Source organism: Macrobrachium nipponense, chromosome 8, assembly GCF_015104395.2.
Source record: "Macrobrachium nipponense isolate FS-2020 chromosome 8, ASM1510439v2, whole genome shotgun sequence".
Taxonomy (NCBI): Eukaryota; Metazoa; Arthropoda; class Malacostraca; order Decapoda; family Palaemonidae; genus Macrobrachium; species Macrobrachium nipponense.
In genome coordinates, this window is record NC_087203.1 from 817191 (window position 1) to 961369 (window position 144179).

Sequence of the window (144179 nt, forward strand, 5' to 3'; positions counted from 1 at the left end):
GCACCGCAGGATCAATGGTCAGACCTCTGGACCAAGTACTAAGAGAGAGGCAAGCGTGTCTCTTCGTACCAGCAAGCAAGAACAAGTTCCTATTTGCAAGAGGCAACATAAAGTTATGGTTGTCTCTTGTTGGCATCCACTTCCCCCCCCCCTTGTAGGAGGAAGTGGTGGATATTCGCTCCCATCCCTAGTGAAAGGGATAGGATGGGGCTCTGTCGAGTAGCTCACCTGCATCTCGTCCTTATCCAGCAAGGTGATGACCGTATCCCTCTACCCACAGATAGAGGGGGAGAAAAAGATAGGAAGAGAAGCCAGTCACTCTCTCATTCACTTATCTATTCTTACAGTCACACCAAGACTCGATGCTGTTCAGCCTGCTAGGGTCTGGGTTAGCTACACAACGTGTTGAGCAGCCACCACGGGTCCCAAGGAAACGATCCAAGGACCTGTGGGCAATATCCAAAAGGTAGAAGGAAGGATGCCAGTGGTCTGGTTGTACCAGACCCCTGCCTTCAGTACCTGCGCCACAGAGAAGTTCTTGCGGAACTCGAGGGAGTGTACTTCTTCTAGGCCATCTTGGTGCTGACGAAGAGGCTTCAACACTCAGCCTGGGATGTCGAGTTTCTTCAGAAAGCGCTGTCGCGCTTTCACAGGACAAAGCAGCATCTCCTTCGCATCAAAGGCGGTGAAGTCCATTAGGGAGGGGATTGTGAAGGACTCTAACCGATCGTCAGGGACCGAAGGGTTCTGAGTCTTCGTTACGAAATCGAGCATCACGGATCCCCATCCCCTGGATGCTTGACTTCGCAGGAAAAGTCATGCAATTACCTCAGAGGAAAAGAAGGGAATGGTCACATGACCTATCCCTCTTCTCGACTTCGGAGATGTCCTGTACCCATACTGGTCTATCCATCTGCAGCGAAGTGTCTCGCATTCTCCTATCCCCATGCAGTGAAGTTCTTCTTCTCGGTAGTGGATAGGACACCGACACTCAATGGTGGGTGTCGATGGTATGAGTACTGGGACAAGCTGTTAGGACGAAGAAAAGACTGTTATGGAACAACCGAACTAAGTCCACAGCGAAGTTCGTAACTGACTTGGGCGCTCTGACAGCTGCCGACTGACTGCGTTCGGTAGGAGGCAAGTTGTCCAAGCACCCGAGCAAGTCACGTGACCTTCGCCTTAAAAGGGTTATGCCAAGAGACTAAACAAATTAATTTGTTCGTCACCGATGCCAGACGGCGAGGTGATGATTCTCTTAAGGCATGTGCCCAACAGGCAAAAGTCAATTGCCTTCTAGAGACCGAGGTCCCTGATGGCAAGATATCTCATAGTATAGTTGACTCTCAGCTAAGGAGAAACAACACTATGTGTCGTTGAAGACGAAGGTGTACAGAAAATGCAACCTACGTCTTCACAGCTGAATCGAGAGAAGGATTCTCAAGATTCTGAACCTGTGCTACAAAGACTGAGAACGCTTACCGCTATTTCATTGCTGTCCAGTGAGGATCATAGTTGCAATGAAAGCGGAGCGCTTTTCAGTAATGAAGACACAGGGAATTACTGCCTGAAGAACTGCTTCTCATGGGCTGAACATTTGGAAGTAGAGCTGTCAGGTCGGAGAGTAGGCGATGTCTTCTGACACATCTGTTAATTCGGGGTGAACAATGAACAATTGCACACCTATGAATACGAGATATTTTGAAGACAAACTCAGATGTCTGCAAAAATCATTCGCATTACCGTGCGGTAAACAGAAAGATGAAAGAGTCCAAGAGATATCTCTGTTGAAAATTCTCGCAATGTCGAAGGCGATGAAATCGAGCGTCACAGCAGTAGATGGTCCTTCATTATTGCGAGAATCCCCATTAATCAGAGACCTAAGTCCATGATTGTTGGGCAGAGATACGGTTCGGTAGTCAATCAAACCAGGGGAGAGAGAGACGTAACCGACCGTGCATCTCGGAGACCCAGCTGATACTGAGCTGCTATCAGCAGTTCATACGCAGTAGCTCTCGGGTGACTCGTCATCCTGAGTTGCCAGGTAATCCCTTCCACAAAGGGATGCGTTCGGCTAGAACCATCGAGCATAAAGAATACGCTCGAGCAATTATATTTAAACGAAACGGATTTCGGTAAATACAAAAGCTGATTTGGTGTTGTTTGTGACAATACCAAGTATCTAAAATCGAAACTGATAACTGCTGGGAGGTGCAGGCAACCCCGAGTTGCAGTCCAATTAAGATACAATTCGTCTCGGTCACAAACCGTAGAGTTAATTACGGTATGCGCCTACCCCCCCGAACAATTCAACTGTTAATAGAATCATGTCGCGAGGGTAATATACGTAGTATATTTGTAGGTTCTGTACAACGACCTCCATCCTAAATTCTTTTCCCCTCGAGGAATGAGAATAAGGATTGGAGATCGACCGCCTTCGTTCTCTAGTCAAGAGAGTGAAGGAAAAGTCTTTCCCAAAGGAAAGCTTCAATGGTGAACAGAATACCGAAGACGATAGTTCAAGCCAAACTGGATGTTCCCGTCCGTTCTTCTCTATTCCAGGTTAGTCGCCTACTGTGAGATACTCTTCTTTCAGCAGCAGTCTTCTTCCAAATGCTAGAATTTACATGAATTCGAGCATAGGCGAGGTTCCCGATTATCGTGTAACAATTATCGGGGATTCTCGTCTCGCTCACTTTGGACCTTGGTCTCGCCTAAGTGTTTGGAGGATCATTAAGAACTAAAAAAACTCGGAAACACTCTGAGTGCGCTAGAAATTCAGTTTAGAATTTTCTAAGCACTCCCTTGCGAAACCCCCCCACTGAATTACGGTTCAAACGATATCAGCTGGTGGTCCTCTCGATTCCCGTAGAAATCGAGAAAGGGGCAGGATCCCTCCTCAACGACCGGGGCTTACGTCAGGTAGGACCCGAAGGTCCCCCTGGTAGCGCAGTCCCTAACGTGGGATCCTACAGAGAAATCTCTGTAGGATCCCTCCCCTTTCCCTAGTAGCCGTAAGGAGAGAGGGATGGGGGAGGAATTGGATACTCGCTCGCCTTCCCAGCGGAACTAGCAGTTGGAGAAGAAAAGGAGTAGCCATCGCCGTAAGGCAATGGCCTCTCAGAGCCTGGGAAAACGTATCGTCAGGAGAAAACGTTTTCCCAAGGAGGGTTACGAACTCATACTGTAGGTAAGGGTCTGCCGCCACTGTGAACGTCGTCTGGGTGGGGCTGATCGACACCTGACAGGAGAGAGCCGATACCGTCCTCCGGACTCATTCCAGTCCTCGTCGAGGTCGAAACCTCTCAGGAGGACCGAAGGGGTATTCAAATACGGTGTCCGAAGACACGTAGAAACGCCTCTGTCGCAGTAGAGGAGGTGGAAGTAGCTTGTTCGACCGGCCAGAACTGAGAGAGCCTTCTTGTCCGGAGACGAGAGACTACCTGGTTCAACACAGTCGGCAAGCTCCGATCGCGGCAGACCCACCGTCGGTTTAGGTTCCCTCTAGGGCCCCAAAACGACTCGAGCCGAGACGTGGCTCTGCTGGTGGGAGCGGCGATCCTTCCCCGAGGTCGTTGTGCTGACGAATCAGCGCCATAACCTCGGCAAAGTTCCTCTGGATCTCGGAAGTCACAGCATCTTGCAGAGTAGGACCGTTAAGCCCTTCGAACAAGAGCATATTCCGAGAACCTCCCCCTTAAGGAGGGGGAACAGCGACAGCCCTCTCGGTCTCCTCCTGCCACTTGCGCGTACGTCCTGGTCGGTCCGAAGATCGTGCCTGGTACATACGGCGTGACAGGATCATGCGGGGCGCGCCCCTCACGATCACTGCGCTGTGCCTCGCTCTTCCCAGTGTAAACCGAGGAAGTTGAAGGCACGGGAGAGGAAGACCTGACGCTCCCTTGCTCGCTGGCTGAACCAGCGGGCTTGGAGGGCCTGCAGGGCGATCGCCAACCCGTGGTGGGGTCGAGCTGCAGGCCTATCGAGTCGTTTCCCTGGTGACGAACGGCTGGACCGAGAACAGAGACCACAAACCGATCTCGTTTGTCAGGGAAACTGTTGCTGTTGACGTACCCGCACGTTCCCTGTGGGAGCGACGGTCGGGCTACCTGCAAAGACCACTTTCACGGTGAGACCGGTGCCAGTCCTCACGGCGCGTCACACCGACGATCGGGAGGACCTCTTCCCAGCCTCGGCACGTGGCCGGTCAGAGACCGTCACGTTAGCCCGGGTAGCCAGCTGATCGCCGTGAGAGCGAGAGCTGGCCTGGTGGGAGGCGCCTGAGCAGCTCTCACCAGCCTTCCGCTCCGTGCCGTGAACCTGGCGCCAAGCGAGCTCTGGCGCCTGATTCTTGGCTGCACGGTCACTGGTAGGTGACGGTACACTCGGTATCTCTCGCGGACGAGAGGCCGAGACGGAACCTGGTGTAGTGGCAGCCCCCACCCCTGACACCAGGCGAGGAAGTACCGGTGTTAGCCGGTACCCCTCTGGTCCCCGTAGTCTTCTTCCTTGCGGAAAGAAGAGGACGGGCCCCGTTCCCGAAGGAGCAGGAGGACCAGCGGAAGGAACCCCCTCCCGTCCCCACCGAGGTGAGACGGGTCCCGAAAGCTCCGAGGGGAGACTTCTTAAGAGGGAGGAGGCAACCTTCTTCGCTTCCTCGGCTGTGAAGTTTTTAGAAGTCGAAGGGAAGAGGCGGCATCCGACGACGATGAGAAGATGAAAGACGACGACGACGACACCTTCCTCCTCTTCATCGTCAGCTTCCTCAGGACAGACGTAAGATCTGCCATCCAGGGCGGAGCCGGGGCTGCTGTAGCCGAAGAAACAGGGCCCGGACGCACCTGTACAGACAGACCAAAGTCTGGGGCAGTACCACACGAACAGGGACACGTCAGCAGTCTGGGCATCTCAGGAACAGCAGGCACAGCCAGCACAGCATCGGCAGGGACAGCCAGCGCAGCAACGGCAGGGACAGCTAGCACAGCAACTGAAGGGACAGTCAGCACAGAATCGGCAGGTACAGCAGGCAGCACCGGTAACACAGGAGGTGGAGCAGCAGCCAGCAACATCCTGGTACCGGCGGCAGGTCCAGGGGCGAGCTCTAGGGCAGTGGGAGTGTGGTCGCAGCAGCGCGGCAACCACGAGCGGAGGCGGCACGCCCCCCTCTCGGTACAGCGAACGGCCCTTCACAGCGGCTGTAGGCAAGACTGTTACCACGTGAGGCGAGTACACCAGGTGAGGAGGGACGGCGTCACCTGTATTGAAATCGTTGTCATGGTCACCGCTCCATGGGTGACCACAGCAGGCCCAGACATAGAACAGCAGCCCCTGGACACTAGGCACGCCCTGCAGATCGACGGACGCCCATACCTCACCAAGGTCCACCCTCGTGGCAGTAGCACCTGCGGAAATACAGTAGTAGAGATTAGTGGGGGGGGAAGTCCCCTCGCGCGGGGGGGGCGAGCCCCACACCGAACGAGCGGAAGACCCCGAATACAATTGTACATCGGGGCACCGAGCGCCCTCCCCCGTGCTCGACGGCTCGGGCGAGGAGAAGGACCCAGATAACCTCCCCCCCTGAAGGGGAAGGGCCATCTGTGGGAGCTGAACAATACTAAAGAGCCCGAGAGCAATCGTGCCCTCGGCACCGAATGCAAGGGCAAAAGGATCAATTCCCTGACTGAGCGGAATCTTGAACCAAAATAAATATTGATGCAATCAAATAATAAAAGGAATAAAATGAAAAAGAATCTTGCATTACAATTTCACTTTCACAATGAATAAGGGCTCGGATCGAGCGCATTTGCGCCCTCAGTACCGAGCGCAAGGGGAAAAGGATCCATTCCCGATTATGAACGGAAACCTTGATCCATGATGAATTGATGCAATCAAAATATATATGAAAATGAAAAAGAATACGTACTGCACTTGCGATTTCACTTCATACAAAATAAAAGGGGGAAGGATCAATTCCCGGGTAAGAGCGGAAACATTGATCCAAGTAAATAATGCAATCCCAATAAAATATGAAAATGAAAAACAAAAAAAAGAATACTGCACTTGCAATTTCACTTACATTCAAATAAAAAGGGGAAAGGATCAATTTCCGTGTAAGAGGCGGAACTGATCCAAAAAGGGATTTTGACGTAAGGAAAAATCTATTTCTGGGCTCAGCTCGTGTCGCTGCGCGAAATATCCTTTAATCTATTATTTCTAGGGTAAATGTACTAACACATACCAGAGAATAAATAAATAAAGAAAAAGGTCAGTACAACTGACTCGCTCACCCTCCAAGAGGGTGTCGGTATGAACACTATATTGGCGAGTGAGACCACTACCACGAGCCGATTGCCAATAGAAATCTCCCACTACAAAATCCCCACAAGAGGAGAGCCGACCCACAGAGTGGGCAGCAACTACTACTACTCCATCCCATGCTGCCGACTGCTGCGCCTCTGGTGGCCATCCTTTTCAGTTAGCGCACACGGTATACACGTGCCCTTTTTTACTCTGTGTTATTTGTGCCCTTAACTTTGGATTTATTTATCATGGAGCGTGCAGCCATCGCAGCAGCTAAGTTAAGTACTCAGTGTTTATTGCTATTTGGTTTTTCCGGCCCTGAGCCCGTATTTGCCGTTTTTTAGGTATAAATACGAACTCTAGGTCGGAAGCATGGCAGCATGGCTCTGCCTCGTGGCGGGTTCGTTCTTGGTCTCCCATACCCAGAACATTCCCTTACTTTAGTACGCTCTATTTTAATCATCCGATTTGTTTTAGGGTACAGTCTACACGGTTTTTGTCATGCATGCATGTCTTTTACCTTATGTAGGCTCCTTCTATCCAGACCCTAGCCACGGCTCTTAGTATCGGCCCCGGCTAGCTTTGAGTGGTAGACTTTCCTTCGGGTTAGTCGTACACTCCTGGATTTTTTCTCCTACTATTGTGTTTTCTTTCTTTCATGATTTATTCATTTTATATTATATTATGTTTAGGTTAGTGTAGGCGTCTGGCTTCACTTAGCCTAGGTTTTGGCCCATAGGGCCCATATGCTACCGCTCTTCAGTTCGGTTGCTTCCCGATAGCATCTCTCTGATCAGCCGGTTGTGTTTTCTAGGCCTTATTGTTTCATTGTTTTGTAGTTACCGCCCCGTGGTCACTACGTGATCACGGAGCAGCCAGACGCCTGTCCAGTCATCTTCCCCCCTCCCGCTCTTCCATAGAGTCGGGGGGTGGGTTGGTCTACCCATGCTCGCTCCGCACCCGAGCCTGCCTCCCTCTCCCCCCAGGCGGAGGGAGTAGAGGGACGGGACAGACCCAGACTGGACTCGACCTCTCCAGCTTCTCGGTCCGGCCGGATGGTAAGGGTGGGGGACTGGCCTTCCCCCTCCGTCGCTACTCCGTCGCTCCGTTGCTAGCGCGAGTCTGTATGTCCTCTCGCCCTTTCCCACCTTACTGGGGCTCCTTTGCTACCGGAGCCCCGGCATCCAGCGGAAAGGTGCTACTCCACCCAGCAGGGTGGACCGGGACATACAGTTGGTCTCTTCTAACCACTCCGTCTCACTGAGTCATGACACCCTCCGCCACGCACTGGACTTAGTCCGGTACGTTCGATTTTATAGGTTTAAGAATCTGTTATGTTAAACTAGTAAGTTTATCTTAAGCTACCTTAAACCATCCCCCTCCCTTATCTGCCTCACCGGATCTCTCCGGGGTTATAGCCTATTCAGGCGTTAAGGAGGGGTTATGCCAAATTTTTCCGAGCTCCGGCATGCACGGAGTTCTTCTGTCCTTTAGCCTGTAAGTGATAGCCTTTAAGATACTCATGTGTCTTTTCACTTACAGACCACCAACTGTGAGCATCCGGGATGCGCCGCCACGCTTCAAGACCCATGTGGACATGAAGTTTGCCGGTCCCATGCTCCATGCGCGACTCCGCACGGGGACATCCAGGTCTGGTATCACGAGACATGCACCATCTGTTATGATCTGGTGAGCCAGCTTTTAGACGTAAGTATTCCAACTCCGTTAGCCAGTCCCCATTTTGTTATAGTTCTTAAGTTTTCTAAATTCAATCTTTCAAACTTAAGATAAAAATTCAAGGGGTTTTGCATCCCCTATAATTTTAAGTTAAGCTTTTAATATAGTTTTAAGTTTAATCTTAAAATCTAATCAATACCCTCTCTTCCAGGCTCCGGCTGTGAGGGATACCGCACTGGCAACCCTGCGGGCCTGGGTCGGCGGTTTTGGGAAGAACGCCGCCAAGGGTATGCCCTACATTCTTGAGAAGAAGTTGGCGGTACTGATCTTCCCCGGAGGCAAGTCAACAGGCTACGTCGACCCAGCAGAAGCGGCCCCGACTATCGCTTTCATTCAGCAACAACTTGCTGCCTCGTTGACGGATCAAGGCCAGGACATCTCCTCGGAAGTCGCGACATTGGATATTAATATTGAACCTATGGTAGGTGTAGACGACCTGTTGGTCGAGGTAGGTACGTTGGACGCCCAAGGGATGCCCTTGGGTGCCACTGGATCTTCTACCCCTGCAACCTCTCCATCCTTCCAAGGCTTTACAGGTACAGAATTATATACTTCTCCTGACGCTTCCGTTAGACCCAAGGTCAAAGGTCAAGCAGTAAAAACCTTGACTAAGACGTCGTCGTCGTCTAAAAAGACGGCGTCGGCGTCATCTTCTTCTCGTAAGTCTCCGGCTAGAAATCCCGGAGCAGAGAGGTCTAAAGCTTCTGGGTCCGGCTCTAAATCCTCTAGGAGTAGATCCTCCAGGGAGAGATCACACACTCCAGCGGAGTCAACAGTTCCACTACCTTTGGTTCCGGTTCAGAGCCACCCTTCCACCTCCGCAGCAGCTCCGGCTTTGGATTCCAACGCTGGTCTGTTGCAACAAGTGGGCGATCTGGTTGGTTCTCTGAAAACCAGTATGGAACAAATGATCTCCCGGTTGTCTGATAGGATCAACTCTCAGGACAACATTATAGCCGGACTGAGCCAAGCTCCACTAGCTTCTCCCCCACCTTTCAGCACAGGGGGTGCCCAATACAAGTTACCCCCGTATGACTCTCTACCTCCGTTCTCTATGAACAAATCCTTGGAGAAGTAGAGTCATACGCCCCTTCCAAGACGGGCTTATCTCTATCCCGGAATGTGGAACTCGGAGGATTGAAGACTTCGAGTTCTACCCGGAAGACCTTCAGCCTCCGTTCATCGGCTACGCCAGGCTCACCGCCTCGGCCATGACTCGAGACTATAAGGTACCGAAAAGAGGCAGTCCTCTATTCCACGAGGACCAGCCAGGCTCAGAGAGAATGGCTCAGGTGCCTAGAGGACATGGATTGTTCCAACACAAAGATTCAACCATTTAAGAGTCCTTTTACGATCTTTACAATGGAAGAGAGTACCCCGCTCCCTTTCTTGACAAAGATCGCTACAACCACCATTCCAGCAGCCCAGAAGGGGGATTCGATGCCTCAGCTGAAAGAAGCGGACCCTACGTCTCCTTTACTTCCCTCAGCCGGTGAGTTGTGGGAAGATTTGCCCAACACTTTTTCGGCGGGCAAACTCAAACCAGACTGTGCTATGGAGCAGTTTGGTGAGAAGCTACCTAGGCTTCCAGATAGCCTTATTCAGGCAGAATTTGATGCCAAATCGAGGTTAGCCAGGTCTATTAATACCATGGCCATGACCGCGGTGGCTACCATTTCCTATGGTTCTGAGCCACTCTTTAAGCTTCTCACCAAGTCTCTGACTCAAACGGTGCAGTCCTGATATGTTTGAGTTCGCCACGGCTAGGACGAAAACTGTAGAAAACATGTCCTCCAAGAAGCAACGATTCGGCATGAACCGAATAAGTTGCTTACATCGAGCATCTGGGGAGCAGACCTCTTCCCAGAGGCGATGGTGAAGGAGGTCCAGGCAGAGGCTACGAGATTAAACCAAAGCCTTAAAGATCGTTGGGGTCTTACGGCTAAGAGACGCCAAGATCAAGTGGTAAGGGGTAAGGCTCAAAGGAAACCCAGACGTTTCCAGCCTTACCAGAAGAAACAGCCACGCTTTACTCAGCAGGTTCCAGCTGTCCCGTTGGTGCAAGCAGCCCAACCTTCTACCTCCAAGGCTCAGTCGCAGCCAATCTATGTTATTCCCCCCAGCCTCAACCCTCCACCATCTTAGCTCTCTCTCCAGCCTACAATCAAGTCTTCGAGGGTCAGGCTTCCCATGCATTGATACAATCAAATAATAAATATATGAAAATGAAAAAGAATACTGTACTTGCCATTCCACTTCCATACAGAATAAGTTTTCGTGCCGAGCGCATTCGCTCGGCAACGAGCACACAGGTCAAAAAAATATAAATGAAAAGGGTACTTACTTACAATTTTCATTTACACATTTCCAACAAAAATATACGGCTCGGAGCGAGCGCTCTCCCGCCCTCGGCACCGAGCATACACAATACGAGGATCATTTCTGGGAAATCATGAATTCCCGCACTTACGCCCTTCAGTCCCGGCACTCGGGTAATCGGAGGGCATGGTGAAACCAAGATCCTTTAATTCACAATTGAATTCAATGGAAATAAAGATGAAATTATTGTACTTACAATTCAGTTTCACTAGATAAATAGAAAAAGAAAAACACAACCATGCGAAAGCAACGACGATGAAGCGGGCAGAGAGCGATGATACACACGTCTACACGCCAGCAGGCCGAAAGCAAAAGTGATTCTTCACCTCCCAGTTGCACGGCGCGCGCACTGTCGGACAAGCAGTTAACTACCGAACCCCTTGTTCGAAAGCTTACGACCTATCCAGCTGCCGCTAGTAACCTTCCTATTGTAAAAGGACCGAAAGGTTTGTATATCGTGTCGGAACAAATTTAGATTTATGGTGAATTTAAAAAAAAAAATTTCTTTCCCTCAGTGCACCAATTCGCGGCCGCAAATCTCTGAAATGCGTACGTCGCCTTCTCCTAATATTTGCTCCTTTTCATATTAGGCGTTTTATAGAGTTTCATATATGAAAATGTGCGCAAATTCATGAAGAATACAAAAAAAAATATTTGAAGGTTGTAGCTTTTCCCATTTTTGCAATATTTGCATATAAAAAAAATATATATAAAAATTTCGACATTCGGTCAACTTCAACTCGTCCGAAATGGTCGAAAACTGCAATTCTAAGCTAAAACTCTTACAGTATCGTAATATACAATTATTTATATTCATTTTGAAACAAATTGGAAGTCTCTAGGAGAATATTTAGATATATGGTAAATTTTTGAAAAAAAAGTTTTTTACGTCCGCGCGTTACGAATTCATGCATCATTTTGTGATAATATTTTTTCTGTGTTGCTTTGATCATTTTACAATGTGTTATATATCAAAATGATCGCAATTTAGTGTACAATACAACGATAAAAAAGTAACTCGTTAGCTTTAACCGTTTTTCACACAGCTCGATTTGAATACAATTATGTATGAATTTTTTTTTGTCGCTACCATATATCGCATTATTTATATATGATAATTATATTATTTTTCATTTCTGATGGTTGCATACTAAACTTCAGGCAATGACAAAAAAAGGAGCCAAAAATGAACTCTTAATCTTGAAAACTAAGTGCGCTGTGATTTTTTGAAAAAAGTATTTTTTCTGCTTCCGCACTCACTCCAAACCCGCCTCGGCATACGGGAGACGTTTTGGTTTTTAGGGCTTCGGCGTAAGAGGGTTAAATGGCTATAAAATGTAAAATTTTCTTAAAAAAGATAAATTTTTCCAATACAAACCCATTACTTTTACGTACAGGCTATCCGGTTTTATGCCGCTTGTCTAGCAACACTGTTAACTGGATTTTCGGTGCCGATCTCTAGTTAGCAGCGCCAATATCTGGTTAGCAGCACACCAATCTCTCGTTAACAGCAGCACCAATCTTTGGTTAACCCAATCTTTGGTTAACGGCACTGATATTCGGTTAGCGACGCCATTAAGCAGGTTTTTAGTGCTGTTATTGCCGATTTTCGGTAAGCAGCGATTTTCGATTAACAGCATCGGCCCAGAACGGAACCCAACCCCCACCCCCGCCCCGCTGTAAACCAAGGGATGTCTGTAATCTTTCAAAAGTCAGCATAAAATTTCCAGACACAGTACTTAAAAAGTGTTATGTCTGCAAGCCTGTGAACATTAATTTACAAGAATTTTAGCCAGCCTTGCTAATGGGACAGCAGAATCATAAGCAAGAATGGAGGAAGGCAAAGGGAGTGTAAGGTCACCAGAGTGATAGCCTAAGTAAGAAATAATTAGTTTATTTTCATTTAAGAATAAATTTAACAACACAAGGAAAAAGGCATCACTCAATTAATTAGAATAAATGCCCTGAGGGAAATACTCTGAAAAGGGAGAATCTGTCCCCAGATAAGTCACTCAAGAATGAAGGGCAACGGACTTTGTTGGTGTTGAATTCAGTGAACATCAACTCCTGAAAGACAGAGAGATGTCTGATGAATATAAATTTACCTCAATTACCTATCGTATAACCACAGATAAAGAGCAAGACTCGAGGAGGCAATTAATTTACTTCTATTACTGCCAAGAAAACTCTTGAAAAAGATTTTACATTGCACTTGTAGTTTAGCAAGGGAAGGAATAATGAAAGTGAAAAACAGGTAGAAAGAAAAGATAAAGACTAAGGGCAGATTCCTAATGCAATTTGTTTCTGCCCTGGTAAAAGCATGAGTGGTCTCTTCTCCTTGATGAGCCATCACACATGAGAGGGAGGTCAGCCCTAGAGATGCTCTGTTAAGGAGACTTGGGAAGGTCGTCTTGCTTGGTCCATCTCTCTCTTGCTACAGACTTGCTTTGGTCAGTCATCAAATCTCCCTCTACAAACGGATACCCTTCGGTGATTTTTCTTCCTTGAACGATTCTGGAACACAAAGGAAATCCGCAAGAAAGAATAGCGGAACAGCCCAGGTGATTTCGTCTGGATTTGGTAGAAATTGGTTGGCAATTAGGTGATAAACTATGAAAGAGTGATGGTTCCTCTAGTGCTGCAGCTGTAAGAACACAATAGTTATTACTGTTTTTCAAAGTTAACTGAGATTTATGCCCACCAAATTCAAAAGTTACACTTAGATGCTGTCTCTGGAAATCTAGCCCAAGAATTATGTCTGCACACAGGTCCCTCAATACACCAAGATGTGTATCAGGATAAGATTGATTGTTGAGTCCCAGCATGAGGTTGGCCACAACATATACAGGAGAACTAGTATTTAAAGATTTCTGAGCCATACTAATTCCCTTACTACTTGAATCTATTAGGGCACTCAACTTCTTGCCTTTAACTGTTACTACAGTAGCAGCTTGTGAAAGTTCATGAGGAACATTTGTCACTGTAGTCATAATATGAGAACTATACACTGTTGCTACGGACGCTTTCGTCAATTTAGACTGGCAAAATCAAGCAAAATGTCCCTTCCTAGAACATTTATGACAGGTAGCGTCACGTGCTGGGCATGTACTTCTAGCATGATATGGTCCTCCGCAAAAGTAGCATTTCTTTCGTACATTGTAGGTGGCAGCAACTGCTGACTTTTCAGAAGCACCAGGTGAGCTGTGCATGGCATCCTCTTCCGAAGACTTGAGGTTTACCACTGCAGTTTAGTGAAGAACTTGTGATGTCGGTGGATTCTGAGGGGTAACGGTAACTGCAGTGTGTGCAGTCAGAGAAGAATAGGCTTCAGCATTCCTTTGTGCAAGGTCCAAGGAATAAGGGGAAGACGATGGGCTTGGACTTTGAGCCCTCCAAACTACCACCTCACTCCTCAAATTTGTTTATTTATTACTTTTAAGAATGTTTCAGCTTCTTATCAGGCATAAGATCTGATACTCATGACAACAAAAATAAAGAAATAAAAAAGATAAACCCTTTTGAAAGTTGGTGCATATATTCCGGGTTTTACGCGTCCACTCTCTAGAGGCAAACTGAATCACTTTTAGAGCAATCTGAATGAACACCAGTGATCAGAGGGGTTAAAAAGAGGGAAGTTATTGTAACATACTACTAATTATTATTATAAAGTTAAGATTTACCAGCACAATGAGTCTAACTAGACTCTTACAGTGCTGGCCCAAAGACATTAGGTAGGAAATTATTAAAAAAATACGCACATAAAATGCATGTCTACAAAGTGGAATGGAATGGAATGGAATAGTAGTTAATGAATTACAATAAATTAATGATAAATGAGGATGATTGTTAAGTGATAGATAAGGTTGGAATAAAAAATATGAATTGAACTTATAAAAGACTGAAATAGATAAAAATTACAAAAGTCATCTATTTTAGTAGGGTATAAATATGTTAAATCTTATTAATAAAAATGATATTGTTATGATACAATAAAGTTTCATACATACTTACCTGGCAGATATATACTTAGCTATAGACTCCGTCGTCCCTGACAGAAATTCAAATTTCGCGGCACACGCTACAGGTAGGTAGGTAAGGTGATCTACCGCCCTGCCCTGGGTGGCAGGACTAGGAACCATTCCCGTTTTCTATCAGATTTTCTCTCTTCCACCTGTCTCCTGCGGGGAGGCTGGGTGGGCCATTTATCGTATATATCTGCCAGGTAAGTATGTATGAAACCTTATTGTATCATAACAATATCATTTTCATACATTCAACTTCCCTGACAGATATATACTTAGCTGATTGGCACCCTTTGGTGGAGGGTAAGAGACAGCTAACTACTGAATAGACAGGTAAACAACATACGTTGTAGGTATTTCTGGGCTCAGTTCGTGTCGCCCTGTGAAATAATCCTTAAGTTCATTATTTCTAGGGTAAATAACCTAATAAATACCAGAGAAAAAATAAAATCAAGAAGATGTTAGTATAACTGACTCGCTCACTCTATAAAAGAAGTGTCGGTATGGTAACAGGGGCGAGTGAGACCACTACCACGAACCTTTTGCCATTTAGAACTTCCCACATCAAAATCTCCCACCTGAGAGAGCCGATCCTAAAGGAGGATGCGCCCGCTACTACTACTAATACCCACGCCAAGCGGAGTGCAGCACCTCTAGTGGTCATCCTTTTCTATTAGCTCGTTTCCGACACACGCGTTTTTTCTTCTCTTGTGTTGTGATCGCTATTTTGGATTTATCTCAACATGGAACGCTCTGCTATTGCCGCGGCTAAGTTAAGTATCCGAAAGGTCAAGATTTTGTATTTTTGTCTTCCAGGGACCAGTATTTTCCGTTTTTTAGGTTACATACGGTCACCCGGTTGACTCGTGGCGGCCATGAGCCCGCCTCGTGTTGTTAAGATTTCCCAGTCTTCCATACTGGGACGTCTTTCTTCCTTTCATGGGTTCTTATTACGCGTTTCTCTATTATTTACATCGTATTATAGAATTTAGGAATTCACAGCCCATACCTTTGTCACCCAGTTATCTCTATGGTTTAGGTATTTAGGGCTATAGTGTTTTTTCCCTAGTCCAGCATCCCAGCTTTTGCTCTTCATCGGCTACGGCTGGCTCCGAGTAGTCGACTGTTCTTCGGAACAGTTCGTCTTCTCCTGGACTTCTGTCTCTCTCACTCGTGTGTTCCTTCCCATTCTTTACGATAATGTGTTTATTTTTGCCTATTTTTATCTAGTGTTATTTTATTCAGTTGTTAGGCGCTAGCTTTAGGGCGCCCAGTACCTTGGCTTTATCTTATCCTTCGTGTTCATTCACACTTGGTACAGTTGGGTTCGTGTGGTCACTAGCCTAGTGGTTGTGTTGCTTATCGCCTCTTGGTCCACCCTCGATCACGTGTCCCACTGGGCGCCCTACCCAGCTCCCTTCCCTCCCTTCCGCGTGGTAAGGGGGGGGGTCTGGCTGGGCTCACCAAGGTTGTCATGGCAACCACTTGAGCGCCTCCCTCCCTCTCTCTCTCTCGAGGGGGCTCCTGGGAGGCCCGGCCAGCTGGGAGTCTGGGTGTCCACTTGTCGTCTCGGGAACCGGGGAGCTCCGATGTGTAAGGGGGTTGGGGTTGGCCACCCCTCCCTCCGGCCGCCTCGGCTCTCTCCGGTGTGTCTCGTTCGCTCTCCCTACCCCCCCCCCCCCCCCCCCCTCCCATCTCCATTTCTCCAACAACGGACGGAGCCCCTGCTCACTAGCCGGGGGACCCTTCGGTTGTCGGAATAATAGCTGGCTCCGCCAGCCACCGGGGTAGGAGTCTACTAGTGGTCCCAAAAGCTTGCCTACTACTACCTTCTTTCTGCTACCGGAGGGGAGCTTGCTTCCTTACCCGGGCACCCCTCTAGTAGTCAGAAGGGAGGCATGTCTTACTCCCTATATGAAGTATACATGCTTCTTTTATATTTTGTTGTTATGTTACTTTAACTGCCTCCTCCGTTCTCCGTCGTGGTTTATCTCTATCCTCACTAGGGTTCTCTCACCACTTCTGGTTGCTCCCCTTTTCCGTCCCCGGTGTACACCGGAGACTCCAACCAGATCGCCCTAGCGACCACACATATTACGGTAGAGGGCTAGTTTTGGTATAACTTACATACTCCGGCATGCAACGGAGTTCGTGTTTAGACTGTAAGTGTGTATTCCCAAATACTCATGTATCCTTCCACTTACAAGCTACCAATTGCCAGGAACCGGGCTGCAATGCAGTCCTCCAAGACCCCTGTGGCCACGAGGAGTGCAGGACCCACGCCCCGTGCGCCACTACCCATGGCGAACTGATCGTCTGGCACCACGAGGCATGCACCATATGCTACGACCTCGTGAGTCAGCTGTTGGATGGAGTAAGTAGATATCAAGATAGTTACTCCCCCCATCATATATCTCTAATATATCTTTGTTTTAAGTCTTAGTTATAAGCTATAGCTCCGCCGTTAGGGACTTCATTGGTCCTCTCTTTCAGGCTGCTGCTGTAAAGGAGGTCGCTCTGGCAACCCTGAAGGCTTGGGTGGGTGGCTTCGGCAGGAATGCCGCCAAAGGACAGCCATACATCCTTGACAAGAAGTTGGCTGTCCAGATCTTCCCCGGAGGGAAAGCGACGGGATATGTGGATCCCGCCACAGCAGCTCCAGCCATAGCCTCCATTCAGCGCGAGGTGCAGCAGGCCTTCGTGAACGTGTCAGGCCAGGACATTGTGCCGGACGTCGCCACTTTGGATATTAATATAGAGCCAATGGCAGTAGGTGCTGAAGATTTGTTAGTCGAGGTAGGTACTTCGGGCGCTCAAGGGTTTCCTTTGGGCGCACCTGGATCTTCTTCCCCCTGTTCCTTCCTCTTCTTCTTTCCAAGGCTTCACAGGATCTGAGATCCCTACTCCTTCGCCTGCTGCTTCTGTGCCTCCTAAAGTAAAAGGACACAGAGAGCAGAAGACCCTCCAGAAGACGAGGTCCAAAAAGACGTCGTCTTCCTCCTCACGAAAGTCTTCGGCATCCTACTCTGGAGCAGTGAAGGCTAAGTCTGATTCTTCACATTCGAGAGGGTCGAGAAGCAAAGCTTCTAAGGAGAAGGTCCGCGCTCCGACCGAGCCAGTACCATCTCCTGTTGCTGCCGGAACCACTCCGGTGACCCCTGCCGGGATCGCGGCACCTAGTGCCTTTGACCCCGCTACCTTCTTGGCAGGAGTCCTACAGCAAGTAGGAGAGATGGTTGGATCGCTTGTGACAAGATTTGAGCAAATGTTTGCTCAACTCTCTAGCAGCATCAACCAGTCAGGTCAGTCCATCCAGGACCTCTCCAATCGTGTTCTAGAACACGATAATTGCTTTGCCGGCCTGACCAGGCTCCTCAGGCAAACTTCCCGGTAGGAGGTACTGGTCTGGTCCAGTTACCGCCTCATGATTCTCTTCCGGCTTTCTCTATGAACAATCCTTGGAGGGTAGCAGCTTATGCTCCTTTCAAGGATGGTATGATTTCAATACCGGAGTGTGGAACAAGAAGGATCGAGGACTTTGAGTTCTACCCTCCCGGATTGACTCAGCGTTTCATAGGATATGCCAGGCTAACAGAGACAGCGCTCAATAGGGAGGACAAGATCCCTAGGGAGACGGTCCTGTACACAAGAGACCATGCCCAGAGGGAGTGGGTTCACTGTCTGGAGGATTGGGATTGTTCTAATACCAAACTCCAGGCCTTCAAGAGTCCCTTCACCATTTTTTGCCACGAGGAGAGGCTTCACTCCCCTTTACGACAAAGATGGTGGAGACGACCCTCCATGCTGTTTTGAAGGACGAACCCATTCCACAGCTCAGGGAAGCAGAACCCACTTCTCCTCTCTTCCCTGCGTTCGGAGAACTTTGGGAGAACCTGCCGGCTACTTTTACGGTAGGAAAGCTGAAACCGGACTGTGCCATGGATCAGTTCGGTGAAAAGCTACCTAGACTGCCTGATAGCCTCATTCAGGCAGAATTTGATGCAAGAACTAGGCTAGGGAGATCACTTAACTCCCTAGTCATAACGAAGATGGCTGCCCTCTCGTATGGCACGGAGCCTCTGTTCAAGATCTTGGCTAAGTCCCAACTTCAGTCAGTTCAGGCAGATGCTTACGACTTCTTCATGGCTAGAAGAAACTGCTGTAAGCATGTGTAGCAAGAAGCCACCATTCGCCACGAACCGAATAGGCTTCTTGCTTCCAACATGTGGGGTGCGGACCTGTTCCCAGAGTCTTCTGTGAATGAGGTGCACCACGAAGCTTCAAGGCTTAACCAAAGCCTTAGAGCTAGGTGGGGCATCTCAACCAAGAGGAAGCAGGAGAACCCCCCCTCTTCTGGTAAAAAGCTGAAGAAAACCAAGAGGTTCCAGCCATACCAGAAACACCAGCAGCAGCAGCACTTCGTCCAGGCCGTCCCAGTTACCCAACCGGGTCAGCCTTCGACATCGAAAGCTCAGAACCAGCCTATCCTCTTGCTATCCCCCCAGAACCAACCCTCAACCTCGTACACCGTCTCCCCGGCTTTCAATTCCATGTTCGAAAGTCAGGCTTTCCCTACCTTTAATAGGTTCTCAAGGGGAAGCAGGGCGAGAGGTAACTTTCACCAGCGAGGTTTGGGAAGGGCTACCAGCAGGGGTAAGCACTTTAGAGGAGGACGTGGAGGCCATCCCACGCAGCAACAGTGAGGCTCCCCAGGTAGGAGGGAGGCTGTTCCTCTTCCGTCACAGGTGGGGGTTCAGCAAATGGGCACAGAGCATCGTGTCCAAAGGACTAGGTTGGAGTTGGATCAAAGATCCTCCACCAACCAAATCATTTCTTCAACTGCCGTCAAAGGAATTGACAGATTATGCAGAGGAGCTCCTTCAGAAAGGAGTTGTGGCAAGAGTCAGGCATCTAAAATTTCAAGGGCGCTTGTTCAGCGTGCCAAAGAAAGGCTCTTCAAAAAGAAGAATAATCTTAGACTTGTCCCAGCTAAACTCTTTCATTCGCTGCGACAAGTTCAAAATGCTGACCATCTCGCAGGTACGGACCTTACTTCCCCGTGGGGCCGTCACCACCTCTATCGATCTTACAGACGCATACTATCATATCCCCATCGCGAGGCACTTCCGCCCATACCTAGGTTTCAAACTAGGAGACCAGGCATTCTCTTTCAAAGTGATGCCCTTCGGACTGAATGTAGCCCCCAGGGTATTCACGAAAATAGCGGAAGTAGTAGTTCAACAACTGAGATCACAAGGGATAATGGTAGTAGCGTACCTCGACGATTGGCTGATTTGGGCACCAACCGTCGAGGAATGTTTCAGAGCCACAAAGAAGGTAGTTCAATTTCTGGAACATCTGGGGTTCCAGATAAACAAAACGAAATCCAGATTCACTCTGGAGACTCGTTTCCAGTGGTTAGGCATCCAATGGGATTTATCCTCCCACAATCTGTCAATTCCGGTGGTCAAAAGAAAAGAAATAGCCAAGTCAGTGAGGCAATTCCTCAACAACAAGCAAGCTTCAAGGAGAAACCAGGAAAGAATCCTAGGTTCCCTCCAGTTTGCCTCAGTGACAGACGTCCTTTTGAAGGCAAGACTGAAAGACGTAAATCGAGTTTGGCGCTCGAGAGCAAATGTCAAATCTCGAGACAAGTTGTCAGTGATTCCACAAATCCTTCGCAACCAACTTCGTCCATGGGCGAAGGTAAAGAACCTGTCAAAGTCAGTTCCCCTGCAATATCCTCCTCCGGCGTTAACTATTCACACAGACGCCTCCCTAACCGGTTGGGGAGGATACTCTCAATTCAAGAAAGTTCAGGGGACTTGGTCCACTCAGTTCCGCCAGCTCCACATAAATGTTCTGGAAGCAATGGCAGTATTTCTTACCCTAAAGAAGCTCCTTCCTCCAAAGAAGTCTCATCTAAGGCTAGTTTTGGACAGTGCAGTAGTAGTTCACTGCATCAACAGAGGAGGATCCAAATCCAAACATGTGAACCATGTCATAATAGCCATTCTTTCCCTAGCGAACAGATACAAATGGCATCTATCATCCACCCACTTAGCAGGGGTAAGGAATGTAATAGCGGACGCCTTGTCCCGTTCAGTCCCTCTGGAATCAGAGTGGTCCTTGGACGTCAAGTCGTTCCAGTGGATATGCCGGAGTGTACCAGATCTCCAGGTAGATATCATTGCCTCACAAGCGAACCACAAAGCTCCCTTGCTATGTGGCCCCCAACCTGCACCCTCTAGCCTATGCCACGGACGCCTTGTCAATAGACTGGAATCAGTGGAGAAGGATCTACATCTTTCCTCCAGTGAATCTTCTCTTGAAAGTTCTGAACAAACTCAGGACTTTCAAAGGACAAGTAGCTCTTGTAGCTCCAGATTGGCCAAAGAGCAATTGGTACCCCTTGCTACTGGAATTGGGCCTCCGACCTTGACGGATTCCCAACCCCAAACTATCTCAATCAGTACAAATGAGGACTGTGTTCGCTTCCTCAGGAATTCTCAAGACCCTAACTTTATGGACTTCATGAAGTTTGCGGCTAAAAAAGATGCAGATATTGATCCCCAAAACATCCTCTTCCTAGAATCAGATAAGAGGGAATCAACTCTAAGACAGTATGATTCTGCTGTCAAAAAGTTGGCATCTTTCCTGAAGGAAACAGACACTACAACCATGACAGTTAACTTAGCCATATCATTTTTCAGGTCTTTGTTTGAGAAAGGTCTAGCAGCTAGCACTATTACTACTAATAAATCAGCTTTGAAGAAAATCTTTCAGTTGGGTTTTCAAATAGACTCCCCCTAATTTACAGAATCTTACTTTAGTCTATTCCCCAAAGCCTGTGCTAGACTTAGACCTTCTGAAAGACCTACTTCAGTTTCATGGTTTTTAAATGACGTCCTCAAACTAGCCTCGGACACTGACAACTCGTCTTGCACATTTATAATGCTACTTAGAAAGACGTTATTCTTATTAAGCCTGGCCTCAGGGGCCAGAATTTCAGAACTGTCGGCTCTATCCAGAGATACGGGTCATGTGGAATTTCTCCTTCAGGAGAAGTTTTGCTTTCCCCGGATGCGCAGTTTTTTTAGCTAAAAATGAGGGGGATCCTCTAGCAAGGTGGGCACCTTGGAAAGTCATTCCTCTTCCCCAGGATCCCTTTCTCTGTCCAGTAATGACCTTAAGAGCCTTTCTGTCTCTGACATCCTCTAGATCCTCAGGTCCTCTCTTTATGAGAGAAAGGGGTGGCACCTTATCAGTAAAAGGAATCAGACAGCAGATCCTTTACTTCATTAAACAAGCCAATCCTGAATCATTCCCAAAAGCACATGATACAGGGCAGTAGCTACCTCTATAACTATTTCCAACATATGAATTTTGATGATCTTAAGAAATATACTGGATGGAAATCACCGACAGTCTTCAAGCGTCATTACCTGAAGTCCTTGGAATCTTAAAATTTTCTTTAGGCAGTGTCAGCGGGAAACATAGTTTCCCCTGACTCTGCACAGTAGTTATAGTTGAAGATCCAGGTCTCCTTTCTACCTACCTTGTCTAACATGCCTCACCCTACTGCTATGCTCTACATGGTCCTCTAGCCTTAGCCGCTAGGATGATATTGGTGGAATGTCCCTTATTTTTTCGCTAGGGACATCCACATACTGTACTATTAAATGTGCCTTCAGTGTTTTTCTCCTAATCCCTTCCCGTATTTTTTTCATGCTAGGGTAGAACACAATAACTTTTGTATATTTTGTATATATATTAATCTAGTTCTAGTGAATCTTTTTGAATATTTGTTTTGATACCATTATACTAAGCTATGCTTTGCCCTTTATTATATTAAGCTAGTTGTTTTTAAGTACCTTTATATTATAAAACTTTTTAGTATCATAACTTTTTGATTGACTTCACTTATTATATTTCTAATTTTATTTTATTGTTTCAATTAATAGACCCTCCATTGTCATCTTGTGCTGGGTTTCTTCTGGTTACTTATTTCACAGGGTGCGACACGAACTGAGCCCAGAAAAGGGATTTTGACGAATAGGAAAAAAAAATCTTATTTTCTGGGCGATGGGTTCGGTGTCGCCCATGTTGAAAACCCCACCCCTTTTTTACCCAACCCTGCAAGCCCAAGATGGAACCATCTTTAGAAAAGGATGACCACCAGAGGCGCTGCACTCCGCTTGGCGGGGTGGGATTAAGTAGTAGTAGCGGGCGCATCCTCCCTTTAGGATCCGGCTCTCTCAGGTGGGAGATTTTGATGTGGGAAGGAAGTTCTAAATGGCAAAAGGTTTCGTGGTGGGCTAGTGGTTCTCACTCGGCCCCACTGTTTACCATACCGACACTTCTTTTATAGGATCGTAGAGCGAGTTCAGTTATACTCGACCATCTTCCTTGATTTTATTTTTTGTTCTGTGGTATTTACTTAGGTTTACCCTTAGCCCTAGAAATAATGAACCTTAAGGGATTATTTCACAGGGCGAAACACGAAACCCAGTCGCCCCCCAAAAAAAACAAAAATAGATTTTTGTTTCCTTGTCAAAAATCCACTTTTATAGACCTTGGTTCCTAATGCTGTTTAGAACGGTAGGGTTGTACTTCCCACGACTATTGCATAGGAGTCTGCTTCGTTCTCAAGCGCCTCAGCGAGGATGTGGACCTATGGCTAAGAGTTGCTTGTGGGTGTCTGCCGATGGGGTCTTATCCAACTTAACTCGGCAGAGCCTAACTGCTGGCATTTGTCAATGGGTGCTAAAGTTGTCCACTTATATGAACCAATATTAACCTATGCCTATTAGGGCCATTAATTAAGGAGCACAACACCGATCCCGATCACCTGATCCGCTAACACGAGGTTAAGTTCGTTGCTTAATTTGAAAAGAGTTATCCCCAAACTCCTTTCAAAAACCCCAATAAAAATCACTAAGTTAAACTAAAAATTAACTCACTAGTTAAGGCTCAGTGTCGGCTCCCTATCCCAGCAACGTATCCGCAGACCCGTATAACCAAGAGAGAAGGATCTCTCGTAGGTTAAATTGACATCCTTCGTGTAATGGGAGGTCAACACAGAGTTGCATCTCCCGTAAGTGACAGCTCATATGTCCTTTATGACATATTGTTATGGAACAAAGAAGAATTCATAAAAGCTCGCACTTCATGCGCTTTTAATTCTCAGCTGTTTGAAGGAATCATCAAGTCACTCTTGAAGTGCTTTAGAGATCCCACTTGTTTCAAAAAAGACCAGGGCTTTCCTTGAAATGGATCTCTTCTGGATGAAGCCTGGAGCCTGGCTGGCACTTCGCGGCTGGCAGGCGCCTAGCACCTGGCTGGCGCCTCGCGCCAGGCTGGCGCCTCACGTTTGGCTGGAGCCTCGCGCCTGGCTGGCGCCTCGTACCTGGCTGGCGCCTCGCGCCTGGCTGGCGCCTCGAGCCTGCCTGGTTGGCGCCTCGTGCCTGGAAGGCTCTTCGAGCCTGGCTCCTGGCTGGCTCTTTTTAGCGCCTGGAGCCTGGCTGGCTCCTCCCCACTTGCTGGAGCTTCGAGCTTGGTAGAGTCTCGAGGCTGTCTGGCGATGTCCACATCGGACACTCTTATCTGTCCGATTTGTTCGCCTCTAGCGCATCTGCGCCAGGTTGGAGGCCCGCTCTTTCTCTGCATCAGACAATGACAGTGTTCCTTGGAACTGTCTGCCTCTGGCATTTTTTCGCCTGTTTTGGCATTTAGCGCCTGGTTGGCGCTACATTGTCCGAAAGTCCTGAACAACCACAATAGTTTATCAGGAGACTTGTAGAAGGGTGGAAGAAATTCTTCCACTTTGAGCTTTTGGCCTCTCCGGCAAGGGAGGTGACTGTAGTCAGCTACATCCAGTAGACGATAGGATATCTAACAGTACGAGAGATAAGAGTCTTCCTCCGAGGAGGATCCTTCGTGAGTACTTCCGTTGCTAACGAGATCTCTTCTTACATGTTGATGAGGTTTCTCTTTGCAGAATCTTCCCTATCCTTGCCCGAAGGAAGGGAAGGAGTTTGAAAGTCGAAGGAGACTCCGAGCTGAAATTGGGCGGACCCCTGATTTCTTAGCTCTTTATTGTATCCCTCTGAATACCTTCTGGGAAGCATTTTGAGCCCTCATCGCATCCCAAAGACTCTGTAGGCAAACGTTTAAACCATTTCTTCTTCTGTAGATGAAAACATAAGTACCCTGCCTGGACAACGAAACTTCTATCTGAAAGCGTCGAGTCAGGAATAGAGGGTTTTAGTTCTTTTGCCAGACATACTATGCTGGCAAGAACCCATTGCGAGTCTCCATTGAATCTGATGCGAGATTCCATGTACAAAAAAATTCACTTGCCTTCTTGGTCGTCTAGGACCAAGAGAAACAAAGAATTCCCTCATAAAATTTCTCAAAGAAGTTTGATGAGGAGCAGTTCCATCTTGTCGGAACACGGAATCTGAGGCCCCAAAAAGATCCCATTCGAAGTACATGATATCCTACTCTTGTCGTATTGAGGTATCGTATAAGACCCCGAAGGTCTAAATTCTCTGCTATCTCTAATTCCCCTTGTAGAGACAGAGTATAGCCTTTTACTGCGTTCTTTGATAGCAGATAATATACAAAGGATTCTTCCCTCTGAAAGGGAAGAAAAACCGCTATGTGGTTCACAGAGGTATCGGAAGAGGACAGTTTCCCCCTTCCATCTAGCACGATCTGCAGCAATTCTATGTCTTGACCACGAATCTTGTCTTTTACCTTGAAAAATCCTCTCATTCATGTCTACTTCTGGTCAGTCTGCACGCAGACAGACTCAGAGTGGAGAGGTTGTTCAGGTCCCTTTATAATAGATTCTGATAGAATATCCAGACTCTCTTGGAAAAGCCTTCCGAAACATGCTGTGAGAAGGGCCAATTGAAACAATGAATTTCCTCATAAAATTCCTAAAGAAAGCTTGATGAGGAGGAAGTTCCGTCTTGCCGGAACAACGGAATTTGCGGGCTACGAAAGAATCCAACTCGAAGCACATGATATCCATCGTCTTAGTCTTATTGAATGTACCAATATAAGATCCGAAGATCTTAGTTCTCTGCTATCTCTAAGTCCCTTTGTAGAGACAGAGTATAGCCTGGTACTGTATTCTTTGATAGCAGATATATACAAAGGTGATTCTTCTCTCAGAAAGGGAAGAAAAACCGTTGTGCGGGTCCCAGATCAAACCCCCCCCCCCCACAAGTAAGACAGGGAACGAACTCAGGAAACGAACCGTGAAGTTACCAAGCCTTCTGTACGAGAGGCTACTGAACCTTTCAGTTAAAACCCGCTAAATCTAGAAATTATCAAGTCCAAATAAGTTTGTCTTGGTATCCGGCACCCTTTCGTATGTCTGTTTTTCTAAAGACTCCAGCAAGGTAGTGACCTGTAAAGCTGTTGAGTTCTAGAGGATCTGTCAACTGGAACGTGACCAAAATGCAACTAGATCCTAATTACAGACATCGAATTCGGGTAATGCATTCCTAGAAATGCCAGCAATGACGTAACCTGTGTGGTTGTTGCTCACTAATGAACTGTCACAGGGAGCGTGACCACAATGTGACAGATCATATAGGTGTTGTTTTAGACACTGAATGCTGTATATGCTTCACTAGAGTTGCCAGCAAGGACGTGACCTATGTAGCTGGTGCTCTCTATATCGTTTGTCAACTGGGACGTGACCACAATGTGACAAAACCCTTTTATCCTACTATGAGGGCGAAGCCAAAAGCATTACCATTATTTCCATTTTCTCACTAAGCAATGCTTTCACAAACATAAGAGCATTATATAATATAGTGTTCTGCTGCGTTAGAATCCTTTAATAATGTTACCTTACGGTAAACAGCATTGAAAGGTTGCAATATCTTTCTTATTGAAAGCTTCTTAGCAAAACGCAGACATCTTTATTCATGTTTGCTTATCTATCCCCTAAATCCGAGGCTAAGACCGTGATTATAGGGGAGAGATACGGTTAGTTAGTCCATCCCACAGGAGAGAGAGATGTAACCGACCGCTCATGACCAAGAACTAGATGGTACTGCGTTGGTCTAAGCGATAGCAGTCTCCGTTAGCCGTCTGGCCTTACTCTTCCTGAGTTGCCAGCTACTCCATTCAATGAAGGAATCTTATAAAATTATTATCGAGCTTCAGGAAGTTCTCATTAATGCATATTTAAGCGAAACAAGACTTCGTTAAATCTAGAAGCTGAGTCGGTGTTGTCTTAACAATCCCTTTAAGCGTAGTCCTTCCTAGGAAACTCCTGGAAGGATACGGGTAATTGAGTTGCACACCAAAGAGGTAACTACGGTATGCGCCTATGACTTGACCGTACCGTATTCTCATACAGCAGATTCTCTACTACCTTCTTTCCCTGCCGAGGCAGATAGAGAAAGGAAAATTTTTACTATCTTCGTTCTTTTCATAAATAGAACGAATTAGTATTAGTCGAAGGATATTCCAAGTGAGAAACGAGGATTGCATAGAATCTCTCCAGCTTCCTATTCTCTTGGACATAACACTTAAAGGACGTATTCCAAGCATCTATTAATTGGAAGAGAGACTAATCAATGAGAGCTACTCCGAATATTGTCCACGAGAGCGTATATGCTTACTCGATAAGATGCATTAAGATCTTTGTAAATGATAACTAACCCCTTAAGATACAAAGAGTATATATATATCTCCTTACTGAAGGAAGTTTATCCAGGAACTCTTTAAATCTTCGTGATTTCCTCAGAAATTGCGGAAGAGACAGAATTCCTGTTCATATCTAGGGTTTACGGAAGGAAGATTGATATTTCCTTTCCGCCATCATTTCCGAACGCCGATGAGAATCTTATTAAGAAAAACTCCCAAAGCTCTTGCCTCTTCATAACGAGGGAAGAGCATGAATGAAGGAGAGAGCCCGCATTGAGAGGAACTTCCTATCACAGCAGTCTTCTGAATATTGGATAAGGGCTTCTCTCAGTATCAGATTCCTTCTGACAAAAGCGACGGCCGCCTGTGCGACATCTTGCGCCATTGCCAGGGGAAAGCTGATCAAGATAAAAACTCAAAGAGGAGCCTCGCGACTGACCTCTCTCTCATAAGGCGATTTGGAATATCCTGGCGCCTGGCACTTGGCGCCTGGATAGTTCTGCGCGCCTGGAATGTTCCGCATGCTTGAAAGGCGTCTCGTGCCTGGAACGTACCGCTTGCGTGGAAGGTCCCGTACGCCTTGATAGTTCCGAGCGCCTACTAGACTCCTCCTTTTGGAAGGAGCCTCTTGCCCGGAAACGTTCCATGGAAGGATCCTTCTGTTTGCCACTCTACTATAAGGCTCCTCGCTCTTAGCTGTCTGTTTTCTCTTTGAAGGCGCCTTCCGCCGAGAAAATTTCTAGTTCTCGCTTGGAGGGAGGAACACGGCCCGAGCCCGGCTGCTGGAACGCGGCTCGCGCTCAGTTGCTGGAACGTGGCTCGCGCTTGGCTGTAGGAACACGGCTCGCGCTTGTCTGTTGGAACGCGGCTCGCTGCTGGCTGTTGGAACGTGGCTCGCGCTTGATTGCTGGAACGCGGCTTCCTCGCTGGCTCTTCGCTTGTAGTCCAGTTGGCGCTCAGTGTTCTCTTAGTTTTCAGAGAACGCGCTAGATCGTCCGAACTCCAAACATGTCCATTCTTGGTCTTTTCCGATGTAAGATGAAGAATCGGAAGAAGAGACGCACTTTTTAAGAATGCCTTTCCAATGGCTATCCTTGGCAGTCTGGGACGTTACTACAGATCCTGCCAAGGGGACGCCTGATCGGTGGGGATTCTCCATAACCTCCGTACGGCTTTCGACATTCCTTCTTCTCTGGGCCTGGGAGCTTGAAAGAGGTCTAGACCTGGGAGCGAGACGAGCCGATCAGACGCACCCTCCACTGCAATAGGGAACACTATATAATCACTTCTTACCTTTTAATAGCTCGCATTTTGAGCTACTCCCTTTATCTTCAAATTGCAATATGAATTTGAGTTTCTGGAAGAAAGATGCATTTTTTGTCTCTCGGGTGCCGACTGGACTATTTTATGTCGACATACAAACGTTTTTTTTTTAAATTCGCAGAAAAATACTTTTAGGCTACCAGCCGAAAACTCTTGAATCACGCGCCTTGGGGGATGTGGGAGTTCACGGATCAAGGTGTTGTTTGTACAATCGTACGTAGGCGCGCAAAGTGCGAATTTCTTTCTTGCCGCACTAAAAGTATCTGTGACACATTCTTGAAATTATTTTGTCACTTTGACATAATTTTTTGTACCATTTTTAAAATTAGCCGTACATGAAGTATTATATAAAAATGTGGCGCATTTTTATGTAGAATACAGCAAAAAAAAAATATTCATGATTGTAGCTTTTATCAGTTTTTTGAATATTGTCATATAAATAACGATAATTGCAAAAATTTCAACCTTCGGTCAACTTTGACTCTACCGAAATGGTCAAAAAAACGCAATTGTAAGCTAAAACTCTTATATTAGTAATATTCAATCATTTACCTTAAGTTTGGCAACTAATTGGAAGTCTCCTAGTACAATATTTTTGATTAATGGTGAATTTATGAAAAAACTTTTTCCTTACGTCCGCTGCGGTAACTCTTCTTCCAAAAAAAATCATACATGCGATTGTGGTAATGTTTGCACCATTTTAAAATTAGCCGTTACATAAAGTTTTATTTATGGAAATGTGTGCAATTTCATGCACAATACTACTAAAAACAACCCATGGTTGTAGATTTTATCAATTTTGAAATATTTTCATATAAAAAATGATAAGTGACAAATTTTCAACCTTTGGTGTCAACTTTGACTCTACCGAATGGTCGAAAAATGCAATTGTAAGCTCAAAAACGCTTATATTCTAGTAATATTCAATCATTTAACCTCATTTTGCAACAAATTGAAAGACTCTAGCACAATATTTCGATTTATAGTGAATTTATGAAAAAAATAACATTTTCTTTACGTCAGCGCGGTAACTCTTCCGAAAAAAATCATACGTGCGATTGTGGTAAATGTTTCCACCATTTTAAATTAGCCGTTACATAAAGTTTTTTATATGTTAAAATGTGCACAATTTCATGTAGAATACAACAAAAAATAATTGAAGGTTGTAGCTTTTCTTTTTTTTAAATATTTTCATATAAATCACGATAAATAGAAAAAAAACCATGTTCGGTCAACTTTAACTCGTCAGATATGGTCGAAAACTGCAATTGTAAGCTAATACTCTTAAGTATAGTTATATTATTCATCATTTGTCTTAATTTTGAAAGATATTGGAAGTCTCTAGGACAATATTTAGATTTATGGTGAATTTTTTTTTTGAAAAAAACAATTTGTTTACGTCCGCGCGTTACGAGTTCATGCATTATTTGTGATAATATTTTCTCTGTTTTGTTTTGGTTTTATCGTTTTACAATGTGTTATATACCACAATGATCGCAATTTAGTGTACATTACATACTTGTAACTTGTTACCTTTAAAACCGTTTTGCGCACAGCGCGATTTGAATACAATTATATATGAAATATGATATTGTTATTGTACAATAAAGTTTCATACATACATACCTGGCAGATATATACTTAGCTATAGACTCCGTCGTCCCCGATAGAAATTCGAATTTCGCGGCACACGTACAGGTAGGTAGGTCAGGTGATCTACCGCCCCGCCGCTTGGGTTGCAGGAATAGGAACCATACCTTCTAGAACCAGATTTTCTCTTCCACCTGTCTCCTGAGGGGAGGCTGGGTGGGCCATTCAATCTTATATATCTGCTAGGTAAGTATGTATGAAACTTTATTGTACAATAACAATATCATTTTCATACATTCAACTTCCCTGTCAGATATATACTTAGCTTGATTGGCACCTTTGGCGGAGGGTAAGAGACAGCTAATTACTGATTAGACAGGTAAACAACATACGTTGTAGGTAATAAATAAATAAAACCTTGGTTCCTATGTGTTTAGACGAAGGGTCAACTTCCTAGCTATTGCTAGTAGTCTGCTTCGTCTCAAGAGCCTCAGCAAAGTGACCTATGGCTAAGAGTTCTTGTAGATCTGTCAATGGGGTCTTATCCACTTACTCGACAGAATCTAATGGTCATTTGTCAATGGGTCTTATCCACTTACATGACAATACACCTATGCCTAGGGGCATAATTAAGGAGCACAACAACCGATCCGATCACCTGATCCTAACACGAGGGTTTGTGCTTAGTTTGAAAAGAGCTATCCCCAAACTCCTTTCAAACAAACCAAAGAAAAAAAACACTATGTTAACATAAAAATTAACTCACTTAGTTAAGGATCAGTGTCGGCTCCCTATCCCAGCAATGTATCCGTAGACACGTAAAACCAAGAGAGAAGGATCTCTTGTAGGTCAACTTGACCTCCTTCGTGCAAAGGGAAGTCAACACAGAGTTGCATCTCCCGTAAGTTACAGCTAATATGTCCTTCACGACATATTGTTATGTAATGAACAAGAATTCATAAAAGCTCGCACTTCAAGCGCTTTTAATTCTCAGCTGTTTGAAGGAATCATCAAGTTATTCATGAAGTGCTTTAGCGATCACACTTATTTCAAAGAAGACCAGGGCTTCCTTTGAAATGGATCTTTTCTGGATGAAGCCTAGAGCCTGGCTTGCGCCTGGGTGGCGCCTCGTGCCTGGCTGGCGCCTCGAGCCTGCCTAACACTTGGTTGGCGCCTAACTCCTGGAAGGCGCTTTTCGCCTGACTCATGGCTGGCGCCTCGCGCCTGGAAGTAGCTTCGCGCCTGGTTCCAGACTGGCACTATTTGGCGTCTGGCGCCTGGCTGACTCCTCTCCACTTGCTGGAGCTTCGAGCTTGGTAGAGTCTCGAGGATGTCTGGCGATGCCCTCATCGGACACTCTTATCTGTCCGATTTGTTCGCCTCTAGCACATCTGCGCTAGGTTGGAGGCCCCCCTCTTTCTCTTCATCAGACAATGACAGTGTTCCTTGAAACTGTCTGCCTCTGGCGTTTTTTACGCCTGTTTTGGCATATGGCACCTGGTTGGCGCTACATTGTCCAAAAGTCCTGAACATCCACAATAGTTTATCAGGAGACTGGAGAAGAGTGGAAGAAGTTCTTCCACTTTGAGCTTTGGCCTCTCCAGCAAGGGGAGGTGATTGTAATCAGCTACATCCAGTAGACGATAGGATATCTAACCGTACGAGAGATAAGAGTCTTCCTCCGAGGAGGGTCCTTCTTGAATACTTCCGTGCTCACGAGATCTCTTCTTACATGTTGAAGGGGTGTCTCGTTGCAGAATCTTCCCTATCCTTGCCCGAAGGAAGGGAAGAAGCCTGGAAGTCGAAGGAGACTCCGAGCTGAAATTGGGAGTACTCCTGATTTCTAGCTCTTTATTGTATCCCTCTTAACACCTTCTGGGAAGCATTTCGAGCCGTCATCGCATTCCAAAGACTCTGTAGGCAAACGTTTGAACCATTCTACTGTAGATGAAAACGTAAGTACTCTGCCTGGACAACGAAACCTCTATCTGAAAACACTGAATCTGGAATAGGGGGTTTTAGTTCTTTAGCCAGACATACTTTGCTGGCAAGAACCCATTGCCTAATCTCCATAGAATCTGATGCGAGATTCCAATGCTCAAAAAATTCACTTGTCTTCTTGATCGTTTAGGACCAAGAGAAACAAAGAATTCCCTCATAAAAATTTCTCAAAGAAGTTTGATGAGGAGCAGTTCCATCTTGTCGGAACATAGAATCTGTGGCCACAAAAAGATCCCATTAGAAGTACATGATATCCTACTCTTGTCATATTGAGGTATCGTATAAGATCCCGAAGATCTTAATCCTCTGCTATCTCCAATCCCTTTGATAGCAGATATATACAAAGGTGATTCTTCCCTCTGAAAGGGAAGAAAAAACCGCTATGTGGTTCACAGAGGTATCGGAAGAGGACAGTTTCCTCAATACCTCTAGCCCGATCTGCAGCAATTCTATATCTTGTCCATGACTATTGTCATTCACCTTGAAAAATCCTCTCATTCATGTCCACTTCTGGTCAGTCTGCACGCAGACAGACTCAGAGTGGAGAGGTTGTTAAGGTCCATTTATAATAGATGCTGATAGAATATTCAGACTGTCTTGGAAAAGACTTCCAAAACATGCTGTGAGAAGAACGTGACCTCTGTGAATCCCACCTCTCTAAGGCCAAAATGAGGCATAAAGTATTATCCTCTCTTTCTTTGACGCCCTTTATCTTAAATTCTGTAAAGAATTTATATTTTAGGGGAAAAAAGACTAAAGTTTATTCCCCTTTCTATAAAATAAAGATGGCGTATATTGCTACCTCTCTTGGTTCGAGGAAAAGGAAGCAGTCTACAGGAAGACTGTTCGTCTTCTACCTTGCTAAGAGATCTATGAAGAAGACATTTCGCAGGTTCTCACAACTCTTTGCAATAAATGTTAGACATACTTTCACAGTTATTATCGTCGATCGAGAAGGTTCTCACGGACATGCAAAATCTTGCATCGAACCTCTTAAGGATCGTTACATTCCCCGTCGGTTTTCCAAATAGGTTCTCTTTGTTAACGCGAACAGGAGCGAAAAAAGAGATTCTCGATGCTCTTTGCAATATGAGAGAGTCGTGGAATTGGCCTAAGTGATTAAATGGGTAACGAAATCAGGAACGAATCTAGCCGTTACCGAGCGTGCTGTCTGAGAGGCTACTGGACTCTTAGGTTAATAACTCGCTAAAATGAGAAAATATCTTGGATGGTGCTCTTGGCTCATTGCGCCAGGCTGGCGCTTCTAGCGCTTTGCGCCAGGCTGGCGCTTTCTTCTAATTCTCTTTATGTTATGTGCCAGAACATCTGTGCCTTTATGGTACCCGACATCCTTTCACATGTTAATTCCGTTCTTAGTAGGAAAAAACTCTTATATACGTAGTATAGTCCATTCAGGGAAACCATTTCTGCCACGAAGAGAATGTTTCCCATCCCACTCATCCATTCTCTTGAGCAATATCCGATTCTAAAAAGGTTGTGTGCGTTTCTCGAAAGACTTGACCATACCAGTAGTCTTAAAGTGAATTCTCTACTACATCCATCTTCTCACTAAGCATGTATTCTAAGCCATGCTTCGTAAGCATGAGAGCATTATATAACTATAATGTTCTGCTGCGTTAGAATCCTTTAATAATGTTACCTAAGGTAAACAGCATTGAAAGGTTATAATATCTTTCTTATTGAAAGCTTCTTAGCAAAAGGCAGACAATATTTATGTTAGCTTAATTATCCCTCCATTCGAGACTAGTCCATGATTGTAGGGGGAATATACGGTTAACCATTCGATCCCGTTGGAGAGAGAGATGTAACTGACTGCTCATGACTGAGAACTGGATGGTACTGTATTGGCCTTAGAATGACAGCTTGGCAGTCTCGCTCGCTGCCTGGCTGCATTCATCATGAGTTGCCAGTTACTTCATTCAATGAAGGAATATAATAAAATTATTCTCGAGCCTAAGGAAGCTCTTAATAATGCAAATTTAAGCCAAACAACCTTTGTTAAATACCGAAGCTGAGTAGGTATTGTCGTAACAACCTTTAAGCGAAGTCCTTACCAGGAAAATCCTGTAAGGATATAGATAATTCCGTAGCGAACCACAAAGGCAACTATGGTATGCGTATATGACTTGTCATTCAGTAGTCGTATACAGCAAGTCTTGCTACTACATTCTTTCCTCTCCGATTCAGAGAGAGAATGGAAATCTTGCCCTCTTCGTTCTTTTCGTCAATAAACACGAATTAGTATTAGTCGAAAGAGATCGCAATGAAAACTCTAGGATCGAAGAGAATCCCTCAAATTTTTATTCTCTTGGATATAAGGCCGTATTCTACGCCTCTATTATTTGGAAGAGCCTCTAATCAATGAATGAGAGCTCGTACGAATCTTGTTTAATTTGCAAACGATTGCCACTCTTTCTGAAAATGGTTGGTTGCATTATTTTAGAAGGGGGAAGATTTTAATATCGTCTTATTAGTAATGAACTAATTTTTTCCAATTCCAATCTATCTTCCATTTCCTGTCCATCAAGTTGGGAGAAGAATGAGCAACCGGAGGAGAGCGCCTGCTTTCGTAAGGTGAAGAGCTTTTAGCAGTACCGATTCTAACCTGACAAGGGCTACGGCCGCCTGTGCGACATCTTGAGTCCTCGCCAGGAAAAAAGCCGATCTTGCTCTTGCCTTTACTTGCATTAAGACTATCCTGAGAAGGGTGACGGCCGCCTGTGCGACAACTCCCGTCCTTATCAGAAGAAGGCCTCGAATGTCTTTCACCTTTCGCAGAATCAGGCTCTAACTCCATCTCCGATGAAGATCCTGGTTTATAGTTTCAGGCGCTTTGCGCCTCATCTCGCGCCTCGTTTCAGGCGCTTCAGGCGCTTTGCACCTCATTTCAGGCGCTTAAGGCGCTTTTCGCCTCGTTTCAGGCGCTTCAGGCGCTTTGCGCCTCAGTTCAGGCGCTTTGCGCCTCATTTCAGGCATTTCAGGCGCTTCAGGAGCTTTGTGCCTCGTTTCAGGCGCTTCAGGCTCTTTGCGTCTCGTTTCAGGCGCTTTGTGCCTCATTTCAGCCGCTTCAGGCGCCTCTTTAGAATCCTCTCGCCTTGTCAGCGATTTGCGCCTGGCCGCCTCGTCCGAGCTGTCAAAGACTTCTATCGGATCCTTCTTCAAAACTTCTATTAACGAAGATATCTACTGTTGCCTTTCTCCTAGGATCTCGTAGAGAGTCGTCTTCTTTCTCCGTATCCGATCTAGGGGAAGGAGGATTTAATGAATAAATGTCTTTCTTCTTCTCAGGTGGATAGCCTTCCGGAAAACTTTCCGGGATAGAATCCCAAGCTGGCGATTTCCACGATCTTTTAGGTCTCGACAGCTTGTGAGAACTCCTGACGAAAAAAGTTTTAGGATGACTTTCCAACGGCTATCCTTGGCAGTCTGGGACGCTACTACAGATCCTGCCGAGGGGACGCCCGACCGTTGGGGATTCTCTGAAACCTCCTTAAGGCTTTCAACATTCCTTCTCCTCTGGGCTTGTGAGCTTGGAAGAGGTCTAGGCCTGAGAGCGAGACAGAGCCGATCGGAACGCACCCTCCACTATTTTAGGACGCCTTTCCAATGGCGAACTTGGCAGTCTGGGACGTTCTACAGAGTCTGCCGAGGGGACGCCTGATCGGTGGGGATTCTCTGAAACCTCCGTGCGGCTTTCGACATTCCTTCTCCTCTGGCTTGTGAGTTTGGAAGAGGTCTAGACCTGGGAGCGATACCAGAGCCGATCAGACGCACCCTCCACTTCAATGGGGAACACTATATTCACTTCTTACCTTTTAAGAGCTCGCTTTTGAGCTACATCCATTATCTTCAAATTTGCATATATAAATTTGTAGTTTCTGTGGAGTAAGAAGGTGATGAGGATGCAACAACTACTAGTACTGCTAATACTCTAACTGCTCGTTAGCACAAACGCTACTAAAGCTTATAAAGTAAGCGTATCTAGTTATATGCTTTTCTGACTTCCTAAAGTAGGAAATTAGAGTTTAATATTTCCTCAATAAAGTTGTAACCTTTATTACATGTAATAATGAATAAATATTAATAATTCCCTTTATTGCAAACTATGTGAGTGTCTACCGATAATTTCGGTAGTTTCACTTAGTATTTTCTTCGAAATTTCGAAGCGAAATTCATTAAAAAGTTAATAAAAGCGTATGCCGAACCAAAGACCCAGTACTTCCCTGCAAAAGACAGCCCAGAAGATCGATGGCGATGAAACACGAAAATCAAATCAGGAGGAACCGTAAACGTATGTTTACATTCCAAACGATAGAGAAAATCTGGTTCTAGAAGGTATGGTTCCTATTCCTGCCACCCAGCGGCGGGGCGGTAGATCACCTGACCTACCTACCTATAGCGTGTGCCGTGAAATTCGAATTTCTATCGGGGACGACGGAGTCTATAGCTAAGTATATATCTGACAGGGAAGTTGAATGTATGAAATTTGTTTTTGCGCTATCATATATCGCATTATTTATATATGATAATGATAATTTTTTTCATTTCTGATGGTTGCATACTAAACTTCAGCCAATGACAAAAAAAGGAACCAAAAATGAACTCTTAATCTTGAAAACTTAGCGCGCTGTGATTTTTTTTTTTAAATATTTTTTCCGCTTCCGCGCTCACTCCGAAACACCTCCGGTACACGTGAGACAATTTTTATTTTACCGCTTCGGCGTTTAAGGGTCAATACTCTAACTGCTCGTTAGTACGAGAGCTATTAAAACTTCTAAAGGAAGCGTATCTAGTTATATGCTTTTCTGAATTAAAGAAGGAAGTTAGTTTTATATTTCCTCAATCAAATTCTAACATTTATTACATGTATTAATGAATAAATATTAATATTTCCCTTTCTTGCAAACTATGTGAGTGCCTACCGAAAACTTTGGTAGTTACACGTCATATATTCTTAGAAATTTTCAAAGCCAAATTCATCAAAAAGTTAATACAGGCAGTCCCGGTTACGACGGGGGTTCCGTTCTTGAGACCCGTCGTAAGCCGAAAATCGTCGTAAGCCGGAACGACGCTTGGAAATATGTCTTAAACTAATAAAAAGTTATAAAAACCTTACTTGTAATCCTTTGTTACACTACATGTTGTTTCCTGTGTTTTATGTACAACCTGGAGTTATTTTCATAAAAAGAATGCTGGTTCTTGAAGGTAAAAACATTGTAATCCTCTGGTGACACTACATTCTTGAAATTTTATGTACAACCTGGAGTGATTTTGCCAATCTTGAGGCTACAAGAACAGCTGATTACTATTTACGTATCATATAGACTAATTAAAGTAACGTATCTTTAAATAGGCTTATATATAGTATCAACAAAACATTTCCTGCTATGAGTCAGAGGCCGTTTAATGAAACTAACACTTTTTTCTGTCCTATCTGTTCAGAAAATAAATGTTACGTCATCCCCGAGACGGTGACCATTGTTGCCAGGCGTCTTCTCTCTCTCTCTCTCTCTCTCTCTCTCTCTCTCTCTGATCAAATTAGTACTGGATAATGTCTCTCTTTGGATACTTCGATTTTGCCAAATCTTGAGGGCTACAAGAACAGTTGATTACTATTTACGTATCATATAGACTAATTAAAGTAAACGTATCTTTAAATAGGCTTATATTATTAGTATCAACAAACATTTACTGGCATGAGTCAGAGGCCGTTTAACGAAACGAACACTTCTGTCCTTAACTCTCTCTCTCTCTCTCTCTCTCTCTCTCTCTCTCTCTCTCTCTCTCTCTCTCTCTCTCTCTCTCTCTCTCTCTCGTTGTAATCTAACCAGAAACTTCGTGTTGTTATTATTACTGGAAACAAGCAATGATTTTTTTAATTATTTGTGCTTTTGGACTGTTATATGTAAATAAACTTTGCGCACCGCAAGCTAGTATGTATTCATTCGCGAAAAACTAGTTCCGCATATGAGGCGGTCACTAAAAAACATAGAAAAAACTACGACATAAAAAGTGTCGAAAATCATCATACCTCAAATTTTTGTTGTAATCTAACCAGAAACTTATTTTTTATTTTACTGTGCTAAACTATAAAGGATTTTTATCAATCGTTATGAGTTTTTTAAATAAAAGCGTCGTTAACCTCGGGAGCGTCGGAAGCGTCAGCGTCGTAACCTCGGAACAAGCGTCGTAACCCAGGACGGATTTTTCCATTGAATATTTAAGAAAAAGCGTCGTAACCTCGGAACGCGTAAGCCGGAAACCGTCGTAACCCGGGGACCGCCTGTGTAAAAGGCATATGCCGAACCAAAGACCCAGTACTTCCTGCAAAAGACAGCCCAGAAGATCGATGCGATGAAACATGAAAATTCAATCAAGAAAATCAGGAGGTACCGCAAACGTAGTTTTACCATACGGGCGACAGAGAAAATCTGATAGAAAATGGGAATGGTTCCTAGTCCTGCCACCCAGGGCAGGGCGGTAGATCACCTGACCTACCAATCTGTAGCGTGTGCCGCGAAATTTGAATTTCTGTCGGGGATGAACGGAGTCTATAGCTAAGTATATATCTGTCAGGAAGTTGAATGTATGAAATTAGTCTTTTTTAGAAAATATTAATACACTATACTATAAAAAGGGAGGATTTTTGACGAAGGAAAAATCTATTTCTGGGTGATTGGCTCGTGTCGCCCTATGAAAGGATCCTTAATATCATTCTTTCTAGGTAAAATTAATCTAAAATTACCAGAGAAAAACAAAATTAAGAAAATGTCAGTAAAACTGACTTCGCTCACTCTTAAAAAGAAGTGTCGGTATGGTAATAGGGGCGAGTGGGAACACTACCACGAGACCATTCACCAATTAGAACTTCCAATCAGAATCCCCACAAGAGAGCTGATACCAACGGGCGATGCGGCCGGCCGTTACTACTACTTACTAGAGGACCCGCCTGACGGACACGCAGCGCCCCTAGGGCGGACAATCCTTAATCTAAAAAACATCTTGTCCTGCATGGGGGGGGTAAACAATACAGGGTGGGTTTCATAGGGCGACACGAGCCAATCACCCAGAAATAGATTTTTCCTTCGTCAAAATCCCTTTTCTGGGCTCAGCTCGTGTCGGCCTATGAAAGAGTACCAGAGAAACAGACAAGATGGGAAAAGGACAATGAAAAGCAGTTGTAAAATGAGGGATATAATATAAGTAAATCAATTACAGCATATAAACTAAGTACTTAAGCCCTAACTTATTCTAAATAGTAACATAAAAGAAAGTTAGTAATGTAAAGTACTTAAATTACGTAAACATAGTAAATATAATAATGCAGTGTAATATTACAAAAATCGATTTACTTAGATAAATTATTTACAAAATATACAAACACTTGTGTCCTACCCTAGCATAAAAATAAGGGTAGGTACACTGAAGTACACTATCAGTAAAAGTGTGGATGTCCCTAGCAAAAAAATAAGGGACAATCCACTAGTATGATTTCAGCGGCTAAGGCTAGGATATCCGAGTAGCATGGCGATAGGGTGAGGCATGTTGGATGAGGTAGGTAGAAAGGAGACCTGGATCTGTACTACAACTACTATACAGTATCAGGAGAAACAATGTTTCCCTCTGCTACTGCTGAAAATTTTAAAAGATTCCAAGGACTTTAGATAATGACGTTTAAAGACTGTCGGAGATTTCCATCCAGTATACTTTTTAAGATCCTCAAAATTCATATGTTGAAAGTAATTAATTGAGGTGGCTACTCCCCTGATTGTCATGTGCTTTTGGGATGAATCAGGATTGGCTTGTTTAATGAAGTAAAGGATTTGTTGTCTAATACCTTTTACTGACAAAGTACCAACCTTTTTCTCTCATGAAGAGAGAACCTGAGGATCTTGAGGATGTACGAGATAGAAAGGCTCTTAAAGTTGATACTGGGCAGAGAGAAGGGTCTTGGGGAAGTGGGATGACTTTCCAAGGGGTCCACCTTGCAAGAGGATCCTCATTTTTGGCCAAAAAACTACGATCCGGAGCAAGCAGAACTTCTCCTGAGGGGAGGAATTCCACATGACCCCCGCATATGGATAGCGCCGACAGTTCTGAAATTCTAGCTCCTGAAGCTAGGCTTAATAAGAATAATGTCTTTCTAAGAAGCATTATGAATGTACAAGACGAGTTGTCAGTATCTGAAGCTAGTTTGAGGACATCATTTAAGAACCATGAAACTGCAGTAGGCCTTTGAGAAGGTCTAAGTCTAGCACAGGCTTTAGGAATAGACGTGAAATAAGATTCAGTCAGATCTATCTGAAAACCTAACTGAAAGATCTTCTTCAAAGATCCGATTTAGAGTAGTAATAGTGGCTAGCTGGCTAAACCTTTTTCAAACAAGGATCTGAAAAAGGATATAGCTAGATTAACTGTCATGGTTGTAGTGTTTGATTCTTTCAGGAAGGATGCTAATTTTTTAAACAGCTGAGTCATATTGTCTAATAGTTGACTCTCTCTTATCTGATTCTAGGAAGAGAATATTTTGTGGATCAATATTAGCATCTTTATTAGCCGCAAACTTCATGAAGTCCATAAAGTTAGGGTCTGAAGAATTCCTGAGGAAGCGAACACAGTCCTCATTTGTACTGATTGTGACAGCTTGGGTATTGGGAATCCGTTTGAGGTCGGAGACTCAATTCCAGAAGAAGAGGATACCAGTTGCTCTTGGGCCAGTCCGGTGCAATCAGAGCTACTATTCCCTTGAAGTCCTCAGCTTGCTTAAGACTTTCAAGAGAAGATTCACTGGAGGAAAAACATAAATTTTTCTCACACTGATCCCAATCTAACGACAGGGCGTCCGTGCATAAGCCAGAGGGTCCAGGTTTGGGGGCCACATAGCAAGGGAGCTTGTGGTTCGCTTGTGAGGCGAAGAGATCTACTTGGAGACCTGGGACTCTCCGGCATATCCACTGGAATGACCCGTCGTCTAGGGACCATTCTGATTCCAGAGGAAACTGACCGGGACAAAGCGTTCTGCTATCACATTTCTTACCCCGCCAGGTGAGTGGCGGACAGATGCCATTTGTGTTTGTTTGCTAGGGCAAAGATGGCTATCATGACATGGTTCACATGCTTGGATTTGGACCCTACCCCTGTTGATGCAATGAACTACCACTGCACTGTCCAAAACTAGCCTTAGATGAGACTTTTTCGGGGGAAGCAGTCTCTTCAAGGTAAGAAATACTGCCATTGCTTCCAGAACGTTTATGTGGAGCTGGCGAAATTGAACTGACCAAGTCCCCTGAACCTGTTTGAACTGAGAATATCCCCCCACCCGGACAGGGAGGCATTCCGTGTGAATGGTTAACACTGGAAGGGGATATTGAAAGGGGGTACCGCTTGGCTAAGTTCTTTACTTTTGACCATGGACGGAGTGATGCGAAGGATCTGTGGAATTACTGACAACTTGTCTCGAGATTTGGTGTTTGCTCTCGATCGCCAAACTCGATTTATATCTTTTAGCCTTGCTTTCAGGAGGATATCTGTCACCGAAGCAAACTGAAGGGAGACCCTATGGATTCTTTCCTGTTTTCCCTCCTTCCTTGATGTTTGTTTGCATTTGAGAAATTGCCTGACAGATTTTTGCTATTTCCTTTCGTTTGGCCACTGGAATTGACAGATTGTGGGAAGACAAATCCCATTGGATTCCCAGCCACTGAAAACGAGACTCCGGGGTAAGTCTGGATTTCGTTTTGTTTATCTGGAACCCCAGAGTGTTCCAGAAAGTGAACTACCTTTTTGGTGGCTTTGAGACATTCCTCGACAGTTGGTGCCCAGATCAACCAATCGTCGAGGTATGCTGCTACCATGATTCCCTGAGTTCTCAATTGCTGCACAACCACTTCTGCTATTTTCGTGAATACCCCTGGGGGCTACATTCAGACTGAAGGGCATCACTTTGAATGAGAATGTCTGATTTCCTAGCCTAAATCCTAGGAATGGGCGGAAGTGTCTGGCTATAGGGATATGATAGTATGCGTCTGTAAGATCGATGGAGCATGTGAACGTCGTCCTACGCGGAGTAAGGTCCTTACTTGCGAGAGGGTACGGCACTTGAACTTGTCGCAACGATGAAAAAGTTTAGCTCTGACAAGTCTAAGATTACCTTCTTTTTGTTTGAAGACTTTCTTTGGCACGCTGAATAAGCGACCTTGAAATTTTAGATGCTTGACTCTCGCAATAGCTCCTTTCTGAAGGAGTTCCTCCGCGTAATCTGTCAATTCCTTTGATGGCATTTGGCAGAATGATTTGATTGAGGGGGATCTTTGATCCAACTCCAACCCAATCCTTTGGACACTATGCTCTGTGCCCAATTGCTGAAGACCCCCACCTGTGACGGAAGAGAACAGCCTCCCTCCTACCTGGGGAGCCGGGGCATGTTGGATGCCGGGTTTGACACCACGCCCTCCTTGAACTGCCTGCTCCTTGTCGCCCTTCCTGCGCATGTGGCGAAAGTGCCTCCTCGCCCTACCTCTCGACTTGCTTGCTTCCTTAGGGTAGCGCCCTTCATACGTAGGGTTGAAGGCCTGGCGAGTAGCCTGCGTCGGAGGGTCCCGTAGGTTGTGAGAGGAGATTCAGCAGGTTAAAGGATGGGTGGTTCTGTTTAGAACTAGCAGGTTGTCCCTGTTGGGTAACCGGGACGGCCTGAACAAATTGCTGCTGTTGCTGGTGTTTCTGGTAAGGCTGGAACCTTTTACCAGACTTCTTTGGTTTCTTACCAGCAGTGGGGACGGATTCTTGCTTCCTCTTGATGAAATACCCCACCCTAGCTCTAAGGCTCTGGTTGAGCCTAGCAGCCTCGTGGTGTACTTCATTTACAGCGGACTCTGGGAAGAGATCCGCTCCCCACATGCTAGAAGCCAGGAGTCTATTAGGCTCGTGCCTAATAGGTGCAACTCCTGCAGAACGTGCTTTCGGCAATTCCTCCTAGCTTGGAAGAAGTCAAAAGCATCCGTCTGAAACCGTCTGAAGCTGGGATTTGCCCAGATCTTAAACAGAGGTTCCGTAGCATACGAGAGAGCAGCCATCTCCGTTATGATCAGTGAATTGAGGGACCTGCCAAACCTAGTTCGCGCGTCGAACTCTGCCTGAATCAAAGGAATTCAGGCAGCCTTGGAAGCTTCTCGCCGACAATGGTCCATGGGCGCAGTCCCGGTTTGAGCTTCGCAAGCGTGAACGTGGCTGCAAGTTCTCCCACAATTCTCCAAAAGCTGGGAAGAGCGGAGAAGTAGACTCCGCCTCCCTTAGCTGTGGCATGGGCTCATCCTTGAGGACTGCCTGAAGAGTCCTCTCTACTATTTTTGTAGCGAACGGAAGAGAAGCTCCTCTTTCCGTCGCAAAAAATAGTGAAAGGACTCTTATAGGCCTGGAGTTTGGTGTTTGTGCACTCCCAGTCCTCAAGGCAGTGAACCCATTCCCGCTGGCATGGCTCCCTACTGTAGAGAACATCCTCCCTAGAGATCTTGTCTTCCCTAGTAAGAGCCGCTACGGTCAGCCTAGCATAGCCGATGAAAGGCTGCGTCAAACCCGGAGGATAAAACTCGAAGTCCTCAATCCTTCGAGTCACACTCCGGGATAGAGATCATACCATCCTTAAATGGGAGCGTAGGCGGCTACTCTCCATGGGTTCTCCATCGAGAAAGCTGGCAGAGAGTCGTATGGCGGGAGCTGGAAAATACCAGCACTTGGCACTGGGGAGACTGGAAGGGGGACCTGAGAGAGCCCAGCTACTCGGTCCTCATTCTCTCTAACTCTGTTAGAGAGATCTTGGATGGACTGGCCTGATTGAGACAGAGTGCTCGACAGTTGTGCGAACATCTGCTCAAATTTCGTCCCCAGGGCGGAGACTTGCGAGCCGACCATCTCGCCCACCTGTTGCATCACCACTGCTGAGAAAGCAGTTGGGATCAAAGGTGCTGGGTCCCGCTCCTCCCACCGGCGTTACCGGAGTGGATACGGTGGGGGCCGGAGAAGGCATTGGCTCGGTGGGAGCGCGAGCCTTCTCCTTAGAAGCCTTGCTTCTAGAGCTCTTCGAGTAAGAAGAGCTCGGCTTGGCCTTCACCGCGTCAGCGTAAGAAGTCGAAGACTTCTTAGCCGAAGAAGACGAAGATGACTTCTTAGAAGTCGTCTTAGTTAGGGTCTTCGATTCTCTCTGTCCCTTCACCTTTGGGGGTACAGAGAGAGCGGGAGAGCGGGTAGGGTGATCTCAGATCCCACAAAGCCTTGGAAAGAAGCGCTTGAAGAAGGGACAGGAGAAGATCCAGGAGCGCCCAAGGAAAGACCTTCGGGCGCCCGACACCCCTACCTCAACCAACAAATCCTCTGCCCCTACCGCCATAGGCTCGATGTTGAGGTCCAGGGTAGCGACGTCCGGGACCGACTCCTGTGTGGCTACGACCCCGAAAGATTGCTGCATATCTTGCTGGATGGAGGCTATGAGAGGGGCTGCGGACAAGGGGTCACATACCCAGTTGACTTGCCCGCGGGAAGATCTGGACGGCCAGCTTCTTGTCAAGGATGTAAGGCTGGTCCTTTGGCGGCGTTTCTTCCCCGAAGCCACCCACCCACGCTTTCAGGGTAGCAAGGGCGACCTCCCTCACACCAGTAGCCTGAAAGAAAAGGTGAGATGAGCTTCTAATGGCGGAACAGGGTTAACAAACTTATGTTTCTAAGAGTTGTTAGTAAAATGATAAAAAGCCTATAATCGACTTACCCCCTCCGCCAGCTGACCGACTAGGTCGTAGCAGATGGCGCAGGCTTCCGGGTGCCAGACGATCATATCGTTGAATGGCGTGGCACATGGAGCGTGAGACCTGCACTCATCGTGGCCGCAGGGGTCGTACAACGTCGCGTTGCATCCCAGGACCTGACAGTTTGGTAGCCTGTAAGTGGAAAGACACATGAGTATCAGGAGAACACTTACAGCAACAGTTGCTCCGCTGGTGCCGGAGCGAGAAAGTTAGAAAACCAGAGCCCCGCCATAATACGTATGGTAACAAGGTTGGTTGGTTGTCCTAGGCTATTGCTCCGCTGGCGGCGGAGACAAGAGATAGAATCCAACCAGGTGTGGTGGTAAAAGGAAACCACGACGAATAATGGCGGGGTGGATGGTAAACATATGAATAATAAAATTAAACAAATCATCGTAAAATTAGGGTGGTATATCCTTAAATAACAATAATATCAAACCTTTCTCCACCCGTCTACTAGAAGAGTGCCCGGGTAAGAAGCAAGCTCCCGCTCCTTGGTAGCGGGGGGAGATGTAAGGCTATAGTAGGCAAGCAACCGACCACTAGTAGTGACCACCCCGCCCGCTGGCGGAGCCAGTAATCTATACCAAAGGTGCCCCGGCTGCGACGGAAGGCTCCGTTCGTATAGAAAGGGAAGGTGGCTGAGCAACTGGGGAAGGGGGGGGAGGGTCTCGGCGTAACACGGCGGGAGAGAGAGAGGGGGGGGGGGGGGGGGGTTGGCCTACTCCTCCCCGTCTCAAACAACTACCCGCTCGGAGACTCGGTACCCTATGAGTGGTCGCCCTATACCCCCCGCTGGGAGGAACCCCTGGCCACCTCAGAGAGAGAGGGAGGAAGGCAACTGAGGTTGTCATGACAACCAAGGGGTCCCCCAGCGCCTCCCTATACCTGGTAGGGAGGGAAGGGGAAGGGGAAGGTGCGATGGAACACGTGACCGCAAGTGGCCTAAGCCGCGAGCAACACAACCGTGGGAGGGCCACGTGAACCAGGCTGTACCAATACATGGGACATGCACCTAGGCTGGCCTAACACCCTAATAGAAAAAAATTTACAATCGTAAAGATGGAAAAGACACTTTTTTAGTAGAAGAAAAAGAAGCCCAGGAGGAGGCAAACTGTTCCGAGGAACAGAAGCCTACTCGGAGCCAGCGATAGCCGATGAAGAGCAAGAGCCGGGATGCTGGGCTGGAACAAATAATAGCCCTAAATACCAAACTAAGAGAAATGGTAAAGGGGCTAATCTAGCTAAAACTCGATGTAAAAAACGATGAACGTAATTTAGTAAGCCCATAAGTATAAGAGTCCCAGTATGGAGGACCGGGAATTCTTAACGAGGAGGCAGCATGGCGCCGCCACGAGACAACCGGGAAACCGTATATGACCTATTAGAAGGAAAATACTGGTTCCCGGAAGACAAAAATACAGTAAAACATTACTTATGAGGCACTTAACTTAGCCGTTGCGATGGCAGAGCGTTCCATGATGATGGTGATAAAAATCCACGTAAAAAGCACAAGCACAAAGAGAATGCGTCTGAACGCTGGCGCTAATAATTAAGGATGACCGCTAGGGGCGCTGCTGTCCGTGGCGTCCTCTAGTAGTAGTAGTAGCGGCCGCATCGCCCGTTGGTATCAGCTCTCTCTTGTGGGGATTCTGATTGGAAGTTCTAATTGGTGAATGTCTCGTGGTAGTGTTTCCCACCTCGCCCCTATTACCATACCGACACTTCTTTTTAAGAGTGAGCGAGTCAGTTTTACTGACATTTTCTTAATTTTGTTTTTCTCTGGTAATTTTAGATAATTTACCTAGAAAGAATGATATTAAGGATCCTTTCATAGGCCGACAGAGCTGAGCCCAGAAAAGGGATTTTTACAAAGGAAAAATGACAATTTGTCCAAAATTGCATTTTTCCTAACTATACAAACCTGAGGTCCTTTTACGATTGGAAGGTAACTAGCAGCAGCTGGACGGTCGTAAGCTTCGAACAAGGGAGTTCAGTAGTTAATGCTTGTCCGACAGTGCGTGCGACTGGGAGGTGAAGAATCACTTTTGCTTTAGGCCCAGCCAAAAAACGCAGAGTGAGGGGTGGCATGAGGTGGGACTATGTGTAAAAGGACCTCAGGTTTGTAGTTAGGAAAAATGATATTGTTATGATACAATAAAGTTTTATACATACTTACCTGGCAGATACATACTTAGCTATTGACTCCGTCGCGCCGACAGAATTTCTAATTTCGCGCACACGCTACAGGTAGGTCAGGTGATCCACCGCGCTGCCGCTGGGTGGCAGGAATAGGAACCATTCCCGTTTTCCATCAGATTTTTTCTAATCCATCTGTCTCCTGAGGGGAGGATGGGTGGGCAATTAACCCTCTTACGCCGACTGGACGTATTTTACGTCGACATTTTTTGTCTCCTGTGTGCCGACTGGACGTATTTTACGTCGACTTACAAAAGTTTTTTTTAAAATTCGCGGAAAAATACTTTTAGGCCTACCAGCCTAAAACTTTTGAATCACGCGCCTTGGGGGATGCTGGGAGTTCACGGATCAAGGTGTTGTTTTGTTTACAATCGTTACGCAGGAGGGCGCGCAAGACGCGAATTTCTTTCTTGCCGACACTAAAAGTATCTGTGACACATCTTGGAAATTATTTCGTCACTTTGACATAATTTTTGTACCATTTTAAATTAGCCGTTACATGAAGTATTATATATGAAAATGTGCGCATTTTTATGTAGAATACAACAATAAAATACTCATGATTGTAGCTTTTATCAGTTTTGAGATATTTTCATATAAATAACGATAATTGCAAAAATTTCAACCTTCGGTCAACTTTGACTACCGAAATGGTCGAAAAACGCAATTGTAAGCTAAAACTCTTATATTTTAGTAATATTCAATCATTTACCTTAATTTTGCAACTAATTGGAATCTCTAGCACAATATTTCGATTTATGGTGAATTTATGAAAGAATCCCTTTTTGTCCTTACGTCGGCGCGGTAACTCTTCAGAAAAAAATCATACATGCGATTGTGGTAATGTTTGCACCATTTTAAAATTAGCCGTTATATAAAGTTTCTATATATGGAAAATGAGTGCAATTTCATGCACAATACAACTAAAAACAACCCATGGTTGTAGCTTTTATCAGTTTTGAGATATTTTCATATAAATAACGATAATTGCCAAAATTTTCAACCTTCGGTCAAAATTTGACTCTACCGAAAATGGCTCGAAAAAGCGCAATTGTAAGCTAAAACGCTTATATTCTAGTAATATTTCAAGCATTTACCTTAATTTTGCAACAAAATTTGGAAGGCTCTAGCCACAATATTTCGATTTATGGTGAATTTATGAAAAAAATAACATTTTCTTTAACGTCCGTACCCGCGGTAACTCTTCCGAAAAAATCATACGTGCGATTGTGGGAAAAATGTTTGCACCATTTTAAATTAGCCGTTACATAAGTTTTATATATGAAAATGTGTGCAATTCGTGGAATACAACAAAAAATAATTGAAGGTGTAGCTTTTCTAATTTTTGAAATATTTGCATATAATCACCATAAATAGAAAAAAAAAACAGTTCGGTCAACTTTGACTCTACCGAAATGGTCGAAAAACGCAATTGTAAGCTAAAACTCTTACAGTCTGGTAATATTCAGTCATTTATCTTCATCTTGAAACAAATTTCGAAGTCTCTAGCAAAATATTTAGATTTATGGTAATTTAAAAAAATCTTTCCTCCCTCCGCGCGCGGATTCTCCGCCACAAGTCTCCGAAATGCGTACGTACCATTCTCGAATATTTGCTCCGTTTCATATTAGGCATTTCATAGAGTTTTATATGAAAAATGGAAAATTGTTGACGCCAATTTCTCATGTAGAATAAAACGAAAAATATTTGAAGGTTGTAGCTTTTCTTATTTCCGAAATAATTGCATATAAAAAATATATATAAAAAAAATTCGACATTCTTTCGGTCAACTTTAACTCGTCAGATATGGTCGAAAACTGCAATTGTAAGCTAATACTCTTACAGTATAGTAATATTCAATCATTTGTCTTCATTTTGAAAGAAATTGGAAGTCTCTAGGACAATATTTAGATTTATGGTGAATTTTTAAAAAAAATATTTGTTTACGTCCGCGCGTTACGAATTCATGCATTATTTTGTGATAATATTTTCTCTGTGTTGCTTTTATCGTTTTACAATGTGTTATATACCAAAATGATTGCAATTTAGTGTACATTACAACAAAAAAAAAAAGTAACTTGTTACCTTTAACCGTTTTTCGCGCAGCGCGATTTGAATACAATTATATATGAAATTTCGTTTTTGCGCATCATATATCGCATTATTTATATATGATAATGATAATTTTTTTCATTTCTGATGGTTGCATACTAAACTTCAGCCAATGACAAAAAAAGGAGCCAAAAATGAACTCTTAATCTTGAAAACTAAGCGCGCTGTGATTTTTTGAAAAAAATATTTTTTCCGCTTCCGCGCTCACTCTGAAACACCTCCGGCACACGGGAGACAATTTTTTTTACCGCTTCGGCGTAAGAGGGTTAATTGTATATATCTGCCAGGTTCTGCCAGGTAAGTATGTATAAAACTTTATTGTATCATAACAATATCATTTTTATACATTCAACTTACCTGTCAGATATATACTTAGCTGATTCACACCATTGGAGGAGGGTAAAAGACAGCTAGTAACTGATTTAAACAGAAATCACAACATACGTTGTAGGTAATAAATAAATAAAACCTCCTTGGTTCCCCTACCTGTTTAGACTGAAGACTTCATGGTTAATATTGCCCGCCAGGAAGTTCTGCTTAGTCCTCAAGATCCTCATCTGATAATTGATCTATTGCTGAAGAGTTCGTTGTAGGTCCTGCCAAAGGGGTCTTATCCACTACTTTGCCGATCCTATAAGGGCTATGTCAAAGGGTTTCAATCCACTTATATGACAAGAACCTTTTTTCTAAGGAGCACCATACCGATCCCGATCACCTTAACCTAACACCATGTTATTACTAAGATTGCAAGGAATCATCCCCGAACCCCTTGCAAACGACCAAAAAACTCAATCACAATTACCTTACACATAACATTTTCACGAAATATAAAACAAAATTTAATTTTGTACAACCCCGCTTTTAAGACCTATTCTCAGCCTCTTACTGGCCAAAGTCTTTAGGCAAAGTCTTTAGTACAACTCCGCTTCTAAGGCACATTTCCAGTTCCTTACTGACACGGATAACAGCCGCCTGTGCAACAACAAGCACCCTTACCAGCAGTAAACTAGAAACCTGTCTCACAAAGTGGAGATTTACGTATGATCAAAGACACAGTCTCTAGTATAGCCCATCCTGTAAGATAAACACAGTTCCTTACTTATCCAAGGCAATGGCCGCCTGTGCGACATCCAGCCGTCATGTAAGAAACTTAGAACCTATCTCAAAGGTAAGGTTTTAGCACAACTAATTTTAATATTTAAGCTAAGGATCGGTATGCGTCCCAAGTCCCAGCACTGTATCCGCAGACACAAAAGGACCCAGAGAGAAGCACTTGTCATAGGTAATCCTAGCTTGGAGGAACTGAAGATATAGATTTAGAAGTTTCAAACGATCTTATTAGATCGTGTAAATCTTTATCCTCTGCCAAATTCAAACCTCTATTTCTAAATACCGACGAGAGCATGCTTCGGTATCCTCTTATGGTAGACACAGAAAGATGGGATTCTTCTCTCAGGAATAACAGAAATTCTGCTATATTGGTCACAGAGGTATCGGAGGAGGACAGTTTATTCTTCCTACACCATCTTCTGAACACATCCCACTTCGATTGATAGACGCAAATAGTTGACGATCTTCGGGCTCTAGCAATTGCTTTCGAAGCTTTGCTTGAAAAGCCTCTCGCTCTGACCAATCTTTCGATAGTCGAAAGGCAGTCAGAGCGAGAGCGGGGAGATTTTGATGGTACCTCTCGAAGTGGGGTTGTCTGAGAAGATCTATCCTGTTTGGAAGAGATCTTGGGTAGTCTACTGTCCATTACTGTACCTCTGTGAACCAATCTTGGGATGGCCAAAACGGGGCGATGAGAGTTAGTCTTGTCCCTGTTGATGCTACGAATTTCTTCATCACTACTCCTAGCAACTTGAATGGAGGGAAGGCGTAAGCGTCGAGTCCTGACCACTCCAGTAGCATGGCATCCACCGCTATCGCTCTCGGGTCTTCGACTGAGGAGCAGAAGTTCTCTATCCTTTTTGAAAGGAACGTCGCAAATATGACAATTTGTCGAAAATTGCATTTTTCCTAACTATACAAACCTGAGGTCCTTTAACAATAGGAAGTAGCTAGCGGCAGCTGGAACGGTCGTAAGCTTCGAACAAGGGGAGAATGGTAGTTAACTGCTTGTCCGACAGTCGCGCGGTAAACAAATCACTTTTGCTTTTGGCCCAAGCAAAATACGCAGAGTGAGGGGTAGCATGAGGAGGGACTATATGTAAAGGACCTCAGGTTTGTATAGTTAGGAAAAATGCAATTTTCGACAAATTGTCATTTGTTCCGATACGTAATACAAACCATCGGTCCTTTAACAATAGGAAGACTCACTTCTTGGTGGGAGGAATCTGAGTCTTTTGATGAACAGACTGGTGTTCGTCCATCCCTGGAATGCCTCCCTGGTCGTAAGAACGAGGGAGGGATCCAAGCCTCTGTCCGATTGATCGGGGTGTGCACCGCAGGATCAATGGTCAGACCTCTGGGCCGAGTACTAAGAGAGAGGCAAGAGTATCTCTTCGTACCAGCAAGCAAGAACTTGTTCCTGTTTGCAAGAGGCAACATAAAGTATGGGTTTGTCTCAAGCTGGCATCCACTTCCTCCCCCTTGTTGGAGGAAGTGGTGGATATATGCTCCTATCCCATAGTGAAAGGGATAGGATGGGCTCTGTTGAGTAGCTCACCTGCATCTCGTCCTTATCCAGCAGGGTGACGACCGTGTCCCTCTACCCACAGGTAGAGGGGAAGAAAAAGATGGGAAGAGGAGCCAGTCACACTCTCATTCACTCATCCATTCTTACAGTCACACCAGGACTCGATGCTGTTCAGCCTGCGAGGGTCTGGGTTCGCTACACAACATGTTGAGCAGCCACCGCGGGTCCCAAGGAAAAAGATCCAAGGACCTGTGGGCAATATCCCGAAGGTAGAAGGAGGTGCATGTGGTCTGGTTGGACCAGACCCCTGCCTTCAGTACCTGCGCCATGGAGAAGTTCTTGCGGACAAAGCAGCATCTCCTTCGCATCGAAGGCGGTGAAGTCCATTAGGGAGGGGATTGTGAACGACTCGAACCGATCGTCAGGGACCGAAGGGTTCTGAGTCTTCGCTACAAAGTTCAGTACGAAATTGAGCGTCACGGATCCCCATCCCCTGGATGCTTGACTTCGCAGGAAAAGTCATGCAGTTCCTCAGAGGAAAAGAAGGGAATAGTCACATGACCTATCCCTCTTCTCGACTTCGGTGATGTCCAGTACCCATACTGGTCTGTCCCGTTTGCCACGAAGAGATCTCTCATCCTCCTATCCCCAATGCAGCGAAGTTCTCGGGTTAGTGGATAGGACACCGACACTCCATGGTGGGTGTCAATGGTATGGGTACTGTGACAAGCTATTAAGACGAAGTAATGATTGCTCCGTAACAACCGAACTAAGTCCACAGCTTAGTTCGTAACTGACTCGGGCGCTCTAACAGCTGCCGACTGACTGGTTCGGTATCGGAAGTGAGGCAAGTTGTCCAAGCATCCGAGTAAGTCACGTGACCTTCGCCTTTTAAAGGGTTGTGCCGAGAGACCAAACAAATAATGTACAGGTGGTCCCCGGGTTACGACGGGGGTTCCGTTCTTAAGACGCGTCGTAACCCGAAAATCGTCGTAAGCCGGAACGACGTTCTTGAAAACATGTCCACAGGGAAAATTTCACTACTAATTTGCAATTTTTCTTAGGGCCGTATCTCTAAAATTATCACTAATTTACTTTTTTCATGTGCAACACTGTGTATTCACAAATTACTGTATATTTTCATTATCAAGAGAGAGAGAGAGAGAGAGAGAGAGAGAGAGAGAGAGAGAGAGAGAGAGAGAGAAATAACACCTTAGGTTGCAATAGATTGAAATGAATGTCTGTAGGCAACTTTTTCCCCCTTTCATCCATACATATATTTCTCCAGATAAGAGAGAAAGAGAGGACTGTGCAATTATTTTGTTTGTCTGTCTATCAATTTCTTTTGTTGAGAGCGAGAGAGATAAAAGGGAAGAAATAGAAAACACCAAATGTATGACAAGTATCTTGTGGAGAGAGAGAGAGAGAGATGAGAGAGAGAGAGAGAGAGAGAGAGAGAGCGGAGAAGAGAGAGAGAGAGTTTGAGTTTAAAAGAGAGAAATGGAATGATTATTTGTATTTAAAATACTCAGATATGAATTTTTGTACTTGTATTATTATGGAAAATATTAATGATAAACTTATTACATACACTCCATGAAAATGATCTCATCTCAGTAAGAGAGATAGAGAGAGAGAGAGAGAGAGAGAGAGAGAGAGAGAGAGAGAGAGAGAGAGAGAGAGAGATTACATAAAACCATTAAATTCGTTGACCATTGTATGGCATTGTTAAGCATGAGTGTCACTTGAGTTGAGGTGGGGAAAATAAATTGATACAGAAAAAGACAAAGGGAAGAATTTTCTTTTGAAATTAATTTATCGTATTATTACTATTTCTATTATCATTATTATTATTATTATTTGAAAATATAATAAACACATGCAGCTACCATAAAAATTCTTCTTCATCTCAGTAAGAAAGAGGAATTATCCTTACAAGTGAAATGGAAAAGGTAAATTTCATCTCTTTAAAATACGACCATTATGAATTTTGTAATTAAAGTTTTATTATTATTATTATTATTATTATTAAATTATTAAATAAAAACTGAAATTATCAATAACATTTTACATACTAGTACCATAAAAATTCTTTCATCTCGGTAAAAGAGAGAGGAGAGAGAGAGAGAGTGTTTTGAGGTTTCTCTCCTTTGTTTCTAACACTTCCAGCGAAAGAGAGGGAGGGCGTTACCACTATGATCATTATTATCTTGTAAGTGGCAGAGAGAGAGAGAGAGAGAGAGAGAGAGAGAGAGAAGAGTGAGAGAGTTAACCTTAATTAAAAGTGACATGGATAGATTAGTATGAATTGTATTTCTTTAAAATACTATCACATATGAATTTTGTAATTACAGTTATTATTATTATTATTATTATTTGAAAGTATTAAAAACAAATAGTACAAGTACATAAAAAATCTCGAGTCTCAGTAAATGAGAGAGAGAGAGAGAGAGAGAGAGAGAGAGAGAGAGAGAGAGAGAGAGAGAGAGAGAGAGAGAGAGGGGGGGGGGGGAAATGTCAGGACCACTGATTGCAACACTGCAGCTCTCCCCCAGCTCTTCCCCATTTTGGCTGTCACAGGAACATGATATATATCTGACAGTTTAGTACCTGGAAAGGTTACAGAAAAGACTGGGATTTCCTTCAACAGAGAAGACTGGGATTTCCTTCATTTTTCTTCGATAATTTTTTAAATATAAGCTAAAATCTTACTAATTCACTATGGTATTTTCTTTAATGAATTGATATTATTGCTGTATAAATTAATATTAATATTTGAAAATAGTAAATCATTTATTTATCATACTAAAAAACATACATCTTTGTAGAGAGAGAGAGAGAGAGAGAGAGAGAGAGAGAGAGAGAGAGAGAGAGAGAGAGAGATTAGATTTAGATTATTTTCTTGAAAATTAAGAGATGAGAGAGAGAGAGAGAGAGAGAGAGAGAGAGAGAGAGAGAGAGAGAGAGAGAGAGAAACTGTGCTAAACTATAAAGGATTCTTATCTTATCATAATATGTGTTTTTTAAAAGCGTCGTAAACTCGGAGCGTTAGAAGCGGCAGCGTCGTAACCTCGAACAAGCGTCGTAACCCAGGGCGGATTTTTCAATGAATATTTAAGAAAAAGCGTCGTAACCTCGGAACGTCGTAAGCCGGACCCGTCGTAACCCGGGGACCGCCTGTATTTGTTTGTCACCAATGCCGGACGGCGAGGTGACGATTCTCTTAAGGCATATGCTCAAAAGGCGAAAGTCAATTGCCGTCTAGAGACCTAGGTCCCTGAAGGCAAGACACTCTCATAGTAGTTGAATCTCAGCTAAGGAGAAATAACACTATGTGACATTGAAGACGAAGGAAGGCAATGAATGCAACCTACGTCTTCCAGCTGAATCGAGAGAAGGAATCTCAAGATTCTGAACCTGTAGCTGGCAGGTCTGGGAGTAGGCGATGTCTTTCAATACATCTGCTAATCCGGGGTGAACAATGAACAATTGCACACCTCCGAATACGAGATATTTTGAGGACAAACTCAGATTCCGCAAAAATCATTCGCATTATCGCAGTGCGATGCAGCAAGAGAGTATTACAGAATTCTGTTACCGTGCGGTAAACAGAAAGATGAAAGTCGAAGAGATATCTCTGTTGTAAATTCTCGCAATACTGAAGGCGATGAATTCGAGCGTCACAGCAGTAGATGGTCATTCATGTATGCGAGAATCCCCGTTAATCAGAGACTTAAGTCCGTGATTGTTGGGCAGAGATACGGTTGGTATTCAATCAAAGCAGGGGAAAAAGACATAACCAACCGTGCATCTCGAAGCGGCAGCTGGTACTGAGTTGCCTCAGGCAATTCAATATGCAGTAGCTGTCGCTGACTCGTCATCCGAGTTGCCAAGTAATCCATTCCACGAAGGAATGCGTTCAGCTAGAACCACCGAGCATAAAAGATATGCTCGAGCAATTATATTTAGGCGAAACGAATTTCGGTAAATACAAAAGCTGAAATGGTGTTGTCGTGACAAAACCATAAGTATATAAAATTGAAACTGGAAACTCCTGGGAGGTTGCAGGCAACCCCGAGTTGCAGTTCAATTAGAATATTCTTCGTCTAAGTCGCAATCCGTAGAGTAACTAGGATATGCGCCTACCCCTCGGACAATTCAATTGCTTAGCAGAATCATGTCGCGAGGTTAATATATGTAGTATATTTGTAGGATTCTGAACAACGATCTCCATCCTAAATTCTTTTCCTTCAAGAAACAAAATAAGGATTGGAGATCGACCACCTTTGATCTCTATTAAAGAGAGTGAAGGAGAAGTCTTCCTCGAAGGAAAGCTTCAATGGTGAACAGAATACCGAAGACGATAGTTCAAGCCAAACTGGATGTTCCCGTCCGTTCTTCTCTATTCCAGGTTGGTCGCCTACTGTGAGATACTCTTCTTTCAGCAGCAGTCTTCTTCCCAATGCTAGAAATTCCAGGAATTCGAGCATAGGCGAGGTTCCCGACTATCGTGTAACAATTATCGGGGATTCTCGTCTCGCTCACTTTGGACCATGGTCTCGCCTAAGTGTTTGGAGATCATAAAAAAGCTCGAACACTCTGAATGCGCTAGAAATTCCGTAGAATTCTAAGCACTCTGCGAAACCCCCACCGAATTCGTCAAACGATATCGGATGGTGGTCCTCTCGATTCCCGTAGAAATCGAGGATGGGGCAGGATCCCTCCTCAACGACCGGGGCTTACGTCAGGTAGGACCCGAAGGTCCCCCCGGTAGCACAGTCCCCAACGTGGGATGCTACAGAGAAATCTCTGTAGGATCCCTCCCATTTCCCTCGTAGCTGTAAGGAAAGAGGGAATGGGGGAGGAATTGGATACTCTCTCGCCTTCCCAGTGGAACTAGCAGTTGGAGAAGAGTAGAAACAGCCATCGCCTTGCGGCGATGGCCTCTCAGAGTCTGGGAAAACGTATCGTCAGGAGAAACGTTTTCCCAAGGAGGGTTACGAACACGCCCTGTAGGTAAGGGTCTGCCGCCACTGTGAACGTAGTCTGGGTGGGGCTGATCAACAGCTGACAGGAGAGAGCCGATACCGTCCTCCGACTCATTCCAGTCCTCAACGAGGTCGAAACCTCTCAGGAGGACCGAAGGGGTATTTAAATACGGTGTCCGAAGACACGTAGAAACGCCGCTGTCGCAGTAGAGGAGGTGGAAGTAGCTTGTTCGACCGGCCAGATCTGAGAGAGCCTTCTTATCTGGAGACGAGAGACTCTGGTTCAAGACAGAATCAGCAAGCTCCGATCGCGGCAGACCCACCGTCGGTTTGGGTTCCCTCTCGGCCCCAAAACGACTCGAGCCGAGACGTGGGCTCTGCTGGTGGGAGCGGCGATCCTTCCCCGAGGTCGTTGCGCCTGACGGAAATCCAGCGCCATAACCTCGACAAAGCTTCCTCTGGATCTCGGAAGTCATAGCATCTTGCAGAGTAGGAACGTCAAGCCCCTCGAACAAGAGCATTCCAAAGAACCTACCCCCGGTAAGGAGGAGGAACTGCGATAGACCCCTCTCGGATTCCTCCTGCCACTTGCGCGTACGTCCTGGTCGGTCCGAAGATCGTACCTGGTACTTACGGCGTCGTGACGGGATCGTGCAGGGCATGCCCCTCACGATCACCCCGCTGTGCCTCGCTCTTCCTGGTGCAAACTGAGGAAGTTGCAGGCACGGGAGAGGAAGACATGACGCTCCTCTTTCGCTCGCTGGCAGAACCAGCGGGCTTGGAGGGCTGCAGGCGATCGCCAACTTGCAGGCCTAGTCGAGCCGTTTCCCAGGGAAACGGCTGGACCGAGAACAGCGGCCCTGATCTCGTGTGCAGAGGAGCTGCTGCTGGTCCCCCTATCCGCCCGGTCCCTGTGGGAGCGGCGGTCAGGAGACCTGCAGAGACCACTGTCGCGGTGAGACCGGTGTGTGGCCTCACGGCACGTCATACCGGCTGGTACCAGCCGAGGCTGACACCAACGATCGGGAGGGGGAACCTCTTCCCAGCCTCAGCCCGTGGCTGGTCAGAGACAGTCACGTCTACCAGGTTTTTTTTTTTTTTACCAGCTGTCGCTGCGAAGTCGGCCGCTGGCCTGGCGAGAGTCACATGAGCGGCTCTCACCAGCTTCTGCTCCGTGCCACGGTCCTGGCGCCGAGCGAACTCTGGCGCCAAAATTTGGCTATACGCTCTCCCGCGGGAGATCGTATACTCGGAACTTCTCGCGAACGAGAGACCAAGCTGGAACCTGGCGTAGCGGCAGCGCCGCAAACACCAGGCGAGGAAGTACCGGTGGTAGTCGGTACGCCTCTGGTCCCCGTCTTCTTCTTCCTTGCGGAAGGGGAGACGGACCCTGTTCCCTAAAGAGCAGGACCGGCAGAAGAACCCCCCCGTCCCACGGGAGTGGAACGAGCCCTTAGAAGTTCCCGAAGGAGCCTTCTTAGGGGGGAAACCCGGGTTACCAGCTGGTCGCTGTGAGAGCGGCCGCTGGCCTGGCGAGAGTCACCTGAGCGGCTCTCACCAGCCTTCTGCTCCGTGCCGCGGTCTTGGCGCCGAGCGAACTCTGGCGCCGAAACTTTGGCTGCACGGTCTCCCAAGGGAGAGTGTACTCTCGGGATCTCTCGCGAACGAGAGACCGAGGCCGGAACCTGGCGTAGCGGCATCGCCACTAGCACCAGGCAGGAAGTACCAGTGCTAACCGGTACTCCTCTGGTCCCCGTCTATCTCTTCCTTACGGAAGGGGAGACAGGCCCCGCTCCCGAAGGAGCAGGAGGACCAGCAGAAGGACCCCCCGTCCCACCGGGGTGGGACGGGCCCTTAGAAGTTCCCGAAGGAGAACTTCTTAGGGGGGATGGCAACCTCCTTCTTCTTCGGCTTATGGGCCCTAAAAGTCGAAGGGGAAGAGGCAGCAGCAGACGATGAAGACAAAGATGACACCTTCCTTTTCTTCCTTATTCTTCCTTCCTCGTCAGCCTCACGCAGGACCAGTCGTTCAGGTCCTCCATCCAGGCCAGAGCGGGGTGCTATTGCCGAAGCAACACAGCCTGACTGCACCTGTCCGGAAGGACCTATGACTGGGGAAGACACACGTGGGCAGGACCAGCATGGACAGGCGCAGGAACCAGGAGCGACAGGTACAGCAACCAGCTCAGGAGCGGCAGGAACAGCGGCAGCGGTAGACCCAGAAGGGACAGCCAAGCCAGCAGCGGGAACCACATCAGCGGCAGGTACGGCAGGCCCAGCCATCACCTCGTAGAATCATCGGCAGCCAGCGGGAACCTGGGTACTGGCGGCCGGTCCAGGGGCGAGCTGCTGGAAAACAGTCGGAAAGTCTGGGGCAGGCAACACGAAGAAACACAGGCAGCGGCGGCATACCCCCTCCTCGGTACGGCGGCGACCGGCCCTAGTAGCGGCAGACGGCGTCACCGACACAGCACAGGGAGTGTAGACCAGGCGGGGGGGGGAGCAGCATAAGCGGCCGTGGAGGTAGTAGTGGAGACCGCTCCATGGGTCACCCGCCCCAGACCTCGCTAGACGCTGCAGCAGCCCGTGGATGCTAGGCACGCCCTGCCGCCGCAGTGGTCCATACCTGTCCAAGGTCGGCTGTCACGGATGTAGACCTGCGGTAGCACAGACAGATTAGTAAGAGGGGTTCCCTCACGCACGGGGGGGGAGACATGCCCCACCCCGAACGCAAGGAAGACCCAAATACAAAATACAACGAGGAAGTTGAGCGGGGGGCAGGAAAGAAGACGAAGAATCGAATACCAAGGGAGTCGCGGGAGAGCTTTACCGACGACTTCCTGGCCGTACCTTCGCTTCCCTACCCCCGCACAGCAGTGAAAAGTAATATGAAAATAAAACATGAATACTGCCCTGCGATTCACTCATAGAACTTAAAGGGGGAAGATCAATTCCCGGGTAAGAGCGGAAACTGGATCAAAATAAGAATATGATGCTATCATAAAATATATATGAAAATGAACAGAATACTGCACTTGCGATTTCACTTTTTTTTTTTCCCCCCACAGAAAATAATCGTAAGGATCAATTCCCGGTTAATAGATTGCGAATCCACTTTCATTGCATTTATTCATACAAAATAAGAGGCTCATGCCGAGCGCATTCACGCTCTCGGCAACGAACGCACAGGGCAAAAATATATGGAAAAGAGTACTTACATTTTTTCAATTACACACTTTCACCCAAAATACATGACTCTGCAAGCTTGCAAGCGCGCGCCCCTCGGCACCGAGACATAATTCAAGGGTATCAATTTCATGAAAAGAGCGGAAACCGCCGCATCTACGGCGATAGCTCCATGATGGCTCAATTAAGTAATGAAAATGAAAACAATGTACTTACAGTTTTCATTTTCCTAGTCAAACAAACCATTAGAAAAAAAACACAATATAAACAAAGCATACGACGATGAAGCGGGCAGAGAGCGATGACGAACACGTCCTTCACACCCGCGGCCGAAAGCAAAAGTGATTTGTTTACCTCCCAGTCACGCGGCGCGCGACTGTCGGACAAGCAGTTAACTACCGTTCTCCCTTGTTCGAAGCTTACGACCGTTCCAGTTGCCGCTAGCTACTTCCTATTGTTAAAGGACCGATGGTTTGTATTACGTATCGTAACAAAAATCTATTTGTGGTCTTCCCCACAGGTTCCACAGACTTTGACAAACTAGTTCGTGCAGAGTCCACTCCGTGGGGAGAACTTGGTTTGTCCTGCTGAGCCTGTCCTGCTCTGACATTCTTTTCCCCTTTGACAAATCTGGTTAGGAGGGTAATGTTCCTCTCCTCCGTCCATAACAACAGGTCCCTCGTTATCTCGTAAGGGAAAACCAGTGCGCCCCTCCCCCCTTGTTTTTTTATATAAGCCAACGCCGTGGTGTTGTCCGCGTTGACTTGAATCACTTAGATTTTTCACTTCTGACTCGAAGGATCTCAATGCCAGGAACACTGCATACAGTTCTTTGGCATTTATATGCCAGTCCTTTTGCTCTTTCTCCCATCTGGCCGACACTTCTCTTGCCCCTAGAGTCGCTCCCCATCCCGTCTCTGAAGCGTCTGAGAACAAGATTTGGTTTGGGTTCCGAACCTCTAGAGATACTCCCTCGTTCTTTTTTAGCGGGAACAGCCACCACTTCAGGTGTTTTCTTCGCCTCTATTGTCACCGGAAAACGTGTCCGACAGACGGCCCTTTTTCCAAGTCCATGATTGCTTTTGGAAGAATTGCAGTGGTCCTAGATGAAGTCTTCCTAGGGACACGAATTGTTCTAGGGAAGAAAGAGTCCCTAGAAGACTTAGCCACTCCCTGGCTGAACTCTTCTCTTTCTTTAGAAAGGACGTAACTTTCTGAATCCCTTGAAGAATCCTTTCTTGGGACGAAAAACCCGAAAATCCCGAGAATTCATCTGAATCCCCAAATAGACTAAGTCCTGACTGGGGACCATCTGAGATTTCTCGAGATTCACGAAAAGTCCTAACAATTTTGTCAATTCGAGTGTCTTCCACAGATCCTCCAACGTTGTTCCTGAGATTTTGGCTCTTATCAGCCAATCGTCTAGGTAAACGAGAGACGCTTATACCTTCCAGATGTAGCCATCTGGCTACGTTCCGCATCAGGTACGTAAATACCTGCGGAGCCGTGGAGAGGCCGAAGCACAAGGCCCTGAACTGGTAGACCTTTCCTTGTATCACAAACCTGAGATACTTCTTCGACGATGGGTGAATAGGAACGTGAAAATAGGCATCCTGAAAGTCCAGACGAGACCATCCAGTCTCCCTCTGCAGGGCCGAAAGTACCGAGGCAGAGGTCTCCATCGAGAACTTTTTCTTTTCCACCTAACGGTTCAGGATGCTCACATCCAAGACCGGTCTCCATCCTCTGCATGCCCTTCGGTACTAAGAATAGGCGTTGTGAAAACCCCGGAGAGGAAGGATCCTGAACCTCTTCTATTGCCTCTTTGTCCCTCATCGCTATCACCATCTGAAGAAGTGTCTCTCTCAGAACAGGGTCCTTGTACTTCGCCGACAGTTCCTTTGGAGATTTTGACAAAGGTGGTTTGTCCTGAAAAGGTATAATGTAACCCTTTTCCAAGACTGCTAACGTCCAAGGATTGGCTCCCCTTATTGCCCAGGCTCCTACAAAGTTTAGGAGTCTGGCCCCTACAGATGTTTGGAGGACTTCGCTGCTATTTTGATTTCTTAAAGGCCCGAAAGGAGGACCTTCCTCGCTTCTCTGTTGTCTTCCTTTTAGTTGGAGGTCGAGAGGTGGAACCTCTCCGAAAGGGCACTACCGGAGTATGAGTAGTCTTCTTCGTCACTGGTACTGCTGGTCTTGTTTTCTTGGTGGATTGAACCAAGAGATCTTGTGTTGCCTTTTCAGCAAGTGACTTAGATATATCCTTCACCAAGTGAGAAGGAAAAAGGTGATCCGAGAGAGGAGCATACAAAAGGGCTGACCTCTGTGAAGGAGATACTGCTTTGGTTAGAAACGAACCAAATAATGATCTCTTCTTCACCACTCCCGACCCAAACAGAGATGTCAATTCTCCCGAACCATCTTGAACTGCCTTATCCATGCAGGATAAAATACTATGCAATACTTCAGGTTCCAAAACTTCCGGTTCCTTTGCCTTCTTGGCCAGCACTCCAAGGGACCAATCCAAGAAGTTAAATCTTCTAGTACATGGAAAAGTCCCCTTAAGGTGCTGATCCATTCTGACATACTCCAATGCCCCTTCGCTGAGTTCAAATGCATGTCTCCTTGATGCTTCAACCAAGCTCGAAAAATCCGCTTCTGCGGAAGATGGAAGCATAAGCCCCATAGCTTCCTCCGTCCTATACCATATTCCTCTCCTACCTCCGAGCTTACATGGAGGAGAGCAATAAACTGTCTTCTGAGCTTCCTTCTTCAAGTTCATCCAATTATTTAATGATTGAAGCGCCTTCTTCATTGATATGGCTGGCTTCATTTTTAAAATACGAAGAGGACTTAGGAATCTTCGTACTAGAGAACAGAGATCTAGGAGAGGGAGGAGCTGCAGGGCTTAGAGAGTCTCCAAACTCTTGAAGGAGAAGAGAAGCTAACACTTTATAATTAGACACACCCTCATTGTTCGGGGTTTCTTCCTCCGAAACGTCTTCCAACTCCATCATAGAAGGAGAGCGAGCTCTTTTCTGAGAATCTTTATCCGTAGATCTAGTTTCTTTAGGAGAGATACTTCTAGAAGGAGAGAGACTAACAGTCTAGAAGCTCTCCCTTTCCTTTCCACTAATTTATCTTGAGACATGGAAGTGGAAACTGTAACCTTCAACGTACTAGGTTGCCTTTGTGGAGTTCGATTCTCCTTAATCTGAGTAGGGCTTCTATTTGCAGGAGAGTCCGCTATCAGAAGACATTACTGCCTAAATAAAGATCTTCTGCTACTGCTTGTAACTTCTCGCTTGTCTGGCTCTTCACGGCTGATTTGCGTTTCCTGTTTGGATGGCGCCTCGCGCCTGGTTGGCGCTTCGCGCTTGGTTGTCTCCTCGCGCTTGGTTGTCTCCTCGCGCGCGGCTGGCGCCTCGCGCCTGGCTGGGCCTTCGCACCTGGCTGGCTGGCGCATCGCGTCTGACTAGCGCCTCGCGCCTGGCTGGCGCATCGCGTCTGGCTGGCGCCTGCTCGCGCTCGTCGCTTCCTTTGAGAAACTTCTTCTATCTTCAGGTTGTTCTTTGTAACCAAATTGATCTGAAGAGTAGTCATTATCTGGCTCTTCATGTTCTGATGTTTGATTATTGCGCCTGGCTAGCGCTTCGCGCCTGGCTGGCGCCTCGCGCCTGGCAGGCGCATCGTGCCTGGCTGGCGCTTTCGCTCCTGCTGGCGCTTCGCGCCTGGCTGGCCCCTCGCGCCTGGCTGGCGCCTGGCTGGCGTCGCGCCTGGCTGGCTGGCGCTTCACGCCCCGCCGGGCCCGGCCATAACGCCTTCCTAGCTGGCGCCTCGCGCCCGGAAAGCGCTCCATGAACACGTAATTTCGTGGGTCTGTGAAAGATGGACTCCTCATCCGAAGAAGAAACTTCTTTTCTGGGAGGTTGATAATAAGGAGTTTTAGATTTCTTCACCGGAAGATTAATATCCTTTCTTCTGGGAGGATCTCTGGAAAGAACTCCGACCAGAGAAGCAATGGACTCTTGCATATCCTTCAAAATTTTAGTTGTTTCATCTCTTTGATCAAAATGAGTGGAAGGAGAGCATTCTTTCTCCATTCTCCACGACTTAGTGGGAGAAGGCATAACTTTTGCTTTCTTGATCTCTGTCGGGGAATCTTCCGAAAATCGTTCCGGACTCGAGTTTATCCCAGTTTCTTCCCAGATCCTCTTCAGGGGACGAGAAAGTTCCGCCGATCTCCATCCTCTTTTAGGTGAAGAATTCTCGGACGAAGAAAAACATCACGTAGAACGCTTTTCTAATGCGATCTGGCAGTCTGCGGTGTCACAGATTCTGCCGTTAAGAGACGTCTGACTGGTGGGATTCTCCACAACCTCCGTACGGCTTATGACATTCCTTCTCCTCTGGGGCTTGGGAGCTTGAAAGAGGTCTAGGCCTGGGAGCGTTGTGAAGCAATCAGACACCTCCTCCACTTCACTGGGGACATTCAAATCACTTTCCCACAGCACTAATAATTTTGCTTACCTTCCATGGCAGCCATTTTACGCTCCATTCATAGCGCTGCTTTAAGGTTTGCGATCTCCGAAGCAGATTCGGTAGGATCTGCATTAGGAGAAGGTCCTGAAATATTAGAAGGAGCGTCATCATGTTAGAAGAGGGTACAAAATTACTCACCAAATCACTTGAAGAAAGAGAGCTAGGCTTGGTTTGGAAGAGGACTTCCTTAATTTCCGTTCTTTCTAAAAAACTAACTTCTTTAAATAAGAAGTTAGCGACTTCCACCCTTCAGCACTCAAACTCTCACATTTCACGACAAGTGTTATCGATAGAGCATTCATACTTCCTACATATTCTACAGACAGTATGACGATCAACCGAAGCTTTCGGCATCCTCACCTTGCACCCTGCATTCACACACATTCTCACTACACTTCCAGAATCAGACATCATGATGAAAAATCCAAGACAAAATCCAAATAACGGTCCACAATAGCGTATGCCAATACAACGATCCAAATACGTCACCAAAAGGTCCAAAACAAAGATCAATTGCAATTCAAAAACGAAATCCAGACCGGAGGATACCAACAACGATGTTACCAGTATGGCCGACAGAAAAAATCTGATGGAAAACGGGAATGGTTCCTATTCCTGCCACCCAGCGGCAGCACGGTGGATCACCTGACTACCTGTAGCGTGTGCGCGAAATTCGAAATTCTGTCGGCGCAACGGAGTCAGTAGCTAAGTATATATCTGACAGGTAAGTTGAATGTATAAAAATGCAATTTTGGACAAATTGTCATTTGTTCCGACACGGGATACAAATCTTTCGGTCCTTTTACAATAGGAAGACTCACTTCTTGGTGGAAGGAATCCGAGTCTTTTGTGAACAGACTGGTGTTCGCCCAACCTTGGATTGCCTCCCTGGTCGTAAGAGCAAGGGAGGGATCCTAGCCTCTGTCTGATTGATCAGGGTGTGCACCGCAGGATCAATGGTCAGACCTCTGGACCGAAGTAATAAGAGAGAGGCAAGCGTATCTCTTAAACCTAGCAAGCAAGAACTTGTTCCTGTTTGCAAGAGGCAACATAAAGTTATGGGTTTGTCTCTTGCTGGCTTCCACTTCCCCCCCCTTGTTTGGGGAAGTGGTGGATATTCACTCCTATCCCTAGTGAAAGGGATAGAGGATGGGTCGAGTAGCTTACCTGCATCTCATCCTTCCAGAAGGGTGACGACCGTGTCTCTCTGCCCACAGGTAGAGGGGAGAAAAAGATGGGAAAGAGAAGCCAGTTCACACTCTCAATCACTCATCCATTCTACAGTCACACCAGGAATCGATGCTGTTCAGCCTGCTAGATTCTGGGTTAGCTACAACAACATGTTGAGCCGCCACCACGGGTCCTAAAGGCAACCAGTGTCCCAAGGACCTTTGGTGGACTATATCCTAAAGGTCGAAGGAGGTGTATGTGGTCTGGTTGGACAAACCCCTGCCTTCAGTACCTGCGCCCACGGAGAAGTTCTTGCGGAACGCAGGGAAGAACCAATATCTTTGACTTCGTGGGCTCTCGGACGAAGGGTACGGATGTCGTCGCTACCATCAGCTTCGTACGCCTCCTGATCACCTCACGCAGTCAGAAAGAAAGTGTTCCTGTATACTTCTTTCTTGGTCATCCCGGTGCTAACGAAGAGGTGTCAACACTCAGACCTGAGGTGTCGACTTTTCTTCAGATAGAGCCATCGCGCCCTCACAGGACAAAGCAGCATCTCCTTCGCATCGAAGGCGGTGAAGTCCATTAGGGAGGGGATTGTGAAGGACTCGAACCGATCGGTCAGGGACCACGAAGGGTTCTGTAGTCTTATTCGCTACGAAGTTCAGGTACGAAAATTTAAGCGTCACAGATGCCCATGCCCCTGGATGCTTGACTTCGCAGGAAAAGTCATGCAGTTCCCTCAGATGAAAAAAAGGGAATGGTCGCTATGACCTATCCCTCTTCTCGACTTCGGTGATGTCCAGTACCCATACTGGTCTATCTGTCTGCAGCAAAGTGTCTCGCCATTTCCTATCCCATTGCAGCGAAGTTTCTTCTTCTCGGTAGTGGATAGGACACCGACACTCCATGGTGGGTGTCAATGGTATGGGTACTGGACAAGCTAGAAGGACGAAGTAATGATTGATCTGGACAACCGAACTAAGTCCACAGCGTAGATCGTAACTGACTCGGGCGCTCTGACAGCTGCCGACTGACTGCGTTCGGTAGTGAGGCAAGTTGTCCAAGCATCCGAGCAAGTCACGTGACCTTCGCCTTTAAAGGGTTATGCCGAGAGACCATACAAATCGTCTATTTGTTTGCCACCATACCGACGGCTAGGTGATGATTCTCTTAAGGCATGTGCCCAACAGGCGAAAGTCAATTGCCTTCTAGGGACCAAGGTCCCTGATGGCAAGACACCTCTCACAGTAGTTGAATCTCAGCTAGGGTAGAAACAACACTATGTGTCGTTGAAGACGAAGGTGGAGGGTTAGTGCAACCTACGTCTTCACAGCCGAATCGAGAGAAGGATCTATAGATTCTGAACCTGTGCTTACCAAGGACTGAAAACGCTAAACCGCTATTTTATTGCTGTCCGGTGAGGAGTCGTAGTTGCAATGAAGTGGGGCATTTTTCAGTAAAGAAAACACAGGGAGTACTGCCTGAAGAACTGCTTCTCATGGGCTGATCATTTGGAAGTAGAGCTGGCAGGTCGGGGAGCAGGCGATGTCTTCCGTATACATCTGTTAATTCGGGGTGAACAATGAAACAATTGCACACCTACGAATACGAGATATTATGAAGACAAACTCAGATGTCTGAGAAATCATTCCGCATTATCACAATGCGATGCAGCGGGAGACAAGTACAGACTTCTGTTACCGTGCGGTAAACAGAAAGATGAAAGAGTCCAAGAGATATCTCTGTTGAAAATCCTCACAATGTCCAAGGCGATGCAGTAGATGGTCATTCATGTATGCGAGAATCCCGTTAATCAGAGACCTAAGTCTGGTGGTTGTTGGGCAGAGATACGGTTCGGTAGTCAATCATTGTAGGGGAGAGAGACATAAACCAACCGTTCATCTCGAGAGCCAGCTGGTACTGGGCTGCCATCGGCAGTCTAATACACATGTTAGCTCTAGCTTACTCGTCATCCTGAGTTGCCAGGTAAATCCATTCCACGAAGGAATGGATTACCTGGCACCGAAACGGATTTCGGTTACATTTTCGTAAATAAAACAAAAGCTGAGGTGGTGTTGTCGTGACAATACCATAAGTATCTTAAAATCGAAACTGGTAACTCCTGGGATGGTTGAAGGCAGTCCCGAGTTGCAGTTCAATTAGGATACTAGTCGTCTCGGTCACAATCCGTATAAGTTAACTATGGTATGTGCCTACCCCCCGGGACAATTCAACTGCTTAAACCCCTCTTACGCCAGAGCGGTAAATAAAAAAATGACCCCCTTATGCCGGAGGGGTCTGGGAGTGAGCGCGGAAGCGGAACAAAATATTTTTCTCAAAAAATCACAGCGCGCTTAGTTTTCAAGATTAAGAGTTCATTTTTGGCTCCTTTTTTTTGTCATTGCTTGAAGTTTAGTATGCAACCATCAGAAATGAAAAAATTATCATTATCATATATAAATAATCGATATATGATACGCAAAAACGAAATTTTCATATATAATTGTATTCAAATCGCGCTGTGCGCAAACGGTTAAAGGTAACAAGTTACTTTTTTTTTCGTTGTAATGTACACTAAATTGCAATCATTTTTGGTATATAACACATTGTAAAACGATAGCAAAACACAGAGAAAAATATTATCACAAAATGATGCATGAATTCGTAGCGCGCGGATGTAAAAATGATATTGTTAAGATACAATAAAAGTTTTGTACATACTTACCTGGCCGCAGATATTTCTAGCTACTAGACTAGAAACGGTCGGTCCCGACAGAATTTCAAACTCCGCGGCACACGCGACAGGTAGGTCAGGTGATCCCCATTCCCGCCGCTGGGTGGCGGGGGGGGGTCTGGAACTATTCCCGTTTTCTAAGCCATAATTTCTCTTCCACCTGTCTCCTGAGGGGAGGATGGGTGAGCCATTAATCGTATATATCTGCCAGGTAAGTATGTACAAAACTTTATTGTATCTTAACAATATCATTTTTGTACATGAAACTTACCCAGCAGATATATACTTAGCTGATTGGCACCCTTGGTGGCGGGCAAGAGACAGCTAAAAACAAAAATAATACTTAAACTAAATACATTAAAAAACAGGGAAAAAACAACCTATGTTCTTGGATAAAATAATCCATAGTTCCTACCTGATTGGGCTGAAGACTTCATGACTACTGTCGATGAGTCTGCCTTCCTCAAGAGTTTCAACGAGGAATGAACCTATGGTTGAATAACTCTTTGGATTGTGTCAATGGGGGCTAGCCCGCTTACGCGACAGAGCCTATTCTGGATCGTACCAATGGGGGCTGACCCACTTACATGGTAGAGCCTTGACCTTTTGTCATATCAATGGAGACTCGCCCTCTTACATGACAGAGTTAGGTTATTAAAAATCACAAAGAGCACCTGAAGCCAATCCGATCACCTGACCATGTTAGTATTGTTATAATCTATGAATTGCAAGAGGGTTCCCTATTCCCTCTGACATTAACCAATAAAAACAACCACCAATAAAAGTAATATAAACACTAAACTAAATTAGGAAGGATTAGCCTCAGCCCCTTCTCCCAGCACTGAATTCGCCGAAACATACGCTCCCAGAGCAAAGCACTTTTCGTACGAAATTTTAACGTCTCTTAGGTAATTCGAGGCGAACACGAATTACATCTCCAAAAACGTAGACTCTAAGAGCCCTGAAGAGACCATGTTTTGTGAAATGCCATTGACGTAGCTATGGCTCTCACTTCATGAGCTCTTACTCTGAGAACCTTGAGGTGCTCTTCATCGCACTTAAGTGAGCTTCCCTTATTACATCTTTTATGAAGAATGTAAGGGCGTTCTTACATCATCGAAATTCATGTGTTGGAAATAGTTAATTGAGGTGGCTACTGCCCTGACATCATGTGCTTTAGGGAAGGAATCAGGATTGGCTTGCTTAATGAAGTACAGGATCTGTTGCCTGATGCCTTTAATAGATAAAGTACCACCTTTTCTCTCTTAAAGAGAGGACCCGATGAGGATGAGGATGTCCTGGACAGAAAGGCTCGTAAGGTTGATACTGGCAAAGAGAAATATCTTGTGGAAGGGGTACAACCTTCCACGGTTCCCACCTCATCAAAGATCTTCATTCTTTGCTATAAAACTACGTTCCGGAGAAAGTAGTAACTTCCCCTGTGGAAGAATTCAACATGATCCGGATCTCTGGATAATGCCGACAGTTTTCTGAAATTCTAGCTCCTGAAGCCAAGCTTAATAAAAAAGGATTTTGACGTAAGGAAAAATCTATTTCTGGGCGATTGGCTCGTGTCGCCATGCGAAATATCCTTTAATCTATTATTTCTAGGGTAAATGTACTAACACATACCGAAGAGAATAAAAAAATAAAATAAAGAAAAAGGTCAGTATAACTGACTCGCTCACCCTCTAGGAGGGTGTCGGTGTGAACACTAGGCGAGTGAGACCACTACCACGAGCCAAATGCCAATAGAAATCTCCCACTACAAAACCCTCCAAGAGGGGAGCCGTCCCACAGAGAGAGCAGCTCGTACTACTACTACTCTCCCCATCCCATGCTGCCGACTGCTGCGCCTCTGGTGGCCATCCTGAAGTTAGCAGACATCTTGAGCGAAGGGATGGGTAGGGTGGGATTTCGCTGGCGACACGAGCCAATCGCCCAGAAATAGATTTTTCCTTACGTCAAAATCCTTTTTCTGGCTCAGCTCGTGTCGCTTGCGCGAAATCGTACCAGAGAAACAGCACAAGATTGTATATAAATGAACAAGTAATAAAAAAAAATAAAAAAAAATAAAATAGGTCTCAAATAAAAGATAAAATATAAATGAATGAATATAATTGCTTAAAAGATACATATACACAGTAAATTAAATTAAAACTATGCTTAAATTACCCTTAAAAACTAATTAATGGTTAATAACATAAAGGTAATTTACATATAATATAGGTACAATGAGTTGCATATCATCAATGAAATCTGTGTAACAAAATGTATCAAAGAGTAATAGCAATTAATATAAAAATACATAATACGTTGAGCAATCACAAAAATATCTATCAGGAATGTATATGACTTAATATACAAAAACCCGTAACCATTGTAATATGATGTATCCCCTAGCATAAAAATAAGGGGTTAACATCTATGAGATCAATATTGTAATCATCTGTGAGTGTCCCTAACCCGACAAAAGGGGCACTATACAATCATAAAGCAGCTAAGACACAAGGTGAATGCTAATGAACAAGGTAGGAATAGACGAACTGTTTGGGTGAGGCAGGTAGAAAGGAGGACTGAATCTTCTACTACAATTTAGCTAGAGTCAGGGGAAACTATGTTACCCGCTGCTACTGCTGGGTGATTTCAGAGCTTCCAAGGACTTCAGTAGTGACGTTTGAACACTGTCGGCGATTTCCATCCGGTATACTTTTTTAAAAATCATCAAAGTTCATATGTTGGAAGTATTAATTGAGTGGCTACTGCCCTGACATCATGTGCTTTTGGGAAAGAGTCAGGATTGGCTTGTTTAATAAAGTACAGGTATTTGTTTGCCTGATGCCTTTAATGATAAAGTACCACCTTTTTTCCCATCTTAAAGAGGGGCCCCGATGTAGGATGAGGAGGTCCTGGATAGAAAGGCTCGTAAGGTTGAAACTGGACAAAGGGATACATCTTGTGGAAGGGGTAGTACTTCCAAGGTTTCCCCCACCTCATCAAAGGATCTTCATTCTTTGCTAAAAAGCTACGTTCCGGAGAAAGTAGAACTTCCCCTGTGGGAAGGAATTGAATATGATCCCGGATCTCTGGATAAAGCCGACAGTTCTGAAATTCTTGCTCCTGAAGCTAGGCTTAATAAAAATAAGGTTTTTCTTAGGAGCATCATCAAACGAGCATGTGTCATTATTGGTTTCGGAAGCCAGTTTTAGAACATCGTTTAAGAACCATGAAACTGACGTAGGCCTCACAGAAGGCCTAAGTCTAGCACATGCCTTAGGAATAGACGAGAAGTAGGCATCCGTCAAGTCTATGTTAAATCCAAATTGAAATATCTTTTTCAATGCTGACTTGTTAGTCGTAATCGTGCTAGCTGCTAAACCTTTTTCAAATAAGGATCTGAAAAAGGATATAGCAGAATTAACTGTCATGATTCTGATATCTGACTCTCTCAGGAAGGTTGCTAACTTTTTGACAGCAGCATCATACTGCCTCAAAGTTGAATCCCTTTTATCGGATTCCAGGAAGAGAATATTCTGAGGGTCAATATTCGCATCTCTTTTTGCCGCAACTTACATGAAATCCATAAAGTTAGGGTTTTGAGAATCCCTGAGGAAGCGAACACAGTCTTCGTTTGTACTGACTGGAGAGCTTGGGACTGAGGGATCCGAAGGGGACGAAGGCCCAGTTCCAGAATCAGGGGGTACCAATTGCTCTTTCGGGCCAGTCTGGGGCTACTAGAGCCACTCGACCCTTGAATGTCCTGAGTTTGTTCAATACTTTCATAAGGAGATTCACTGGAGGGAAGACGTAAATCTTCCCCCAGTTGTTCCAGTCTAGAGCTAGGGCGTCCGTGGCGTAAGCCAGAGGGTCCAGGTTGGGGGCTACATAACACGGTAGTTTGTGGTTCGCTTGGGATGCGAAGAGATCCACCTGTAGCCCTGGGACTCTTTGAAGGATCCATTGAAACGAACTTTCGTCTAGTGACCATTCCGATTCTAGGGGTACTGATCGGGATAGGGCGTCTGCTATGACGTTTCTCACTCCAGCTATGTGGGTGGAGGAAAGATGCCAACTGAATTTGTCTGCCAGGGAGAAGATGGCTATCATGACGTGATTTAGATGACGTGACTTTGGAGCCTCCTCTGTTTTATGCAATGTACTACCACTGCGCTGTCCAGGACTAGCTTTATGTGGGAGTACTTTGGTGGGAGTAATCTTTTCAGAGTCAGAAACACTGCCATTGCCTCCAGTACGTTTATATGGAACTGACGGAACTGGGGTGACCAAATCCCTTGGACCTTTTTGACTTGGGAGTACCCTCCCCAGCCGCTTAAGGACGCGTCTGTGTGGATGGTGATCCCTGGTGGAGGGAACTGAAGGGTACTGACACTGATAGATTCTTGACTTTTGCCCACGGCCGAAGCCGATTCTTTTAGAATCAGAGGCACTGAGGATAGCTTGTCCTGGACCTGACATTTGCTCGTGAGCGCCAGATCCTGGTTAGGTCTTTCAGTTTGGCTTTCATCAAGATGTTCGTTTACTGATGCAAACTGGAGAGAGCCGAGGATCCTTTCCTGGCTCTCCTGGATGCTAGTTTGTGACTTAGAAATTGCTTGACTGACTTCGCTATTTCTTTCCTTTTGGTAGATGGAATCGACAGAGTGTGTGAGGATATTTATTCCATTGAATGCCTAGCCACTGAAAGTTTGACTCTGGAGTGAGTCTCGACTTGGACTTGTTTATCTTGAATCCTAGATATTCTAGGAACTGGATCACTTTCAGTGTGGCCTTGTTGCATTCTTCGACTGATGGGGCCAGATCAACCAATCGTCGAGATACGCCACTACCATAATCCCTTGCGCTCTGAGCTGTTGCACTACTACTTCCGCTAGCTTCGTGAACACCCTGGGTGCCACGTTGAGCCCGAATGGAACTACCTTGAAGGAGAATGTCTGATCTCCTATCTTGAATCCCAGATACGGACGGAAGTGTCTTGCAATAGGGATATGATAGTAGGCGTCTGTAAGATCGATAGAGGTGTGACGGCCCCACGGGGAAGTAAGGTCCGCACCTGTGAGATCGTGAGCATCTTGAACTTGTCGCAGCGGATGGCTAAGTTTAAGCGGGACAAGTCTAAGATTACCCTTCTTTGTGTGAGCCTTTCTTTGGCACGCTGAACAAGCGACCTTGACAAATTTTAACCTGCTCTTGACTTTGGCTATAGCTCCTTTCTGAAGGAGGTCCTCTGCGTACTCTGTCATTCTTTGGAAGGAAGTTGACGGAAAGGTCTGGCTGGAGGTGGGTTCGTCAACCAGCTCCAACCCAGCCCTTTTGACACTATGCTCTGAGCCCACTGGCTGAAGTTCCACCGGTGGCGAAAGTGAAACAGCCTCCCTCCTACCTGAAGTTCTTCATTGGTTCTGGTAACACCTCGGCCTCCTCTGAAGTGCTTTCCCCCTATTGAAGGGGCCTCCCGATCCTCTCCCACGAAAGGACCGCTTACCTCTGCCTCCCTTGCCCGAGCGGTCATACTTCTGAGAAGCTTGACTCTCGAAGGCTTGATTGTAAGCTGGAGAGATGGCGTATGAGGTGGAGGTTGAGGCTGAGGGGGATATCACATAAATTGGCTGTGATTGACCTTTAGACGTGGAGGGTTGGGCTGTCTGCACTAACGGCATTGCTGGAACTTGTTGAGGAAAGCGTGGTTGCTCTTTTTGGTAAGGTTGGAAACGTCTGGGTTTCCTCTGTCCCTTACCTTTAGGTGTCAGGTCTTGCTCCTCCTAGCCGTAAGACCCCAACGGTCTTTAAGGCTCTGGTTGTTCAACCTCGTAGCCTCTGCCTGTACTTCCTAACCATAGCCTCTGGGAAGAGATCTGCGCCCAGATGTTAGAAGAGAGTAACCTATTCGGTTATTCATGTCGAATGGTTGCCTCTAGCAGGACATGCTTTCTACAATTCGTTCTAGCAGTGGCAAACTCGAACATATCTGACTGCATCCGTTTGAGTCAGGGCTTTGGTCATAAGCTTAAAAATTGGTTCTGAACCATAAGCCATGGGTTTGCTACCTCAGACATAGCCATCGAGTTGATTGATCTGGCTAGTCGTGATTTTGAGTCAAATTCAGCCTGAATAAGACTATCTGGGAGCCTGGTAGCTTTTCACCAAACTGCTCCATAGCACAGTCCGGTTTGAGTTTGCCAGCTGAGAATGTATTCGGCAAGTCTTCCCACAATTCTCCGATTGAAGGGAGCAACGGAGATGTGGGATCTGCTTCTTTCAACTGAGGCATGGGTTCCCCCTTCTGGGCTGCTGAGATGGTCGACCTTGCTATCTTGGTTAGGAACGGGAGCGGGGTACTCTCATCCATTGTGAAAATGGTAAAGGGACTTTTAAATGGTTGTATCTTGGTGTTCGAACAATCCATGTCCTCTAAACATCTGAGCCATTCTCTCTGAGCCTGGTCTCGAGAATAGAGGACTGTCTCCTTTGTACCCTATCGTCCCGAACCATAGCCGAAGGCGTGAGCCTTGCGTAGCCTATGAAAAGGAGGCTGTAGGCCTTCCGGGTAGAACTCGAAGTCCTCTATTCTTCGAGTTCCAAACTCCGGTATGGAGATGAGACCATCCTGGAAGGGGGCGTATGACGTCTACTCTCCAAGGGTTGTTCATGGAGAAAGCGGGAAGCGATCATACGGAGGAAGCTGAGATCCACTAGTGTTGGAGAGTGAGGGAAGAGGCTAGAGGGGCTTCTCTTAGCCCGGCTATAACAGAATCCTGAGAAGTGATCCTGTCTGACAGGCGAGATATCATTTGTTCCATACTACTCTTAAGGGACCCCACTAGGTCGCCCACCTGTTGCAACAGGCCAGCATTGGAGTCCAAAGCGGAGCTGCTGCGGAGGTGGAGGGGAGGCTCTGAATAGGAACCAAAGGTAGTGGAACTGGTGAAACTGCCGGGGTGGCGAGATCTCTCCTTGGGTTTTACTTTTCGAGGACTTAGAGCCGGAGCTAGACCCTTTAGACCTGTCTGGGCCGGGATTACGAGCCGGAGACTTACGCGAGGAAGAAGACGGGAGGAGTCTTCTTCGAAGACGATGACGTCTTAGTCAAGGTCATCACTTTAGACTTGATCTTAGGTCTAACCGAGCCTCAGGAGGAGTATATAATTCATCACCCGTAAAGCCTTGGAAGGATGGAGAGGTTGCAGGGGTAGAAGAGACAGTCACACCCAAGGGTGACCCTTGGGTACCCTGCTTACTTTACCTCGACCAACAGGTCGTCTATACCTACCATCGGAACATTAATATCCAGGGTTGCGACATCCGTGGAGATATCCTGGTCTTGTTCAGTTAAGGAGGCCGCCAGCTGTTGTTGGTGAGGGAATAGGCAATAGTCTGGTCCGCCTCTACTGGGGGTCGACGTACCCTGTCGCCTTGCCTCCGGGAAAGATTAATAGTGCTAATCGCTTCTCAAGTATGTAGGGCTGACCCTTGCGGCGTTCTTGCCAAAACCTCCGACCCAGGCCCGCAGGGTAGCCAGTGCTGTATCCCTTACTGCCGGAGCCTGTAAGAGAGGGCGTATTTTAGATTTAAGAATCACTTAAAACTAAAACTTAGAGTATAACTTAAACTAGATGCCTTAAGTTAAGTAAATGATGAAAACTTAAGTACTAAAAGAAGCGGAGCAGCTACCGGAGATGGAATACTTACGCCTTCCAAAAGCTGGCTCACCAGATCGTAACATATGGTACACGTCTCATGGTACCAGACCTGGATGTCCCCGTGCGGAGTCGCGCATGGAGCATGGGACCGGCAAACTTCGTGTCCACAGGGGTCCTGAAGTGTAGCGGAACATCCCGGATGCTCACAGTTGGTGGCCTGTAAGTGGGAAGACACATGAGTATCTTAAAGGGGTATCACTTACAGACTAAAGGACAAAAGAACTCCGTTACATGCCGGAGCTCGGAAAAAATTTGGGCATAACCCCTCCCTGCATTGCCTGAATAGGCTATAATCCCGGAGAGATCCGGTAAAATATGAAAGGGAGGGGGGGGGATGGTTTAAGATACTTAAGATAAACTTAAAGATAACTTAAACCTAAACACAAGCGAACCGGACTAGGTCCAGTTGAAGCGGAGTGTAGAAACTCAGCAATACGGTAAGGTTAGTAGAGACCTACTGTATGCTCCGGTCCATCTATGGGTGGACTAGCTCCTTCCGCTGGATACCAGGTGACTCCGATCAGGGAGGAGCTCTAGTAAGGAGGGAAGGGCGAGCGAGGACATACAGGCTCGAGCTAGCCAGGAGCGACAAGGCAGTAACGGAGGGGGGGAAGGCCAGGGCCAGCCCCCCACAACGTACCACCCGGCCGGACCGAGAAGCGGAGAGGTCGGGACCAGTCTGGGTTCTGTCCGACTCCCTGGCCCCTCCGGCGGAGGGGAGAGGGGGAGGAGGCAGGCTCGGGTATGTGAGGCGAGCATGGCAGACCGGCCCACCCCACCCCCGCCCGACTCTATGGAAGAGCGGGAGGGGGGGGGACTGGGCAGGCGTCTGGCTGTCCCGTGATCACGCAGTCCACGAGGCCGGTACTAGGATACGGTAACCAAGCCTAGGCAACCAATGATCGAGAGAACTACGGGAAGAACCTGAACTGAAGCGGTAGTAGGCCCACAGGGCTAAAAACCAAAATGATCAGAGAGAAGCTATGGGTGAAGCACCGAACTGAACAGCGGTAATAGCGGAATAGGCTCTATGAGCCGGGACCTAGGCTAAGCCAGACGCCCAAACTAACCTAACAATGACAAAATATATATATATAAATAAAATAAAAATGAAGAAAGAAGGTAAAATAGCAGGAGAAAAAATCCAGGAGTGTACGACTAACCGAAGGCAAGTCTACCACTCAAAGCTAGTCAGGGGCCGATACTAAGAACCTGGACTAGGATCTGGATAGAAAAAGCCTACATAAGGTGATATACATGCATGCATGATAACCTGAGTAGACCTTAAACTAAATAAAGCGGATAATCAAAATAGAGCGTAAACGAATAAGGGATGTTCTAGGTATGGGAGACCAAGAACGAACCCATCACGCGGCAGGACCATGCTGCCATGCTTCCGACCCCGAGAACGTATTTATACCTAAAAAATGGCAAAAAAAAACGGCAAATACTGTCTCAGGGACGGAAAAAACCAACTAACCGTAAATACTGAGTACTTAACTTAGCTGCTGCAATAGCTGCACGCTCCATTATCGAAAATCCGAAGAAAGGGCACAAAATACAGAGAGAAAAAGTAACACGTGTGACTCGTGCGAGCTAACTGAAAAGGATGGCCACCAGAGGCGCAGCAGTCGGCAGCATGGGATGGAGTAGTAGTAGTACGAGCTGCTTCTCTCTGTGGGACGGCTCCCCTCTTGGAGGGTTTTGTAGTGGGAGATTTCTATTGGCATTTGGCTCGTGGTAGTGGTCTCACTCGCCTAGTGTTCATACCGACACCCTCCTAGAGGGTGAGCGAGTCAGTTATACTGACCTTTTTCTTTATTTTATTTATTCTCTGGTATGTGTTAGTACATTTACCCTAGAAATAATAGATTAAAGGATATTTCGCGCAAGCGACACGAGCTGAGCCCAGAAATAGAGTTTTTCTTAAGAGCATTATAAATGAACATGTGTTATTATCTGTTTCTGAAGCCAGCTTTAGAACATCATTTAAGAACCATGATACTGACGTAGGCCTCACTGAAGGTCTAAGTCTAGCACAAGCCTTGGGAATAGACGAGAAGTAAGAGTCTGTCAAGTCTATGCTGAAACCGAGTTGAAAAATCTTTTTCAAGGCTGACTGTTTGTCGTAATAGTGCTAGCTGCTAAGCCGTTTTCAAATAAAGATCTGAAAAAGGATATAGCTGAATTGATTGTCATGATTCTAATATCTGATTCTCTCAGGAAGGTTGCTAACTTTTTGACTGCAGCATCATACTGTCTCAAAGTTGAATCTCTTTTATCAGATTCCAAGAAGAGAATATTTTGAGGATCAATATTCGCATCTCTTTTAGCCGCAAACTTCATGAAGTCCATAAAGTTAGGGTTTTGAGAATTCCTGAGGAAGCGAACACAGTCTTCGTTTGTACTGACTGGGAGAGCCTGGGATTGGGGAATTCGAAGAGGACGAAGACCCAGTTCCAGAATGAGAGGGTACCAATTGCTCTTCGGCCAGTCTGGGGCTACTAGAGCCACTTGACCCTTGAACGTCCTGAGTTTGTTCAGCACCTTCAGGAGAAGATTCACTGGAGGAAAGACATAAATCTTCTCCCAGTTGTTCCAGTCTATGGACAGGGCGTCCGTGCATAGGCCAGAGGGTCCCAGGTTGGGGCCACATAACATGGGAGTTTGTGGTTCGCTTGGGATGCGAATAGATCCACTTGTAGACCTGGAACCCTCCGAAGGATCCATTGGAACGAACTGTTGTCCAGTGACCATTCCGACTCCAGAGGAACTGATCGGGATAGAGCATCTGCTATGACTTTTTTCTCACTCCAGCTATATGGGTGGAGGAGAGGTGCCAACTGAACTTGTCCGCCAGGGAGAAGATGGCTACCATGACATGATTCAGATGACGTGACTTGGAGCCTCCCCTGTTTACACATGGACTACCACTGCGCTGTCTAAAACTAGCTTTATGTGGAGTTCTTTGGCGGACGTAACCTTTTTAGAGTCAAGAACACTGCCATTGCTTCCAGTACATTTATGTGAAGCTGACGGTAACTGGGGTGACCAGGTTCCTTGACCTTCTTGAACTGAGAATATCCTCCCCAGCCGCTTAATGAAGCGTCCGTGTGGATGGTAATCCCCGGAGGAGGAAACTGAAGGGGTACTGATATTGACAGGTTCTTGACTTTTGACCAAGGGCGTAGACGATTCCGCAGAATCTGAGGGACTGATGATAATTTGTCCCTGGACCTGACATTTGCTCGTGAGCGCCAGATTCTGGTTAGGTCTTTCAGTTTGGCTTTCATCAAGATGTTTGTCACTGATGCAAACTGGAGTGAACCCAGAATCCTTTCCTGGGTTCTCCTTGAAGCAAGTTTGTGTCCTAGAAATGGCTTTACTGACTTCGCTATTTCTTTTCTTCTTGGCTGATGGAATCGACAGAGTATGGGAGGATAGATTCCATTGAATGCCCAGCCACTGAAAGTTTGACTCCGGAGTGAGTCTCGATTTGGTCCTGTTTATCTTGAACCCTAGATATTCCAGGAACTGGATTACTTTCAGTGTTGCTTTGCGACATTCCTCGACTGTTGGAGCCCAAATAACCAATCGTCGAGATACGCTACTACCACGATCCCTTGCGATCTTAGTTGTTGACGACCACTTCCGCCAACTTCGTGAACACCCTGGGTGCTACGTTCAGACCGAAGGGAACTACCTTGAAGGAGAATGCTTGATCTCCTATCTTGAAGCCCAGATAAGGGCGAAAGTGTCTTTGCAATAGGGATATGATAGTATGCGTCTGTAAGATCGATAGAGGTGGTGACGGCCCCACGGGGAAGTAAGGTCCGCACCTGCGAGATGGTGAGCATCTTGAAACTTGTCGCAGCGAATGGCCAAGTTTTAAACGGGACAAGTCTAAGATTACCCTTCTTTTTGTGAGCCTTTCTTTGGAACACTGAACAAGCGCCCTTGAAACTTTAATCTGTTGACTCTCGCTATTGCTCCTTTCTGAAGGAGGTCCTCCGCATACTCCGTCCAATTCTTTGGATGGAAGTTGAAGGAAAGGTCTGGGTGGGGGCGGATTCGCCACCCACTCCAACCCAGGCCTTTCGACACAATACTTTGTGCCCATTTGCTGAATCCCCACTGGTGGCGGAAGAGAAAACAGCCTCCCTCCTACCTGGAAGTTCTCATTGATGCTGGTAGCCTCCGCGGCCTCCCCGGAAGTGTTTTCCTCTATTAAGGGACCTTCCTGATCCTCTCTGACGAAAGGATCGCTTACCTCTGCCTCCCCTACCCGAGCGGTCATACTGCTGAAAGGCCTGGCCTTCGAACACTTGGTTGAAGGCTGGGGAGACAGCGTAAGAGGTGGAAGGTTGATGGCTGGGGGGAAATCACATAGATAGGCTGTGATTGGGCCTTGGAGGTAGAGGGTTGGGCCGCCTGCACCAACGGAACAGCCGAAACAGGCTGGGCGAAGCGTTGCTGTTTCTTTTGGTAAGGCTGGAAACGTCTGGGTTTCTCTGAGCCTTACCCCTCACTGCTTGGTCTTCCGGCGTCTCTTTGCAGTGAGACCCCAACGATCCTTAAGGCTTTGGTTAAGCCTTGTAGCTTCCGCCTGGACCTCCTTTACCATTGCATCGGGGAAGAGGTCTGCTCCCCAGATGTTTGATGAAAGCAACTTATTCGGTTCATGCCGAATAGTTGCTTCCTGGAGGACATGCTTCCGACAATTCGTTCTGGCTGTGGCGAACTCAAACATGTCAGACTGTACCGTTTGAGTCAGTGACTTGGTGATCAGCTTGAATAGTGGCTCGGAACCGTAAAGCAATGGTAGCCACTTCTGTCATGGCCATGGAGTTAATAGACCTGGCCAGCCTAGACTTGGCCTCAAACTCCGCCTGAATGAGGCTGTCCGGAAGTCTAGGCAGCTTCTCACCAAACTGCTCCATAGCACAGTCTGGTTTGAGTTTGCCCGCCGAAAAAGTGTTGGGGCAGGTCTTCCCACAAATCTCCGGTTGAGGGAAGTAAAAGAGATGTAGGGTCCCGCTTCCTTTAGCTGCGGTAACGACTCCCCCTTTTGGGCCGCTGGGATAGTGACCGTAGCGATCTTGGTAAGGAAGGGAAGCGGAGTCCCTCTTCCATTGTGAAAATGGTGAATGGACTCTTAAAGGGTTTGTATCTTCGTATTAGAACAATCCATGTCCTCTAAGCACCTGAGCCATTCTCTTTGAGCCTGGTCACGTGAATAGAGGACTGTCTCTTTAGGGACCTTGTCATCTCGCGTCATGGCAGCGGCAGTGAGTCTGGCGTAGCCAATGAACGGCGGTTGTAGATCCTCCGGGTAGAACTCGAAGTCCTCAATCCTTCGAGTTCCACACTCCGGGATGAAAATAAGCCGTCCTGGAAGGGGGCGTATGGACGCCACCCTCCAGGGGTTATTCATAGAGAACGGAGGCAGAGAGTCATGGGGTGGAAGCTGATCTATACCTGTGCCGAAAGGTGGGGGAGTAGCTAGCGGAGCCTGGCTCAGTTCGGCGATAATGTTATCCTGGGAGTTAATCCTGTCGGACAACCGGGACATCTGCTCCATACTGTTTTTGAGAGAAACCGACCAAATCCCCCATGTGTTGCAACAGACCAGCATTGGGATCCAAAGCCGGAGCTGCTGCGGAGGTGGTCGGGTAACTCTGAACAGGTACCAAAGGAAGAAGAGGAGAAACGGCTGACTCCGCTGGAGTATGTGATCTCTCCTTGGAAGATCTAATCCTTGAGGATTTGGAGCCGGACCCAGAAGCTCTAGACCTCTCTGCTCCGGGGTTGTAGCCGGAGACTTGCGAGATGTTGACGCCGACGACGTCTTTTTAGACGACGACGACGTCTTACTCAGGGTTTTCACCACCGTCTGTCCTTTGACCTTAGGTCTTACGGAAGCATCAGGAGAAGTATAAAGGAGCTCAGCTCCTGTAAAGCTTGGAAGGAAGCTGGAGAGTTTGCAGGAGTAGAAGACCCAGTGGCGCCCAAGGGAAGCCCTTGGGCGTCCAACGTACTCACCTCGACCAACAGGTCGTCAACACCTACCATTGGTTCAATATTTAGATCCAGTGTCGCGACTTCCGACGAGATGTCCTGGCCTGGTTCAGTCAACGAAGCGGCGAGCTGCTGCTGAATTGCCGCTATAGTCGGGGCTGCCTCTGCTGGGTCGACGTAACCCGTTGACTTGCCGCCGGGGAAGATCAGGACCCGCCAACCTCTTCTCAAGGATGTAGGGCTGTCCCTTGGCGGCGTTCTTGCCAAAAACCGCCGACCCAAGCCTGCAGGGTTGCCAGGGCGTGTCTCTAACAGCGGGCGCCTGGAAGAGAGAGTATTTGTTAGTTTTTTAAGTTTAAACTTAAAATTAAAACTTAATTAAGTAATAGGTTAAACTAAAATTATAGAGGATGCGAGATCCCATATAAAACAAGCTTAAGTTTAAATAAGAGATTAAAATTAAACTTAAGAACTATAACCTTGTAGGGATTAGCGAACAGAGTTGGGAATACTTACCCCACGTCTAAGAGCTGGCTCACCATATCGTAGCAAATAGTGCAGGTCTCGTGAAACAAACTTGAAGGTTCCCGTGCGGAGTCGCGCATGGAGCATGGATCTGCAGACTTCATGCCCACAGGGGTCCTGGAGCATGGCATTGCATCCGGATGCTCACAGTTGGTGGTCTGTAAGTGAAAAGATACATGAGCATCCTAAAAGATATCACTTACAGGCTAGAGGTTAAAAGAACTCCGCTGCATGCCGGAGCGCGAAAAAATTTTGGGCATAACCCCTCCCTTACCGCCTGAATAGGCTAGAACCCCGGAGAGATCCGGTGTGAGCAGGCAACGGAGGGATTTTGGCTTAAGGTAGCTTAAATTAAACTTACTATAGTTTAAATTAAATACTAATACTTAAACCTATAGCCATCGAACGTACCGGACTAAGTCCGGTGCGCGGCGGAGTTCGTGTCGCGATATCAGCGCGACGGGGTGGTTAGTAAAGACCAACTGTATGCCGCAGTCCGCCCGTCAGGGTGAACTAGCACCTTTCCACGTGGATGCCGGAGCTCCGGTAGATTAAAGAGCACCAGTAAGCTGGGAAAGGGCGCGAGGATCGAAACAGACTCGAGCTAGCAACGGAGCGACGGAGTAACGACGGAGGGGGGGAAGGCCAGTCCCCCCCCCTTAGTCATCCGAGCGTGCCGTGAAGCCAGAGAGAGGTCGAGTCCAGTCTGGGTCTGTCCAGCCCCCCTTACTCCCTCCGCCTAGGGAGAGAGGGAGGCAGGCACGGGTATGTGGAGCGAGCGTGGACAGACCAACCCTCCCCCCCGGCCCTATGGAAGAGCGGGAGGAGGAAAGGTGACTGGACAGGCGTCTGGCTGCTCCGTGATCACGTAGTGACCACGGAGCGGTAACATGTAATACAATGACACAATACAGCCTAGGATAAAGCAACCAACTAATCAGAGAGATGCTATAGAGAAGCAAACCGAACTGAAGAGCGGAAGCATAGTGGTGGATACCAATAAAACATAACCTAGGCTACGTGAAGCCAGACGCCGTAGACTAACCTAAAACATAAATAATCAAAATCACTTAACGTAAAGAAAGAAAATAAATCAGTAGGAGAAAAAAATCCAGGAGTGTACGACTAACTCGAAAGAAAGTCTACCACTCAAAAGCTAGCCGGGGCCGATACTAAGAGCTGTGGCTAGGGTCTGGATGGAAGATGCCTACGCAAGGTGAAGAAGACATGCATGCATGACATAAACCCAGTAGGCTGGACCCTAACATAAAAATAGATAACTAATAATAGAGCGTAATGAAATAAGGGAAGGTTCTGGGTATGGAAGACCAAGAACGAACCCGCCACGAGGCAGAACCATGCTGCCATGCTTCCGACCTAGAGCCCGTATTTATACCTAAACAAACGGCAAATACTGACTCAAGGGCGGAAAAAACCAAATAGCAATAACAACTGATTACTTAACTTAGCTGCTGCGGATGGCTGTACGCTCCATGACGAATAAATCCAAGATAGGGGCACAAAAAACACAGAGCAAAAAAGGGCACGTGTATACGGGTGCGCTAACTGAAAAGGATGGCCACCAGAGGCGCAGCAGTCGGCAGCATGGGATGGAGTAGTAGTAGTTGCTGCCCACTCTGTGGGTCGGCTCCCCTCTGGTGGGGATTTTGGAGTGGGAGATTTCTATTGGCAAGCGGTTCGTGGTAGTGGTCTCACTCGCCATAGTGTTCATACCGACACCCTCTTGGAGGGTGAGAGCGAGTCAGTAGTACTGACCTTTTCTTTATTTTATTTATTCTCTGTATGTGTTAGTACATTTACCTTAGAAATAATGGATTAAAGGATATTTCGCTGGCGACACGAACCAATCGCCCAGAAATAGATTTTTCCTTACGTCAAAATCCCTTTCTTCTGTATCCTCCCAGCAACTTCTTCTTCTCCAGGTAGAACTTGAGTGCCCTGACTGGACACAAAGTCCTTTTCTAGTTCTCTCTGTTAATGAAGATAGTCCTTTCTCAAAACAAAAGCTTCTTGGCCAAGGCTTTGAGGGATTTTCATTTTTGTGCTAGAAAAAATGGTTTAAAGGGAGCAAATCGCTGAATCCTTCTTAAAAACCCACTTTACCTTCCAAGCTTGCAACTCGCTAAACTCTCTTGGCTGTTGCTAACGCAAAGAGGAATAATGACTTTCTCGTTAAGTCTCTAAACGAAGCTGCGTGAGACGGTACAAATTTTTCCGACATTAGGAACTTGAGGACCACATCCAAGTTTCCAGCTAGGCTTCTTGATTACCTGGTCTTTCGTGGTTTCGAAAGACCTTATAAGGTCATGTAGATCTTTATTATTCGTCAGATCTATTCCTCTATGTCGAAAATTCTATTCCTCTATGTCGAAAAACTGAGGCCAGCATACTTCTGTAACCCTTCACTGTTGATACTGCCAGGTTACAGTCTTTTCTCAAATATAGGAGAAAATCTGCGATTTCAGTTACAGAGGTACTGGAAGAGGATATTTTCTTTCCCTTACACCATCTTCTAAACAACTCCCACTTCGACTGATATACTTTAGAGGTGGAGACTCTTCTGGCTCTTGCAATAGCCTTCGCCACTTCTCGTGAAAAGCCCCTTGCTCTGACAAGTCCTCGACAGTCTGAAGGCGGTCAGACTTAGAGTGGGGAGGTTTTTGTGAAACCTGTCGAAGTGGGGTTGTTTGAGAAGATCGTTCCTTAGTGGAAGCGATCTTGGAAAATCTACTAACCACTCCAGCACCTCTGTGAACCAATCGAGAGCTGGCCAGAAGGGAGCGATGAGGGTCATTCTTGTTCCTTCCGAGCAAGCGAACTTCCTCAATACTTCCCCTACTATCTTGAAAGAGGAGGAAGGCGTATGCGTCCAAGCCCGTCCAATCTAGCAGAAAGCTGTCTACTGCTACTGCTTGTGGATCCGAGATCGGGGAGCAATAGGTCTCTAATCTGTGATTCTTGTTGGTCGCGAACAGGTCTATATTGGGCCTTCCCCACAGATGACCATAGTTGTTGGCAAATCTGAGGATTGAGAGTCCATTCCGTGGGTAGGACTTGTTCTTTCTGCTCAACAGATCTGCCCGGACATTTTTCTCTCCCTGCACAACCTTGTGAGAAGAGAGATCTTCTTTCCTGAGCCCAAATCAGCAGATCCTTTGCTGATTCGTACAGGGCAAAGGAATGCGTCCCCCCTTGTTTCTTTATATAAGCGAGGGCTGTTGTGTTGTCCGAGTGAATCTGAATCTCCAGACCTGAGACCTGTTCCTCGAATGAACTAAAGCTAGATGAATGGCTGTTAGTTCTTTCTTGTTTATGTGCCAGGACACTTGTTCTCCTTCCCAAGTGCCTGACACTTCTTCCGAACCTAGGGTCGCTCCCCACCCTGAATCTGAGGCGTCTGCAAAATAACGCTAGGCGAGGGTTCTGTAAGAGAAGGGATATTCCCTTGCTTAGTTTCTGTGGATCTAACCACCAACGGATATTCTCCTTGATCCCTTTCGAGATTGGAAATGTATCTCCTAGATTGTTGGACTTCCAATCCCACTTCTCCTTCACATAAAAGAATTGAAGGGGTCGTAGGTGTAGTCTTCCTAAGGAAACGAACTGTTCCATCGAGGAGAGGGTCCCCAGTAAGCTCATCCATTCCCTCGCGGAACAATGTTCTTTCCTTAAGAAGACTGCCAACTTTTGTAAGCAGCGTTCTCTCCTTTCCTGGGAAGGATACGCTAGAAAAGTCCCGAGAATCCATCTGAATCCCCAGATAGACAATACTCTGCTGGGGAGTCAGCATGGATTTCTCGCGATTGACTAAAAGTCCTAGGACTTTGTCAAATTTAGAGTAACTAACAGGTCCTCCAGACATTTTTTCTCCGATTGGGCTCTTATAGCCAATTGTCCAGATATAACGAGATCCTGATCCCTTCCAGATGTAGCCAATAAGCTACATTCTTCATGATGTCTGTGAAGACTTGAGGGGCAGTCGAAAGTCCGAAACACATCACTCGGAACTGGAACACTTTCCCTTGGAACATGAATCTCAGATATTTCCTTGCTGCGGATGAAATTGGCACGTAGAAATACGCATCCTGAAGGTCCAGGGACACCATCAGTCCCTGGACAAAGAGCAGACAGAACAGAGGAAGACGTCTCCATGAAAATTTCTTCTTCAAGACAAAGAAATTCAGGGCACTGACATCTAGAACCGGTCTCCATCCCCCGATGCTTTCGGTACCAGGAATAGCCGATTGTAAAATCCTGGAGACTGGAGATCTTGAACCAGTTCTATCGCTTCCTTGGAAATCATCTGTTCCACTGCTTGCAAAATAGCAAGCTTTCGGACCGGATCCGAGTATCTTGCAGTCAACTCCCTTGGAGTTGTCGTCAAGGGTGGATTTTCCCTGAAGGGGGATCAAGTATCCTTTTTCAGGATAGAGAGGGACCAAGAGTCCGCTCCCTTCTGCGCCCAGACTTTTGCAAAGTGGAGTAGTCTGGCGCCTACTTTCGTCTGGAGGACTCCCTGCTCATCTAGACTTCCCGAAGGACCTTCTAGATGGTCTACTCCTTCTATCTGGTCTGCGACCTCTAAGCGGGGCCCTAGAAGAGGAGGCACCTCGAAAGGGCTGTACAAAAGAGGGTCTCTATCTTCTCTATAGGCACGGCCGGCCTAAACTTCTTGGCTGAGTGCGTGAGGAGATCCTGAGTTGCCTTCTCCGTAAGAGATTTAGAAACCTCTCTAACAGTCTCCTGTGGAAACAGATGCGGGGATAACGTGCAAATGAAGAGATGTTCTTTGCAAAGGTGATACGGCTCTTGCTAGAAAAGAGCTAAAGACCGATCTCTTTCTTTAAGACTCCCGTTCCAAAAGAGAGGCAACTTCTACGGAACCGTCCATGACCGCTCTGTCCAGCAAGCTGGACGCTTGAAAAGTTCCTCCATGGAAACAAAGTCAGTGTCCTGAGCTCTCTTAGCTAAAGCTCCCAAAGCCCAGTCCATAAAGTTGAAGACTTCCAGGGTCTTAAAGAGGCCCTTTAGAAGGTGGTCTAGCTTCACACATGCCCCATGTTGCCTTAGCAGACAGCAAGACTTCCTCCTGGAAGAGGTCCACTAATGAAGCAAAATCCGCATCTGCGGAAGAAGGGGAGGCCTAACCCCATAGGTTCTTTGGTCTCGTACCACCTTCCTAGGTTTGCCTGTTAACTTGGAAGGAGGGCAGGAAAAACTGTTTTGCCCGCTTCCCTTCTGGAAGTCAACCACTCTGAAAAGGTCTTTAAAGGCCTTTTTCTACAAAGAGCAGGCGCATCTTGACGAAGGAAGACGACTTGAGAGCTTTTGTGCTTGACATCAAAGATCCTGGTGAAGGCGGGTCAGCAGGATGAAGGGAGTCTCCGAACTCCTTTAGCAGCAAAAGTGAAAGTCTCTTGTAGTCAGAAACTGTCTACATCTACTGGCTCGTCCGTCTTCCGCTACCTGTTCCAACTGATCCACCGAAGGAGACCGTTTGGGAGTGATCTGGCTCTTCCCGGGAGAAGAACTCCTTTCCCTCGAGAAGGGGAGCGCTGAACATTAGCACTTTCTATACGAAGTGAGGCTCCTGCCTGTCCGAAACACTCTTGCGCCTACTAGACTCTTGTTGTCTAGGTTCTAGCGGTTCGCCAGGTCGCTGCGCTTGCTAGGCTCCTGGCGCCCTGATTCAGAGCGCTTGAAAAGATCCCCGCGTCCTGATTCATGACGCTTAAAAGGCTCTTGGCGCCCTAACTCTTGACGCCTAACGTACTCCTGGCGTCCTGCCTCCTGGCGTCCTAACTCCTGGCGCCCTGACTCATGCGTCCTGACTCCTGGCGCCCTGACTCATGGCGTCCTGATTCCTGCCTTCTAGCAGACTCCCCTGACGTCCTGAATCCTGTGGTCTGAGCAGGCCTCTTGACGCCCTTTCTTGCGTCTTGCTGCCTCTTTGCGCCTGCCTGGCTCCTGGTCCTGCAGACCCAAAGGATCCTGATACTTAAATCGGTTTTTTCCGGTTCCAATTGAACCTAAACCGATCGAGACTTCTGCTCGATTCGCGGCGTCTCCTAGGAGAGAGGCTACGATCTTCTTGTCCTACCAGGATTCAAAAGCCTTACCCGTCATAGGGCGCTTTTGAGAAGACAGCCTATAGGGCGAAAGAACTCTTCTCTCAGGAGAACAACTCCTATCGGACGAGTCTCTCGACGAAGCGGATAAACGCCCTGGAGATTGTGAAGAGGTTCTCTCCTTATACGAAGAGGGGCGCTTAGCGGAACTCTTAACAGGGAGCGGAAACATCTTTCCTCCCTTGTCGAGTCCTTAGCAAAGGAGCCTACTAAAGAAGCTAACTGCTCTTGCAGATTAATCAAAACCTTCTTCGTAGGATCCTGAAGAGAAGGCGAAGGGGGGAGGGAAGGGCCTCCTCCTGTTTTCGTCTTCTTAGGTCCCGAAGGCCAATCCTCGGGAAAAACGCTCTGGGCTGGAATCAACCGCGTCTCCTTTAGGCGCCTTCCAGGCTTCTCTTCAAAGGGCCAACGAAGAGAGGCCGAACTACATCCTCGTTTAGGAGAGGAAGAGTCTGAGGCCGAAAAACAAAAACAATCCCTTAGGACGCCTTTTTCTGCGGCAATCCGAGGCAGCCTGGACTTTACAACAGGATCTGCCGAAGGGACGCCTGACCGTTGGGGATGTTCTGCTCCTCCCTGCGGCTTTCGACATTCCTCCTCCCCTGGTCCTGGAGTTTGGAAGCGGTCTAGGCCTAGGAGCAATGAGGAACCGGTCAGACGCCCCCTCCACTGCAACTGGGGACACTGGCACAAGTCACTATCACCACTCTTACCTTCATTTAGAGCTCGTAGCTGCTCTTGAAGTTTCTTGATTGAAGCTTTACATTTTCCCTCTCTGAAGAAGAATCTTTGGATTCAGAACAGGGAGAAGCAGCTGAGGCTAAGGGAAATCGTTAGTAGGAGAGTTAACGTTCTTGTTTCTATAGAGCAAGATCTACTAGATGACCTAGCTGAAGCCTTTCTTACTCTATCTCTCTCAAGCTTCCTAACATAAGACGATAACTCCTTCCATTCAAGCTCCGTAATTGGTTCTCGCACTCAACACAGGTGTTATTAAAAGAACATTCATTCTCTCTGCATTTAGCGCAAATACTATGAGGATCTACTGCCGATTTAGGCAGCCTAACCTTGCACCTTCCCTACTGCAAACTCTAAACATAGGTGAAGCCTAGCGTCAGACATCGTGAAAGAGTAGTCAAAACCAAAGGTCGAAAAACAGTCCACAATAAGCGTATGCCAAGCCAGAGAAAAAACAGAATACGTCACAAAAAAACCAATCCAAATTCCTCGGCAAACGAGTTAGAATCCAAGATGGAGGATCGAACAATAGGTGTTGTCCGTTCAACCGACAGAGAAATTATGGCTTAGAAAACGGGAATAGTTCCAGACCCCCGCCACCAGCGGCGGGAATGGTGGATCACCTGACCTACCTGTCGCGTGTGCCGCGAGTTTTGAAATTCTGTCGGGACGACCGAGTCTATAGCTAAGTATATATCTGCGATGGGTAAGTTTCATGTACAAAAAAATAATTTTTTAAAAATTCACCATAAATCGAAATATTGTTTACAGAGGACTTGCAATTTGTTTCAAAAATGAAGGTAAATGATGGAATATTACGATACTGTAAGAGTTTTTAGCTTACAATGCAGTTTCTCGACCATTTTCGGGACGAGTTAAAGTTGACCAAATGTCGAATTAAAAAAAAAAAAAAACAAAAAAAAAAAATTTTTATATGCAAATATTTCAAAAATGAGAAATGCTAACAACCTTCAAATATTTTTTTGTTATATTGTGCATGTTTTTGTGCAAATTTTCATATATAAAACTCTATAAAAAGCGTAATATGAAAAGGCACAAATATGAGGAGAATGTGACCTACGCATTTCGGAGATTCGCTGCCGAGAATTGGCGCGCAGGACGGAATAAAAATATTTTTTTCAATATTCACCCTAAAATCGAGATATTGTTCTAGAGACTTGCAATTTTGTTTTAAAGTGAAGATAAATGATTGCATATTACTAGACTGTAAGATTTTTTATGTTACAAATGCGTTTTTTCGACCATTTCAGTTGAGTCAAAGTTGATCCGATCGTAGTTTTTTTCGTACTTATCGTACTTTACTATATGCAAATATTAACAAAAATGAGAAATGCTACAACTTTCCAATATTTTTTTGTTATAATTGGTGCATGATTTTGCACACATTTTCATATATAAAACTCTAAAAAAAGCGTAATATGAAAGGCACAAATATTAGAGAATGTGACCTACGCATTTCGGAGATTTTCGGCCGAGAACTCGGCGCACGGACGGAATAAAAATATTTTTTGCAAATATTCACCATAAATCGAGATATTGTTTCTAGAGACTTGCAATTTGTTTTAAAGTGAAGATAAATGATTGATATTACTAGACTGTAAGATTTTTATGTTACAAATGCGTTTTTCGACCATTTTTCAGTTGAGTCAAAGTTGACCGATCGTAGTTTTTTTCGTACTTATCGTACTTTATGCAAATATTTCAAAAATGAGAAATGCTACAACTTTCCAATATTTTTTGTTATATTGTGCATGATTTTGTTGACACATTTTCATTTATAAAACTCTAAAAAAAAAGCGTAATATGAAAAGGCACAAATATTAGGAGAATGTGACCTACGCATTTCGGAGATTTTCGGCCGAGAATCGGCGCGGACGGGTACGGGAATAAAAATTTTTTTTCAAAAATATTCACCATAAATCGAGATATTGTTCTAGAGACTTGCAATTTGTTTTAAAGTGAAGATAATGATTGAATATTACTAGACTGTAAGATTTTTATGTTACAAATGCGTTTTTTGACCATTTCAGTTGAGTCAAAGTTGATTCCGAGTCGTAGTTTTTTTCGTACTTATCGTACTTTACTATATGCAAATATTTCAAAAATGAGAAATGCTACAACTTTTCAATATTTTTTGTTATGTTTGCATGATTTTTGTGTACACATTTTCATATATAAAACTCTAAAAAAAGCGTTAATATGAAAAGGCACAAATATTAGGAGAATGTGACCTACGCATTTCGGAGATTTTCGGGCCTAGAATCGGCGCATGGAGGGAAAAAAAAATATTTTTTTCAAAAATTCACCATAAATCAAAGATATTGTTCTAGAGACTTGCAATTTGTTTTAAAGTGAACGATAAATGATTTAATATTACTAGACTGTAAGATTTTTATGTTACAAATGCGTTTTTCGACATTTCGGTTGAGTCAAAGTTGACCGATCGTAGTTTTTTCCTACTTATCGTAATTTATATGCAAAATATTTCAAAAAAAAAATGAGAAATGCTACAACCTTCCAATATTTATTGTTATATTGAGCATGATTTTGCGCACATTTTCATATATAAAAAACTCTAAAAAAAGCGTAATATGAAAAGGCACAAATATTAGGAGAATGTGACCTACACATTTCGAGATTCGCTGCCGAGAATCGGCCCGCGGAGGGAAAAAAACTGTTATTGTTATAATACAATTAAGTTTCTTCATACTTACCTGGCAGATATATATATAGCTGTATTTTCTGACGTCCAACAGAATTTCAAAACTTCGCGGCCACGCTCAGTGGGCGGCCAGGTGTAGTACCCATTCCCTTCCCGCCGCTGGGAGGCGGATATCAGGAACCATTCCCATTTTCTATTCATATTTATCAATGCCACTGTCTCCTGAGGAGATGGTGGGTTGGGCACTCTAGATTATATATATCTGCCAGGTAAGTATGAACAAACCTTAATTGTATTATAACAATAACATTTTTATTCATGCCACTACCTGACAGATATATATATATAGCTGAATCCCACCTTCTTGGATGGTGGGAAGAGACAGAATAGGATTTGTAGGAAACTTAAATTAAGTAGATGATGTACACCTTGGTTCCTCACCTGTTAGCAAAAGTAGACTCTGTGATTACTGTCACTTAAGCCTTGCTTCTGCTTAATCAGAGTTGCCAGCCAGGTGGAGACCTGTAGTTGCTGGTGCGCTCTGGATACCTCTGTCACGGGGACGTGACCTCAACGTGACAGACCATTGAACCATACATTACTATGAGGGCTATGAAGCAACTGACCACCACCTGACCAACTAGCCAAACCGACCCCCTGAACACTAAAACTAAGAGATGGGTGGGAGATCTTCACACAAAGACTCACCAAAAAGCAAAAACACAACAAAAAAATTAAACTCACCTAAACCTAACTAACGGGATAGGGAAAGAGCTACCTCCAGCCCCCAAGACTGTGTCTGCAGAGACGTATGGCCCAAGAGAATTGCAGTCGTTCATCATCGTTCTCACATCCCTTAGGTAATGTGAGGCGAAAACAGAATTGCTCCTCCAAAAGGTGCCATCAAGAATGTCCTTGATTGACATGTTCTTTGGAAGGCAAGAGAGGTAGCGACCAGCTCTTACTTCGTGAGCTTTCACTCGTAAGAGCTCAAATCAGTCTTCTAAGATGAATGAGCCTCTAATAAGATGTCCTCAGGAAGAAAACCACAGCATTCTTAGATAAGGTAATTCCGGTCTCTTCACAGAGCACCAGAGATTACCTGAGGGACCTCTTACCTCTTTCGTTCTATGAACATAGAACTTGAGAGCCCTGACAGGGCACAGGGCTTTCTCTCTGGTTCTTGGCCCACCAGACTTGACAACCCTTGATCTCGAAGCTTTTCGGCCAATTGGGTTAGAAGGGTTTTTCGTTCTTTGCCAAGAAAGTTCGGCTCAAAGAGCAGACAGCGTTGTCTCCTTTGAAGCCCACTAGATGACTAAAAGCTTGGATTTCACTAACTCTCTTCGCCGTCGCCAGAGAAGTTAGGAAAGAGCCTTTCTTAGTCAAGTTCTGAAGAGACGCTGCTTGAAGAGGTTCAACGGACTTGACATTAAAAACTGTGGCAGGATTTGGTCCTGACGACTGAGAAGGTCCGCCCTGATGTTTGCACTCCTGCAATGAATCTTGTCCAGGATCGTAATCTTCTTCACCTTTGCCCCACAGCAGAATCTCCTTCGCTAGGTGAAAACAAAATCCTGGAGTGTGTTCCTCCCTGATTCTTCAAATACGCGAGGGCTGTGGTATTGTCCGAATTGACTTGAACGATTTTGTTCGTCAATCTTTCTTCGAAAAACTACAGAGACAGGAAGATCGCTGCAAGTTCTTTGACACTGATGTGCCAGACTGCCTGTTCCCCTCTCCAGGAGCCTGACACTTCCTCCCCTCCATAGTGGTTGCTCCCCAGCCCGCAATGGAAGCGTCTGAAAACAACACTAGGTCGGGGCTCAGAATGAACTTAGGGACAAGCCCTCTTTTGTAGCTTCTGAGATCGAGCCACCATCTTTAGATGGCTCTTTATCGACTCTGAGATCCTCAAGATCGCATTGAGATCATCCTTGGCCTTCCATTCGTCCGCAAGGAAAAACTGGAGAGGCCTGTTGGTGCAGTCTTCCCAAGGAAACAAACTTTACCAGCGAGGAAATGGTGCCCAGCAGACTCATCCATTCCCTCGCCGAGCAAGTTTCTTTCCCCAAGAAGGCTGAGATTTTCTCTAAGCCCTAGCCGCTGACGTTCCTGGGACGGAAACGCTCGAAAAGCCACTGAATCCATCTGAATCCCCAGATACACGATGGACTGTGTCGGGGTCAGATGCGACTTTTCGAGGTTGACAAGAAGTCCCAGGGACTTCAGCGCTAAGGCTAACGTTAACTGCAGGTCCTTCAGACACTTTTCTCTCGACGACGCTCTGATAAGCCAATCGTCGAGGTAAAGGGAAACTCTTATAACTGATGAGTGTAGCCACCTCACCACATTCTTCATGACGACGGTGAAAACCATCGGAGCCGTGGTCAGGCCTGAAACAAAGGGTTCTGAAACTGCCACCCACTTTGTTGCCTAAGACGAATTTTAGGTATTTTCTTGAAAGAGGTGGAGTCGGAACGTGAAATAAGTACGCGTCCTGCAGGTCTAAGGGCACCATCCAGTCGCCCGGTCTCAAGGCTCCCAGAACAGACTGAGGCGTCTCCATCGTGAATTTGGTCTTTTCCACAAAAAGATTGAGCCTGCTTACATCTAGGACTGGACGCCAACCCGACGACTGCTTTGGTACTAGGAAATCCTGTTTGTAAAAACCTGGAGACCCCAGGTCCGCGACTTGTTCCACCGCTCTTTTCTCGATCATCTGTTGTAAAAGATCGAACAACACTTGTCTCTTTTCTCCCTGATATGACGGAGAAAGGTCTCTGGGAGTCGTGGAAAGAGGAGGAGGATCTAAAAAGGGGATCTTGTACCCCTGCTCCACGATCTTGAGGGACCAAGGGTCCGTATCTCTCTCTCTCCCCTTACTCCCGCAAAGTACTTCAGTCTGGCTCCGACTGGTGTCTGAAAGGACATGAGTTTTTTCACTTTAGATGGCTTGGGGGGTTTAAAGGAAAGCTCTTCCTCTTGCAGCCCTCTCCCTCGAGAGCTGCTCTCGAGGGAGGAGCCCCACGAAAGGGTTTTAACCTTCTTCTGAGGTTGCACAAAAAGAAAAGAAGTGGAAGGAACTGCCGGACGTCTCGAGGACTGGGCTAAAAGGTCCTGTGTTGCTTTTTCCTGCAAACTACTTGCCAGGTCCTTAACCAAAGTCTGGGGGAAGAGATGGCTCGTAAGAGGAGAAAAGAGCAGTTCCGCTTTCTGAGCTGGAGTAACGGATCTAGCTGTGAAGTTACACAGCAAAGCTCTCTTCTTCAGGAAGGCAGTCCCAAAATGAGAGACAAGCTCCTCTGAACCATCCCTGACGGCCTTGTCCATGCACGATAGCATGCTGGACAGCTCCCCCAACTGAGAGACTCTGGGCTTCTACATTGCAGATCTAGAACTCCCAAAGCCCACCAGTCCAAGAAGTTGAAGACTTCAAGAGTCCGTAGCAGCCCCTTCAAATGATGGTCTGTCTCCATAGGGGTCCAAGTCACCTTGGCAGTGGATAAGAGGGGACCTTCTCTGAGAGTCCACCAAAGCTAGAGAAAAAATCCCCTGTGCGGCTGAAGAAGGATCCTCACACCCACGTCTCTTTTGGATCTTAGCTGTGAAAGTTACACAGCAAGCTCTCTTCTTCAGGAAGGGGCAGTCCCAAAATGAGAGACAAGCTCCTGCTGAACCATCCCTGACGGTCCTTGTCCATTGCACGATAGCATGCTGGACAGCTCCCCAAACTGAGAGACTGGGTGGGGCTTCTACATTTTTGCAGAATCTAGAACTCCCAAGCACCAGTCCAAAGAAAAAGTTGAAGACTTCAAGAGTCCGTAGCAGCCCCCTTCAAATGATGGTCTGTCTCCATAGGGGTCCCAAGGTCACCTTGGCAGTGGATAAGAGGGACCTTCTTTCTTTGAGAGTTCCACCAAGCTAGGAGAAATCCCCTTGCGCTGAAGAAGGGATCCTCACACCCACGTCTCCTTTGGTCTCATACCAAATACCCCCCTTTACCGCTGAGTCCTAGAGGGGAGGAAGGGCGAAAAGTTGGGACTTGCCCTGATCCTTCCTCGTTCCATCCAGTCCTGGAGTTTCTTGAAGGGGGGGCCCTCTAGTGGAGAGCGAAAAAGTCTTTCATTTTGCGGACAAAACTCTGGGGGGGGGTCTTACATGACTTGGAAGATGAAAAACTGCGTGAAGGAGAAATGGGAGCTGCAGGGGGCTGGGAACTTGTCCCCGAAGGACGAGCGCAACAGCCGCACAAGAACCCTTGTTAGTCTGAAACTGAAGAAGCAGAAGAAGAAGGTTCTCTTCTACCGAGTCAGCAGGACTACTCAATTCTCCTTCTTTCCCTAATAGGAAGAGGAGACCGCCCTCCGGAGGAGGGCGTACCGTTTTCTAGCGGGGTCTGGCCTTTATCAAGGACCCCCCGTTTGCTTAATAGCAGAAAAGCCTCATCTAGGCTGCCTTTCCTTGCGGCGAACCTTTACAGCTCGAAGGAGGCAGAGCGTCCTGACGGCGATGAGCGTCCGGTGACAGCGCCCGAGGTGGCCGCCGCCCTTGATACTAGAGAAGCATCCTTACGCTTCTTACACGATAAGGTAGACTTAGACGAAAGGCGTGTCCTTGCTGGTCTTAAAACTCTCTCCTTATAAGGAGACACGTCACTACGAGCGTCCTTCTGAGGCGTCCTGGTGCACGTCGTCTTTTTTGCTCGGCGTCCTCCCGAAGCGTCCTGGAAAAGCGTCCTGGCTGAGCGTCCTCAAAAGCGGTCCTGAGCACTCAAAAGCGTCCTGAGCGTCCTCTCGAAAGCGTCACGGCAAGCAGCCTGCCCATGACGTTTGAGAAAGGAAACGAAAGCGGGTCCTGACGAACCCGCTCTCTTAGAGGCGCGAACAAGATCGGCGAATCGCCGAAGGAGGGGACCAAAATCCCGCGAAAGAGACCGAACGAGGGAGGGAGAGGGAGAAGGAGGGACTGCTTCGTCCTCTTTGGGACAGGCCAGCCCTAAGGTCCTTCCTCCGCTTAGGCTCGGGGGACTGCTGCTGGGCGAGTCCTCTGAGCCCCATAAGCGCTGACAAAACTGGTTCCTGAAGGGACAAAAGAAATGTTCTTCGTTGGAGAAGAACGAACAGAGGGGGCAGGAACTGATTCTTGCGAAGAAGACGAGGGGCGAGGGGACGCCTCCCTTCCTTCTCACAGGTATAGGGATACCCGCTTTTCTCCAGAGGGGGGAGCGACTGTTAGCGCATCTCAGCGTCCTCCGCCGGATGGGAGATCCCACTACCTCTCTTTCTTTTTTGAGGCGGAAAAAGCGTCATACGCATCCGGAGATGAGCGCAACGAAAAACTGGGCGATACCGGACGTGAAGCGTCCTCAAACAACGAAAACGTCCTTTTTCAGCGGACGCGGAGGGTCTCTCCAAGCGCTCCACCCCTTACGCGGGGGGGAGGACGCCTCGGAGGACGACAAAAGCAGTTCCTTAAGGATACGCGCCTGTGCGCGCTCCTTGGCAAGCTGGGAACTTCTTGCCAAAACAAGGCCTGCCGAAGGAACGCCAGACGGTGGGGAGCCCCCACCGTTAAACCCTCTTGCGGGGGCTTTCGGGAACATATTCCTCTCTTTTGATCCTGGGAGTCCGATAGCGGTTTCTAGGTCTAGAGGCATTATAGGGGGGGGGGCCAATCTGACGCCCCCTCCACAAACACTAGGGGTACGATCACACACTTGCACAGAAGCCAGTTTGTTTCTAAGGACTTTTTCACTTTAGTCTCAAGAGTGTTACGAAGAGACTCCAAAAATTAGAGAAAGGGCATACATTTCTCCAGACACAGAAAATCAGGGCCCCGAAGGCAACAAAAAAACACAGGGGTTTAGGAGATGCAAAATCTTACAGGTGTTAGAGCAGGAGAAATATTAGTTCCCCTTACCAAATTTGGGTAGAACCACTTTTTCCTGGAGGAAAGACCTGATCCTATCGCGTTTCCAATTTTACACCGATAGGAATTCATACACCTTCCATCCCATCATCGGTCAAAATCCATCACATTCATTTCTTTGCAAACCGATCATCCACCAAAAAACAAAAACATGCCCCCTACAAAACCCAATTACATGTTACTGTGTGTGGGGGGTCTACCCGATGATTCGGTAGCTCACCTTACAAAATCACTCCTTACACACACCCCCCCCACTCTGAAAAACTCACTGGCACTTGATCCAGAAAACAATTTTTCACGTTACAGAAAAAAAGCCAAAATCAAAAAAATAAAAAAACACAAATAAAAAAACAGTCCACTATTGTGTATGCCAATCCAAAAAAAAAACAATCCAGAATCAATAAAACCAAAAGTCAATCGGATACTTTAAAGTAAGAGTTCAAATCCAAAAAACAAAAAAATCCTAGGCGGGGAGGTTTTCTGTAAACAGTTGTTTACCGACCAGCGACAAAAAAAAAAAAATATGAATAGGAAAATGGAATGGTTCCTGATATCCGCCTCCCACCGGCGGGGGGGGCGGGAGGGGGGGAAAATGGGTACTACCACCTGGCCGCCCCACTGCGTGTGCGCTTTGAGTTTTGAAATTCTGTCGGGACGTCAGAAAAATTGACAGCTATATCATATAAATATATATCTGTCAGGTAAGTGGCCATGAAAAACAAAATGACAATTGTCCAAAAATTGCATTTTTTTTCATAAACCTATACAAAAACCTGAGGTCTTTTACAAAAATAGGGGAAGGTTACTAGCGGCAGCTGGATAGGGTCGTAAAGCTTTCGAACAAGGGGTGCGGTAGTTAACTGCTTGTCCGACAGGCTGCGCGCACGCGACTGGGAGGAGGTAAACAAAAACCACTTTTGCTTTTGGCCCAAAGCAAAAAAACTGCAGAGTGAGGGGGGGGTTGGGCATGAGGTGGGACTATGTGGTAAAAGGACCTCAGGGTTTGTATAGTTAGGGAAAAATGCAATTTTCGACAAATTGTCATTTTTTGTTCCGACACGGCACACAAACCCTTCGGTCCTTTTTCCACAATAGGAAGGGGGACTCACTTCTTGGTGGGAGGAATCGAGTCTTTGTGAACAGGGGGACTGGTTGGGTTCGCCCAACCTTGGGGGAATGCCTCCCTGGTCGTAAGAGCGAGGGAGGGATCCAAAGCCTCTGTCCCCCGATTGATCCGAGGTGTGCACCGCAGGATCCCCCCCCAATGGTCAGACCTCTGGGACCAAGACTAAGAGAGAGGCAAGCGTATCTCTTTCGTACCAGCAAACAAGAACAAGTTCCTATTTGCAAGAGGCAAACATAAAGTTATGGTTGGTCTCTTGTTGGCATCCACTTCCCCCCCCTGTAGGAGGAAGTGGTGGATATTCGCTCCCCCATCAACCTAGTGAAAGGGGATTAGGATGGGGCTCTGCGAGTAGCTCACCTGCATCTCATCCTATCCAGCAAGGTGATGACCGTATCCCTCTACCCACAGGTAGAGGGGGCGGGAGAGAAAAAGGGGGATTAGGAAAGAGAATAAAGCCCAGCACTCTCTCATTCACTTATCTATTTTTCTTACAGTCACACCAAGGACTCGATGCTGTTCAGCCATGCTAGGGGGGTCTGGGTTTGTTAGCTACACGAAACGTGTTTGAGCAGGTGCCCCACCACGGGTCCCAAGGAAAAAACGATCCATGGAACGGTGGGGCAATATCCCAAAAGGTTAGAGGGGAGGTGTTGCCAGTGGTCTGGTTTGTTTACCCAGACCCCCTGCCTTCAGTACCTGCGCCACGGAGAAGAAGTTCTTGCGTAACTCGACTTTGGGGGGGGAGTGTACTTCTAGGTCCATCTTGGTGCTGACGGAAGAGTCTTTCAACACTCAGCCTGGGATTGGTCGGGGGAGTTTTCTTCAGAAAGCCGCGGGTCGCGATTTCACAGGACAAACAGCAGCATCTCCTTCGCATTCGAACAGGCGGTTGTGGAAGTCCCATTAGGGAGGGGATTGTGAAGGACTCTTAACCGATCGTCAGGAACCGAAGGGTTCTGAGTCTTCGCTAACTGAGTCGGTACGGAAAAATCGAAGCGTCACGAAAATTTTCCCCATCCCCTGGATGCTTGACATTTGCAGGGAAAAAAAGTCATTTTTTTTTGCAATTTACCCATCAGAGGGGGAAAAGAAGGGAAATGGTCGTATGACCTACCCTTGTCTTCTCGACTTGCGGTGATGTCCTGTACCCACCCATACTGTCTATCCGTCTTGCAGCGAAGGGTGTTCTCATTCATTTTTTGTTCCTATCCCCCATGCAGTGAAAAGTTCTTCTCGGTAGTGGATATGACACCGACACTCAATGGTGGGGTGTCGATGGTATGTGTACTGTGACAAGCTGTTAGGGACGAAAGAAAAAAGAAGACTGTTATGGGGAACAACAAAACCCGAAACTAAGTCCACAGCGTGAAAGTTCGTAAAAACTGGGACCTTTGGGCGCTCTGACAAAGCTGCCGACTGGGGGACTGCGTTCGGTAGGAGGCAAAAGTTGTGCAAGCACCGAGCAAGTCACGTGAACCTTCGCCTTTCAAAGGGGTTTATGCCAAGAGACTAAAACAAAATAATTTGTTCGTCACCCGATGCCAGAAGGCGAGGTGATGATTTCTCTTAAGGGCATGTGCCCAACAGTGCGGAAAGTCAATTGCCTTCTAGAGACCGAGGTCCCTGATGGCCAAAGATACTCTTCATAGTATAGTTGATTCTCAGCTAAGGAGAAACAACACTATGTGGTCGTTTGAAAGACGAAGGTGTACAGAAAAATGCAAAAAACCTACGGGGTCTTCCACAAGCTTGGAACCGAGAGAAGGATTCTCAAGATTCAGAACCTGTGCACAAAAAGACTGAGAACGCTAACCGCTATTTCATTGCTGTCCGGTGAGGTAAAAAACGGTAGTGGCAATAAAAAAAGCGGAAAAAACGCTTTTTTCAGTAATGAAGACACAGGAATTACTGCCTGAAGAACTGCTTTTTTCTTTCATGGGCTGAACATTTGGAAGTAGAGCTGTCAGGTCGGAGAGTAGGCGATGTCTTCTGACATCTCTTGTTAATCGGGGCGAAATTCAAAACTGAATTAATTGCACACCTACGAATACGAGATATTTTGAAAAGACAAACTTCAGATGTCTGCAAAAAAAATCATTCGCCCAAATTATCGCGGTGCGATGCAACGGGAGGACTAGTACAGATTTTTCTGTTACCGTGCGGGTAAACAGAAAAGATGAAAGAGTCCAAGAAAATATCTCTGTTGAAAATTTTTTCTCGCAATGTCGAAGGCGATGAAATCGAGCGTCACAGCAGTAGATGGTCCTTCATTATGCGAGAATCCCCGTTTAATCAGAGACTAAGTCCATGATTGTTGGGTAGAGATACGGTTCGGTAGTTCAATCAAACCAGGGGAGAGAGAGATGTAACCGACTGTGCATCTGGAGGGGGGGACCCTAGCTGATTTTACTGAGCTGCTATCAAGGCAGTTTTCAATACGGCCAGTAGCTTTTCTCGGTGACCTCGTCATCCTGAGTTGCCAGTTAAATCCCTTTCCACGAAGGGGAAGCGTTCGGGCTAGAACCCATCGAGCATAAAGGAATACGCTCGAGCAATTATATTTAAACAAACGGGATTTCGGTAAAATACAAAAAAACCTGATTTGGTGTTGTCGTGTGGGGGACAATACCAAGTATCTAAAAAATCGAAAAAAACTGATTTAATGCTTTGGGAGGTTGCAGGCACAACCCCGAGTTTGCAGTTCAATTAAAACATACAATTCGTTCTCGGTCCCCACAAAAACGTAGGGAGTAACTACGGTATGCGCCCTAACCCCCCCGGACAAAAATTTAAACTGTTTTTTAAAAAGGAATCATGTCGCGAGGGTAATAATACGTTGATATTTGTAGGTTCTGTACCACGACCTCCATCCTAAATTCTTTTTCCCCTCGAGGAATGAGAAGGATTGGAGATCGACCCACCTTCGTCTCTAGTCAAGAGAGTGAAAGGAGAAGTCTTTCCCCCCAAAGGAAAGCTTCAATGGTTGAACAGAATACGAAAGACGATAGTTCAAGCCAAACTGGAACCTCTTCCCGTCCGCTCTTCTCTATTTCAGGTTAATCGCCCCTACTGTGAGATTACTCTTCTTTCAGCAGCGTCTTCTTCCAAATGGGCTAGAAATTACAGGAAAATTCAATCATAAGGCGAGGTTTCCCGATTATATCGTGTAACAATTATCGGGGCGGGGGGATTCTCGCTCCACTTTGGGGGTACCCCCGGTCTCGCCTAAGTGTTTTGGAGATCGTAAAAAAAAAAAAACTGAACACTCTTGATGTGCCGCTAGAAAATTCCAGTTAGAATTTCTAAGCACTCTGCGGGGAAAACACCCCCACCGAAATTCGGTTTCAAAACAATGGCGGCTGGTGGTTTCCTCTCGATTCCGTAGAAATCGAGAAAGAAAGGGGGCCCAGGATCCCTCCTCAACGACCGGGGCTTACGTCAGGTAGGACCCGAAGGTCCCTCCGGTAGCGCAGCCCCTAACGTGGGATGGGATCTTACAGAGAAATCTCTGTAGGATCCCTCCCCTTTCCCTCGTAGCCGTAAGGAGAGGGATATGGGGGGGAGGAATTGGATTGTATGCTGCCTTCCCCCAGTGGAACTAGCAGTTGGAGAAGGGGAGAAAAAAAGGAGCAGGCCATCGCCTTACGGCGATGGCCTCTCAGAGCCTGGGAAAAAAAAACGTATCGTACAGGAGGGGGGAAAACGTTTTCCCGAGGAGGGTTACGAACTCATACTGTAGGTAAGGGTCTGCCGCCCACTGTGAACGTCGTTTTCTGGGTGGGGCCTTGATCGGGACACCTGACAGGGAGGGAGAAATCCGATTTTTTTTTTTTTTTTTTACCGTCCCTCCGACTCCATTTCCCAGTCCTCGTCGAGGTCGAAAACCTCTCCAGGAGGACGAAGGGGTATTCAATCGGTGTCTGAAGACACGTAAGAAACGCCTTCTTGTCGCAGTAGAGGAGGTGAAGTAGCTTGTTCGACCGGGGCCTCCCAGAACTGAGAGAGCCTTTCTTGTCCGGAGACGAGAGGGACTACCTGGTCAACACAGTCGGCCAAGCTACGGGGATCGCGGCAGAAACCCCCCCCACCGTCGATTTGGGTTCCCTCTCGGGCCCCAAAAACGACTCGAGCCGAGACGTTTTGGGCTCTGCTGGTGGGGAGCGGCGATCCTTTTCCCCGAGGTCGTTTTTGTGCTGACGAATCAGCGCCATAAACCTCGGCAAAGTTCCTCTGGGATCTCGGAAGTCACAGCAATCTTGCAGAGTAGGACCGTTAAGCCCTTTGAACAAGAGCATATTCCGAGAACTTCCTCCTAAGAAGGGGGAACATCGACAGCCCCTGCTCGGTCTTCTCCATCCAATTGCCGCATACGTCCTGGGGCCAGTCCAAGAACAAAAAGTGCCTGGCACGGTAGGGGCGTCGTGGTGGATAAATTCATGATGGGGCGCACCCCTCACGATCACTCCTCAATACCTTTCTCGGCTCCTCCCGGTGTAAACCCAAGGAGGTTGAAGGTACGGGAGAGGCAGACCTGACGCCCCCTCCCCTCTCGCTGCGGCAGAAACCAGGGCAGGCTTGGAGGGCTGCAGGCGATCATCAAAAAAAAAAACCCGCGGGTGGCGATCGGGAAAAGCTGCAGGCCTGGTCGAAACAGTCTCGCTGTGGAGAACGGCTGGGGGACTGAGCACAGCGGCCCCGATCTCGAGGTGTCAGAAGAGCTGGTGCTGGTTGCCGTATTCCGATCGCTCTCGTGAGAGCGACGGTCAGGGCGACCTGCAGGCTCACTGTCACAGTGAGACCAGTGCTTTTGTCCCTCAACGGCACGTCACGTCGCTGGTTCCCAAGCCCGTGGCTGGCAGTGGCGAAACGGGGGGGGGGGGGGACCTCTTCCCAGCCTCAGCCCCATGGCCGGTCGTGTGGGGACCGTCACGGTCATCCCGGGTAGCCAGGGGCTGGTCGCCGCGAGAGCGAGAGCTGGTCTGGTGAGAGTCGCGTGAGGGGGGGGGCGGGCTTTTGTCACCAGTCTTCCGCTCCGTGCGTGAACTGACGCTGAGCGGGCTCAGAGGTTTCTGGTTCCTGGCTGCACGGTCGCTGGTAGGCGACCGTACACTCGGTACCTCCCGCGAACGACGAGAGGGGGGGCCCGAGACGGACCCTGATGCAGTGGCAGAAAACCACTGACCACCAAGGCGAGGAGTACCGGTGTTAGCCGGTACCCCTCTAGTCCCCGTAGTGTCTTCTTTTCCTCGGAAAAGAAGAGATGGGCCCCGCTCCCGAAGGAGCAGGGAGGGGAACCAGCGGAAGGAACCCTTTCCCCGTCCCACCGAGGTGAGGCGGGTTCCCGAGAAACTCCCGAGGGGAGACTTAGGAGGGGAGGGAGGGAAGGCAAAACCCTTTCTTCTTCCTCGGCTGTGAAGCCCTTAGAAGTTCGTGGGAAAGGGGGGAAGGAGGGCGGGGGCAGCCGACGGACGATGAAGGAAGACGACACCTTCCTCCTCTTCTTCGTCAGCTTCCTCCAGGGACAGGACGTAAGATCTGCCATCCAGGGCGGGAAAAAAAGGCCGGGGCTGCTGTAGCCGAAGCCACAGGGCCCGGAACGCCACCTGTACAGACAGACCCCAAAGTCTGGGGTAGTACCACCCCACGAACAGGGGACGACGTCAGCCAGGTTTTATGGGGGCATCTTCAGGAAACAAGGGCAGGCACAGCCAGCACAGCATCGGTAGGGACCAGCCAGCGCAGCAACAACGGGGCCGGGACAGGGGGCCAGCGCAGCAACGCATGGACAGGTCAGTACAGAATCGGCAGGTAACGGCAGGCAGCCACCGGAAACAAAAAAAAAGGAGGTGGAGCAGCAGCCAGCAACATCCTGGTACGGAGGGGGCAGGGTCCCCAGGGGCGAGCTCTAGGGGCAGTGGAAGAAGTGTGGTCGCGGGCCCCCAGCGGCGGCAACCACGAGCGGCGGGCGGCACGCCCCCCTCTCGGGTACGGCGAACGGCACCTTCACAGCGGCTTGTAGGCAAAGGGGACTGTTAACCCCCCACGTTGAGGGCGAGTACACCAGGGTGAGGAGGGACGTCGTCACCTGGAGTCGATATCGTTGCCGTGGTCACCACTCCATGGGTGGACCGCAGCAGGCCCAGACATAGAACCGCCGCCCCTGGACACTAGGCACGCCCTGCAAATCAAAGGGACGCCCATACCTCACCAAGGTCCACCCTCGTGGCAATAGCACCTCAAACTGCGGAAATAACATAGTAGTGATTAGTGGGGGGGGAAGTCCCCTCGCGCGGGGGGGGTGGGGAAGTCCCTCGCGCTGGGGGGGTGAGCCCCACACCGAACGAGCGGAAGACCCCGAATACAATGTACATCGGGCACCGAGCGCCCTCCCCCGCGCTCGACGGATCGGGCGAGGAGAAGAACCCAGATAACCTCCCCCCAGAAGGGGGAAGGGCCATCTGTGCCCACCCCCGCACAGCACCCATGTACCCAACAATAATAATAAGAGCCCGAGAGCACTGAATGCAAGGGCATAAGGATCAATTCCATGCCTGAGCGGAACTTGAACCAAAACTATATTAATGCAATCAATAATAAAAGGAATAACATGGAAAAAGAATCTTGCATTACGATTCACTTCACAATGAATAAGGGCTCGGAGCGAGCGCATTTGCGCCCACCCTCGGTACCGAGCGCAAGGGTAAAAGGATCCATTCCCGATTATGGAACGGGAAAACCTGATCCATAATGAATTGATGCAATCAAAATATTATATGAAAAATGAAAAAGAATACTGCGCTTGCTTCGATTTTCACTTCATACAAAATAAAAAAGGGGAAGGATCAATTCCCCGGGGAAATAGCGGAAACATTGATCCAAGTAAAATAATGCTATCTCAATAAAATATGAAAATGAAAAAGAATGCACTTCTTGCGATTCACTTCATTCAAATAAAAAAGGGGAAAGGATCAATTTCCGGGTAAGAGCGAAACTGATCCAAAATGAGTATTGCTACAATCAAAATAAATATATGAAAATGAAAAAGAAGATACTGTACTTGCGATTCCACTTCCATACAGAATAAGTTTTCCGTGCGAGCGCATTCGCTCGGCAACGAGCATACAGGTCAAAAAAATATAAATGAAAAGGCACTTACTTACGATTTTCATCTACACATTTCCAACCAAAATATAAGCTGGAGCGAGCGCTCTTCCCGCCCTCGGCACCGAGCATACACAATACGAGGATCATTTCTGGGAAAAATGAATTCCCGCACTTACGCCCTTCAGTCCCGGCACTCGGGTAATCGGAGGGCGTGGAGAAAACAAAGATCCTTTAATTCACAATTGAATTCAATGGAAATAAATATGAAATGATTGTACTTACAATTCAGTTTCACTAGATAAATAGAAAAAGAAAAACACAACCATGCGAAACCAACGACGATGAAGTGGGCAGGGAGAGCGATGATACACGTCTACACGCCAGCAGGCCGAAAGCAAAAAGTGATTTGTTTACCTCCCAGTCCCCCCCCAGTCGCGCGCGCGCGCCTGTCGGACAAGCAGTTAACTACCGAACCCCTTGTTCGAAAGCTTACGACCTATCCAGCTGCCGCTAGTACCTTCCTATTGTAAAAGGACCGAACCGAAGGTTGTATGCCGTGTCGGAACAAATATTTTTTTCAAAAATTCACCATAAATCGAGATATTGTTCTAGAGACTTGCAATTTGTTTTAAAGTGAAGATAATGATTGAATATACTACTGTAAGATTTTTTTTTTTTTTTTTTTTTATGTTACAAATGCGTTTTTTTGACCATTTCGGTTGAGTCAAATTTGACCGATTGTAGTTTTTTTCGTACTTATCGTATTTATATGCAAATATTTTCAAAAATGAGAAATCATACAATACCTTCCAATATTTTTTGTTATATTGTACATGATTTTGCGCACATTTTCATATAATAAAACTCTAAAAAAAAAGCGTAATATGAAAAGGCACAAATATTAGGAGAATGTGACCTACGCATTTCGGAGATTTTCGGCCGAAGATCGGCGCGCGGAGGGAATAAAAAAAAAATATTTTTTTTTCAAATATTCACCATAAATCGAGATATTGTTCTAGAGACTTGCAATTTGTTTTAAAGTGAAGATAAATGATTGAATATTACTAGACTGTAAGTAATTTGCGTTACCCCAAAAAAACCAATATTTAAAAAAAAATCCCTATATATATATATATATATACTATATATATATATATATATATATATATATATATATATATATATATATATATATGTATATATCATATATATATACTATATATATATATATATATATATATATATATATATATATATATATATATATATAACACATATATATATATATATATATATATATATATATCTATATACACCATATATATATATATATATATATATTATATATATATATATCTATAGTAATGTATATATATATATATATATATATATATATATATCATATACAATATATATATATATACATTTTTTCAATTCTGGACCATACATAAATAAAAGGAATGCAGGTGACACTTTCTCTTTTCGCATACATGAAATGTCTTATTATTATTTTATCTGCATAGATACTGGATATATAAAAAATTGTAATAAATATAAAAAATATAAAATAAATGCAGAAAATACTCACAAAATCGTAAATCTGACTCTTCAGTTATATTCTTGTTTTCTGACCATCCCTCCTCCATTGAAGAGTCTTGCATTTTTTTCCACTCGACATGACGAGGTACAGGAGGAGGAGGGAGACGCGCGCCCTTACTGCTGATGGACCCGCGGCCCCGTGCGCCCTCCGCTGTCGGTTTAGGGGGCGCGCTCCAATACGTGACCTTAGTTGTGGTATTTTCGGTCACCACTCCCCTATCCTGCAAAGAGCAACTTTACAGAGACGACAGAAGCAACCGGTGTGTCTCCTTCTGCCATTCATATGGCACACCCGGCACCATTTCTGTCCTTCGCCCTTCTAAGGCCTCCAGTATGTGATCCCCTGGCTGCAGCCGACACACAGGGTCCACTACCCGACGAGAAGCGGTGATGGCGGGTGGGGGGGGCCGCAGCAAGATGGGGCGTCGTCAGCAGGGGCGGCGGCAGCAGGGGCGTCGTCAGCAGGGGCGGTCAGCAGCAGGGGGTGCGGCAGCAGCAGGGGTCAGCGGCAGCAGGGGCGTCGTCACAGGGGCGGCGGCAGGTCGACCAGAGTTGGCCCTCCTATCTGCCCTTTCCGCTAGGGGCAGATCTGCAGCTTCGGGCAGGGGGTCAGTTTATGGAAGGCCACTCATCGGGATCGAAGTTAATGAGGGCATTCCCCGGCTTCCTCTAGGAACTGTAAGTGGGTCAACCTTGGAAGATTGTCACCACGGTACCCACAGTACAGTATGTAGGCATTTTGGAGGGCCAACTGAAGGATGTATTTGAGGAGCTTCTGTGTCCACTTCTGGTTTCTCCTGGTGAAGGGATAATACTGGATGAGCTGATCAAAGAGATCAACTCCTCCCATGTGCCTGTTGTAGTGCCCAATGACGGTAGGCCGCTCGATACGAAACTCCTCAAACAACTCGGCCCTGTCGACGTGTCTTCTTTCGCTGTACAATCTCTTCTTGGATGGGTTCATGACTCATCGTAATCATGGGGACGAGTCGGACACCCTTCCAACAGATGACGAAGACAGCGCCCTTTCCGCCGCCACTGTCTCTCCTCTTGCTAGGTGTTGCGGATGACTAGCGAACCTCTTGAAGAAATTCGGGGCCCCACGCACCAACCGAAGGGTACCACTGACGTGCACACCAGCTTCATACAGTTCCTGGGCCAGGGATACTGAGTTATAATAATTATCCATAAACAGATGATTCCCTGGTTACAGAAATGTCCCACAAGACTGAATACAGTGTCACGCAGCGTGGAGAAGACCCCGAATACACTGAAAAAGTCCACGAAGTCTCCAGTGTTGGCCTCGGTAATAAGAAAGAATTTCACACCATATTTCTTCGGCTTCTTGGGGTTATACACTTTTATACTAAGACGTCCTTTGTAAGGCATCATCCCCTCATCCAAAGACAGGTTCTTTCCAGGAATCACGAGATTTCTACACCGATCACGATATAATCCAACACTGGGCGCACTGAAAATGAGGCGATCACTGTTATTCCGGGGTATGGCCCTTCGGTTGAAGGCGTTGAAGTACCTGTCGGCAACGCCAGGAAATTATCACTGGGACATAACGCCAGGCACATTAGGCATACATAAAAAAATAATTCCTCCTCCATATTGCCTGACGTCGGAAGCAGGTGTCATACCAAAATAAATGTGGAGCCCCAAAAAATGCGCCATGTCAATGAGGTTGCAACCCCGCCAGTAATACGACAAGGTGGTCATTAGTTCATACCAGCAGTACCGAGCGTAGTCCACCGTCTCGTGTACCAGGTATTCCAGCAATTCCCGCGTAAGGAAAAGCTGGATGAACCCCAAAACAGTCAAGGGTACTGGTACGGTGAGCCCAGGGGTTGCCGTGAAGGGGTGCATGTTAGGAGGGGTGGGGTCCTCCGTCCACCCCTCGTCACTCTCCGACAACCGACCTTCACCTTGGCTGGCGCGACGAGCCGACCTTCTACGTGCCCGTGCGCGCGCACGGGTGCGGGCATGATATTGCACTCTACCCTCCCCCGTTGGCCCATCACCCTCACTTAGGCCTTCACTTTCTGTATCGTCCTCCGCGATAAAACTAGACCCCATATCCCCATCCTCCTCAGATTCCCCCTCGTAAGCACTGAAACCACTGAATTCGAGCTCACTTTCGGGATGTGAGCCTCGAACGGACATTGGGGGCATATATTCATCCTCACTTTCATCGGGACTGATGTCCTCATCACTCGATGACCATCCGCCATCAAAATGAGGACTTGGCGTCAATGGCGAAAAACTATCGCCAGTGCAAGAAGAGCGTTTTCCAACGCAGTGTACCAATTGAAGTGGACAGTCTTCAGGAGTTGGATAGTCTGAATGCAGTCAGACTCAGAGCGAAGAGGCTTCTGTGGTACCTCTCGAAGTGGGGCTGTCTGAGTAGATCTGTCCTTACTGGAAGCGTCTTCGGGAAGTCTACTACAAGAGGCCATGACCTCTGTGAACCACTCTCTCCCAGGCCAGAACGGGGCGAACAAAGTCATTCTCGTCCCTTCCGACAGCCGCAAACTTTCTCATGACTTCCCCTAAGATCTTGAACGGGGAAAGGCGTACAGGTCCATCCCCGTCCAGTCCCGAGAAGTGTGTCTATCGTCACTGCAGCTGGGTCGAGTACTGGGGAGCAGTACAGTGGAAGCCTCTTCGTTCTGGACGTCGCAAAGATATCCACGAGCGGACGTCCCCATAACCCCACAGCTCTTGGCATACCTCCTGATGCAGAGTCTACTCGGTTGGCAGAAGTTGACCTCGTCTGCTGAGGAGATCTGCCCAGACGTTCTCTACTCATGCTACAAACTTCGTAAGGATCATGACGTCCAGTGCCCTTGCCCACAGCAAGATCTCCTTTGCCAGAGCAAAAAGGACTGAGACTGTGTTCCTCCCTACTTCTTCAAGTACGCCAGAGCTGTGGTGTTGTCTGAGTTGACTTGGACTATTCGATTGAGAGACTTTTTCTTGGAAAACTGGAGAGCTACAAAAAGATGGCTGCCATTTCCTTTAGGTTTATGTGCCCAGGACACCTGTTCCCCTCTCCAGGTGCCTGCCACTTCTTTCTTTCCCCCTAATGATGCTCCCCATCCCGTGGTGGACGCGTCGGAGAACAACACCAGTCGGGGCTCTGAAGCTTGAGATACCGCCCTCCGACAGCTACACTGGATCTAGCCAACATTTCAAGTGATGTTTTACCTCTCCTGAAATTTCCAAGATCATGTGTAGATTCTTGTTTTCTTTCCAATTGTACTTGAGAAAAAATTGTAATGGTCTGAGGTGCAGTCTCCCCCAAGGAAAACAAACTTCTCCAGCGAGGAAATGGTCCCCAGTTAGACTCATCCATTCCCTCACAGAGCACGAATCTTTCCTTAGGAAGGCTTAACACTTTGTCTAAGCCTTGCTGCTGATGTCCCTGGACGGAAAAGCTCGAAAAGCCACTGAACCCATCTGAATCCCCAGATACACGATGGATTGGGTTGGGATCAGATGTGACTTTTTGAAATTCACCAGTAGTCCCAGGGACTTCACCAACGATTAAGTTGTTTGAAAATCCTTCAGACACAGCGTTTGAGTGAGGCATGAATGAGCCAGTCGTCCTTCGAAGATAACAATTGCGAAGGAGGAGACTGAGGGGCCGCAGGCTGAAACTATTCTTCAAAAGAGGCTCGAAGCCATCGAAACCAAGACCTCTTCTTCTTCTCAACTGACACACGTTCGGGAAGATGGTAAACCGTGCTCTCTAGACAACCTCTGGAGAGCTGCATGAAATCTAGAGAGCAAGGCAACTGGCGAAAGAGCGGAATGAGGAGAAGGAGTAAGGGGACTGCCTGGACTCTTGATTGGCAGCCTATCATCCTTCCTCTCGCGATGTGGCTTTGCCTTTCTCACTGCAATCAACGAAACAAGTTGTTGTTGCAAAGACACAATCATCCTTTCGATGGAGAACATTCCTTCTCAAGCAAAAGGCTGATCCTTTGAGAAGACGATAGCGAGGGGAAGCCCTCCTCCTTCTCACATGTCCGCCAAGGATATATCTTTGGAGCGACCGAAGCGCTCAAAAGCATACTCCATCGGAAGACGTCCTCTCCGTGAAGATCGCAAAACAGCAGAAAAGAGAGAGGACGTGAACGTTGTTCCCCTCCCTGAGACCATACATCATACATCTTACCTCTTCTTTTTACTGCGGAAAGTCTTGCAATTGCCAGGAGACGACCGCAAAGCAGAAGGAGCTAACGGACGAGAAGCGTCCCCCTCCGAGGAACCAAAGACGACGGCCGCCTGTGCGACATATAGCGTCTTCGTTCTCCTCAGAGGGAGCGAGACCCTCCGAGAGTTCCAACTCCTATAGACGAATCTTGACTATGAGAGATGTTCAGAATCATTTCTAGATCATCTATGCTATTCCAGTTTTTCTGCAGGAAAAACTGGAGAGGTGTGAATTTCAGTCTATTCAGGAAAACAAACTTCTCTTCAGCGAGGAAATGGTCCCCTGCAATTCATTCATTCCTTCACCGAGCATGTTTCCTTCCCTAATAAGCTGCGTTTCACTTAAACAGGAGTAATCTGAAGACACTGTAGAAGATTGTTCATTTGTTTCTTCCTAAAAGTCTCCTTTCCTGAGATCCATTACTATTTCTCTGATTCTCGGCGAATGTCTGAAGAAGCATTACGTTGCTGTCCAGCCGAGCATCACGCTCGGCGCTGTCGTATTTGGGCAGCGGAAGGAGTCCCCCCTCATAATCGAGCACGTCTCGGCGAGCTAATTGACTGCATCTCTTGCACATCATTCTTGTTTCGAGGGAAATCATGTGTGCTATGCCGCTGTAGACTCGGACAGAATTCGTTTTACCATGCGGTAAACAGAACCGAAAAAGGTCTAATACATATATATACATACACACACATATACATTACACATATATATCTATACATATATATACATATACACATACATATATATATACACACATACTACATACACATATATATATTTATTTATTTATTTTTTTTTATGAAAAAATTCTCGCAAAGTGAAGATGTTCAGTCATGTATGCTAGAATTCCCCTCAACCCGAGGCTAAGGCCGTGATTGTAGGGTAGAAATACGGTTAGTCCGTCAATCCCGCAGGAGAGAGAGAGACGTAACCTACCGCGCATGGCAGACAATCAGAAGGAACTGAGCACTGGCATTACGCATTAGTGACAGCAGACTCAGAGAACGTTCGTCGTTCTCGCACTGCTCTGCCTGAGTTGCCACCTACACCATTCTACGAATGAATAGAACCGATTAAATGTAATAAGAATAATCGTACTCTCGGTTGTCCTCCGTAGGAGTAACTATGGTATGAGTATATAACTTGAACCATACAACCGCTTGATAGTAATATGACGTAAGGGCAAAAATAATATTACTATGATACAACAACTATCATTATAGAGCAGAAACCAAAATCCATCAAACTGGTATATTTAAGCGAAACTGAATTTGCGAAATATAAAAGGCTAACTTGGTATTGTCATAACAATACCTTAAATGTTTAAAAATAGGGAAACCGGCAACCCCTCAATAGTTGCAGGAGAAACCGATTAAATGTAATAAGAATAATCGTACTCTTGGTTGTCCTCCGTACGAGTAACTATGGTATGAGTATATAACTTGAACCATACAACCGCTTGATAGTAATATGACGTAAGGGCAAAAATAATATTACTATGATACAACAACGCTTGTTCACCTTTACCCGGCAGATATATATATATACATATATCAGACTGGTAAGTTTTATGAACAAACGTAGAGTATTTTAGACACTTGGACAGCTACCTCCCTACTACATTCTGCCTCGCCGAGGTAGGGAGAGCCATCACGCGGTAGTGTTTTGTCAATGAGAAATTATACGCTTACGCGATAGAATGAACACTCATGGCATTATCACTATACTTCACTACACTACTAAAACTTTCCAATGCAAACATGATTCCAGGCTACGCAAAGATTTAAGAATCACAGATAGGGTATTACCCTCCAAAGACACTATTGTAGGGCCCGAAGGCATCACAGGTCTTTGGAGGGATAAATTCTACTGGACGGGTAACTTGTGTTACACGTACCTATGATTCATAAGCCTTCCACGCAGAATCAGACATATTTTCACACTCGTTGCAGCGCTCATCAACATACAAACATGTTTCCTACAATTCGCGCACACTGTATGAGGGTCTACCGAAGTTTTCGGTAGCCTAACCTTGCATTCTTCCACACAACATACTCTGGCCTAGTCGAACTAGATCCAGACATCGTAAGTTTAAGGAAAAATCAAGCCAAAATAAAAACAATCCACAATTAGCGTATGCCTAACCACCGATCCAAATCAAATAACCAAAAATCAATCGGGATACTCAAGTGACCAAAAGAGTTCCAAAATCCAATGACGGAGGTGCAGAAAACACTTGTTGTCTGCACCGGCGACAGAAAATATCTGACAGAAAATGGGAATGGTTCCTTACGCCCGCCTCCCAGCGGCAGGAATGGGTACTACCACCTGGCCAACCACTGCGTGTGCCGGGAGTTTTGAAATTCTGTCGGACTTCGGAGAATACAGCTATATATATATATCTGGCAGGTAAGATTCGTGAACAAATTATTGTTATAATAACCAAGGTAAGGATAACAAATTACAAATGGTAAAAAGCACCTAATATGACCAAATCCATACTATCATGGGAAAAAGTAACAGGTAATGAACATAAAAACAAACATATTAATGAACTATGTACATGTACAGGAGTGGGTTGATGAGCAATCCAGTCCGGAACAAAAGGCAGAAAGGCAGGGATTACAAGCGAGGCAGGTAAGTGAGAGCGAGTACCAAAAGATAATTAATAGCAAAATAATAAAATACAGAATTAGAATTACATAACTAGGCCGTATCAGGGGAGACAATGTTCCCTGCAGCCACTGCCGAATATTTAAGGGCCTCTAAAGTTTTCAGATAGTGGCGTTTAAATACTGTCGGGGATTTCCAACCCATATATTTTTTAAGATCCTCGAAGTTCATATGATGAAAATTAACTGAGGTAGCCACTGCCCGGATATCATGGACATGAGGGACTGAATCTGGATTGGCTTGTTTAATAAAATAAAGAATTTATTGTCTGATGGCCTTCAAGGAAATGGTTCCACCCTTCTCTCTAATAAAAAGAGGACCTGAAGACTTTTTAGAAGTTCTGCCCAGATAAGATTTTAATGTAATAATAGGACATAATGATGGGTCCTGTGGAAGAGGGACAATCTTCCATGGAGACCACCTGTTTTGTGGGTCTTCATTCTTTGCTAAGAATTTCCGATCTGGAGAGAGCAGAACTTCTGACGGGAGGAAATCAATATGATTTGGTTCTCTAGAGAGAGCCGACAGTTCAGATATTCTGGCGCCTGAGGCCAGACTCATTAAAAATGTTATTGTCATGATACAATAAAGTTTTATGCATACTTACCTGGCAGATATATACTTAGCTATAGACTCCGTCATCCCCGATAGAAATTCGAATTTCGCGGCACACTCTACAGGTAGGTCAGGTGATCTACCCCCCGCCGCTGGTGGCGGGAATAGGAATCATTCCCGTTTTCTAAGACAGATTTTTCTCTTCCCCACCTGTCTCCTAGGGGGAGGTCGGGTGGGCCATACACTGTATATATCTGCCAGGTAAGTATGCATAAAACTTTATTGTATCATGACAATAACATTTTTATGCATTCAACTTACCTGTCAGATATATACTTAGCTGATTGGCACCTTTGGGGGAGGGTAAGAGACAGCTAATTTACTGAAATAGACAGGAAACAACATATGTTGTAGGTAATAAAATTAAAAAAAAACCTTGATTCCTACCTGTGTTAGCGAAAGACTTCATGGCTACTGCCTAGGAGCCCGTATCGCTTCAAGAGCCTCAGCGAGGTAGTGACCTCATGCTAAGAGTTTCTTGATGGTCCTGTTACAGAGGTCTTACCCACTTACGCTTCAGAACCCTTAGGATCTTTGTCAATGGGGTCCTATCCACTAACATGAACAAAACACCTTGCCTATTGGCAATGATCATAGAGCACGACACGAATCCCGATCACCTGATCCTGACAGGGGTTGTACTAAGATTGGAAGAGTCATCCCCGAACATCCTTTCAACGCAACCCACAACCTCAACAACATTAAAAATAATTATTAAAAACATAAAAACAAAATTAAGGATCAGCGTCTGCTCTATTTCCCAGCATAGTATCCGCTGATACATAAGGTCCAAGAGAAAAACATTTATCATATGTTACTCTAACATCCTTTAAATAGTGGGATGCAAATACTGAATTGCACCTCCAATAAGTTGCTACTAAAATGTTTCTCATGGACATATTTTTTTGTAAAAGAAAGGGAAGTTGCCACAGCCCGGACTTCGTGAGCTTTTACTCTCAGCAGCTTTAAAGAGTTCTCTTTGGCAATTCCTGTGAGCTTCGGTAATCACATTTCTGACAAAGAACGCCAGTGCGTTCTTTGACATAGGTCTCTTGGGGTTTCTTACCGAACACCAAAGACTTTGTTTGTCTACATCCCTGAAGCTGTGTCTTCTTTTTTTAAATAGAATTTTTAAGGTCCTGACTGGGCAAAGGGTACCGATCCACTCTCTACCTACCAGAGAAGAGAGTCCCTTGACTTCAAAACTTCTAGGCCAAGGTTTAGAAGGGTTTTCATTCTTTGCCAGGAATAGATCCAGGAAAGAAATAACAGCAGAGTCTTTTTTTTAATCCCACCGAGAGTCCAAAGCATGCAATTCACTGATCCTCTTAGCAGTTGCGAGAGCCAACAGGAATATGCATATACTAGTGAGATCTCTGAATGAGATTTTATCTAGAGGCTCGAACCTGTCCGACATCAAGAATTTAAGGACTACGTCAAGGTTCCAACTCGGGGGAATAGAAGATCTCAATTTCTTAGTCTCGAAAGACCTGATGAAGATCATGAAGATCCTTATTATTTTCAAGATTCAGCCCTCTGTTTCTAAAAACAGCTGAGAGCATGCTCTTCTATCCCTTATAGTGGATACGGCCAATTTGGACTCTTCTCTTAAGAAGAGGAGAAAATCCGGCGTTTTGGTTTACAGAGGTATTGGAAGAGGACAGCTTCTTCGACTACACCATGTACTAAAACTTCCCACTTCGATTGGTAGACCCGCAAGGTAGAGGCTCTGCGGGCTCTAGCAATTGCAGTTGCCACTTTCTTTGAAAAGCCTCTCGCTCTGACCAGTCTTTCGATAGTCGAAAGGCAGTCAGGGAGAGACTTTTGGATGTTTTTGTGGAACCTCTCGAAGTGGGGTTGTCTGAGCAGATCTGTCCTGTTTGGTAGAGATCAGGGGAAGTCCCACCGTCCATTCCAGTACCTCTGTGAACCAGATTCGGGAAGGCCAGAAGGGAGCAATTAGAGTTAGTCTCGTTCCTCCGATGCCACAATTTTCTTAGTACTTCCCCCAGCAATTTGAATGGGGAAAAGGCGTAGGCGTCTATGCCTGACCAATCCATGAGGAAAGCATCGATCGCCGTGGCTCTGGGATCTTCTTCTAGCGAGCAGAAGTTGTCTATCTTCCTGGAGAGGAACGTGGCAAACAGGTCGATCTGGGGTCTTCCCGCCCCAGAGGGACCACATTTGTCTGCAGACATCTGAGTAGAGCATCCACTCTGTCGGGAGTACCTGGTTCTTTCTGCTCACCTGTCTGCCTTAGGTTTTTTTACTCCTTGAACAAACCTTGTCCCGCAGAATAATTGCCCCGTTCCTCTGTCCAGGTTAATAGATCTCTCGCTATTTCGTTCAGTGAGAAAGAGTGAGTGCCCCCTTGATTACGGATGTAAGCCAGAGCTGTGGTATTGTCGGAATTGACTTGAACTACCACTCCTCTGACTTCCGCTTCAAAATATTCCAGGGCTAGATGTGTTGTTTGGTCCAGGTACCTGCCCACCTCCTTTGGACCCGTGTTGCTCCCCAACCTGTTTTCAGAGGCATCGGAAACAACAACTCGGTGAGGGTTCCGAATCAAGAGGGACACCCCTTCGTTCTTTGTTAACGGGGTTAACCACCACTTCAGGTCGGATTTTATCCCCTGTTGAATGGGAAAAACGTCTGACAAGTCTCCTGTCTTTTGACTCCACATTTGTTTGAGATAAAATTGCAGAGGTCTGAGATTTAATCTCCCTAGGGAAATGAACTGCTCTAACGAGGAAAGGGTGCCCAGCAGACTGAGCCATTCCCTCGCCGAGGTCCGTTCCTTCCCTAAGAAGTTCGAGATTTTTTCTAAGCCTCGAGCAATTCTCTCTTGAGATGGAAAAGCCCGAAAACCCCAAGAATCCATCTGTATCCCCAGATAGACTATGTTCTGTCTGGGGATCAATTGTGATTTCTCGAGGTTCACGAGTAGTCCCAGAGATTTTGTCAAATCCAAAGTCTTCTCCAAGTCCTTCAAGCACTGAAGTTCCGATTTTGCTCTTATTAGCCAATCGTCCAGATAAAGGGATATATTTATGCCTTCTAGATGTAGCCATCTCGCAACATTCATCATTAGCCTCGTGAATACTTGAGGGGCCGTAGACAGGCCGAAGCATAGGGCTCTGAATTGGAATACTTTTCCCTGCATCATGAACCGGAGATATTTCTTCGATGATGGATGCAGGGGGACATGAAAGTAAGAATCTTGTTGTATTCTAAGGAGACCATCCAATCTCCTGGACGAAGAGCCGCAAGAACGATTTTTTTTGATGTTTCCATAGAGAACTTTGTGTTCTCTACAAATCGGTTCAATGCGCTCACATCCAGGACCGGTCTCCACCCTCCCGAGGATTTCGGAACCAGAAAAAGACGGTTGTAGAATCCTTGGGAATGCGGATCCCGAACCACTTCGATGGCCTCCTTTTGCAACATCTGTTCTAGCCAGTTGCAATAATGCTTCTTTGCTTGGCAGGGTCCCTGTATTGGGCTGACAGTTCCCTCGGGTTCGTTGTCAAGGGAGGCCTGTCTCGAAAGGGGATCATATATCCCTTCGTTACCACTGAAAGGGACCATATTTCTGCCTGTCTCAGAGTCCATTCTTCGGAAAATTTCCGAAGTCTGGCTCCTACCGGTGCTTGAAGGACTGGTGTTTCATTTAGCTTTCTTGATAGGTCTGAATGAAGACCTACCTCTCTTCTGTACTCCTCTCTTCTTAAAGGAGGGTCTGGCAGAAGAGCTCCCTCGAAAGGGCTGTTGAGGAGTACGATTCTCTCTCTTCACAGGTACCGAAGCCTTTGATTTCTTTGCAGATTGGGCCAAGAGATCTTGCGTGGCCTTTTCTGTCAAGAATGAAATGTCCTTAACTATTGTGCAGGAAACAATTGGTCCGAAAGAGGAGCATAAAGAGAGATGACCTCTGATGGGGAGTAACTGCTTCGTCAGAAAGGAGCTAAATAAGACTCTCTTCTTCAGAATCCCAGTTTCCAAACAGCGAGGCCACCTCTCCTGATCCATCTTGAACCGCTTTGTCCATGCAGGACAGTACACTATAAAGGACTTCTGGACTAAGAGATTCATTCTCTTGAGTCTTCTTGGCCAACAAGGGACAGTCTAAGAAGTTAAAAACTTCTAAGACATTAAAACAATCCTTGAGGAGATGGTCCATCTCAGAAATCCCCCATGTGATTTTTGCAGATGACAATGCTTGTCTCCTTGACGAATCCACCAGATTCAAAAAATCTGCTTCGGCAGTGGTAGGGAGAGCTAGACCCAGTGACTCGCCCGTCTCGTACCAAATTCCCTTCTTTCCTGATAGTTTGGAAGGAGGGCAGGCAAAGACTGTCTTCCCCGCCTTCTCCTTGGATTGAAACCAATTTCCTACGAATCGGAGAGCCTTATTCATAGAAATGGTTGGTTTCATTTTAACGAAGGATGATGGCTTCGAGACCTTCGTACTTGTAAATAAAGACCTCGGAGAAGGAGGCGCAGTAGGGCTTAAAGAGTCCCCAAACTCTTGAAGTAAGAGGGCTGCCAGCGTCTTGTAATCTGACAAGCCTGGAGCCGAGTGATCTTCCGAGTCCGAAACTTCTTCCAAATCCAACTCCATTTCCGAAGAGGATTATTTATTTTCAATAGGAGACGGGTCTATTGCAACATCTGCCCCACTCTCGCAAGAACGACAACCGCCTGTGCGGCAACTTGCGTCCCTACGAGAGTTGATCCTGCAACACGACCTTATCCTTCTCCTGACAAGAGCGACGGCCGCCTGTGCGGCACCTTTCTCTTCCTGTCAGAAGAAGGATGTCCTCTCCTTTTTATTGCTTTTCCCCACCCCGGAACCACCCATATCCATATTCCGAAAGCTAGAAAAACCCTCCTGGCTTAATTGTCTTTTGGAAGAAGTCCGTCTCTTGGTTGTCACTTGTGGCTCATTGCGCCAGGTTGGCGCTCGTGGCTCCTTGCGCCAGGCTGGCGCTTCTGGCGCATTTCGGCAGGGTGGCGCTTCTGGCGCATTGCGCCAGGCTGGTGCATCTGGCGCATCTGGCGCTTCTGGCTCTTCCGACTCGTATGGAGCTTCTAGCGCATCTGGCGCATTGCGCCAGGTTGGCGCTTTTGGCGCAATCTTTTCTTCTTTCCTTTCCTTCGTTCTCTTTATCGGAAGGAAAGTCCTTTTTTCTGGGAGTCTCCTTCGTGAAAACTCCTACTAAAGCGGAAAGCTGCTCCTGTACATTTAGGAGAATTTTCGCAGCCGCATTCTCTTTCTCCTTTCCTGATTCAGGTGAGGGAGGTCTAGAAGAGGAAGGAGACTCCGATTTACGTTTAGGAATTCGTTTTCTTTTCTTCCTTTCACATGGAGATCCATCGGAGAAAAGTTCAGGGCTTGAATTCAAAGTTGGAGCCTTCCAACTCCTCTTTAAGGGGCGTGACAGTTCATCAGAGCTCCAGCCCCTTACATTACGTGAAGAATTTGACAACGAAAAACACTTTTTTAGGATGCTTTTTCGGTAGCGATCCTTGGCAGTTCGGGTCGTCACAGAATCTGCCGAGGGGACGCCTGATCGGTGGGGATTCTCCATAACCTCCGTAAGGCTTTTGACATTCCTTCTCCTCTGGGCCTGTGAGCTTGGAAGAGGTCTAGGCCTGGGAGCGAGATGAAGCCGATCAGACGCACCCTCCACTGCACTAGGGACACTTAAATCACTATCACTGTGCTTACCTTGTAACGTCAGCATTTTACGTTCCATCCTTTGTAGTGCAGCTTTAAGATCTGCAATTTCCGTTGCTGGATTTGCAGTCTTAGTACATGAGGAGAAGATACAGGTTTTAGGTTAGGTGTTATTTTAATAGACTCGTTAGAACGAGACCTACTTACGCTTCTGGAGGAAGCCTTCCTAGCCCTATCCATATCTAATTTCCTTAAATAGGAATTTAAATTCTTCCATCATCCTCATTCAAACCTGCACATTCATCACAGGTGTTAGATATTGAACATTCATTCATTCTACACCCCTTACAAACCGTGTGAGGATCTACCGAAGCTTTCGGTAGCCTCACCATTGCATCCCTCATTTACACACTGTCTTCTAACCGTAAGCTAGAATCCGACATTATGAGAAATATGACAATTTGTCGAAAATTGCATTTTTCCTAACTATACAAACCTGAGGTCCTTTAACAATAGGAAGTAGCTAGCGGCAGCTGGAACGGTCGTAAGCTTCGAACAAGGGAGAACGGTAGTTAACTGCTTGTCCGAATCGTCGCGCGCCGCGCGACTGGGAGGTAACAAATCACTTTTGCTTTTGGCCCATGCAAAATACGCAGAGTGAGGGTGGCATAGGAGGATACTTTAATGTTAAAGGACCTCAGGTTTGTATAGTTAGGAAAAATGCAATTTTTCGACAATTGTCATTGTTCCGATACGTAATACAAACCATCGGTCCTTTAACAATAGGAAGACTCACTTCTTGGTGGGTGGAATCTGAGTCTTTTGATGAACAGACTGGTGTTCGTTCCATCCCTCTGGAATGCCTCCCTGGTCGTAAGAGCGAGGGAGGGATCCAAGCCTCTGTCCGATTGATCGGGGTGTGCACCGCAGGATCAATGGTCAGACCTCTGGGCCGAGTACTAAAGAGAGAGGCAAGCGTATCTCTTCGTACCAGCATTGTGAAGAACCTTTTTCCTTTACATGAGCAAATGTAAAGTAATGGGTTTGTCCTCATGTTGGCATCCACTTTCTCCCCTTGTTGGAGAAGTGGTGGATATTTACTCCTATCTCTATAGTTAAAGAGATAGGATGGAGCTCTGTTGAATAGCTTACCTGCATCGGACTCCTTTCCAGCAAGGTAACGACCGTATCCCTCTGCCCACAGGTAGAGGTAGAAAAAAGATGGTGAAGAGAAGCCAGTCACTCTCTCATTCACTGCATTCATTCTCCCAGTCATACCAGGAATCGATGCTGTTCTGCTGCTCGGGTGCTGGGTAAGCTTACACAACGTGTTAGCAGCCACCACAGGTCCCAAGGAAAAAAAAAGTATCCAAGGACTTGTGGGCAATATCCCGAAGGTAGAAGGACGTGAAGGTGGTCTGGTTGGCCCAGACACCTGCCTTCAGGACCTGCGCCACGGAGAAGTTTCTTACGGAACGCTAAGGAGGGTCGATACCTCTGACTTCGTGGGCTCTCGGACGGAGCGTACGGGTTTGCGTCGCTACCATCAGCTTCGTACGCTCTCCTGATCACCTCACGTAGCCAGAAAGAAAGCGTGTTCTTGGAGACTTCTTTCTTGGTGACCCCAGTGCTAACGAAGTAGGGGCGTCGACCAATCAGGCCTGAGATGTCGAGTTCTCTTCAGATAGCGCCGTAGCGCCCTCACAGGACAAAGCAGCATCTCATCCGCATCGTTATCTGTAAAGTCCAGCAGGGAGGGGATCGTGAAAGACTCGAACCTGTCGTCAGGGATCGACGGATTCTGAGTCTTAGCTACGAAGTTCGGGACGAAATCGAGCGTCACAGATCCCCAGCCTCTGGTATGTTTAACATCATAAGAAAGGCCATGTAGTTCCCCTACTCTCTTCGCCGATGCCAGGGCCAGCAAGAAGAGGGTCTTGAGGGTCAGATCCCTGTCTGACGACTCTCGGAGTGGCTCGAACGGTGTTCGAGTCAGACTCCTAAGGACGAGAGTCACGTCCCACGCAGGGGGCCTGAGTTCCCTGGGTGGGTGGGCAAGACCTTTCGAAGCTCCTCATTAGCAAGGATATCTCGAACGAATTCGTGATGTCCAGTCCCCTCAGTTTTAGGACGAGAGCCAGAGCGGCTCTATATCCCTTAACTGTGGGTACTGAGAGGAGCTTCTCTCGGCGAAGAACCGAAACACGAGGAAATCCGCTACCTGCTGAGAGTGGCTCTGAGAGGAGACAAACCCTGTCTACGACACCAACCACAGAAGACGGCCCACTTCCCCTGGTACACAGCTGCAGAGGACTGTCTGACGTGTCCAGCCATCTCTGTTGCTGCGCTACGAGAAAAAGCCTCTCGTTCGCAAGAGATGGTGGATAACAGCCAGCCAGTGAAGTTTGAGGGACTGGACTGCGCGGTTGGTACCGTTCACTACGTGTGGCTGGGCTAGAAGGTTGTGCCAGTTGGTTAGCTCTCTCGGTGCGTCTGCAAGAAGAGCCAGCCAGGTCCGGATACCAACGGCTTGAGGCCGTTTGGGGAGCCACCATGGATCATTCTGAGATGGGAGTGACCAGCGCTCGACTGATCACTTTCCGAATCAGACAGAAGGGAGGAAAGGCGTAAGCGAAGAGGTTTGTCCCAGGGGTTGTTGAAGAGCGTCCTCTGCAGCTGCCCATGGGTCCGGCACGGCCGAGAAGAACACCTGGATCTTCCTGTTGTGCCGGGTGGCGAACAGGTCTACGACCGGTCGCCCCCACAGGTTGAAGAGCCTTTCCGCCACATCTTGGTGTAGAGACCATTCGGTCCCTATCACCTGAATCCCGACGGCTGAGCTTGTCCGCTACTACATTCCTCTTGCCTGGAATGTAGCGTGCTGACAGCTCTATCGAGTGAGCCGTGGCCCACTCGTGCACCTGCACCGTCAACTGATGAGCGGAAGAGACACTAGCCCCCCCTGCTTGTTGACATATGCCACTACTGTGGTGTTGTCGCATCAACACCACTGAGTGTCCCACCAAGCGGTCCCGAAACTCTTGGAGAGCGTTGAACGCCGCCTTGAGTTCCAGGACATTGATGTGAAGGTGCTTCTCGTGATGGTCCCACACACCTGCAGTCAGCAACTCCTCCAGGTGTGCGCCCCATCCCTCGGTCGATGCGTCTGAGAACGAAGCTCTCCGGGGGGGGAGTGCGTATGGGTTCTCCTCTTAAGAGGTTCTTGTCGTCGAGCCACCAGGCTAGGTCCTGCCTCACCTTGTCCGTGATAGCCACGGGAAAGTAAGGAGGATCCTTGGCCTGAGACCAACTCTCCCTTAGCCTCCACTGGAGAGACCGCAGGTGAAGACGCCCGTGAGGGACTAACTTCTCGAGTGACGACAGATGGCCGATCACGACTTGCCATTGCTGTGCTGCCTGTTCCTGCCGCGACAGGAACCGGCCGGCTGCCTCCCTGAATTTGCTGATGAATCGCAAGTCTGCGGGAAAGACTTGCCCTGCTACCGTATCTATCAGCATACCCAGGTACTTCATCTTCTGCTTGGGTTCGAGATCGGACTTCTCGTAGTTTATCACGATCCCCAGATCGCGACAAAACTTGAGGAGTCGATCTCTGTCCTGTAGCAACTGCGAGCGGGAGCTCGCCAGGACAGCCAATCGTCGAGATACCTCAGAAGACGTATCCCAGTTCGAATGGGCCCAAGCCGACACCAGAGTGAACACTCGCGTGAACACCTGTGGGGTCGGTTGAGAGACCGAAACAAAGTGCCCTGAATTGGTACAACGTCCCGTCGAAGAGTGAAGCGGAGGTACTTTCTGGAGGACTGATGGATGGGTATTTGAAAATACGCGTCCTTCAGGTCCACCGAAAGCATGAAATCGTTCCCCCTATCGAGTCGAGCACTGAGCGTGCCGACTCCATCGTGAACCGCGTCGTGCGAACGAAGCGGTTCAGGGGAGAGAGGTGGTCTATCACCGGGCGCCAGCCCCCCGATGCCTTCTCCACTAGGAAGAGGCGGCTGTAAAAGCCTGGTGACTGGTCCTCCACGATTTCTACAGCTCGTTTCGCCAGCATGGTCTTGATCTCCTGTCGAAGAGCGTTGTCCTTTGCTGATCCCCGGACATAGGTCTGTAGATGGACCGGTTTTGGAGATGAGGGGTGGGGGGCCGAGAAACTCGAAGGGTAGTAGATATCCCTCCCGAAGGACGTCTACTATCAGTTCTCTGGCGCCGTAGCGCTGCCAAGTCGCCCAATGGCTCGACCAGGCACCCCCCCACTTCCGCAGCAGGTGTGAAGAACGCCGTCCCTAGCGTTTTCCCTCCTCGTTTCGACTTCTTCCCAACACCTCCTCTGGGGGAAGGAGGGCTGGAGAGGGCTGGTTGCGGCCGTCCTCTCGCAGAAGTCGAAACAACTGGAGTCTTCACACACGGGGCTTGGACGGTGCAACCGTCTTCGCCGCCGTGGAAGCGCTAGCCAAGCTCTTTGGTTTGGCCGCAGTTACTCGAGGTTGCCCAGAAACCTTCGAGACTGCCTGGTGGACTAAGCGGTCACTCTCGTCAGTGCGCCGCGTTCCACCGCAGCGCGTCCACCATCTCTCCAGGAAAGAGAGCTGGGGAACTCCTAAGAGGTCCATTTCTTAGCCCGAGTGCCGCCTCACGCCCAGCCCCCTTGGTCACTCGGGTAAGGACTGCGTCCCTACGCCGAAGAACCAAGTTGGCCCACAGGTTAGCAGTCTGATGGGCGAGGTAAGAGATTGCTCTTCCTCCAAGACTGGCACAGTCTCCTAAAAGAAGCGTCGTCTTCGAGAGCAGAACTCCCCGGAGCCGGCCGCTACCTTGGCTATTGTGAGGGACCACAAATCCAACCAGGAAACTGCCTGGAAATGCTGCCATAGCGGTAGATTCCAGGGCAAGTGCCTCCTGCTGCGAGAACCATAGGTTTCTCCGACAGGAGCTGCTGCAGGGACACACCTGGAGTCAGCCTCGCTAACTCCGGGTTAACCTGTTTCGGCAGTATCGGGTCTTCTGATGGCACGTAGAAACGCCTCTGCCGCTGTAGAGGAGGAGGAAGCAGCTTAGAGGTACCGTCCGGATTTTAGCGAGTCCTCCCGTCCTGAGACGAGATTCTCCACCTGATCCAGGACTGAGTCCCGCAAGCTCTGATCGTGGCAACCCATCATCATTTTGGGCTCCCTCTCTTGACCTCCAAAATGACTCGAGCCGGGACGTGGGCTCCGATGGTGGTAGCGGCGATCCTTCCGCGAGGCCATTATGCAGACGCATCAGCTTAATGACTTCCGCGAAGTTCCTCTGTATCTCGGGCGTCACAGCGTCTTGTGGAGTAGGACCGTCCAGTCCCTCCAACAAGAGCATATCCCTCGATACTCCTCCTTCAGAAGGAGGAACAGCGACAGACCCCTGACGGTCGCCTCCAACTACTTGCGCGTACGTCCTGGTCGGTCCTAAGACCGTGCCTGAGCCGTACGGCGTCATAGCCGAGTCACGAGCGGCGCACCCCTCGTGATCGCTCCTTGGTACCTCTCGCTCCTCCCGGTATAGCCCGAGGAGGTTGAAGGTATAGGAGAGCAGACCTGACGCTCCCCCCACGCTCGCTGGCAGGACCAGCGTGCGTAGAGGGCTGCTGCCGATCGTCAACCCGCGTGACGGTCTAGCAGTAGGCCTAGCGTCGCCGCTCGCCTGGGGCGATTGGCTCGGTGAGAACGTCGAGACCGCTCCTCTTAGCGTCAGGCGAGCTGCCGCTGTCACCGTCTCCGCCCGGTCCCATCGGGAGCGGCGGACGGGTGACCTGCTAGGCTCCCTTTCGCGTCGAGACCGGCCAGCGTCCTCCGTCGGCGCGTCAAACCGCTGGTACCAGCCGTGGCTGGTACCGGCGGCCGTGGGGGACTCCTTCCTCGCCTCAACCCGTGGCCGGTCAGTGACCGTCACGTCAGCCCGAGCAGCCGGTTGGTCGCTGCGAGAGCGTCCACTGGCCTGGCGAGAGTCGTGTGCACGACTCTCGCCAGTCTTCTGCTCCGTGCCGCTGTCTTGACGGCGAGCGAGCTCGGTCGTCGAAACTTTGGCTGGACGGTCCTCTTTAGAAGAGCGTCCACTCGGTGCTTCTCGCGAACGAGAAGCAGCCGAGACGGAACCTGGTTTAGCGGCAGAACCACTAGCACCAGGTGAGGACGCACCAGCCGAGGCTGATGCACCTCTGGTCCCGTCGACTTCTTCTTTGCAGAAGAAGCGACGGGCCCCGCACCGAAGGAACAGGAGGACCAGCAGAAGAGCTCCCCAGCTCGCCTGAGCGAGCCGGGCCCTTAGAAGATCCCGAAGGAGTCTTCTTAGGGGGGGAGGAGGCAACCTTCTTCTTCTTCGCTGTTTGGCCTTAGAAGTCGAAGGGGAAGGAGAGGCTGCAGACGACGAAGAAGACGATGAAGACGATGACGACACCTTCTCCTCTTCCTCCTTCTTCTTCGCCAGGCTCCGCAGGACAGACGTCAGGTCTTCCATCCAGGAGGGAGCCGGGGCAGTTGCCGAAGCAACAGGGCCCGACTGCACCTGTCCGGAAGGACCTGAGACTGTTACAGCAACACCAGCAGCGGGAACGCAGGAACAGGTCCGGGAACAGCAGGAACAGCAGGAACATCTGAAAAGTAATGTGTACCTGAAACGGAAAGAGTCGCTGGAGCGGCCACAGGTACGGCAGGCACGGCAGGTACTAACGGGAGAGCCAGGCGTCCTGTCGACAGTCACCGTCATCCGTGGCACTGGCGGCAGGTCCAGGGGGGTACTCTTGGGGCAGCGGAAGTCCGGGGTCGGCAAAGGAAAAAATCCAGGTGGTGGTGGCATCGTCCTCTTTGGAACGGCGGCAATTGGTTTTTGTACTGCCCCACCGTGTGTCACCGACATTATATGAGCGTATATACAAGATGTGGTGGCATCTCATACGCAGGGGTAGTTAATGTGGTCGTCGTGGTGGTCACCGCACCATGAGTGACCACGGGCCGACCCGCCAACCGCTGTATCAACCCCTGGATGCTGGGCACTCCCGCAGTCCCAGCCGACTCCCACACCTGTCCCAAGTCGTCCTTCGCTGCTGGCACACCTGCGGAAGCAACAGTCGGGTTAAATAGGAGGGGCTTCCCGCGCCTGGGGGCGAAATACCCCCCCAGAGCAGACAGAAGACCCCGAATACAGCTGTAACGTCCGGGTTAGCGGGTCGCCCGCCCTCCTCCACACTCGACGGATCGAGAGAGGAAAAGGACTCCGCTACCCCCCCGCAGGGGAAGGCGCAAACCTGTGGGGGCTGGCCTGGGAGGCAGGAAAGAGGACGAAGTGTCCGTCACCAAGGTAGTCACTGGACTTTCCGATGACTTCTTGGCCGGCCTAAGTCTCTTCCTGCCCTCGTACAGCACCCACTGCGCCTCGGACCAATTCATACAAACCATACATGGCTCGTTGCGGGAGCACTCTCGCCCTCGACAACGAGAACAAACCTCGTGGGGGTCCACCTCAACAAAAGACCTGAACCCCCCACATTTACGTCCCTCCAGCCCGGGACAACACTCTAACGGGCGACTGGAGGCGCGGTGAAATCTCAAACTCCTCTAATTCACTCATTGCAAATCAATTGAATAGAGAAAAAAGTACTTACAATCACTCCTGATATACAGAAAAGAGAAAAACAAAATACTCAAAGATGAAAGCAACGACAAGCGGGCAGAGCAATGGCGAACACGTCCTTCCCACACACGGCCGAAAGCAAAAGTGATTTGTTTACCTCCCAGTCGCGCGGCGCGCGACGATCGGACAAGCAGTTAACTACCGTTCTCCCCTTGTTCGAAGCTTACGACCGTTCCAGCTGCCGCTAGCTACTTCCTATTGTTAAAGGACCGATGGTTTGTATTACGTATCGGAACAAATCCAAAAACCAAGTCCAAATAACAGTCCACGAAAGAGTATGCCAAAAACCAAAGATCCAATACTTCACCAAATAACCGGCTTAGAAGATCAATAGCGATGAAAAACACGAAAATCAAATCAGGAGTAACAACAACAATGTTGCTGTCGATAGAGAAAATCTGTCTTAGAAAATGGGAATGATTCCTCCTATTCCCGCCACCAGCGGCGGGGCAGTAGATCACCTGACCTACCTGTAGGAGTGTGCCGCGCGAAATTCGAATTTCTATCGGGGACGACGGAGTCTATATCTAAGTATATATCTGACAGTAAGTTGAATGCATAAAAATAATGTTTGCCTGAGAAGGGTTATTTCTGGGCTCGGCCGTGTCGCTCCGTGAAATACGTTCCTTTAGCGCTATTTCTAAGGTAAAATATCGCTATAATACCAGAGAACTGCTAAATTGGACATGCCAGAATATTCTGACTCGCTCACCTTTACTAAAAGGTGTCAGTATGGATCTGGGGCGAGTGAAATACACTACCACAGCAGCCTCTCCAATTAGCCTTTTCCACATCAAAACCCTTTAGAAAAGGGGAGCCGTGCTACAGCTCACTTCCTGCTACCGCGTAGGTAGCGTCAGTGACATCATTCCTTTGATAGCCTTTTGTGAGCTGCACGCATTTTTGCACTCTCGTATTTTCTGCTTTTTTGCTTGTGTTTTTGCGTTATGGATCGTCAATCTCCTTCTGCATCAAAGTTAAGTACTGATTTTATGTTCGACACTATTTAGTTAGTGCTTTTGACCTTCGAGTCCTTATTATTTAGGATTTTTCGAGGCATCACCTTACGCATAGCGGATGCGACCGCCATTTCAGCGTACCCCTTTGTGTCGTATCGGTTTCACGTGGTCTTCCATACCTAGTGAACCGAGTACTTTATCAGTACGTAGTGTTTTCGTTTTGAGTGGAGTATTGTCGATCTTGTGTATATTTTTCATTTTTCATTTTAGTTTTAATTAATTTTCGTGAGTTAGCACGGGGGTTTCCTTCCGAGCATGTGTCTTTGTTTCGTGCCTCATCGGGTACCCACCGTTATATTTTTCGTGCATGTCTTTCTGTTGTTACGTATTTTCTGTAACCTTAAGTTTATTTTTTTTTCTGACCTATCCTAGCCGTCTGCCCCACGGTATCTTTATATCGTTACGGCAATAGGCTAGTTCTGGTGTACCACTATCAGGGCCATCCTTATCGGGTGGCCCTGCCTGTTTGTTATGCGTATTAGGGTTCATTTCTCTCCCCATTTGTTCGTTTTCCTTTCCCCCGTGTTAGCGCATGATTTTGTGTTACTTTTATATATTGTTATTTTTTGTATGTTTTTTGTTTGGGTGTGCGGTCGGCTAGCCTACGACGTAGGCCACCCCTCCGCCTTCCTGGCGGTCCAGTAACCGCGGGGAGCCGCTGGGTCACGTGATTGTCACCCCATCCGACCTACCTTCCCTCCCCTCACGGGCCCCCCACCAAGGTGGGTGCTTCGCTCGCTCAGGTTGTCGCTGACGACCGACCCGAGTTCTGTTGGGGAGGTGTGGAGGGAGCCTACACAGGCCTTCGGTTGGTGGGTGTCGCTTATCAGCCGGCCTCACCCAAGAGTCGGGGGGAGGAGTTCCGCTTGCCCAGCCTTGGTCGTCCTGGCTCGGGCGCGCTCGACTCCTCTCGGCTCACAGGGTTTGTTCACCCTCTCGCCTTAGAGCATTCCCTCCCCGCCTATGGTGGGTCAGGATTCCGGCCTCTCCGGCAATCACACGAGGGTTATGTTTTACGTAAGGTTATACCTCCGTTGGCGGAGATAAGTAGTTTGTTATTTTAAATTATTGTTATTTTTGCATGGAGCCTTCGGGTTCATCCGTCCGTCCCGGGATGACCCTTTGCTGGTACCTTTTACTTTTATTCTCCCTGATCGGTTGCTACAGTCGGAGGCTCCGGGATACCCGGAATGTATAGGCCTCCCGGCTACATCGGTTCCGGGTTGATTTATATGGTTCTTAGCATGGGTTCCCCGGTCGGGAATATCTTTTTAGTCCGGGGTACTCCAGCATAATTTAATGTTACCATGAACTTTTCATACCGTTATTACAGTGGTACTCATGTATCATATTTACAGGCCACCCAATGTCTGGTTGCCGGCTGTAATGCTGTGCTCCAAGACCCTTGCGGGCATGTCGTTTGCCGGGGTCACGCCACCTGTGCCGTGCTGATAGAAGATTCAGTAGTGTGGCATCACGAGAACTGTTTTGCTTGCTACGACCTGGTAGAACGGGTTACTTCTGCTGTAAGTTACCCCTTCTCCTTACATATGGCTTTAAAGTGATCATTTCTAAGAAAATGGTATGATATTGTACTTACTAAACTTATAACATTAGCGTAATTTACAGTATAGTAAGTTAAGTTCACGGTTAACATATTTCTTCTCTTACAGGCGGAGCAGTCTGTTAGAGATGCTGCTCTCTCTACCCTCAAAATATGGGTGGGGGGCTTTGGGCGGAACGTTGGGAAGGCGAAACCTTACATCCTTTCCCAAGACATGGCGGCTTTGATCTTCCCGGCGGGGAAAACTACAGGCTATGTGAACCCAAAGGTTGCAGCAGCAATCATTCAATCAATTCAAGAAGCGGTAACTCACCAACAGGAAGATGTTTTACCGCAGATTGGGTTAGAAGAAGTACCAGTTCCGGATACGGAGCATGTGCCCATGGCATCTGATTTAGGTATTGGTAAGAGTGTTAATGAGGCTAGCCTTTTAAGCCCTCAGGGTCATTTCTTGAGCACTTCTGACTCTTCCACTCCTTCTTCTTCTAATTCTTTTCAAGGTTTCACCGGGGATTGCCTCCTTCTAGGTCGGAATCCTTCTCGGCGATACCTAAACTAAAAGGTAAACCACGGTCTAAAACACTTCAAAAAAAGGGCTTCAATTACCAAAACATCATATGATAGTCTTCCTAAAAGCGCCCCTGCATCCCATACCGGAGGCCACAAACCCAGACAGAAGTCCCTATCAAAATCCTCAAAAGCAAGGTCACAGGAGGGGAAGTCTTACCATTCCCCTTCAAGCCCCATAACATCAACTTCTAAGGGCCTGTCAGCTAATAAAGTACCAAAGGAGAAGGAGGATTCCTCCCCCGTTGGTCAAGAGATGTTCAACACCAATATAATAAAACAGGTCAGTAATCTAGGAAGTTTAGTGAACACGGTTACGGCAAGGTTTGAGGAGGTGACCAGCAGAGCTCGCTGCCGCGGTGAGACCGGTGAGCGTCCTCACAGTGCGTCAAACCGCTGGTACCAGCCAAGGCTGGTACCGACGGCCGGGGGGACCTCTTCCCAGCCTCAACCCGTGGCCGGTCGGAGACCGTCACGTCAGCCCGAGCTGCCGGCTGGTCGCTGCGAGAGCGTCCGCTGGCCTGGCGAGAGTCGCCTGAGTGGCTCTCACCAGTCTTCTGCTCCGTGCCTCGGTCTTGACGTCGAACGAACTCGGGCTGCACGATCTCCCGCGGGACACTGTACACTCGGAACTTCTCGCGAACAAGAAGCCGAGCCGGATCCTGGCTTAACGGCAGAGCCGCTCACACCAGGCGAGGAAGTACTGGCCGAAGCCGGTACCTACCTGGTGGCCCCGTCTTCTTCTTTGCAGGAGAGACGGGCCCTGTTCCCGAAGGAACAGGAGGACCAGCAGAAGAGCCCCCCGACTCACCGGAGTGAGACGGGCCCTTAGAAGGTCCCGAAGGAGCCTTCTTAGGGGGGGAGGAGGCAACCGTCTTCTTCTTCGTCGGCTTGGAAGCCGTAGAAGTCGAAGGGGGAGAGGAGGTAGCAGAAGACGAAGAAGACGACGAAGACGACGATGACACCTTCCTCTTCTTTGTCAGCTTCCGCAGGACAGACGTCAGGTCTTCCATCCAGGACAGAGCCGGGGCAGTTGCCGAAGCAACAGGGCCCGACTGCACCTGTCCGGAAGGACCTGAGCCTGGAGCAGCACCACCACGAGCAGGAACGACAAGAGCAGGAGCGGGAACAGCAGGAACAACAGGAGCGTCAACAGCGGCTGGGACAGCAGGAGAGGCATGAGCGGCTGGGCCAGCAACGGTAGTAGCGGCAGGTACGGCAGGTACGGCGCAAAGTCGGGCGACCCAAGCGTCTTGTTTTCAGCCACCAACATTCTAGCAGGAGGCAGGTCCAGGGGGGAGCTTTTTGGGCAGCAGAAGTCCAAGGTCAGCAGCACAAAGAAACCAGGTGGAGGTGGCACGCCCCTCCTCGGTACGGCAGCGAGTGGCATCTGTACTGCAGCTGTCGGGGTCACCGAAGTCACATGAGGGGTGTGTAAAGAACAACTGGTGCTGGGATGGGGCGGCGTACCCTGGAGTAGTAATGGTAGTTGTAGTGGTGGTCACCACACCATGTGTGACCACTGCTGACCCCGCCAAAACCGCTGGATCAACCCCTGGATGCTAGGCACTCCCTGCAGCCCCAGCGACTCCCACACCTGCCCAAGGTCGTCTCTCGCGGAAGGCACACCTGCGGAAGCAACAGTCGGGTGCAGTTAGGGGTTGGGGTCCTTGCGCTTGGGACAAACCCCACCCAGAGCAGAAGGAAGACCCCAAGTACAACTGCACATCCGGGTAGCGAGCGCCCTCCTCCACACTCGACGGATCGAGTGAGGAGCAGGACTCCGCTACACCCCCCCCCCCCGCAGGGAAGGCGCAAAACGTGGGGGCTGACCAGGGGGTAGGAAGGAAGACGAGGTATCCGTCACCAAAGGAGTCACTGGAGAGCTTTCCGACGACTCCTTTGCAGGCCTACATCTCTTCCTACCCTCATACAGAACCCACTGCGCCTCGGACCAATTCATACAAGTGATACAAGGTTCAGCCCGGGAGCATTCTCGCCTCCGGCACCGCGTGCACAATTCATGTGGATCTACGTCCACAAAGGAGCGAAATCCACCGCACTTATGCCCCTCCAGCCCGGGACACACTCTACAGGCAACTGGGGGGCGCGGCGAAAGCTCCATCTCTTGATCCATGTTTGTTTGTTTATTCACTTTACACAATGAAATAAACAAAAGAAAAAACTGTACTTACAAGTTTCTTTCACTCTACAGACAAACCAGATAAAGGATAAATCCAACTAAAGCATACGACGAGTAGCGGGCAGAGCGATGACGAGCACGTCTTGACACACCACGGCCGAAAGCAAAAGTGATTCTTACCTCTCAGACGCGCGCACTGTCGACAAGCATTTAACTACCGTTCTAACTTCTCCCCTTGTTCGAAGCTTACGACCGTTCCAGCTGCCGCTAGCTACTTCCTATTGTTAAAGGACCGAGGGTTTGTATTACGTATCGGAACAATTGTATTTTTCCTAACTATACAAACCTGAGGTCCTTTAACAATAAGAATGTAACTTGCAGCAGCTGGAACCGGTCGTAAGCTTCGAACAAGGGAGTTCGGTAGTTAACTGCTTGTCCGACAGTCAGCGCACCGCACAACTGGGAGGTGAAGATTCAATTAGCTTTAGGCCCAGGAAAACACAGAGTGAGGGGTGGCATGAGGTGGGACTATATGTAAAGGACCTCAGGTTTGTATAGTTAGGAAAAATCCAATTTTCGACAAATTGTTATTTGTTCCGATACGCAATACAAACCATCAGAGCAGAGGGAGGGATCCTAGCCTCTGCCCAATGATCAGGTTATGTACCGCAGGATCAATGGTCAGACCTCTGGACCCAAGTAATAAGAGGGAGGCAAGCGTACCTCTTAAAACTAGCAAGCAAGAACTTGTTCCTATTGCAAGAGGCAATATGAAGTCATGGGTTTGTCTCTTGTTGGCTTCCACTTACCCCCCCCCTTGTTGGGGAAAGTGGTGGATAATATGACAATTTGTCCAAAATTGCATTTTTCCTAACTATACAAACCTGAGGTCCTTTTACAATAGGAAGGTTACTAGCGGCAGCTGGATAGGTCGTAAGCTTTCGAACAAGGGGTTCGGTAGTTAACTGCTTGTCCGACAGTACGTGCGCCGCGCGACTGGGAGGTGAAGAATCACTTTTGCTTTAGGCCCAAGCAAAAACTGCAGAGTGAGGGGTGGCATGAGGTGGGGCTATGTGTAAAAGGACCTCAGGTTTGTATAGTTAGGAAATATGCAATTTTGGACAAATTGTCATTTGTTCTGACACGAGATACAAACCTTTCGGTCCTTTTACAATAGGAAGACTCACTTCTTGGTGGGAGGAATCTGAGTCTTTTGTGAACAGACTGGTGTTCGCCCAACCTTGGAATGCCTCCCTGGTCGTAAGAGCGAGGGAGGGATCCAAGCCTCTGTCCGATTGATCGGGGTGTGCACCGCAGGATCAAATGGGTCAGACCTCTGGACCAAGTACTAAGAGAGAGGCAAGTGTATCTCTTCGTACCAGCAAGCAAGAACAAGTTCCTGTTTGCAAGAGGCAACATAAAGTTATGGGTTTGTCTCTTGTTGGCATCCACTTCCCCCCCCTTGTAGGAGGAAGTGGTGGATATTCGCTCCCATCCCAAATGAAAATGGGATAGGATGGGGCTCTGTCGAGTAGCTCACCTGCATCTCGTCCTTATCCAGCAAGGTGACGACCGTATTCCTCTACCCACAGGTAGAGGGGGAGCAAAAGATGGGAATAGGAGCCAGTCACTCTCTCATTCACTCATCCATTCTTACAGTCACACCAGGACTTGATGCTGTTCAGCCTGCGAGGGTCTGGGTTAGCTACACAACGTGTTGAGCAGCCACCACGGGTCCCAAGGAAAACGATCCAAGGACCTGTGGGCAATATCCCGAAGGTAGGAGGAGGTGCAAGTGGTTTGGTTGTACCAGACCCCTGCCTTCAGTACCTGCGCCACGGAGAAGTTCTTGCGGAACTCGAGGGAGTGTACTTCTTCTAGGTCATCCTGGTGCTGATGAAGAGGCTTCAACACTCAGCCTGGGATGTCGAGTTTCTTCAGATAGCGCCGTCGCGCCTTCACAGGACAAAGCAGCATCTCCTTCGCATCGAAGGCGGTGAAGTCCATTAGGGAGGGGATTGTGAAGGACTCTAACCGATCGTCAGGGACAGAAGGGTTCTGAGTCTTCACTACGAAATCGAGCGTCACGGATCCCCATCCACTGGATGCTTGACTTCACAGGAAAAGTCATGCAGTTACCTCAGAGGAAAAGAAGGGAATGGTCACATGACCTATCCCTCTTCTCGACTTCGGTGATGTCCAGTACCCATACTGGTCTATCCGTCTGCAGCGAAGTGTCTCGCATTCTCCTATCCCCATGCAGTGAAGTTCTTCTTGTCGGTAGTGGATAGGACACCGACACTCCATGGTTGGTGTGGATGGTATGAGTACTGGTACAAGCGGTTAGGACGAAGAAAAGATTGATTTGGAACAACCGAACTAAGTCCACAGCGAAGTTCGTAACTGACTCAGGCGCTCTGACAGCTGCCGACTGACTGCGTTCGGTAGGAGGCAAGATGTCCAAGCATCCGAGCAAGTCACGTGACCTTCGCCCTAAAAGGGTTATGCCAAGAGACTAAACAAATTAATTTGTTCGTCACCGATGCCAGACGGCGAGGTGATGATTCTCTTAAGGCATGTGCCCAACAGGCGAAAGTCAATTGCCTTCTAGAGACCGAGGTCCCTGATGGCAAGACATCTCATAGTATAGTTGAATCTCAGCTAAGGAGAAACAACACTATGTGTCGTTGAAGACGAAGGTGGACAGAAAATGGAACCTACGTCTTCACAGCTGAGTCGAAAGAAGGATTCTCAAGATTCTGAACCTGTTCTTACAAAGACTGAGAACGCTAACCACTATTTCATTGCTGTCCGGTGAGTGTCGTAGTTGCAATGAAAGCGGAGCGCTTTTCAGTAATGAAGACACAGCGAATTACTGCCTGAAGAACTGCTTCTCATGGGCTGAACATTGGAAGTAGAGCTGTCAGGTCGGAGAGTAGGCGATGTCTTCTGACACATCTGTTAATTCGGGGTGAACAATGAACAATTGCACACCTACGAATACGAGATATTTGAAGACAAACTCAGATGTCTGCAAAAATCATTCGCATTATCGCAGTGCGATGCAGCGGGAGACTAGTACAGACTTCTGTTACCGTGCGGTAAACAGAAAGATGAGAGTCCAAGAGATATCTCTGTTTAAAATTCTCGCAATGTCGAAGACGATGAAATAGAGCGTCACAGCAGTAGACGGTCCTTCATGTTTGCGAGAATCCCCGTTAATCAGAGACCTAAGTCCATGATTGTTGGGCAGAGATACGGTTCGGTAGTCAATCAAAGCAGGGGAGAGAGAGACATAAAACACCGTGCATCTCGGAGACCCAACTGATACTGAGCTGCTATCAGGCAGTTCAATACGCAGTAGCTCTCACTGACTCGTCATCCTGAGTTGCCAGGTAATCCATTCCACGAAGGAATGCGTTCGGCTAGAACCATCGAGCATAAAAAATACGCTCAAGCAATTATATTTAAACGAAACGGATTTCGGTAAATACAAAAGCTGATTTGGTGTTATCAGACAATACCAAGTATCTAAAATCGAAACTGGTAACTGGTGGGAGGTTGCAGGCATCCCCGAGTTGCAGTTCAATTAAGATACAATTCATCTTGGTCACAATCCGTAGAGTTAACTACGGTATGCGCCTACCCCCCGGACAATTCAACTGCTTAACAGAATCATGTCGTGAGAGTAATATACGTAGTATATTTGTAGGTTCTGTACAACGACCTCCATCCTAAATTCTTTTCCCCTCGAGGAATGAGAATAAGGATTGGAGATCGACCGCCTTCGTTCTCTAGTCAAGAGAGTGAAAGAGAAGTCTTCCCCGAAGGAAAGCTTCAATGGTGAACAGAATACCGAAGACGATAGTTTCAAGCCAAACTGGATGTTCCCGGTGGGCCGTTCTTCTCTATTCCAGGTTGGTCGCCTACTGTGAGATACTCTTCTTTCAGCAGCAGTCTTCTTCCCAATGCTAGAAATTCCAGGAATTCGAGCATAGGCGAGGTTCCCGATTATCATGTAACAATTATCGGGGATTCTCGTCTCGCTCACTTTGGACCGTGGTCTCGCCTAAGTGTTTGGAGATCATAAAAAACTTGAACACTCTGAGTGCGCTAGAAATTTAGTAGAATTCTAAGCACTCTGCGAAACCCCCACCACCAAATTCATCAAACGATATCGGCTGGTGGTCCTCTGATTCCCGTAGAATCGAGGATGGGGCAGGATCCCTCCTCCAACGACCCGGGGCTTATGTCAGGTAGGACCCGAAGGTCCCCCCGGTAGCACAGTCCCCAATGTGGGATCCTACAGAGAAATCTCTGTAGGATCCCTCCCACTTCCCTCGTAAGTCGTAAGGAGAGAGGGAATGGGGGAGGAAGTGGATACTCACTCGCCTTCCCAGTGGAACTAGCAGTTGGAGAAGAAGTAGGGCAGCAGCCATCGCCGCCTCTCCAGAGTCCTGGGAAAATGATATTGTTTATTTGTACAATAAAGTTTTCATACATACTTACCCACCTGGCAGATATATACATAGCTAAGACTCCGTCGTCCCCGACAGAAATTCAAATTTCGCGCCACTCGCTACAGGTAGGTCAGGTGATCTACCGGCCTGCCCTGGGCCCGGAGGACTAGGAACCATCCCCGTTTTCTATCATATTTTCTCTCTTCCACCTGTCTCCTGCGGGGAGGCTGGGTGGGCCTTTAATTGTATATATCTGCCAGGTAAGTATGTATGAAAACTTTATTGTAACATAACAATATCATTTTCATACAATCACTTACCTGTCAGATATATACATAGCTGATTGGCACCCTTCGGTTGGAGGGTAAGAGACAGCTTATATATGGAATAGACAGGTAAACAACATATGTTGTAGGTATAAATAAAACCTTGGTTCCTACCTGATAGGTGGTAGACTTGTGGGTGTTTGCCCCAGTAGTCTGCATCACCTCAAGAAACTTTAGCGAGATATTGATCTATGGCCAAGAGTTCTTGTGGGTCTGCCGATGGGGTCTTATCCGCTTACTCGGCAGAGCCTAAAAGGACTTTGTCAATGGGTGCTGATCCACTTATATGACAATACACCTTATGAAGGAGCACACAACCCAATCCCGACCACCTGATCCTAACCATAAGTTAGAACTAAGGATTGTTCTGAGTTATCCCCGAACTCGTAACACGAACCGAACTCAAAACCACTACACACACATACATAATTTTCAAAAAAAAAATTATACTCATCTAATTGGATATGACAAGCGTCTCTTACTGAACAACATAGACGGTCCGCCGCCCGTGCTAAACCAAGTCCTCCATTGTTCGAAGAGACTCCATACCATATCCAAAAAGAAAAAGAAAAGGAAAAGTATATACATTTAAGGAGGATTGGTGTCGGCTCCCGTATCCCAAAAGAAATCGTATCCGCCGATACGAAAGGACCATAGAGAAAAACACTTCTCATATGTCACACGAACGTCTTTCAGTAATGAGATGCAAATACTGAGTTGCATCTCAAATGTCTTATCTATGATGTTTTTAAGCGACATATTCTTATAAAACGAGAGAGACGTCGCTACAGCTCTTACTTCATGAGCTTTTACTCTCAATAGTTGTAAACTGTTCGTCAGGACAGACCTTATGAGCGTCTGTAATGACGTTTCTTACAAAGAATGCCAGCGCATTCTTGGACATCAGTCTTGTGGGGTCTTTTACCGCGCACCAAAGACCTTGTCTGGAGCCTCCCATCTGAGCTTTCCTCTGAAGGTGAACTTCAGAGCTCTAACAGGGATAGAGACCTCCTCTGCTTCTCTGCCACGAACTCGCGTGCATTCCTTTTACTTCGAATGACTTAGGCAGGGATTCGTGGGATTCTCGTTTTTCGCTAAAAACAGGGTCTCTAAACGAGCAAATAGCCGAGTCTCCCTTGAATCCTACTTTATCCTGCAGAGCATGTAATTCACTAATTCTCTTTGCCGTAGCTAAAGATAATAGGAATAGGCATTTTCTGGTTATGTCTCTAAACGATGCCAGATGAGGAGGTTCGAATCTTTCCGATGACAGATACTTGAGGACTACGTCTAGGTTCCAGTTCGGAGGTACTGGTTCCTTAGACTTTGAAGTCTCAAAAGACCTTATGAGATCGTGGAGATCTTTATTATTTGCCAGATCTAATCCTCTGTTCCTGAATACAGCCGAGAGCATACTTCTGTATCCCTTTATTGTGGATACGGCTAGATGAGATTTTTCTCTCAGGAATAGCAGAAATCAGCAATTTCCGCTATAGAGGTAGTGGAGGAGGACAACTTCTTGGACTTGGATCTACACCACCTTCTAAATACCTCCCACTTCGATTGGTATACTTCGTAGTGGAGGTTCTGCGTGCTCTCGCGATCGCGCTTGCCACTTCTTGCGAGAAAAGCCTCTCGCTCTGACAAATCTTTCGATAGTCGAAGGCAGTCAGAGCGAGAGCGGGGAGGTTTTGATGGTACCTCTTGAAGTGTGGTTGCTGAGAAGATCCGTCCTTCTTGGTAGGGATCTTGGAAAGTCTACGATCCACTCTACCACCTCCGTGAACCATTCCTGGGCCGGCCAAAAGGGGGCTATTAACGTCATCCTCGTCTCCTTTGACGCCACAAACTTTTTCATTACTAACCCCAGGATTTTGAATGGGGGAAAAGCATAAACGTCTACTCGAGACCAATTTAGCAGGAAGGCGTCTACCATCAGTGCTCTTGGATCTTCCACGACCGAGCAAAAAACTGGGAGCCTTTTTGGAAAATGAATGTTGGCGAAGAGAATCCACATTGAGGAGGTCCCCCCACAGGAGAGAAGATCGAGACCACACTTCCTCGTGTAGGTTGTCCATTCTGTATGAAGGACCCCATGGTTCCTCCTGCTGAATCCTGTCCGCCCTCACATTCTTTACTCCCTGTACGAACCTTGTCAGCAGGGAGATGTTCCTGTGAGACGTCCAAAGTAATAGGTCTCTCGTCAGCTCGTAAAGGAACGAGGAGTGCGTCCCTCCCTGTTTCCGAATGTAGGCAAGTGCGGTGGTGTTGTCCACGTTTACTTGCACTACCTTGTTTGACACCAGAGGTTCTAGGCTCTTCAAAGCCAGATGTACGGCGAAGAGCTCTTTGCAGTTTATGTGCCAAGTCACCTGTGCTGGTTCCAGGTGCCTGACACCTCTTCTGAGCCTAATGTCGCTCCCCAACCTTTCTCCGACGCGTCGGAGTACAACACTAGGTCTGGGTTCTGTGTTTTTAGAGAGATCCCTTTGTTCTCTTCAGATGGGGCAAACCACCACTCTAGGTGCGACTTTATCTCCACTGGAATGGGAAAAACGTCCGAAAGTTGTCCGGTTTTCCAGCTCCAAGACTTCTTGAGGAAGAATTGAAGCGGACGTAAATGAAGTCTTCCTAGTGGGAAGAACTGTTCTAGCGAGGAAAGCGTCCCTAGAAGGCTCAACCATTCCCTCGCCGACATATGTTGCTTCCCTAAGAAGAGAGAGACAATCCGCAAACCTTTTGTGATTCTCTCTTGCGAAGGAAACACTCGAAAACCCCGAGAATCCATCCGAATCCCCAGATAGACTAGTCCGTCTGGGGGTCAGCTGAGACTTCTCGAGGTTCACGAGCAATCCCAACGCTTTGATCAAATCTAGAGTTAACTTTTAGGTCCTCCAAGCACTGTCTCTCTGATCTGGCCCTGATGAGCCAGTCGTCCAGATACAGAGAGACATTTACTCCTTGAGGTGAAGAAACCTCGCCACATTCTTCATCAGGCTTTGTGAAGACCTGAGGAGCTGTGGACAGGCCGAAACACAAGGCTCTGAACTGAAAGATCCTTCCCCCCGTCATGAAACGGAGGTACTTCTTCGATGAAGGGTGGATCGGGACGTGAAAGTAGGCGTCCTGTAGATCTAGAGACCAGACCATCCAATCTCCTTGTCCGTAATGACGCTAGGACTGAAGCAGAAGTCTCCATGGAGAACTTCTCCTTCTGAACAAATTTGTTCAGAGAGCTGACGTCCAGTACTGGTCTCCAGCCTCCCGAGGCTTTCGCAACCAGAAAAAGGCGATTGTAAAAACCCGGGGAGTTTTGATCCCGTACTAAGTTTCTAATCCGCTCATCTTTTGTCCCCACATTTGTTCCACCATCGATCGAAGAGTATCCCTCAGCACAGGTCCTTGTACTTGGCTGATAGTTCCCTGGTAATTTGACGTAGGGAGGAGTGTTCAGGAAAGGGATACGATATCCCTTCCTTAAGATCGCCAAAGAAGACGCGTCTGCGTTTATCAGTGTCCAGGCTTCCACAAATCCCAGGAGCCTGGCACCTACTGGTGCTTGGAGGAGAGCAATCTTCTTCACTTTCCCTTTTTAAAGGGACGAAAGGCAGATCTACCTCTCTTCTCCGGAGCCTTCCTTCTTGTGGAAGGTCTGGAGGACGACCACCTCGAAAGGGCTGCACAGATGTACTAGGTCCTTTCTTGTCCGATGCAGAAACATTTTTGGTTTCTTCCGTTCTTGTTGACTGCGTCAGAAGATCCTGAGTCGCCTTCTCAGTTAAAGGAATGCGCAATGTCCTTTACTAACTGAGAAGGGAACAAAAAGTCAGATAGAGGCGAATACAGTAGAGCTGCCCTCTGAGCATGAGAGACTGCCTTTGTTAAGAAGGCGCCATATACAGTCCTTTTCTTTAAAAGACCTGCTCCAAACAATGAGGAGATTTCAAAAGATCCAGTCCTGTACCGCTTTGTCAATACAAGACAATATGCATAAACAGGGTCTTCAGGTTCGATTCCTTCCGAATCATGGGCTTTCTTGGACATCACCCCAAGGGACCAATCTAAGAAGTTGAAGACTTCCAATACATGAAAGAGTCCCTTGAGGAGATGATCCAGTTCCAAAATTCCCCACGTAATTCGTGCTGAATTGAGACTTTGTCGACGTGAAGCGTCAACTAAGGTCGAAAAATCTGCTTCCGTTGTAGAAGAGAGCAATACCCATATTCTCTCCCGTCTGATACCAAATGCCTCTTTTCCCAGCTAATCTTGCTGGAGGCATGCAGAAGACTGTTCTCACTAAGTCTTTCTTAGACTTCATCCAAGAGTCTAAGGATTGTAATGCCCTCTTCATCGAAATGGTGGGTTTCATTTTGAGAAAAGACGAAGGCTTCTTCGTCTTAGCACTGGAAAAGAGCGAGAAGCGGAGAAGGAGGAGCGGCAGGAGTCAACTCGTCTCCATACTCCTCAAGAAGCAGGGTAGTCAAAACCTTATAGTTAGACAGACCCTCTCTTCCCTGATATTCATCATCCGAGTTTTCCTCACAACTCGGATCTACATGAGTGTCCGCTCTCCTTTCCGAACGTTCCTCTTCTGGAGGAGACAAACTCTAATAGGAGAGGGGCTAAGGGAATGATAATCCTTCCTCTTTCCCGCTCTAATAGTCTTGGAAGGCGTCACAAGCTCCGGCTTCTCTTGAAATTTAGAAGACGCTTCCCGCTTGTATGACGCTTCCCGTTCGCCAAGCGTCCTGGCTGACGTCTCTTGCTGACCGTCTTGATGACGCTTCGCGCCTGGGAAGACGCTCCGCTCTCCAAAGGCGTCCCTACTTGGCGTCACAATATTGGACGGAGCGTCAAGTCTAAGATCCGCTTTCAATGACGCTTCACGTCTAAAAGACGTCTTACGTCTCTCTGGCGTTACGAAACTCTCGTAAGCCCCCGTTCTCGCTCTCGAACTCGAAGCTTCTGTAAGACGTTTAGCAGCTTCACGTCTGTCTGACGCTTCTCGTTGAGCAGGTGAGAGAGGACGAGACTTCTTAATTGGAAGCGTCACGTCCTTCCGACGTGGCGCTAAAACTCCCACTAGAGATGACAGTTGCTCTTGAACTGCCATAATTATCTTTCTTGACGCTTCTCCCACTCCAGTGCATGACGCCTTTCGTCATCACTCGGGGAGAAGAAGGAAAGGGTACTTCCGCGTACACGTC